General features: G+C 46.5%; 6 protein-coding genes and 1 long non-coding RNA gene across 7 annotated transcripts; 4 read left to right on the plus strand and 3 right to left on the minus strand.

Annotated features, from left to right (window-relative positions):
• Window positions 1-5,814: 5,814 nt before the first annotated feature.
• Window positions 5,815-13,154, plus strand: LOC116905812 (acyl-coenzyme A thioesterase 5). Its single transcript, XM_032908782.1, has 3 exons — window positions 5,815-6,738; window positions 11,109-11,311; window positions 12,422-13,154. Exons 1-3 carry the CDS (start codon window positions 6,282-6,284, stop codon window positions 13,025-13,027), a joined length of 1,266 nt encoding a protein of 421 aa, XP_032764673.1. The 5' UTR covers window positions 5,815-6,281; the 3' UTR covers window positions 13,028-13,154.
• Window positions 13,155-26,158: 13,004 nt separating this feature from the next.
• Window positions 26,159-31,863, minus strand: LOC116906155 (acyl-coenzyme A thioesterase 1-like; the record flags this gene model as incomplete). Its single annotated transcript, XM_032909136.1, is given in 5 exon segments — window positions 26,159-26,226; window positions 27,249-27,253; window positions 28,685-28,772; window positions 28,775-28,888; window positions 31,405-31,863. Coding segments are annotated over 5 exon segments (732 nt in total), but the record flags the coding sequence as incomplete, so codon positions are not given.
• A 2,741-nt stretch (window positions 31,864-34,604) lies between these two features.
• LOC116905813 (acyl-coenzyme A thioesterase 6-like) lies at window positions 34,605-43,638 on the plus strand. Its single transcript, XM_032908783.1, is given in 4 exon segments — window positions 34,605-35,147; window positions 38,688-38,861; window positions 38,864-38,889; window positions 42,961-43,638. Coding segments are annotated over 4 exon segments (1,266 nt in total). The 5' UTR covers window positions 34,605-34,690; the 3' UTR covers window positions 43,570-43,638.
• Window positions 43,639-50,066: 6,428 nt separating this feature from the next.
• LOC116905260 lies at window positions 50,067-56,690 on the plus strand. The gene is made up of 2 exons (XR_004388506.1): window positions 50,067-50,177; window positions 56,651-56,690. It is a non-coding gene; the product is annotated as an uncharacterized LOC116905260 (long non-coding RNA).
• A 3,669-nt stretch (window positions 56,691-60,359) lies between these two features.
• Window positions 60,360-76,446, plus strand: Dnal1 (dynein axonemal light chain 1). The gene is made up of 7 exons (XM_032909137.1): window positions 60,360-60,365; window positions 60,497-60,606; window positions 62,962-63,017; window positions 67,083-67,138; window positions 72,758-72,884; window positions 74,315-74,455; window positions 75,520-76,446. The coding sequence occupies exons 1-7, from the start codon at window positions 60,360-60,362 to the stop codon at window positions 75,558-75,560; spliced, it is 537 nt and encodes a 178-aa protein (XP_032765028.1). The 3' UTR covers window positions 75,561-76,446.
• A 7,251-nt stretch (window positions 76,447-83,697) lies between these two features.
• Window positions 83,698-85,285, minus strand: Pnma1 (PNMA family member 1). The gene has a single exon (XM_032908114.1). The coding sequence runs from the start codon at window positions 84,840-84,842 to the stop codon at window positions 83,781-83,783; it is 1,062 nt and encodes a 353-aa protein (XP_032764005.1). The 5' UTR covers window positions 84,843-85,285; the 3' UTR covers window positions 83,698-83,780.
• A 3,742-nt stretch (window positions 85,286-89,027) lies between these two features.
• On the minus strand, window positions 89,028-111,183 carry Mideas (mitotic deacetylase associated SANT domain protein). The gene is made up of 12 exons (XM_032908115.1): window positions 109,507-111,183; window positions 108,198-108,497; window positions 98,408-98,753; window positions 96,560-96,626; window positions 95,943-96,085; window positions 95,736-95,839; window positions 95,022-95,097; window positions 94,278-94,366; window positions 92,515-92,664; window positions 91,229-91,441; window positions 89,622-89,818; window positions 89,028-89,328 (listed from the first exon to the last, which is right to left on the minus strand). Exons 1-12 carry the CDS (start codon window positions 110,923-110,925, stop codon window positions 89,169-89,171), a joined length of 3,264 nt encoding a protein of 1,087 aa, XP_032764006.1. The 5' UTR covers window positions 110,926-111,183; the 3' UTR covers window positions 89,028-89,168.
• Between the last annotated feature and the right edge of the window lie 10,713 nt (window positions 111,184-121,896).

The following is a 121,896-nucleotide window of genomic DNA, read 5'->3' on the forward strand; positions in this document are numbered from 1 at the left end:
TTTTTTTTTTTTTAAATGTTTCAAAACATAGGTCAGAGAGGTAAAATTCAGTTACCAGGACCTACACAGTAGGAAGGTAAGAAGTGACTCCCAAAGTGATCGTCTGACCACTACACATTGCATTACAGCCAACAGGCACAGAAAGCATGCATTCATAACATTCACCAAATACATGTACTGTTTAAAGTCTTCTAAAACCATTTTCTGTTAATTTCAAAATGGGGCAAATGAGACTGTGGATCAGGACAAAGCCCTTGCCTGAACGCCTGACAACCTGAGTTCAACCCCAGGGACCCATGTGAAAGGTGAAAGAAATTCAACTCTGGAAAAGCTGTCTTCTGGCCTCTATACCTGTTCTACTGCCTACATACCTGCCACAGTGCACACACACGCACGCACGCACGCACGCACGCGCACACACACACACACTCAATGATCAATACAAGGGTTTTTTATATAAATACATGTTTTTAGAAAATAACTTTTCAAAATATAAATTTAAGGAAAGAGTAAGGGGCTGGAGAGATGGCTCAGTGGTTAAGAGCACTGACTGCTCTTCCAGAGGTCGTGAGTTCAATTCCCAGCAACCACATGCTGGCTCACAACCATCTATAAGGGGATCTGGCGCCCTCTTCTGGCCTGCAGATGTATATGTAGCTGAACACTCAAACACTTAAAAAAGAAAAGGGGAGGGAGGGAGGGAGGGAGGAGGAAAAGAAAAAAAGCCGGTCTAGTTAAGAAAAAAAGATTAAGGATGATTCCCTCAGTAATTATGCTAAAGCTGGTTAAATAAATCTACAGAATTCAGTCTCCATTACTGGGGGGCTAGCAAGGCTGTATTAAGATGGTTTGCATATGCTTGGCCCAGGGAGTGGCACTATTATTAGGAGGTGTGGCCTTGTTGGAGGACGTGTGTCACTGTACTGTTGGGGTGGGCTTGGAGGCCCTCCTCCTAGCTGCCTGGGGATGCTCAGTCTGTTCCTGGCTTCCTTCGGGTGAAGATGTAGAACTCTCAGCTCCTCCTGCACATGCCTGCCTGGATGCCGCCATGCTCCCGCCTTGATGACAGTGGACTGAACCTCTGAACCTGTAAGCCAGCCCCAATTAAATGTTGTCCTTTATAAAACTTACATTGGTCATGGTATCTGTTCACAACAATAAAACCCTAAGATAAGAACTAATAGAATTGATTAATTAATTAATTAATTAATTAATTAACAGAGTTTACAATAATACACCATGGCCAAAAGCAACTTGGGGAGAAAGGGTTTATTTCACTCACAGTTCCATAAAACAGTTCATCATCAATAATTATGAGGGCAGGAACCTGGAGGCAGGAGCTGAAGCAGAGGCCATGGAGGGGTGCTGCCTACTGGCTTGCTCAGCCTGCTTTCTTATAGAACCCAGGACCTCATCGATCACTAATTAAGAAAATACCCTACAGCTGGATCTCATGGAGGCATTTTTTTTTACAGTTGAGGCTCCCTTCTATCTGATGAATCTATCTTGTGTCAAGTTGACAGGACAAGTGACCCCTTGTTGACCTGACACACAGACACCACTTTTCAATTAGAACCTTTCCCTCTCTCATTTATCCCCAAGATGGAACATTAATATCGATGTCACGATATAAGACAGGAGTAGCTTTAAAAGTCCTTACAAATCCAAACACATTAAAAGTTTAGTCTCCTTAACATATCCAATCTCTTTAAACGTTCGCAGTCTTTCTGTAAGGGAGGGCAGCCCCGCAGAGTCTGTACAGGACACATCCGAACACCAAATTTTCAGCACAAAGGAGAAGAGGTTGCAAAGGCAGGCAGCAGGCAGGCAGCAAGCAGGAGCAAGCAGGCAGCAAGCAGGCAGCAAGCAGGGAGCAACAGGAACAAGCAGGCAGCAAGCAGGCAGCAAGCAGGAGTAAGCAGGTGTTCCTGCAGGAGTGAGCTTTTAAGGAGAAGATGGGAGTCCGTGCTAGGACTAGTTGGTAAACTGAGCCTGGATGGAGCAGCCAAATAATAAATTTTGATTGTTGGACCTTGGTGTTTACCCTCAGGAATGAGTCTGTGGCCAAACAAGGGAGTAGATCTTGGGGCGGGCTTTAGGAATGTAACGTAATTTTTTTTTTTTTAGCATGGCAGAGGGAAAGAAGAAAAGGGCAAACCCGTCAGTGCCATATTTGCCTTGCTGGGGCGGGGCCTGTGTCTGCCATGCCTGGTCTGGCTAGAGCCCTTCATTTTCAGATGTGACTCCTGTAAAATCAAAATTAAGGTAAACAATTCCTTCAAAAGGTAAGAAGCAGCGCACAGTCACAGTCTGAACAAAGCAAGACTGTCGGGGTTGGTCTGGTGCTATGCACACAAACGCTAAGTTCTGAACCCCAAGGTCTGCTCGCAGTCCAGACCAGTGAATTTATAAATTCTCACACATACCGGCTTTTGTCATGTAAACCTTGTTCCCCAAATTAAAGTTGATTGGTTAATAAAAGACCAGAGCCTGTGGTTGGGCAATAGAGAGAGGAAGGTGAGACCTGAGTGTTGCAATAAAAATTAAAAAAGGGCACGACAGGTCCCTGCGCGTCACTGCTCCATGCTGGCCCCCTGGTACTCTGGGACCCCAGGTAGTCACTCCCTGGTGCTAGTTCTGGCACCGTAGAGCCATACAGAACTAACATTAATTTATCTCAGCCATGGCTGGTTCCAGTGTGGCACCACGCCACGTTAGCCTACCTATCTTCTAGCCCCAACGGTCTCTCCGCTCTCATTGCTAGTCACGATGGCAATCCCTGACCAGCCAGGAACTCTGGTCCCAGATACCGGGTAACATTAAGACTCAACAAACTGTAACCCAACAATCAGATTTATGTAGTAAGTTTTCAATCTATGATATATCCACAGAATAAATTCACTGCTAATCAATAAAGATAGAAACCGTCCACTTAAACAAGATAAAATTGACCTAGACCACAGGGATCAGAATCATCTTCCTCCGACGTCTTCATCTTGATTCCTATCCTATCCTAGACCTTTCCCCGCCCACCCTTCCTTCTCATCCAATGATAGGCTACGCCTTATCCTGGAACCTGCCTTGCTGCGTAATGACATCATCCTACACTTGAGGACCAAGTAAGGGGTCTCAGAGAGGCCGGGGGAGAAGGGAAAAGATAGTGGAGAGAGGAGGAGGCTGCCATGAACTTGTGGCCAGGAGAAGTGCACCCCGAGGACAGGCTGACGGAGCAGAAGCAGCCTGGGTGAGACTCAAAAGCAAGTAACAAGGGGAGAATAGCATAGAGCCTGCCCAATCTGGCTTACAACTTGTAAATAAAATACCAGGTCTCTGTGTCTTTTATAAAGGATAGCTAGAATAAATAATTTTACATAAAACCAAACTCCAACGGTGTAAATAACTCAATGTCCAATTGCCTGGGATTCCCTCGTGATCTTCTGGGCTCCTGCAACGGGCTGGGGTCCCTTCTCCAGCTCTGCCCTCTGCAGTACACACAGTTTGTCTTCTAGGCTCTGGCTGACTTCACTGCTGCTGCTGCTCTTGGTGGCTATCCCATGACACTGGCATTTCCAAAACTGCTGGGGTCCCTTGCTGCAACTGGGCTGCACTTTTTTTTTTTTTTTTTCTGGGCTGGGGACCGAACCCAGGACCTTGCGCTTCCTAGGCAAGCGCTCTACCACTGAGCCAAATCCCCAACCCCTTGGGCTGCACTTTCATTGGTATCCTTTCCTGGGGTCTCATCAGAGGCATCAGCTCAGCCACTCTCCAAGATCCCTTCATGCCCTTAAAACCAGTACACCCGGGTGACTCTTACACTACCAAATTCAGCTGCAGCACGAGGTACAACCTAGGCCATATTTGGAACACAGCTTTTGTGTGATGACTCTCAGGAAACACTTTCCAGAAGATTTCCCCCAAAACAATGCTGCTCCCCCCCCCTCCGGAGCTGAGGACCGAACCCAGGGCCTTGTGCTTGCTAGGCAAGCGCTCTACCACTGAGCTAAATCCCCAACCCCTGCTGCTCTCTTCTTAATCACCACTAATGTCTCAGCTGACCAGTATCGAGTATCCCAGCAAAGCAAAGATTTCTCTAAAACCTAAATAACAACCTTATAAAACCGTCTTATGGGATGGAGAGATGGCTCAGGGGATAAAGACACTTGCTGCTCTTGAAGAACACCGTAGTCAGTTCCTAGCACCCACACCAGAAGTCTGGAAATCACTTATAACTCAAGTTCCAGGGAATTCAACGTCCTTTCCCTCTGGGAGCCCTTGTGTGCGTGCAGCAAATCTTAAAAGCATGCCTTACAATTTTGTTTACAGCATGAAATTCTTTATGCTGTGGGGATCTTCCAGGAATAAACACTCAGACACCAGTGAGAGCAGGAGAGAGATGTCACCGGTGGGCCGAAGCCAGGACAGTTCCCGAAAGACCTCCATCTCTAGTACAGTCTGTATTCTCATATTTACTCTAAAACCGCAAGCCGGGTGAGAGCATTTCTCTAGGCTCCGCCCAACAGTTACCTAGCAACAGCCAGGAGGCCTGGGTCTCGATAAGAATGTTTAGTCTCCCACCGCCGCCTCCTCCTCACTCTCTTTCCTTCTCCCTCCCCCTCTCCCACTATGAGTGTTCCTGGCCTGTCTCTCCACTCCCTCTCCCTCTCCCCTCCCCTCCCCTCCTCCCTCTCCCTCTCCCTCTCCCTCTCCCTCTCCCTCTCCCCTCTCTCTCCCTCTCCCCTCTCTCCTCCCCTCCTCCTCCTCCTCCTCCTCCTCCTCCTCCTCCTCCTCCTCCTCTCTCTCTCTCTCTCTCTCTCTCTCTCTCTCTCTCTCTCTCTCTCTGCCCTTCTCTGTTTTTCTCCCTCCTCTACCTCTACCTCCTCCTCAGACCCCCAAATAAACTTCCTTTTATAATAGGCCTGTCACATGGCTTGATTGTTCAGGAACCTCTTGGTGGGGCCCACCAGGGCCCTTCACACCGCTGTTTTATAATACACAACAGTGGGGCAGTCAAGCAAGCAAGATTTTACACAAGGGTATATGCCAGTCAGCAGGTTGTTAGGGGCAATGGCCTGTTGTTTCAGCTCTTCCTCCGGGTCATAGCGTTCCAGGTAGTGAGTGAGGTCCTGTTAGGCAAATAGGGCAGCGCAAACAGTGCTTTCAGTAAATCACTAAATAAATCAACAAGTCAGTATCTAATATATAACCGTACGGACTTTCATTCGAGAGCCCTGGAAGAGGTTCAACTTGGACCTCACAAGTTCTGGTCACCCCTGCTGACCCAGGTAGATTCCTCAGAGGCCTGGCTGTCTCTGCTAGGTTATGCCACTGCTGCTGAATCCTGTTTGCTATCCTGACACTACTGGACTGGACTGCTGATGTATCCATGAAGGATTTATGAGCGCATCAAGCTGCTGCTGCTGAATCCTGCAAACCGACCAAACTGCTGATTTGCTGACAACACAGATGGGAATTGCTCCAAAGGACAGTTTCTAAACAGGTCCACTTATCCCATATCCTAGTAACCTTTCTTTTTCACTACCTCTGGTGGGTGGTGAGCTAGTTGAGTTGGAATCTCTCTCTCTCTCTCTCTCTCTCTCTCTCTCTCTCTCTCTCTCTCTTTTTCAGAGCTGGGGATTGAACCCAGGGCCTTGCGCTTGCTAGGCAAGCGCGCTCTACCACTGAGCTAAATCCCCAACCCCGGAAAATCTCTTTCCCTGTGTACCTAAGCTAGGGTATTCTGGCTCCCTGTTATCACTGGTTAGTTCATAAAATTGTCCCTACAATCCTTTTCTAGATAAGGCCACTGCCCTTGGAGACTCATGCACTTACCTTCCAAAGCCTTTAAATAGCTTGAGTCACAATTTCACCCTGGGTATTCTGACTCCTCACTGTAGCCCAGGTCAAGCTTCCTTCTCAGATTGCATGAGGTACTACAGTAAGGAACAACCCAAGAAAGAAAGGTTCAAGGCCAAGTTTCTCAGGATTGCCAGATGAGAGTAACCTAAGGGGTTCTTTTGTAAAGCTATACAGGTCGGGGGTAATGATCTATGCAACTCAATCTTTGTATCTCTATTTCAACATCACCTTGAGAAAACATGATCATTACTATTGCTTAGCTCTTCTGCATACAGGCCACTGGTATCCCATAAACTGCGGGGAGTTTCACACCGCAATTGCCACGGCAAGTAAGTAGGACAAGGGTTCCTTCCTTGTCACAGACTCCAGAAGTCGAGAGACACTATTCACTCCACAGTATTCTGATTTTTTTTTACTGTGTCAGTATGGTGCCAGTAGTGAGCCTGGAGCCCGACAGCCACAGTTGCTGGGATGAGCCCCTGAGCATCACCGTGCGCAGCCTGGCCCCCGAGCAGCCCGTCACACTACACTCGGCCCTGCGCGACGAGAAGGGCAAGCTCTTCCGAGCCCACGCGCGCTACCGCGCTGATGCCCACGGAGAGCTGGACCTGGCGCGCGCGCCCGCGCTGGGCGGCAGCTTCACGGGGCTCGAGCCCATGGGGCTGATCTGGGCCATGGAGCCCGAGCGGCCTTTCTGGCGTCTGGTCAAGCGCGACGTGCAGACGCCCTTCGTGGTGGAGCTGGAGGTGCTGGACGGACACGAGCTCGACGGCGGGCGGCTGCTGGCCCGGGCGGTGCACGAGCGTCACTTCATGGCTCCCGGGGTGCGGCGCGTGCCCGTGCGCGAGGGCCGGGTGCGCGCCACGCTCTTCCTGCCTCCAGGTGAGCGGTCCTCCCTCGTGCGCTTGCAGTGCGGGATGCTTAAGGGGTGCAGCACCAAAGCTTTGCAGACATGGGTGAATCCTGAACTGAAAGTCAGCGGAGGAACAGCTTCTGAGGTTGCTTAGGAAAGCAGAGCATCAAAGCTCACCCAAGCCCGGTGAAATCTTCATCGTGGTAAGACCCACGGGTGGTTGTGCACAGGTTCACATTTGGCATCTGTTGTTCAGGCAAAGTGGGACAGTGTGAGCACCGGGGAAATTTCTAACTAACTTGAAGGACTTTAGCGCCAGTCAGAGTCCAGAATCTGGAAGTGTGGGTGTAGAGGGCCAGGGAGTTTTGTTTCTTAGGTGATTCCGAGGTAACTCTTTCCCAGGGTCAAATCCACAGCTTTGAGAGGGGCTGTAGTTCAGTGACCCACAAAGAGCCATTGTAGGGAATTTGGCCAGTGACTTTCATGACCCTTTGATTGTTGAAATGCTGAGAAAAGCAGTTTGAAGATCATCCTAGGATAGAAGGACGCTCTGTTTCCTACACATCAGTTAATGCTTAGAGCTGCAAGATTTGATGCCCCCAATGATGCTGCAGAAGGTGGAAGGGATGTAGATGGTTCTCTGGCAAATAGCTCTAAAATAGGATAGCTACATATGTATGCTTTAACAGGGAAAACTCCACCAACATCAAAGGGCCCTCATAAGAGATTTCCACGATTTCCAGATTGACTGATTAGGACTTTCTGATTGTGGACACCTGGAATGTTGCAGACCTAAATAAAACCAAGTATCCTTAGCCTCTAAAGTAGCCACTTATTGCCCACCTAGCAACCTTGTAACCATTATGTAAATCTTTGAGGAATGTATAGACCTCTAACTTTCATCAACTTAGAGGCTGCATACGTTAACCAATAACACACCTACTGAAAGTTTCCAAATGTGCTTTTTTTTTTTTTTTTTTTTTTTGTTCTTTTTTTCTGAGCTGGGGACCGAACCCAGGGCCTTGCGCTTCCTAGGCAAGCGCTCTACCACTGAGCTAAATCCCCAACCCCTCCAAATGTGCTTTTAAAGGACCTTAATTTAGGGTGTATTTGCATGCATGTGCCTAAGGCAGCCAGAAGAGAATATCAGATTCCCAGGGGCTAATGTTACAGGCAGTTGTGAGCCCAACAGGGTGCTGGGAACTGAGCTTGGGTCCCTGGAAGAGCAACAAGAGTTGTTAAATACTTAGCTATCTTTCCTAGCCCAGTTTGTGATTAGGGGAAAGGAGTATTGTTTTTGTTAGGCTTTGGTTACTTTTTTTTTTTACTGCTGTGATAAGACACCATGATCAAGGCAACCTACAGAAGAAAAAGTTTAATGGGGGTGGGGGTAGGGGGGATGCTTACAGTTCAGGGACCAAAAGCATGACAGGAGACAGGCAAGCATGGCTCCACCAATCAAAATGTATGAGTCTCTGGGGGCCTCTTTTTTGTTTGCTTTTGTTTTTTAGAGACAGGATTTCCCTGCGTAGCCCTAGTTAAACTGAACCAGGCTGGCCTTGAATTGGCCAGAGCTCTGCCTGCCTCTGCTTCCCAAGTGCTGGGATTAAAGTCCTGTGCATTGAACTATACCACCCTCTCCATTTTGATTCAAACCACCACATGTTATCATAAAAACTTCATGGAGTTGTTAACATGTAGAAACATGGTATTTGGGGCAACTAATCCATATATGTCTCTGGAGCATGCTCTCTCATATTTGGCTCCCAGAATAAACTATCTCTAATTTACATTAACAAATGGGGTTTTCACATGTCTATACTTGAGATGACCTACAGCTGTTAAAAATATGTGAATGTATGTACAGTGTGGAAATACATAGATATATGGTGTGTGTTGGCATATGGAAGAAACACATTACAGGAGTTATGTATAATATGATCTAACTTTTCTAAGCAAGCAGGTATATTTACATAGTTGGTGTAGGTATTCACCATTAGGCAAAAATAAAGTTTAGCATATAAGCTAATTTTAAAAACCAGTCTGGACCTACTGAAATGGCTCAGCTGTTAAGAGCACTGGCTGTTCTTCGAGAGGACCAGGGTTCAATTCCCAGTACCCACACGGCAGTTCACAATTGTCAGTTCCAAGTGATTTGATTCCCACAGAGAGACATGCAGGCAAAATGAACGTAAACTAAACATAAATGAACCATTTTTTAGAAATTCCAGCTGCAGAGATGGCTCAGCAGCTAGAAGCATTTGCTGCCATTACGGAAGAGTCACAACTCCCACGTGCTGTCTCATCACTCAGCAGCTCCAGTTACAGGGAATTCAGCATCCTCGTCTGAACTTGGCACGCATGTAATATCAGAACCAGGAAGAATTCGTTGCACACTAAGAAAACACAAAATAGATAAGCCTTGGTGAGACAAAGATAAGATAAAAGGAAAGAGAGACAGTTGTGAAATAGAGGATTGCAACAAGGTTAAGGCTAGACTGTGCTACAATAGCAAGATTCAGATCAGCTTGAGCTAATAACAACACCACGCACATAATAAGGGATGTGTGTATGTGTGTGTGTGTGTGTGTGTGTGTGTGTGCACGCACACGTGCGCGTGCATACCCACCCAGCCTGCATGAAGTTGAACAGCCTCTGAGGGAGGAGTGGAGATGAGTATAGGATTATGGGAAAGATAGAAAAAAGATGCCAGGGTTGGGGATTTAGCTCAGTAGTAGAGCGCTTGCCTAGCAAGCGCAAGGCCCTGGGTTTGGTCCTTAGCTCCGGAAAAAAAGAACAAAAAAGAAAAAAAGAAAAAAGATGCCAGAGACAGATATGGGAGGGCAGCAGTTCAATACCATGCTAGCTGGGAGTGTATTTCTCATAGCCTTTCTACACTTCACCGTGCTGTGGGAAGCAAAGCCACGAGCCAACAGAAACAATTGCTGCAATATACACAGAAGACCTCTGTTCCCATCCCAAAGCCTCCCTGTTCCTTCCACCAAGGTCAGTAGGGTCTTCAGCCCCTCGCCTTGAGCCTCAAGTCCACCTCCTCTTATTGTTCTGTGCCTCAGCAGCCCGGGAAGTCTGCCAGCAGACCCTGACCTGCTGACCTGCCTTGATTTACCTGTCAGGCAGACTTTTCTCTTTTTCTCTGCTTCAGAGAAGTGGTAAATGGCTCCCAACGTGTGTGTGTGTGTGTGTGTGTGTGTGTGTGTGTGCGCGTGTGTGTGCGCGCGCGCATGTGTGTATAATGAAAGATGAATAAGAATTCAGAATTTAACAAAGAAAAGTGCAATAACCTTAATATTCATCGACACATGCACAGTATACACTGCTTCTCCTACTGCCCCAATTTAGAAAAATAGTGACCTTGGTCTTGCTAATTACATTCTACTCCAGTTGTAAAAATCCAGGAACTAGCCAGGTGGTGATATCACCTGCCTTGGGAGACAGAGGCAAGTGGCTCTTCGTGTTTGAGGCCAGCCTGATCTACACAGGGAGTTCCAGGATATCCAGTGCTACACAAAGAAACACTGTCTTGAAAAAACAAGGGGTTGGGGATTTAGCTCAGTGGTAGAGCGTTTGCCTAGCAAGCGCCAAGGCCCTGGGTTCGGTCCCCAGCTCCGGGGGGAAAAATATGCGAAAAAACAACAAAACAAAACTCCAGGAACCTGGGGCTGGAGAGACCGCCGGAGCCCACATGGCAGCTCTCAAGTGTCTACGACTACAGATTCAGTGCATCTGACACCATCTTCTAAGCCCTCCATGGGCACCAGGCAGGCACAGACATAAGTGTAGCATACTCGTGAAATATAAATTAATAATTCTTTTTAAAATCTAAGAACTTACAAGCAAGTCAGGTAATTGTGAACCTGACTTGACTATTTGACAGTGGTCTTGGAAATCACAAGCCTTGGCCTAGAATGTAGAGACCCCACCCAACACTTTAGAATTCCTTTCCTTGGGGCAAGCGCAAGGCCCTGGGTTCGGTCCTCAGCTGGGGGGGTGGGGTGTGGGGGTGTGGGGGGGTAGGATTCCTTTCCTCGATTTTTTTCAAGACTATCCATTATAGTCTTTGGCATCACAATACTTTGGAAGCTCAATTAATTAGACCTTTTCATTACAATCATAGTTTTTTTTAAAAAAAGATTCTGGATAGTTTAAGAAAAGAGACATACTGGAAGGCCATTGGTTTAGGGATACGATGGAATAGGCATTGGGAAATTGGAATCAGAAAACTGGGAGGATCCAAGGGAAGCTGCACAAAGGACAAAGGGTCTGGTTGCAGCATCCAGCCACCAACTGGCATCCATGATGCTGGATGCACTGGGCTCAGTGCAAATGCTGCTGAGCGGGGTAAATGATAAACAGTCTCTCCCTCTTGTGTGTTTCTAAGGAACTGGACCCTTTCCTGGAATCATAGACCTTTTTGGAATTGGAGGTGGACTTCTGGAATATAGGGCGAGTCTGCTGGCTGGAAAGGGCTTTGCCGTCATGGCTCTGGCTTATTTTAAGTATGATGACCTCCCTAAGGTTACAAAGATCCTTCGTCTGGAGTACTTTGAAGAAGCTGTGAACTACCTGCTTGGTCACCCTCAGGTTGGCTGTTGTTTCAGTGCTGCTACCACTTACCCGCTAGAGAAAACTGACACAGAGGAAATGGCTAATGGGTCAGATCTGCATCGGTTTCTTGGTGTTATTCATAAATACCTCTCTGTGATGTATGTACGTATACACCATTAAGGAGGTAGCTACTTAATGTCCTCAAATAACTCTTTGATAAGTAACTACTAATTTCAATTTTTGAGATTTTGTTTGTTTGTTTGTTTGTTTCAAGCATCTCCCTACTGGATAGTTTTTATATCAACTTGACATAAAACTAAAGTCACTGGAGAGGAGGGGACCATAATGTTTCTGTACGATCGATCTGTAGGAAAACCTGTGGGGCATTTTCGTAGTTAGCAGATGATGTGAGAGGCCAACCCATGGTGAGTTGGGCCAGCCTGGGCTGAGGGTCCTGGCCACCATAAGAAAACAGGCCAGGCAAGTCATGAAGGGCAAGCCAGCAGGCAGCATTCCTCATTGGCCTGGAGGCTCCTGCCTCCAGGCTCCTGCCTCCAGGCTCCTGCCTCCAGGTTCCTGCCTCCAGGTTCCTGCAGTGTTTGAGTTCCTGCCCCAACCACCTTCAATGATAGACTACAATCTGGAAGTGTACGGTAAATAAACCCTTTCCTCTCCAAGTGGCTTTTGGTCATGCTATGGCCTCACAGCAACGGTAACCCTAAAACAGTCTCTTTCTCTTCTTCCATGTTGACACATGGGGCTCAGAGCTTTATCCATAACAGGATGCTGCCTGGGTTCACATTAATAACATCAACTTGTGTGAATGCACTGTCCCCCACAGTATAAAAGCACCACAGAAGAAGAGCTAAGCTTTGCTTGACTTGTCCACGAGCTTTCTTTGACACAGGCACGCCTAGGCATTTACCTGGTATTACTCACCTGAGCCTCATGGAAACTGCAGGACTTAGAGTTGAGTCCCATCTTACTACTAGAGACACTGATTTGAAGAGAGCTAATCACCTTTGAAAGCCAGGATGGTAGGATAAGATTCAGGCTCAAGGCACCTTACATCCATGGGTTGGCCTCACTAACTGTCCCACCCTCTAGGTTTGCTCAATCCCTTTCTTTTCTCTGTCTCTTCCTTAGGTCAAGGGTCCAGGAATTGGCCTGCTGGGGATTTCCAAAGGGGCTGAACTCTGCCTCTCCATGGCCTCTTTCCTGAACGGCATCACGGCCGCTGTCATAATCAATGGCTCCATGGTCAATGTTGCTGGAACATTATACTACAAGGAGGAGAGTCTGCCTGCTTCGAGCATGAATCTAGAACGAATCAGGGTGACCAAAGATGGGTTTAAAGATATTATAGATATCCTGAATGTCCCTCCAGAAGGTCCAGACCAGAAAAGCATCATCCCTGTGGAAAGGTCTGACACGACCTTCCTGTTCCTCGTTGGTCAGGATGACTGCAACTGGAAGAGCGAGTTCTATGCCAGAGAGGCCTCCAAACGCTTGCAGGCCCATGGGAAGAAAACACCCCAGATCATCTGCTACCCAGAAGCAGGGCACTATATTGAGCCCCCTTACTTCCCTTGGTCCAAGGCTGCCCCCAACTCCCTTTTTGACATGCCTATCATCCTTGGAGGGGAGCCTAGGGCTCACGCCATGGCCCAGGTGGACGCTTGGCAGCAACTCCAGATTTTTTTCCACAAACATTTGAGTGGGGACAAGAGGACAATCCCAGGAAAACTGTGATTTTCTTTGGGTAGTGACATTTCTGGTACTGACCCATCCTAAGAATAGCTGTACCTGTTAGGATGTGCTTACAGGTTTGTTTGGTTTTTTTTTCCTTTTAATAAAGTCTTAAAGAGTCCCTCCCTCCCCTGCAAAGTTTTTATGGGCTGTTTGAGGAAAGATTGGGTCTTACCTTCTTACGGTGCTGAGGACTGAGCCCAGGGCTTGTGCATAGTAGGGTAGCACTCTGCTGCGATATATTTATTTATTTATTTATTTATTTATTGTTCAGTTTTTTTTCATGTAACGTATTTTGATCATGTTTTCTCCTCCTGCAACTCCTCCCAGAATCCCCCTGCCCAACTCCGCTCTCTCTCAAAACAAAACATAAAAGCAAAGGGCCAGCTTCTAGGCATGGCACCTGCCCTGGTGTGTCACTGATGCACTCAGAGACGCTCCATTATAGAAAACAGACTTTCGATGTCAGTGAGTACTAATTCTAAATAATTATTTGGTTAGGAGTGAGTCCCTGCGTCCACTTCTCCCTCTCAATGCCAGAATCCCATTTGGCCTGAACCTGTGCAGGTCTTGTGTAAGCTGCTTCCGTCTCTGTGAATCCCCATGTATGGTCTGTTCATGTCTGGAAAACAGTTTTCTTGTTTTGTTTTGTTTTGTTTTTTCCTTTTTTCGGAGCTGGGGACCGAACCCAGGGCCTTGTGCTTGCTAGGCAAGCGCTCTACCACTGAGCTAAATCCCTAACCCTGGAAAACAGTTTTCTTAGAGTGACCCAATACCTCTGACTCTTAAGATTTTTCTTTCTCCCTTCCCTCCTTCCTTCCTTCCCTTCCTTCTTTCCTTCCTTCCCTTCCTTCCTTCTTTCCTTCCTTCCCTTCCTTCCTTCCCTTCCTTCCTTCCTTCCTTCCCTTCCTTTCTTCCCTTCCTTCCTTCCTTCCCTTCCCTTCCCCTTCCCTTCCCTTCCCTTCCCCTTCCTTCCTTCCTTCCTTCCTTCCTTCCTTCCTTCCTTCTAATCTTTTTTAAGACAAGGTTTCTTTGAAGAGCCCTGGCTGGCTGTCCTCTGCCTGTGGAGTTCTGGGATTAAAAGACTGTGCCAGCACCTACCATCTGGCTCTTTTAGCCACCTCTTCTGCAAAGATCCCTGAGCCCGGAGGGGAGGGTTTTAATAAAGACATCACATTTGAGGCTAGGTGCTCCTGAGTCTCTCTCTCTGCAGTGTCCGGCAGTGGGCAGTAGTGTCCTCATCTACTGAGGAAGGCTGGGTGAAGCCCTGATCATGGGTACTGCTGTATGTCAGTAGGAAACTTGTTGCTATATTCCGTTAGCAGAGTATTAGGTTTTTTCCCAGGGAGGACAGTGATTTTTTTAAGAAGCTTAAAGAGGTTGAAGAATGTTTACCATTCTAAAGGTGGTGGGGAAACTCCTGACGTCTCAGGCAATAGTCAACTTTAATCAGGGCATCAGACAATTCATACTCTGAGGGTTAAGGGGAGTCACATGAGTAAAGTGTGCAACCACCAGGGCGAGCTGCACCTGGCAGGCAAGCCACACACGTGGCAAAAACATGTTTTTCCATAGAGACATATAAACAAAACAACAGCCAGTTATAATGGATAGTCTGAAGTAAACTCATTCCTCTCTGCTACACCCAGGAGGGGCACAAAGGCACATTTCAAGAACGACTTGATGTTTTCAGTTTGTAAGCCATGAGGAAGTTTCTCCTATTCTTGAATGTGCCCTGTCTGCTAACTTGGCCAAAATGGATGGCTTTCCAGCAGTTGGGCTATACTTTAAAGCTGCTGATTGTGGGGGCTGCAGAGTTGAGAACACCTGCTACTCTTCCACAGGACCTGGGTTCAATTCCCAGCACCCACATAGCAGCTCACAACTCCCGTTCCAGGGGATCCGATACTCTCATACAGGCCTGAATGCGGGCAAAACACCAATGCACATAAAACAAGAATGAATGAATTAAAAACAAACCCTGCTGATTGCTGTAAACCATTTCACAGCCTCAGCACTTCTTACAAGATAATGGGTTACAAGATTAGACAAGCTAACTGCTAAGTCCTCCCATCGTATCAAATGCTTTTTTGGTTGGATAGCTGAGGTACCTGCCCTAGGAAACTCTATCCCCAAGAAACCTTGGATAAAGCCCACCTCCCACTCAGTTCTTGGCTGCTTCTCACCCAAGCAGAGGCAGCCACCGTCCTGTATCCTTCCCAATAAGTCTGTGTGAGGTTGGTTGTGCTGTGACTCTGTGGTATTCCTTGGCTCTTGACTGCCAGGTTACCTTTCCCCTCAGAGCCGCAAGCCTCACAAATGTGGCTCCCAGGATTATAACTTTGGGATTTTTTTTCCCCCTTATAATCCTTGGACTAACAATAGCTGAGGCCTTGCCTGGAGAACTCTCTCTGCTCCCATCTTGGTTAGTTTTTAAATAAAAAGCTTCTATTTTACTAAAATCAAAAGCCAGACTGGTGAATCTCTGAACAACCCCAGACCTACCAGAGTGTCTGTGCGTCTGTCTTTCCTTCATTTCCTTGCAGCCCCTGACAGTTCCCAGACCCAAGCCTTGCACAACACAGCAAGGGGCACCTGGAAAAGGGACCTAGAAATAGCTGTGTGGACATGACAGCCAGCAGCCTTAACCCGATGGCACTGTTACTCTCCTAGTCGCTAGTGACACTTCAGAGTGCTCAGACCTGTGTGATAATTTACACATAACTCCTCCGTGATGGCTAAAGAAACTTAATCTGGGACCAGGCATCCCTTAAGGGTAAAGTTGACCTTTACCCTGGAATGCTATGAGATCCTAGTGGCCCGCACATGGGAGAAGAATATAATAACCCGGTTCCTGCTTGGAGGTATTTGAACCACTTGCCTTCTGCTTTTGTGAGTGCTCTCATATTCTTTTTATTATTATACAATGGGAAAGAGAGACAACTCAGGTGTTAGGATTTAAATCTCGGCACAAAACCGACAGAGCACACCAACCCAACACGGTTCCACGTAGAGAGGTTTAATGAGAGAAGAAGAGTAGAAGGAAGAAACAAAGGAGGCTGGCCATGGGCACATGAAGGGAAGTGGGGGCTACGGGGAGAGAAGGGACAGGGACAGAGAGGAAGGGAGCAGAGAAGTGAAGAACAAAGAGAAAGCAAGAGAGAAGGAGGAGAGGGCAAACAGCCCCTTTTATAGTGTCAGGTGCAGCTGGCTGTTGCCAGGCAACTGTGGGGCGGAGCATACCTAGCTGATGCCAGGTAGCCATGGGGGTGGAGCTTAGACAGAATACCAACATTCCCCCATTTTGGTTTAATTTAAAAAAGAAAAATTAGAAGTGATGGTGGAGCAGGAATAGGGTTGTCGTGATCTCTGACTATTTCCTGCTTGCTTTGGGATGATATGTCCCTAGGGAACCAAGAGAAATGTGTATGGGATGTTTGTCCAGTCTTAGAGTTGAGTGTTTCCTTGTTGTCCAGGGTCTGTCAACCATCCAAGGATAGGTCAGAAGGAACAGCTCCCATAGAAGTGTCTGTGTCTATGAGAGGAGATTGGAACATCTGGAGGTCACTTGTCTGGAGCTGTCCTGGGTGTAGTAAATGCCTGGACTTGACAAGATGCTGGAACACACACATATATATTTATTATATATTATAGAATAAGATTAAGTGTATTTGGGAGAAAAGAAATTTTTTTCTTAGATGTACATTTGAAACCCAGAGGAATCCCATCCTTTGGAATAGGTAGTAAGTGGGAGCTTTAGGCAAATGTACTTATCTGGGTGGAGTCTATTTGGTCTATGAGAAGTAGGACTGAGTGGGTTTCCTGTAGCTTATAAGTTTACAAAAGAGATAACAACATGAATTAACAACATGAACATTCTTTAAGATAAGCTTTTTTTTTTCTTTTTTCTTTTTTTCGGAGCTGGGGACCGAACCCAGGGCCTTGAGCTTGCTAGGCAAGCGCTCTACCACTGAGCTAAATCCCCAACCCCAAGATAAGCTTTTTGTGGAGCAGAAGAAACAAGAATTTGTGATTACAGTTGGATCGTATAGTGGGAAGTTTCATTAGTTAGGGAAATTATAAGAACTCGAATAGGACAGTAGTATAGCAAGAAGAGGAAATATGAAGCATTTAGTCAATGAAGACCGAGTTTAGATAAGGAAGTAACGGATTACATCTGTGAAAGTTTACCTCTTAACTAGTTGCTAGAAACTGAGTTCAGAGGTCTGTTTCTTAGTTGCTAAGCTACAGTAGTTACCTTAGCTGTCAATGTAGTCAGAATCTGGGGAAGAATAAACCATAATCTACCATTCATGTATTGTTAAAAAAAAATGAGAGTCCATTAGCCAACTGTTCCCCGTGGGCTCTGTGGTCTTCATGGCAACTTGGGTGGAGTCAGTCTGGCTTTCAAGCCCAGAAGATACAACGCTTTTTTTCTGTGGAATGGATACATGTGACATGAGAAATGACTTACCTTGATTTAGATAAATCATCTGACTCTGAGGGTATCCACAGTTTGTCCACTGTGTTTCTCCGTGGTTGTCTTAGCACAATCCAGGCAGACTCTTGAAGCTGGGTTCATATCTTCCGAGACCTTGTGGGACAAACTGTTAAAGGCTTTGGGAAGTTCTGTCTCTCTTAAACTTAAACATATGTATATAGTAAATATAGAACATTATAATTCCGTGGCAATAGTAAAAAAACATCTACCAAGGTACCAAGGCAGGATAGGAACATGACAGGTTTTATAGAGAGAAGGAATAAGAAAACCATGTCATGTGTGAGACAGTGACTGGGCAGATTTAAGCCTGTAAGGAGGGCATCACAGAGATGGGGAGACCTGCTGGGCTGACCAGCCAGTACCCAGGACACAGGTTACCTCAGCGGGATGCCATGGGAAGTGAACAGAGAGGGGTTAGACCAAAGGTATATGAATGTTCGGGTATAAAGAACTTTTCTTTTTTTGCTTTTCTTTTCTTTTTTCTTTTCTTTTCTTTTCTTTTCTTTTACCAGACTGCTGGCAGTATGTATGAAAATTCCATAAAATTGAGGAATCTAGTGTGCCGTTATGCGGCCATTTTGAACCATGAATATTGGGTCCAGACATTATTGCATAGATGTATCAATTCCAAATGTCCTTCTAACGGTGCATTTGGAGGTATGCTCAAAGACCACAAATAGCTCATTGGGGGAAGTTACCAAGTCATCCGTTCTGGCCTCCCAGAAGGATTGATCTAGATAACAGAAGCACTCTGCCAGGACAGGTGTCTGAGTCATCAGTGAGACTCCTGGAGGCCATAAACGACCAGTCCCGGACCAGCCAGAAAGCGTTCCTACCCAGGCCTGGGATTTCATGTCAGCTGTGGGAGGCCAGAGCGAGAGGGGAGCAAGGAACCGCTTTTGAGGGAAACTCCACCCAATGATCGAAGTCCTATTGCGTATGTTAGCTAAGGAAATTCCCGTAATCCCAGAAAAAAACTGGCCAAGCTTTATCTGGGAAATTGGAGTCTTCCTTGCCAACTGGAAAAGGCCTACCAATCTGCCGGTGTTTGTGCGGAAATTGCACCTGAAGTCTGGTAGCAGGGAAAGTAGAACTGTGTGGTTGATGAGGGCCTGTCTAGGCCGGAAAAGCTGGCACAATGTGGTGAACCACGGAGGTCAGCAGCTCGCTGAGAAGTCTCCTTATGAGCCAGATGAAGCAGTAATTCACATGGTAGAAGTCCTGAGCCTCACAGCAGCCAGAAGGTGGCAGTGGAGGCCTAGAAGACCCAGCGATGGATACAGCAGTGGATCTAACAGCGGGACCGGTGAACAGAGCAGGACTAGCGGTGGTGATCCCCAGCAGTCTGAGCCACCAATGTTAGGATTTAAATCTCAGTCTGCATCCCGACAGGGCACACCAAGCCAACACGGTTCATATGCAGAGGTTTAATGAGAGAAGAAGAGTAGAAGAAGGGAGGAACAAAGGAGGCCAGCCCTGGGCACGGGGAGGGAAGGGAGGGGAATGGGGAAAGAAGGGACAGGGACAGAGGGGAAGAGAACAGAAAAGTGAAGAACAAAGAGAAAGCAAGAGAGAATGAGGAGGGGGCAAGCAGCCCCTTTTATAGTGTCAGGCACAGCTGACTGTTGGCAGGCAACTGGGGCAGAGCATACCTGGCTATTGCCAGGTAGCTGTGGGATTGGAGCTTAGAGAGAATACCAACATCCGGGAGTCCGATAATTTTCTTGCCTAGCTGTGGATTCCTGTACTGTCCACCCCTATAAACCCTTCCTTTAGCCCCCTTCTGTGTGGCATGCTGTCTAGCTCTATGGCATCCATCTGTCCTGCCAACAGTAAGAATTAATTCATTTAGTCTAAAATTGAATTGAGCCTAAGTCTTTGGCTTTTCCCAGTGGATCTGAATGCCATAGCATAGACAGCTAAGCCATGGGAGAATCTTGAATTGGAATTTGCATTTAGTCAACAAGGGAAATTTATCAAGTGGAGGTGGAATATGAAGAATATAGACACAGAAAGGGGACTGTAGAGATGGTTCAGTGGTTAAGAGCACTGACTGCTCTTCCAGAGGTCCTGAGTTCAATTCCCAGCAACCACATGGTGGCTCACATCCATCTGTAATGAGATCCGATGCCCTCTTCTGGTGGGTCTGAAGACAGCTACAGAACTCATATACATACAGTAAGTAAATCTTTAAAAAAGCTGCAAGATTCTCTTTTGTCAGGGGTAAAGCTTGAGACAAGTAGTTCTAAAAGATGTGTTAATACTTTGAAAGACATTTTTGGGACAAGCAAATGTTAGGTTTCAAACCTCAGACAAATGGCTTATTTAACAAAATAAAGTGGACCTGGCCTCCAGGTTCTTCTAGAATCCCTCACGCCCTATCTGTTACAAGGCACTCCTGGCTGGCGTGCCCCACATCCACCACCCTGAACTCTCAGGCCCAGGGGGCTGGGCTGTTCTTCCCCATATAATCCAATTATTTTGGTTACCTGCACTCTCTGCACCTTTGGCCTCCTGTTTGCTGCACCTGGTTCCTCTGTCTCCCCATCTTCCTTCCCCTCACCCCCTACTCACATGGACCAGTGCAGTCTGATCATGACCACTCTGGACTCTCTCAGATGTCCCTGCCTCCGGCTGTGCTCTCCCCCATATCCATAGTAAACTCTCTCCTCCACCATACCTAGAAGCACCACGTTTCTCTCCTTTTTGTTTCTTTTTTACATTCAGTAACATCTAGAGATAGACTGTTATCTGTTGGTACTTTGAAGGTAAAGAAATAAAGTTTCATAGCTGTGAAAAACAAAACTGTGAAAACAAGGTTTGGAGAAATACATCTGGGGGTCAGGATGCCTATGACAAACTCGTGACCTTTCTGAGAGATACATCTGACCTCAGGATGCCCAGTGATATGATAAAGTTTTGGTGATCAAGATATTGAGGTAATTCTGACTAAGCTAATTAAGACAAAACAATAACAACTGTTACCCTTATCCCTCCTTGGGGTAGAGTCCAAGAACGACCACAAGATGTCATAATGACCCTGCCTGACCACCCAGTTCCCCCCACCCCACCCCCAAGGGATGTGCCAACTTAGCCCTTTCCCAGTGATTCTCCAAGGCCATGTGTAGGGCTGGATGAGGAAAGTGACTGACTGAGCAAGAACAGCCCCTTGAGCAGGCCAGCCAATACCTGACCAGATCCTTTGTCCTGTGCACCACCCATGAGAATAGGCCAGCTAACCCTGAAGTCTGCCCTCTGTAAGGAATAAAAGTTGTGTGCTTTTTGGGTTTGTTTTTGCCTCTCCCTGTGTGGATGAACAACCCCACGTAAATGGATTAAAAACCTTATACCCTCACGCCATTGCAGCGGTCACTTTGTCAATCTGTGCTCTGTGGGTGGCGCTCCTGAGGTAGGGCTGCTTCGGGGTCTTATAACAAAGGGGATTTTGAGGACCCTTGGGAGTTAGGTCTACACTGCAGTAGGAAGTGTGCGTGCCCTTGGACACTGTGGAGCTCTCAAGTGACCAGCATGCAATCATGGAACTCTGTGCCCTCCTGGGGTCTGCCTAGAGGGCCAACCTCTGTAGGGAAGCAAAGACTCAGCCTTTTGTCCCTTTTGGTGATCTGCATTGAAGACCCCAGGCCTGTGAACAAGGCCTGTGTGAGAAGGCCCTGGGACAGGGGGAAATGGTTGTATGCACTCCCTATCTTAGGACCATAGTCACTGCCCACGAGTGGGTCAGGCCAAGAACACTTCAAGACATCCTGCTGTAGCCTGGCTCTTAAATGTAGCCCCAAGAGAGACAGAGAAAAGATCTTGATAGTTCTAGACACTGTGATCTGGTTTTTAAGCAACTTGACTTAAGTAACTCAGCAACTTTTACTCAAAAGCCAACAACAACAAAAACCCTTGTCCTTAACTTTGATTCATCAGGTCCTGAGTTGGAATTCAGATTTTGTAGCCTGGCTCTTGTGAGCTACAAAACACCTGACAGCTGACCCGCCCTAGGGCAGGAAAGAAGTTTACAAAGCAATTGGCAAGCACTTAAGTTTACAACCAAACAAAGAAACATATTCAAGATGTGGCTCACAGCTTGAGGAAGTGCTAACAGGTGCCTTGCATGTGTTTAACAAACAGCTTTTCCATTATGGGTGTTCACAGTGCTTCAAGACAGAAAAATGCTCCTCTTTTTACTTCCTGAGGATTCAAAAACTTCTGTGCTCAATCAACATAAGGGAGTAAAACCTAAGATATGTTAATACAAAATTGTCATAATAAAAAAAAAGGGTTGGAGTCATCCCTGTGCTAATGTGTGCTTGTAAATCCCTAAGGGTGGGTAACGCTGTTAGACCAGGGTAGACCTCAGCTGGATCAGATTGTCTTTTACTTACATTTGTGGTTCTCAACCTGTGGGTCTCAACCCCTATGAGGGCTTACCTAAGACCATCGGATGTCAAACATCAACATTATGATTCATAACAGTAGCAAATTTACAGTTATAAAGTAGCAAAAAAATAATTCTATGGCTGGGGGAGGGGCACCATGAGTTTCAGAACCCAGAATACGGTTAAAAGAATAGCTAAACTAAACACAGGGTAAAATGTTTATGGCTACGACTGGGCACGGAGCTGCATTCCTTTAGTCCCAGCATTCATTGTACGTGTTAGGAGACAGAGGCAGGCAAATCTCTGTGAGTTTGAGGTAAATGTGGTCTACATAGAAAGTTCCAGGACAGTCCATCATAGCTACACAGTGAGATGGGATTTTGTTAGACACTTCATATTCCCTCCTACAAATTACATGTGCACTTCCTTCTGTAGGGACGGATCTGCACACCCACAGGACAGCTCATCAAGTACACACGGCTGATGGTTTGTTGGCTCTGAGTTACCCTCAAGGCTAATCACCCACACACTGACTGGGGAAATTCAGGACTCCTGCCCCTGGAGCATGCAAACCATTCCCTGGCTACACAGAGAAAAGGTAATGAAGGAAAAGTGCAGTCTGAGACAAGGCAACCACACGGCCAGAGGGCAAGAATGACTGCGATTGACTGACTACCTTTGCTCTCCATCCCTATATACTGTGATGGCTGAAGATGAAGAGGAAGGCTGTTGAGGATGCCCATCCACTGAGCTCTCATAATGTCAACTCTCTGACTAATTCATACTTTAAAGAATCAATTCCTGTCTCTGCCTCTCACAGTCCCTGAGTGACAAGTTGCAAGGGCTCTGGTGTCTCAGTCTTTTTCTTCCTCTCTCTAAGACTGCACTCTTGGCTGGACCTTTAGTAAACGCATGGGTCTCCAGTGTGTCAAGGTTGGGTTTAATTTCAGGTTACTGAGCATGCAGGATAGAGGGAAAGAATTTTACCCTCCACTTCCAAAGACTGAAACTTTATTTCCATCTTTCCGTTGACCTGATTATAGTTTACTATGTTTATTATAGTAGCTTCAAGTCTTTGAAGGACCCTAGTTCTCATTGAAGTGTAAGAGCTATTAAGAGGCTTGGCCTGATAGAAAGTAGGTAGGTCAAGGAGTTCCTGTGAAAGACCCTAAGGGCTTTCGAGAGCTTTACACCTACTGCCTCAGGTCAAGACTAGGCCAAGTTCCATTCTCCACCCACAGTTTTCAGGAGGAGCAGGGACATCCCCCCCCCCCCAGCTGGGGACCGAACCCAGGGCCTTGCGCTTGCTAGGCAAGCGCTCTTCCACTGAGCTAAATCCCCAAACCCGAGCAGGGACATTCTTGAAAAAATGCAGAATGTACTGACTAATAGTCACCTGACCCTCTGGTCCCAGATAGAGTTCGAATGCATGCCATATGCTTGCTAGCCAATAGATTCAAAGGTCAATATGATTAGTCAATCAGTTTAAACAGTAACCTGGCTTTTTGTGGTTTGCCTTGGAGTTACTGTATTTTGATGCTAATTCCACTGCCCCAAGGACAGCTGCCTAGTCAAGGACTCAGAACTCAGGTGACTTCACCAGAACCACTTCTCTATTGAATTTGTAAAGTACTGGTGAAGGGCAGGTACAGGATAGGAGGAGGCCTGTCATTGGAGGAGAAGGAAGGATGGGCGGGAGAGAAGTTTGAAGGAAGAGGAGGAGACTAAGGGAGAGAGGAGAGACAGGAGGGAGAGAGGGGCAGAGAAGACATGGAAGGACAAGATGGCAGGTGACGTTAAGATTCTGCTCTGTGGGGGTTGGGGATTTAGCTCAGTGGTAGAGCGCTTGCCTAGGAAGCGCAAGGCCCTGGGTTCGGTCCCCAGCTCCGAAAAAAAAAAGAACCAAAAAAAAAAAAGATTCTGCTCTGTGTATTTACAGGTTGTTATTAATGTTCTCAAGGGATGGATGGTACCGGGCTTTGTATGTTTAAGTGGGCAATTATATTTTACCAATTGGATCTAAGATTATTGTGTTGTGTGTTCTTTTATGTGAGGGTTTGAGTGTAGGAAAGTGAGCAGCTGGGGTGTGTTTCCGCCAAGACATGTAGCAGACATCTTGGGGCACTGTGGTGCGGACCTAGCGAGTAAAAGACAATTATACCCTTTTTACATTTATATTTTTACAACAACCCTGGCTGATTTAACCTGTATTCCTAAAAAGTATAAAAACTGCTTGTTGGGTCGCCTTCTAGTCACTCACCACAGGGGACTGATTGAAGATCGACACTGACGTGCCGGAAAATAAACCTCTTGCATTTGCATCGAACTCTGTCTTCGTGTCTCACTTGGGGGATCTCCCGGGAGTTAAGGGTCACTTTGAGCCTTACACCTCAGTCTTTTTGGTCCTCTCTGTAAGGCTGCACTGTTGGCTGGGATCTTTTGTAAATGCATGGGTCTCCAGTGTGTCAATGTTGGGTTTAGTTTCCGGTTACTGAGCATGCAGGATAGAGGGAAAGAATTTTACCCTCCACTTCCAAAGGCTGAAAACTTTATTTCTATCTTTCCCTTGAGTTTATTATAGTTTATTATGTTTATTATGCTTGCTTCAAGTCTTAAACTTCCCCTCACTTTCTCTATTTTTTTGGAACTTCTGATTCAAAAGGAGAATAGAGCAAAGGGGACACATACACAATAAGCAATGCCTTAGGGAACTGTAAGAGGCTCCAGGAGAAAAGGCAGAGGGCCTTTTACCTCAGGTGTATTTGGTTCCCTGGATAGTTCTTGGACGTGATTTCATGACTCCTGTGACAAACATTTACATTGAACTTATAAGACATGTTTGTTCTTGCTGCTTGTTGGAACATCCAGTCTGGTAAAAGGATGTGTTGAGCGATGTCCTCAGTGTGCCCTGAAGGGGAACGTGGCCTCTGCCTTGCTGTCATGCTTTCTAAGAGATAATCTATAGTGGGTGCCAGGCAACTGGGTTTAGTCTGTTCCAAGAAAGTTCTGGAAAGGGCTGCCCTGTTAATATTTAATATGTACTTACTGGCATTTATTTACATGTTTTCCTGAACTCAAACAACTTTCCTAGGGTCATTGCCTTCTTTGTTTCTTTCATGTATAAAAGTGCACTAAAACTGAAGCAGGACTGTAGTCTGCCCCAAGCTCTCAGGTCTCGGTAGCAAACACCTAATGTTCTTGATATGTTGTCGTAAAATTATAAAAACTAAAATGCTGTCTTTTATCCCCGACTAGGTCTGGCACCACAGTGTCCCAAGATATCTGATAGATATCTTAATCTCAGTCAGCAAAGCGTCTCACCCACTCTGCTCCACCCCATATCACACCGCCGAAGGCCTCTCTCTGAGCCTGGCAGCGATCTCTCTACCCATCTAGTTCCCAAGGCAGGTTTCCATCAGAAACACACGTCCCAACTCCGTGACAACTGAGTGTCCCAGGTGCCACACACTCTCTTAAACTTAATTCTCCACAAGAAAGAACACACAATAACATCTGATCTAATTGATAAGATATGATTGCCCACCTAAACACATAAAGCCCTGTCCACATCCATCCCTTAACATTCATAACAACCTGCAAAGGATACGGCGTGGAATCTTAACATCAGCCTCCATGTTCTCTCCACGGCTTCTCTCTCGGCTCCCCCAGTCTCCAGTCTCCTCCTCTTCCCTCAAACTTTCCTCCTGCCCAACCGTCCTTCTCATCCAATGACAGGCCTTGTTCTATCTTTACCTGCCTTCACCTGTATGACAATCCTACACTTGAGTTTCAAAGGAAAATATATATGAGGAGTTGGTTGCCTTTTAAAACAAATTTGAAGAATCAGAATACAACAATTATAAATTAAGGTGCAAACACAGTTAATGTTTTAAGAAACATTCAGGTTTATTGAATTATTTATAACAGGTGGTCTCACTTTTATATAGCTTTACCAATATCATTTTTAAAAATCACATAATCCTAATGTAAATGTTCTACCAACCTTTGAGATATTGAAGTTACGTGTCCATAGAATTAACAAGAAGCCCAATACAATTGCTTTGCTAGAAGAATCCTTATTCATTTGAAAAGATATTATAGGGGGTTGGGGACTTAGCTCAGTGGTAGAGCGCTTGCCTAGCAAGCACAAGGCCCTGGGTTCAGTCCCCAGCTCCGGGGAGAAAAAAAAAAAGCAGAAAAGATATTATAAAACTAGATGCACATTTGCTTTAATTTTTTTTTTCCGTTCAGGAAAGAGGCCATGGAGAGGCAGAGTTCAGCCCCTTTGGAAATCCCCAGCAGGCCAATTCCTGGACCTAAAGAAGAGACAGAGAAATGAAAGGGAATAAGTATGTTTGTGAGATCACATATAAAAGAATACAATCGATAAAGACATTGGAAATTAGAACCATGAAACTGAGCGGAAATTGTACTTAGTACCAAACATCCAGTCCCCCATCTTGCCAGCACCTGACTTCCCTGAAGGTGGGCATGCAGAGCTGTGAATCTCACTTTACCATTCTGGCATTCAAAATCGGTTCTTGGGCTGGAGAGATGGCTCAATGGTTAGAGCACCGACTGCTCTTCCAGAGGTCCTGAGTTCAATTCCCAGCAACCACATGGTGGCTCACAACCATCTGTAATGGGATCTGATGCCCTGCCCTCTTCTGGTGTATCTGAAGACAGCTACCATATCATATATATATATATATATATATATATATATATATATATATATATTAAAGGCGATTAGCTCTCTTCAAATCAATGTCAGTGGTAAGATGAGGCTCAAGTCTAAGTCCCACCCACAGTCTCCATGAAGCACAGATGAGCAATATCTGGAACTGAGGAGTCCATTTTTCTCATCCCATTGTATGTCCACTCAGAAACTAGGCCATGGACCATTTGCTATCCACCCTGGGTGTAAGGCACCCTGCTTCAGCAGTTGATCTGCCTGTCTGATTTGCTCTGGGGCTGGAGGCTGCAGCCTCCGGTTTAGTAGGTGTGAGAACAGTGGGTAAAGCCTCCGCAGGGAATTGTGCCTCTCTAAGTTGAAGCCTTTCACCATTTGTTACTAACTTACAGGGTCATGGAAAGTGTAAGACTGTAACTAAGCCGTCCTTGAAGTTTCATTTAGATAAACACATTCAATATCTTTTCTCCTGTTTTTACACCGGGGTCCTGGGGTGTATATCTTCTTTCTGACCTTTGGTTAATGGTTTCTGTAACCCTCTGGAATGTGCCCTAAGTTCTAGAAGTCTATTGTTATCTCAGGAGCAATTAAGCAGTCCTATTATAAAAGGGTCTCAAGTATCTCTGTGGAGGTTGTCATGGTAACCCTTGCATGCCGGACATTTCCACAGACCACACGCTCTTTGTCTTTGTGTACTATCTGAGTCTGGGCTCTTCCTTCAGGGATTTTCAGATCCTTACAGCACATTCTTTTTTTCTTTTTTCTTTTTTTTTTCGGAGCTGGGGACCGAACTCAGGGCCTTGTGCTTGCTAGGCAAGCACTCTACCACTGAGCTAAATCCATTACAGCACATTCTTAAGCGATACTATGTCTAAGGAAGCACGTGGACAAGTCAGGAAAATGATTCCCTTCCTGCCTGTGACACATTTACATTAAGTGGTGGGCACTGCATTCACATGGTTTCATGATTGTCCAGTAAGCATCACGGTAAACTGAGGTAAGTTTCCCTTTATGAATAAGAGTTCAAGACGGTACGTATAGATCTTGGGGAAGGAGATGCTTCAAATAACTTGAGAAATAGTATTATTCAAACTAAGAATTGATTTTTTTAAAGAGAGTGTTTAGGGGAAATGGACTTGTAAGAAATGTTTCTATTCAAAACTAATGGCGGGCTTTGGAGCGTGGGTTTCTGCAGTTACATGGTTTTGTGACTGTAGGTCTAGGCAAGGGGTTATACTGAATCAGGAACTCAGCTTTCACTGACGTGTTTACAAAAGCATAAGCTCCCAGACAAGGGTTCTACCACTTCTCACGGGTGAGCTTTCAACCCGTGCAACCCGAGGCCCTTCCCATCGACCCTCACTTTGGCTAGTCTCCTTGTCTCACCGACTGTCTATTTCTTTTATCTTTTTTCCAGAACCATCCCCGCCTTGCCTCACACCTCACTCTAAACTCGTGTGGACCTGATTTTCCTTCCTGACTTGTAGCCAGGTCTGACTGTTTGGGCACATGATTGACATTTATTAGTGGTAGGTTCTACTGCAGGGGCATTACAAGTATGAGCCATTTAGCCCTCAGAAGACAATAGGAGGTTGGAGACTCACAAAACACAGAGCACTGATGCTCGAAGGGATTCAAGCCCTCCTGGGCTAAGCCTGATTTGGCTGGGGGGGGGGTGTGTGGTTTTTTGGATTTTTTTTGTTAGATCATGTGTGTGTGTGTGTGTGTGTGTGTGTGTGTGTGTGTGTGTGTGTGTGTTGTTGCCACATCTATGTCTCCAGCTATACTGTTATTCCCTGGAGCTGGAGTTAGGGGTATTATGAGCCACTTAGCCGGGTACTGGCTACCCATCTTTAGCCTTCTGGAAGATCAGCAAGTGATCTTAATGGCTGAGACACCCCCTACGGCCCGATATCCTCATGTATATGCGGGCTGTGCCCGTGTACCAGAAATGCACTTTTCTTCCTGACGTGGGAGGCAAAGATCCGGTTGTTTCACAGCAACTGAGTTGAAAATCTTACCTCGCCGGGGTGGGTGTTTTAGGAGCACAGTTTCTAAACCAAAAGCAAAAGGGACAGTCAACCTGAGGGTGACGGAGCAGGTAGGACACAGCTTCCTCAAAGTACTCCAGGCGGATAGTGTCCATGTCCTTGGGGAGGTCCTCGTAGTGTAATAAGCCAGAGCCATGATGGCAAAGCCCTTCCCAGCCAGCAGACTCGCCCGGTACTCCAGAAGGCCACCTCCAACTCCAAAAAGATCTATGATTCCAGGAAAAGGTCCATTCCCTTAAAGACAAAACAAGCAAGAGTCCTCAGGTGAATTTTAGAATTCGTTCTTTCATTTCAGTGGGAGCAGGGAGGGGAGTGGTGAGCACCTAAGCCTCTTTTCCTTTGATAGAAGACCTTACTGGATATTATACCAGAGGGGCGATGACCTGGAGCAACATGGGAAGGAGAGACAGCTGACCATAGTCTCAGCTCAACAGCATTTGCACCGAGACCTCAGCAGCTCTGCGTGCCTGCCATCCTGGAACTCAGGCACTGGCCGAATGGGAGAATGGATGTTTGGTCCTTTGTGCAATTCCCTCGGATCCACTTAGTTTCCTGGTCCTAATTCCCAATGTCCTTATCAACTGTATTCTTGTATCTGTGATTTCCAATGTGCTTTTTTTCCTACTTAAACCACCCAAAGTCTGTTTTTGATGCTTGTAATAAAAATGATAGTTTGATCTCGCAACTATTATGGTATCAAAGCCCACCATTAGTTTACCTATAAAAAATATCTTTAAAGGAATTCTAATTCTAAGGTAATGTCTGTATATTCCGTGGCAGGGCTTATAACTTTTTAAAGTTATTTTTAAAGGTTTTTTATTTTATGTGAATGAATGTTTTGCCTGAGAGAGAGAGAGAGAGAGAGAGAGAGAGAGAGAGAGAGAGTATGCATGTGTGAGCACGAGCACCTGTGTGCACTTGAGTGCACACTACCCATGTGCCTGGTGGCCAAAGTTGATTGAAGAGGGTATCAGATCACCTATAACTGGAGTTACAGATGTGGGTGCTGGGAATTGAACTCACAGCCTCTATAAGAGCAGCCAATGCTCTTAACCACTAAGCCATCTCTCTAGCCCAAGGCTTGTCATTTTCAAGGTTGTCATCAAATTGTCCACCTTACTCCACGTTTATCTGTACTTGCTTAAAGGTTCCTGGCCTCTTACTGGACATACTAATTCCTATATTGAGGCAGTAGGAGAGCCATTTGTACCACGGATAGTGTGTGTTGTTGCTCCTTATAGTCCCTTCCCTCTCTTCCTATGAGGGTTTGTGTCTTTGTTGCCTGGTATTAATTTCCTTTGTTAAATTCTGTGTCCTTATGATGTGTGTTTGATGTGTAAAGTCAGTACTACCATGTTCTCTTATTCCTTTACTTTAATACAGGGTCTTACTCTGTAGCTCAGAGTGCTCTGAAAGTCACTGTTGTAGCTCAAGCAAGCCTCAAACTTGTAGTAATCCTAACACTTTACCTCCACCCCTTCCTCTGACCTCTGCCTTAGAATCTGTCTCACTGAGGTCTTATTTTTCCTTTACTCTTTTCTGACCCTGTAGGAAACTCTCCCCCAGTTCCCCATCCCAAAATACAAAGTTATAAATTTTTTCCCACAATAGTTTTAATGATACGGCACACATACACACACAAGCATGACTTGCAGGAGCTCCCTGAATAGCAAGAGTTAGCTTACTGTAACACAGACTATAGTGTGAAAGGAGTCTCTGACGGGGGAACCTAGTCGACAGCAAGTCGTGATCGGGAGAGAGTGGAAAAAGTATGTTGGAAAATTAAACTGGAGATAAACCCCAGAGTGAACCATGCTACAGACCTCAGGAAGCTCTGAACTTTAAAAAAAACAGTGCCCTAATTAGGATACCAGGTTGCGACAGACTCAGAAGAGAAAGGAAATATAGACAATCATGAGAAAGTTAAGGAAAGACAGCATAGAAATCTCTTATGAGGGCCCTTTGATGTTGGTGGAGTTTTCCCTGTTAAAGCATACATACGTAGCTATCCTATTTTAGAGCTGTTTGCCAGAGAACCATCTACATCCCTTCCACCTTCTGCAGCATCGCTGGGGCATCAAATCTTGCAGCTCTAAGCATTAACTGATGTGTAGGAAACAGAGAATCCTTCTATCCTAGGATGATCTTCAAACTGCTTTTCTCAGCATTTCAACAATCAAAGGGTCAGGAACGTCACTGGCCAAATTCCCTACAATGGCTCTTTGTGGGTCACTGAACTACAGCCCCTCTCAAAGCTGTGGATTTGACCCTGGGAAAAAGTTACCTCGGAATCACCTAAGAAACAAAACTCCCTGGCCCTCTACACCCACACTTTTGGACTCTGAGTGGCGCTAAAGTCATGCAAATTAGAAAGTTCCCCGTTACACTGTCCCACTTTGCCTGAACAGATGCCCAATGTGAACTTGTGCACAACCACCCGTGGGTCTTATTACAGTGAAGATTTGAACTCGTGCACAAGCAACGGTGGGCCTAAAGATCAACAGGGCAGATTTCTAGTTCACTGGGCGTGGGTGAACTCTGCTGCTCTGCTTTTCTAAGCAACTTCGAATGCAGCTTTTCTGGTTCAGGATTCACCCAGCCGTGAACCCAAGTACTCAAGGCTTTTCCAGGGACCACTGATCTCTAAGAGACCCAATAGAAAGAGTAGACGACTGGACAAAGAGAAGGGGCCCCAAGCTTTGCAACCAGGGCTGTAAGCACGAGGCTGGAAGAAGGTGAGGCAAACTCACCTGGAGGCAGGAAGAGTGTGGCGCGCACCCGGCCCTCGCGCACAGGCACGCGCTGCACCCCGGGAGCCATGAAGTGACGCTCGTGCACCGCCCGCGCCAGCAGCCGCCGACCGTCGGGCTCGTGTCCGTCCAGCACCTCCAGCTCCACCAAGAAGGGCGTCTGCACGTCCCGCTTGATCAAACGCCAGAAAGGCCGTTCGGGCTCCATGGCCCATATCAGCCCCATGGGCTCAAGACCCGTGAAGGGGCCGCCCAGAGCGGGCGCGCGCGCCAGGTCCAGCTCTCCGTGGGCATCGGCGCGGTAGAGCGCGTGGGCTCGGAAGAGCGCGCCCTTCTCGTAGCGCAGGGACGAGCACAACGTGACGGGCTGCTCCGGGGCCAGGCCACGCACCGTGATGCTCAGCGGCTCGTCCCAGCAGCTGCGGCCGGTGGGCTCCAGGATCAGCCTCGCCTCCATGAGGAGCGGGGGTGGGGTGGGGGTGGAGTGGCCTGGGAGAGCGCGACGCGAGTTCGGAGCAGAGCCTGACCTGCTGTGGAGGCGACCTAGTGCGTCTCTGGGAGTTTCTGACTCGTGGGCTCCGCGTGACAAGACAAGGACAGTGGGATGATCCGGGAAGTCAGAGTAACAGTGAGGCAGAGCCAAGGTGGAAGATTCGGCCCCTGTCCACATCTACTCTTACTGTGAGAGTTGGGCGATCGATTGGTGGACGATCGATTGGTGGCAACGCTATGGCTTTCCACGTAAATAAAAGTAAGAACATTTTAAAAATAGTTAAGACCAGTTAACTTGAAAAACCTATGTATTTCGTACAGTTAGAGTCTTAGAATCCCTAGTGGGATGCTATGCCTTTAATTCCAGCATTTGGAAGGCAGAGGCAGGTGGATCTCGAGGTCAGCCTGGTCTACGGAGTGAGTTCCAGGACATCCAGGGCTACACAGGGCTACATTTGTCTCAAGGGGAAAAAAAACCAAGCCAGAGACAAGAGAAAGGGGGTGGGGATAGGTAGGTAGTGACTTCTAGGAATTCTTCAGGCTACTGGGAGTGTGGCCATGAACAGAGCTGTAGAATCCTAATGTCTTTCTTTCTAATGCCTGATGTGTATATAGGTGGACCTCACCTTGCTGTCTAGGTACTCCTACTAGAGGCTTCTATCAGTGGAGGCCCCAGATCTCAGACTGGATTACAGAAACTTTAAACATTTTCTCTTCATAAATTAATACCCGGGAATATCTCACTGCAATAATGCAGACCTGATTAAAACAATTATCTTTGGGAAAGGATGCCTGGAGCAGAAGAATATCTCCTAGGGTCTGGTGTTGGTCTTTTCTAGATCTTGTTCTGCCTGCATGTTTGTGGATATAAATTCACATGACACATTCGACCTTTTCTTTTCACATGTGCCTTTCCTAGGTTTCAATTTGTTTCTCAAAGGTTGTGTGCCAGAAAAAACAAACAAACAAACAAACAAACTCTAGATCAGGCTGGACTTGAACTCACAGAAACCCAGCTGCCTCTGCCCCCCAAGTATTGAAATTAAAAGCATGTACCACCATCGCTTGGCACTGTGTGGTAGGAACTCCATATCCGCTGTACCTGTAAGAATAGGTAAAAACTTTGAAAGAACGCTGTATTGGTGAATGGACGGGGTGGGTTATTTCTAGTTTTCTCTTCGAAGGATGAGTATGACCCTTTTTCTTGCATGCTCTGTCTGTCTGTGTGTGTTTGTTTAAAACAGAATCTCTCTCTATGTAACCCAGGCTTGCTTTGAATTACAATTATTGGAGTTCAGGAATTGCCACTCAAACCAAATGAACCGTGACCTTGGTTAAGCAAGAGTAGTTTATTGAATGCACACCTTAATACTGGATATCCAGGACCACAAAAGGGACTCAGGAACCCAGCCGCAGTACAGTCTACTCTCAGAGTAGACTTTTTTAAATAGGAAAACCACGTTAAAAAGTTTAAAGGGGGGTTGGGGATTTAGCTCAGTGGTAGAGCACTTGCCTAGGAAGCGCAAGGCCCTGGGTTCGGTCCCCAGCTCCGGGGGAAAAAAAAAAGTTTAAAGGGCGAGTAGGGGAGCAGTTGGCTTACTAGGCAAAGTATTCTCAAGGGAGGGGCAGCGTGGATGGGTGGTGAACAGGAGAATCTCACAACACTGAGATAACAGAGCATGAGTATTGTAGTCATAACTTTTTGGCTTATTAGTAGCGTTCTTCAGTGTCGGTTATGAAAACCACGGTGAACTCATACATAGGTGCTGGAAGGACTACCAGCTGGTCATCCCTGACTCAAGATATTTTACACATAACCGTTCATATCGACCTTTAATTTGGTGGGTTCTATGTAAAACTTTGTGAAATTTCTTAAGATTAGCAAATCTCAGGGCTGGAGAGATGGCTCAGCGGTTAAGAGCACTGACCGCTCTTCCAGAGGTCCTGAGTTCAATTCCCAGCAACCACATGGTGGCTCCCAACCATCTGTAATGGGATCTATGCCCTCTTCTGGTGTGTCTGAAGCACCTACACTGTACTTATACATAATAAATCTTTTTAAAAAATTAGCAAATCTCAGTCAGAAAACACAGAACAAAACAAGGGTGTGTGGTCAGCATGGCCTGAGCCAAGTCACTTCTCTGTGTCAGTGACTAGCAGTCATGTCACAGCAACAATATGAAATAGCTGGCAGGCATGGAACAGAATAGCTATGCTGGAGGGTGGCTGTCAGCCTAACACAACGATTCTCCCGCGTCTGAGTCAGTACACCCAAATTTGAGTGCTGTTGACTTTCCACTACTGGATGACATGTGACTGAATATAGGCCCCTCCAAGGTTGACTTCCCAGATTTCAAAACCATAAGACACAAATAAATCTGTTCTTTATAAAGTATCTAACCTTTCATATCTCCCTGAAGTAGAAAAAAAAAGGCCTTAAATAAAAGTAATAGAGTATTTAAAGGTTGTTTGTTTTTATAGAAAGTTGCTACTCAATCCACGCAAGGGCTAGACTCTGCCTTGATTTTATTCAACCAATCCTCAACACCATGTGGACAGAATCCTCTGTCGTGACAGAGTGCCACTGCTGCTACTCTGACCTACATCCTTCCTGTATATAGTCAGCCTGTTTTCTGTCCCTGTCTTGACACATGAGGCACATGAGCCAGGGATAGGGAACTCTTCAGAGACCGCACTAGGTCTCCTCCACAGCAAGCCAGGCTCTCCTCCACAGCAGGCCAGGCTCCGCTCCGAACTCAACTCGCGTGGCACTCCACGAGGTTTCCAGCTCCCTATGGCGGCGACGCTTATTCTGGAGCCCGCCGGCCGCAGCTGCTGGGATGAGCCGCTGAGCATCGTCCTGAGCGGCCTGGCCCCCGAGCAGTCTGTCACACTACGCTCGGCCCTGCGCGACGAGAAGGGCACGCTCTTCCGAGCCCACGCGCTCTACCGCGCTGATGCCCAAGGAGAGCTGAACCTGGCGCTCGCTCCCGCGCTGGGCGGCAGCTTCACGGGGCTGGAGCCCATGGGACTGATCTGGGCCATGGAGCCCGAACGGCCTTTCTGGCGTTTGATCAAGCGCGACGTGCAGACGCCCTTCGTGGTGGAGCTGGAGGTGCTGGACGGACACGAGCCCGACGGCGGACAGCGGCTTGCACAGGCGGTGCACGAGCGTCACTTCATGGTTCCCGGGGTGCGGCGCGTGCCGGTGCGCGAGGGCAGGGTGCGCGCCACGCTCTTCCTGCCCCCAGGTGAGCAGCCCACCCCACTCCTGTGCTCACAGCTTAGTCTATCTTCTGGTCCTGAATAGACCCCCTTGGGTTCTATCACATAATTGCCTAACTTTAGTAACCTTGTCCCCATTCTCCAAATTCTCTGAGTCGTCTGTTTTTTTGTTTTTTTGTTTTTGTTTGTTTTTTTTTTTTTTTTTTTTTTTTTTTGAGCTGGGGACCAAACCCAGGGCCTTGCGCTTGTTAGGCAAGCGCTCTACCACTGAGCTAAATCCCCAACCCCTCAGTCTTCTTTAAGAGTAAATTTTCTACCAAGTCTCACTCCCTTAAGGCACCATGAATCCCTCAACTATATGCTGAAGAGGGAGTTCAACTTACTTTATTGAAACTCACTAAATGCTAGCCAGGTGAAGGAGTTTTAAGTACTGATATAATCAATAACGTATGGCTGTAGTAAGAGTGACTTTTGTCTGGGTTGGGGATTTAGCTCAGTGGTAGAGCACTTGCCTAGTAAGCGCAAGGCCCTGGGTTCGGTCCCCAGCTCCGAAAAAAGAGAGAAAAAAAAAGAAGAGTGACTTTTGTCTCTTTTCACATCAAACTTTCAAAGAGCCTTTAACCCACAAATGAGGACAGTGTTCCCGAGTCGTTAAAGTGCACAAGAATATCCATGGCAGAACCTCTCCCCACCATAAACGTGCTGGTGGTAGTTTTCAACCTAGGGTGATTTTTGCCCCTCCATGAGGACATTTGGCAATATCTGCAGAGATTTCATTTGTCAAAAAATGAAGGCGAGAGCCCAGGGGTGGTGACGCACACCTTTACTTCCAGCAGGGGAGACAGGTAGTCTGATCTCTGAGTTCAAGGCCAGCCTGGTCTACAGAGCCAGTAACAGGACAGCCAGGGCTACATAGAGAAACCTTGTGGCGGGGGTGGGGGTGGGGGTGGAAGGTATGTGTGGGATCGGGGGAGGGGGTGCTGTTGCCAGTTAGCTGGTAGAGGCCAGCAATGCTGCCAACTTTCTAACTTTCCCATCAAATACCAGACAGCCCCAGAATAAAATTATCCTGTTCCAAATGGATACAGCGTGATCGGGAGATAGCTCAGTCTGCAAAGTGCTTGCTTGGCGACCACGAAGATCTGAGTTCAAGTCCTCAGTACCCATGTGAAAAAGCTGAATGCCAGAGTTAATGCCTGTAACATGCTGTGACTCCTGGAAGCACAAACAAATTCCTGGGCTTTGTTAACTGGCCAGTCCAGCCTGCCAGTGAGCTCCATTCTTCAAAAATAGGATGCAGTCTATGTAAAAACAGTGGAAAGACAGTTCCCTGCACACCCCTTCTAGCGACAGAAAACTACAAGTTAGTCATTGCAGTACACAGAATTTTGAAACTTATTTTGGTGGTTGTTGCACAGAGTAAGAGAATCTCCATCGCTTTTACAGCTCTTTACTTGTGGCTGCTTGGTACAGTGGGACCGCCTGTGACTGGAGCTGAGACCTACTCCATTTCTGTTTATTTGTGGAGACTTCCACAGAACTTTAATAGGAGCTCTGTAAGTCACCATGACTGATTAAGTCATCCAGAAATAATATTTATCCTAGTCACTGTTCTATTGCTGTAAAGAGACACAATGAAAGAAAACATTAAATTGGGGGCTCCCTTACACTTTCAGAGGTGCATACATTATCATCACGACAGCATGTAGCATTCGGGAAGACGCTCAGGCAGTAGCTGAGAGCTAAAACCTGATCCACAGGCAGAGAGAGCAACACCAGGCCTATTGTGGGCTTTTGAAACCTCAAAACCCACTCCCAGAAAAGAGTTTTGTTGTTTTTTCTCCAACAAAGCCACACTTCCTAATTGGTCTCAAACACTGCCACTCCCTGATGACTAAGCATTGAAGTATATAGGCTCATTCTTATTCAAACCACCACAAAGTTACCAAGGTTTTCATTAAGGCCCAGCAAACAGCACGGGACACAAGTAAACGATTTAAATAGTATGGGGTTATGTGTTTGAAATCCCAGGCTCTTGGGAGGCTGAGGCAGGAGGATCAAGAGCTCAAGATCCTGCATTACAGAGTTTGAAACTAGTGTGGACTACAGGAGACTGTCTTAAAGAATAAGAGGAAAATGAAGAAAGGGATGAGTGGGGAAATCCCCCCAAATTTCATTGTCTGCTATGTAGCCTCTGTTGCTTTGCATGAACATGCCCTTCATGGACTTATATATTTGAATATCTTGTGCCCATTTGATAGACCTGTTTGGAAAGGATTGGGAGGTATGGTGTGTCATTGGATTGGCTTTTGGGGTCTCAAAGGGGAGCACCGTTCTCAGCTCTCTCTGCCTCGTGCTTGTGGGTCGGCTATGAGCTCCCACCTACTGCTCCAAAGTTCCCCTCCCAACCCTAGGATGGTCAGGGAGGTCAGGGACTCCAACCCTCTGAAACTATGAGCTCCAAATTAAATGCTTCCTTTTATCGTTTTATCCTGCTCTGGTCATGGTGTTTTATCAAAGGAATAGAAAAGTAACTAAGACGTGGCCTCTCAATTTGGGGCAAAACTTGTAGCCCAATAGAATTATTCTTATACCCATAATACAATGTGGCAGGTCCTCTGAGAGGGAGGTACTGGTGAAGGTGCTGGTGAGAATGAGTCTAAGACTATCTGAGTTGAAAGTTGCAAATTACAAAGCTGAGCCCATCAAAATCAGGAGAGAGGGAGAATACCAGAGTCAGCAAGAGAAACAGCACATACAAACATCCAGGGACCAAAACAACTCAGCTCATGTAGGGTGCCCTTCTTTAAAGGTAGAACAGATGACGAGAAGATAGGACTATCCTCTAGTAATCCCTGGTGGCCCTAAGAGTGCTTTATATCCTTAAAGCATTTAGATATTTTCTAAGGAAACTGAAAAAAGTTGTTGGAAGATGTGTTACTTTTTTAAACTTTATTTTTTATTACGGTGACAAATTAGGGAGGGAGATATTTTGTTACACTTCTCTTTTTCTTTGTAACTTATTAAAACCAACCAGACATGGTGGTGCATACCTATAATCCTGGGAGACAGAGGCAGGTGTACCTCTGAGTTTGAGGACAGCCTGTTCTACATAGTGAGTTCCAAACCAGCTAGAGCTACATAGTGAGACTCTGTCTCAATCCCCACTACCCACCCCCACCAAAAAAAAAAAATAGCCAGATGTGGTGCCACACACATCTGTAAGTCCACTGTTGAGAGGCAGAGGCAGGAGGATCAAGGGCTCCTTATACAATGTAATAAAGCCAGGTCTCCCAAGAAAGAAAGTGAGAGAAAGAAGAAAGGAAGGAAGGAGGGAAGGAAAGAAGGAAGGGAAGAAGGAAGGGAAGAAGGAAGGAAGGAAGGGAAGAAGGAAGGAAAGAAGGAAGGGAAGAAGGAAGGAGGGAAGGAAAAGGAAGGAAGGAAGAAAGGGAGGAAGGAAGGAAGAAAGAAAAGCTTTTTCTTGCTGATTGCCAAAAATCTGAATCCTCAAATAGCTTTTGAGTAGCTAAAGCCTCTTGTGATGTAATGATGTGTGTCTTCTGCAGGCGAGGGCCAGTTCTCTGGGATTATTGACTTGTATGGAAGTAACGGTGGCTTACGTGAGTACAGAGCCAGCCTCCTGGCTGGGCATGGTTTTGCTGTGCTTGCTCTGGCTTATTTCCAATTTGAAGACCTCCCTGAATCTTTGAGCCAAGTGCATCTGGAGTACTTTGAAGAAGCTTGACCTTCATGCTGCACCATCCACAGGTGGGTCCCAGTGCTGGTCTGAATACAAAGGAAGGTGAAGTGGACTCAGGCCAGAGCCAAAAGCCCTGCCAGGACACCGGCAATTAGAAATATGAAGGGAGACCCGAGCAGTCCCTTAACAGTTGCTAAGATTATTCCTTTTTCTGCCCGTGTCTCCTATCTCTTAAGATTTAACTGTTCCCCTTTGTAACCACCGTAACTCCCAAAGTGATAAGAAACTGCTAACCTTGAGTTCTCCCACAACTGTCCTCCAAGTACATCTCAGAGGCTTGCCTTTTTCTCATTACTAACATCAATACAAGTTTTTAGTGGGAGAGCTCCACTAAAAAGAGACACCTTTGAGACCATCGGTGGGTGACACTGGCACAGGAATGGCGTTTTTGATGTTACGGATCCTCATCTGTATGGTAAGGGTGATAAATTTTATTGTGCTGGCTAGTTTTTTTTTTTTTTTCTTTTTCTTTTTTTTTTTGGAGCCGAGGACCGAACCCAGGGCCTTGCGCTTGCTAGGCAAGCGCTCTACCACTGAGCTAAATCCCCAACCCTGTGCCAGCTAGTTTTATGTCCACTTGACATAAGGTAGAGTCATCAGAGAGGAGGCAGCCTCCATTGTGAAAATGCTTCCATAAGACTGGGCTGTAGGCAAGCATGCAGGACATTTTCTCAATTAGTGATTGATGTGGGAGGGCCCAGTCCATTGTGGGTGGGGCCACTCCTAGGCTGCTGGTCCTAGGTTCTATAAGAAAGCAGGCTGAGCAAACCAACCATGTAAGCAGCACCCCTCCATTGCCTCTGTGTCAGCTTCTGCCTCCAGGTTCCTCCCCCCACCCCGCCACCCCCACCATTGAGTTTCTGTCCTGACTTCCTTTGATGATGGACTATATGAAATGTGAAAGGGTACGCCAAATAAACCCTTTCCTCCCCAAGTGGTTTTTGGTGATGGTGTTTCATCACAGTAACAATAACCCTAATGTTGCGTTAAATAATGAAAAAAGGGATCGCCTCTATGGTTAGCCTCATCTCGCGGTTAGCTGCCACAAATCCCTGTAACCCAATAAAAATTAAAACTCTAGAGGCCATATTTATTATCAGTAAATTCTTTTTTTATATATTTATTTATTTTATGTATGTGAGTACACTGTAGCTTCAGACACACCAGAAGAGGGCATCAGGTTTCATTACAGATGGTTGTGAGCCACCATGTGGTTGCTGGGAATTGAACTCAGGACCTCTGGAAGAGCAGCCAGTGCTCTTAACCACTGAGCCATCTCTCCAGTCCCCATCAGTAAATTCTTAACCCACAAAATGCCCAAAGAACTCAGGGCCAGTTGATATTGATATAATCTGCCCACCTAGATAAGACAAATTGTCCTGTAATAATCCATCCCTTATATGATATTCATAGCTATCTGTGGCTATTTAAAGCCACACAGATCTGGGTCATCCTTCTCTTCCTCCATCTTCCTTCTCCCCTCTCTGTACCCTCTGCCCCATCTCTAAAATTCTCAGCCTGCCTTCCTATTTCACTGCGTAATCACAGGCCCTTGCCTTATCCTGTGCCTGCCCTCGCTGGCACAGACAGCAACCCTAAGACAATTTTTATGCTTTCTTTATTTTCTTTATTTAATTTTTACTTACTCACTTTACGTCCTGCTCACTGCCTTCCATCCGATCACACACCCCCCCGCCCCCATACACACAGTCCTTCTCCTCTGAGCCTGGATATCCTCCCAACCTGGCAATTTTTATGTTTTATATAAAGTATCTGATAGCAGAACATTTATTTATTTATTTTTTGATGTGGACCTCAGAAGAACATTTATTTTAAATGAGACTGACTTGTCAGGTTTTTCTATTGCAGTGAAGAGACACCATGCCCACAGCAACTCAGATTTATTTATTATGTCTACAGAGTTCAGAAGAGGGCCTGAAGATGGTTGTGAGCCACCATGTGGTTGCTGGGAATTGAACTCAGGACCTCTGGAATAGCAGACAGTGTTCTTAACCGCTGAGCCATCTCTCCAGCCCCACAGCAACCCTTTATAAAGGAAAACAGTTGACTGGGGATAGCTAACCGTACAGAGGTTCAGTCCATGGTCATCATGGCGGGAAGCATGGCGGCACGCCAGGCAGATATGGCACTGGAGAAGGGGCTGAGAGTTCGACCTCTGAATTAACAGGCAGCAGGGAGAGAGAATAAGCCACTGGGCCTGGCTTGAGCTTCTGAACCCTCAAAGCACAACTCACTGTGGCCTCCAACAAGGCCACACTATGGATCTGTGGAGGCCACTTTCACGCAAGCCACCACAGGCACGAGCTTTTGCTGCCATCTCAGTTTAGAGTCTGGAACACTCTAATGTTAAGGGATAAGATGTTCTGTAGGGAACTGTCTGATCCTCTAACATTGTTGAAGTTCAGGAATGACTCTCAGCAGAGGTATTAAAACCTTGATGTGCTAGGCATGGTAACATTCGAGAGGCAAAGGCATCAGGATCTCTGTGTGAGTTCAAAGCAGCCTGGTCTCCATGGCAAGTTCCAGGCCAGCTATGATCTGGAACTGTGATGGTCTTGTTAAGGAGAGACAAGGCCCTAGAAAAACAAGAGGTCAATATGTAAAAGTATCATTTATTGGCCAAATGTAATTGTTGTCTGAGAGGCTTACTGCCTGTCTGCTAACCTAGGCCCAGTCCTTGAAGCTTCAAGCCTCCATTCACTCTAATCTAGGCCTAGAATGTTTTCAGCCTGAGTCTTGCTGCTGAATAAACTCACCATTTCTTATTCTTTCTGAACCCTGGCTGGCTGGTTCAACTCAGCTCTTCAGGCTCAAACCCCTCTCCCAGCTGACTGATTCAATATGGCCTTTCTTTCAGCATTTGAATTGCTCAACTCAGGCTCAAACTAACTCTAGCAATCTTTTCTAATCTTCTTGTTCTCTGGTTCATAGTCTTCACCTGTGTCTAGCTTGTTCCCCGGTAAACCTGTCTGCCTCTCTCTCTCTCTCTCTCTCTCTCTCCTTCTCCACTCTTCCTCTGTCTCTCCCTTAAGTAGCTTCCCTTTCCTTTCTCTTCTCGTGAGAGTAGGGCATATCCTAATTTCAAATCTTCCTCTGATTCATCACTTTCCCCTGCCACTCAATTAGACATCACTTTCAAACATGGGTGTTTCCTTCTACAAAGTAACTTTGCCTTCATTGTTTGGGATTGAAGGTGAATACTGAGGGTCTGTCTTTATTCCAGACAGGCAGATTAAAGGTGTGTGCTAAGAGCTGAGCCACACCCTAAACTAGAAACAGGTTCAAATATCTTGTAACACCAATATGCATTGCAAATTTGACCCCTTATGTCCCGGCAAGCGTGGTTCCTGGCCTGGGTCCTTTGTTTTATATTACATGCTATGATCTTCCTCTGGCTGAACTCTTTCGCACAGGGTGAGGAGTCTGAAGAGTCAAGGAAGTTTGTGTACTTAGAACCCATATGCTCTGAACCACACCCTCGGGGTATGGAACTTCCACATTCATTCTCCGCCTGGCGTATCTGATCATGTGTCCGAGCCCTATGCCTCTTCTCTATGTTGACCAGAACATATGTGCCTAGCTAGGCCTTCAACATTTAAGCTGCATGCCCACACACAGTGAAAGCCTGTTAGGGAGCACAAAAGAATCAGTATTGGAAAGAGGAGGAGGAGGTGCCAGGGATCAGGGACCTGGGGCCCATGACTGGCTCTTCTTGCTACATCCAGTTCAGAACTACAGGTGAGTTCTAAGGTTTTAAATTGAGCTTGATCATATCTTTTTTTTATACTGCTATATTCACCAAGTCAGGAGAAATATTTAGCAGTTCACTAATGTATCTTACAAGGGTCTTTGTGTATACTCTTGACCTGGTCTTTATAAAACAGGTAGTCTATCGCTCAGAAATCAATGTCTTTATTAGCAGAGCGGGCTTCTTTTTTAACTTACAGATTGTTGTAGAAGACAAAGAAGTTATATTTGAGGATGGTTCTTGGAGAATACAAAATCATTGCCTGCTTTCCACTTATAAACCCTACACTGTTCTCTCTCTCTCCTCCTAGGTGAAAGGTCCAAATATTGGGCTTCTTGGGATCTCCAAAGGCGGTGACCTGTGCCTCTCGATGGCTGCTTTCCTGAAGGACAAAATCACAGCCACTGTCCTTATAAATGCCTGTGTGGCCAACACCTTAGCCCCTCTGTATTACAAGGATATGTTTATTCCTAATCTTGGGTATGACCTAACAAAACATAAGATCTTGGAGTCAGGCCTTTTGGATTTGGGGGATATTTGGAACAACCCACTGGAGGAACCCAACCACCAAAGTCTTATTTCATTGGAGAAGGCCCAGGGACCCTTCTTGTTTATTGTGGGCATGGATGATCATAGCTGGAAAAGTGACGTCTATGCTCGTATAGCCAGTAGACGTCTACAAGCCCACGGAAAAGACAGACCCCAGATAATCTACTATCCAAAAAGTGGTCACTGTATTGACCCACCCTATTTTCCTCCTCCCATAGCCTTTGTACCTATGGCGGTGAGTGAACCGATACTCTCGGGAGGTGAGCCAAGGGCTCAGTCAAGGGCACAGCTGGATGCCTGGCAACGCATTCAAACTTTCTTCCGAAAGTATCTCAATGGTGAAAAACCTGCCAGGCATAGCAAAATGTAACATTGTGATTCTAGTGAAAGTTCTAATGACGCCATGCAGATTCTTTTGAATTTCCAGAGTACTAAAAGTTGGTATTCCGTCTAAGCTCCACTCCCACAGTTACCTGGCAACAGCCAGGTATGCTCCGCCCCACAGTTACCTGGCAACAGCCAGCTGTGCCTGACACTTGGGCTGTTTGGCCCCTCTCTTTGCTCTTCTCTTTGCTCCGGCTCCTGTCCCTTCTCTCTCCATTCCCCTCCCTCCTTCCCTCCATGTGCTCACGGCTGGCCTTTATTCTTCTCATCTTCTACTCTTCTTCTCTCATTAAATCTCTCCACGTGGAACCATGTGTGCTTTGGTGTGTTCTGTCCGGACGCGAGTCGAGATTTAAACCCCAAAACTAAGGAAGGTTTTTTTTTTTGGGGGGGGGAGGGTCGGAGGGGGGGGAGGCAGGGACCCAGACAGGTCTCACAGTCACTGTGTAGACAAGAACTTCGGATCGTTCTGTTTCCACCAGTTACTTCAGTGCTGTTACTTCAGCCTTACACTACCATGCCTAGTGCTATGCTATGCCTTGCCAAGGACAAACCCCAGGGTTTTTTGAATGACTGGCATAATGGGATTAAGATTGATTCCATGGCAGGCTGCAAACCGACCGTTTGGAAGACTAGGCCTAAATTTCTGTTTCTCAGAAATAAGAACCCAGATCCAGGAACCAATGGTCAGCCAAGCACAGCTTCGGGCAGCCGATCCAAGAATACCTTGTTAAATGGCCTAAAGTTAAAATAGCTAAAATAAATGAACGACACCCCCCCCCCCAGGGATGTCTCCCGAGCCCAATCAATTGTAAAATTAGACCCCTGTAGATAGAGGTAAAAGGGCATACACCCCTCCCTAGAATTGCCCTAACTAACAATAAAAGCTGGGCCTTCGTGCACAAATGGGGAGATTCCTACATACAAATTATTCCGCTAAATAAATGCTCTTTGCTTTCACACACTATTTAAACCTGAGATATCATTCTCCGGCGATTCTTAGATCCTAACAGGCATGCATTCAGCCAACACAGTTAGAACCCCAGCTCCTAAGAAACTTCTCATAGGAAGTCCAATCTCCTTGGAAGGGTCCTCCGGGACTCCATCCGAGCCTTTGCAACAACTCCCCTTTCAATGCCGAGTCCACTCTCTCCTCCGAATTTCAGCTATCGGGTCTGTTTAGCTTTGTAAGACCAACCTTAACCTTAAGTAAAAGAATGCAAGAAGAACTCCCAGTTACTGGACTGTCTTTCCTTCGGCTTCTGAGGACTGACTGATCTCTATTGCTCTGAAGTCTCCCATCCTCTCGGGCCCTAACTGAGTTTATCTGAGTCTTCAGAACCCACCTGGCAAAGTCATACAGATTCTGCCTCGTTTTTATCCATTTTTAACATGCCTGAAATTTACTCAAGACTTCACCCTGACCCCAAAGTACTTACCACCTTGTCTGGATTACCAGTCACTGTGTGATGTTTTCCTGTCTGGGGGAAAATGTTTCGATGTCAAGATTTTCATGAGTCTGAACTGTGAGCCAGAGCCTATGATTTTGGGCACAGTTCTGCCTGCCGCGTGGGTCACACTTTGTCCCTTCACCGTCTGCTCTTCTTACAATGGAGAAGACTAGTTGCTTCTCCTAGTCATAGTGAAGCATTGTCTAGAGTCCTGAGATTCCAGAGTAGAGGATCTTCCCTGAGCACAAGAAATTCTTCCAAGACTTGAGGACAAATCCCATGGTTTCCTGGAGGTACAAAAAGCCTCTCACCAAGCTTTCAATTCTCTGTCCTCTGAGCCGTAGGCTGAGGAAGAGCGCTTGCGTCTGCCATGCTATCCCACTGTCAGACAGAACATAAACATGACCATGCAAGCCTTGTTGCTGTTTGTACAGCTGGACAAACTTGTGACCCCGTGACCTCAGCTTTTATGATAAAGCCTCGAATCCAAGTGCAATCAAATCCTTTGAGCTCTGGTCTTCTAGCCATTCCTTGAACGTGGGCTGAGTCAATAAATCAGTGCGTTACAATTTGGGTTTATTGTGGCTGCTGTTTTCTCTGTTGGTTTGTTTCTCCTTCAACGGATCTATTTGTTTTGAGAATAAAATATATTTTGGATAAATTGAATTTATTGTTGTTGCCATTTAGTCTAGGCTCCGCCCCACAGTTACTTAGCAACAGCCAGGTATGCCTGACTAGCCATAAATAGGGCTCCTTGCCCCCTCTTCTGTCTCTTGCTCCTGTTCCTGCTCCTTACTCTCTCTCTCTCTCCCCATTCCCCTCCTCCCTCTCTCTCCATGCTCTTGGCCGGCCTACTCCTCTCTCCCTCTCTTTCTCCCCCCACTCCCTTTCTCTCAACTCCCCTCCCCATACTGCCCACTCGCCCCCACTATACTGCGCCTCCACCAAACATGTCTCTGGTCTCTTTCTTTCTTTTTTTTTTTATAAAACACAACAGTTGTGGTTAAAAAAAGGAGAGATCTATTATATCTCTTTTGTTTCTTATGGGAATGTTTTTAGCCTTAGAAAATCTGAAACTCAAAGTGTTCAGGTTTAAATTTCGGCCCGAGACTGAAACACACCAAGCCAACATGGTTCCAAGTGGAGAGGTTTAATGAGAGAAGAAGAGGAGAGGAAAGGAAAGGAGGCCATGAGCACGTGGAGGGAGGGGGGATGGAGAGAGAAGAGACAGGGACAGAGAGAGCAAGAGAGAGCAAGAGGGGAATAAGGGAGAGGAGGCAAGCAGTCCTTTATATAGTCAGGCACTGCTGGCTGTTGCCAGGCAACTGTGGGGCGGAGCATAGCTGGCTGTTAGCTGGTAGCTGTGGGGGTGGAGCTTAAACAGAATACCAACACAAAGTATTTGTTATTGTTTTGTTTTGTTTTGTTTTGTTTTGAGACAGGTTCTCTCTATATACTCTTTGCTGTCCTGGTGTTCACTGTAGGCGAGGGGAGCAGTTTAAAAAAAAAAAAAAAACAGACATGGCAGCTTCGATAATATTGTATTAGTTAGAAGGAGCTGCCATGGATTAGCTTCCAAAATTAAGTGGCTTCAACAGGTTAAGGGGAAGGTTCTCACTGTAGGTAAAAGAATGAGGCTAGCTAGAGGCATCTGGAGAAGCAGAGAGAAAACACAGGGAGAGCATCAAACTGACAATTGCCAAGGCGATGGGAGCAGGCAAAATAGCAAAACTGATAGGCCAGTCCTGCTAACTCAGGTATAAGAGGCTACGTTGCCGCAGGACGAGGGCAGATTCGCTAGCACAGTCTAAGATCTAGCAAGGGGCTCGGATCTGCTGGAGGATTGTTAATAGTGACCTAGACGCCCTTTACGGAGGTTGGGGGCCGTAGGAGCAGATAAGAGAGTAATGGTGTTTCCTGGCAAACAGAAGACCACTTCACACAGTTTCTGACGAATGCTGAGAATTTAGGACCCAACTCTAGCCATGTTGACCTGGCAGGGCTGGCCTGAAAGAGATCCCTCCTTCCTCTGCCTTCCCAACTGGGATTAAAGTGTTCTTGACATGAAATGTGTCAAAACATGTTGAGTTATTTTGTAGAGGCACATAAATGTCTTGAAAGGTAGAAGTTTTTAGGTTGCCCCCCTAGACAAAAGTTTAGAGCAGAAGAAAGAAACTGGTCCGCTTCTAGAACTGCAATTACACCAGCCAGTTCGGCAACTCTCTCCCAGGAACTAGCTGACCATAAAGTTAGATTAAAATCTTAAAGAACAATCTTGAGAAACAGGAAGCTTCTCCCAGGAACTGGCTGGCCATAAAGTTAAACAATCTTGAGAAACAGAAAGCTTCTCCTTGTGATTTTTCACTGGTATTCTCGACATTTTCCAATGACGCCCTCCCTACTTCCTTGGGTTGTGGTTTCTTCCTTTAGATACCTCTTCTCCCAGCCACTCGGGGTCAAACTCCTCTGCCCCTGCGTGGGATACGAGTCTCGACCCCAGTGCACTGGTTCCTATCAATAAACCTCATGTTTATTACAGCAAGGACGGTCTCACGTGAGTTCTTGGGGGGTTGCATTATCCTGAGACTTGAGTGAGGGTCTCCCCGCTCTGGGGGTCTTTCAGTCTAATAATATGACTTTGATATAATGGTATGCATAAAAGTAAGGACATGACCATTCCACAGTATGGTTGAGGTTTTGTTTTTGTTTTTGTTTTACTGTAGCTATGAAGGAGAGTATGTCCAGAAGTATCTGGAAGATTCCAGAGCAGGGAGAGAAAGTAGCAGATTAAACATTGCCAGTATCGTGAACAAGGCCATGAGAGGAGGGGGTGGAAGGAGAGTGAGAGAGGAAGAGGAGACAGAGAGAGACACACACGGAGAGAGGGAGTGGGGCTCATTGCTGAAAATAGCAGGATTATATAGGAGAAGCTGGGGGAAGAGAAATCTATGCAGGAGCTGAGCTGGATTAGTTTAGGGTAGGGTCGGGGGTGAGGAGAGCTGAGAGCAGCCACTGGTACCCAGCAAGCCTGGAGGACCGCATGTGCTTTGCTGTGCTAATAGGAACCCCACTTAGACATTTGTCCAGAGTTTCTCTTGGACCTGACAGTAAACGAGACTTATTCATAGTCGGTTTATTGCTGCAGTGACAAAGGGGAAATACATGTGAGTTTGTGAAGTGGATGTGCTGATATTTCACTGTGAATATTACTTCTATAGGGCATAGCCCATAGTCTTTGGTGAGGTGAATATTGAGCTGGCTATTGGCTAAGTTTGGGGATGGGATTCACATATACACGAAATTGGTAAGGAACTTTTTTTTTTGGTTCTTTTTTTTTTCGGAGCTGGGGTAAGGAACTTTTGACAGGCAAGGAGAAACTCTAGTGTAGGATGGGTAATGTGGTAGTCTACTGAAAACCATGGTTTAGGGGGTTGGGGATTTAGCTCAGTGGTAGAGCGCTTGCCTAGCAAGCTCAAGGCCCTGGGTTTGGTCCCCAGCTCCGAAAAAAAAAAGAAAAGAAAAAAGGAAAACCATGGTTTAGGTATGTTACAAACATGTTTTTATTTTCTTTAATAAACGTTTCTTTATCAATTCCTTAGTTAAAAATGTGATTTCACTATTCTATTTTATAATGAAATTTTGTTATTTTTAAATAAAAATATTGTATCACAGAGCAATCAGGAAATCCACAACAATAACATCGTATTAGTCACCTTGAGCTGCTGTGATAAGCTTCCATAAATTAAGTGACTTCGACAATAGGGCTTTATTTTCTGACAGTCTGGAACCTTCAGTTAAAGACCAAGGCACAGGCTAGGAGGTCCTCCAATGGCCTTTTGTATTTTGTTGATGGTGCTTCTGGTGTCTTTTACTCTTACAAGGACATGAGTCGTGGATTATGGCCCTATTTAACCTCAAAGGTCCTGTTTCTAGGTACTGTGACAATCACATTCAGCATACGAATTTTGAGGAGGCACAATTCTGTGGTTAACAATCATTATACCTTCATAATACCCCTTTAAATATGTTTACACACTTTTGTGTGTATTACATAGACTTTAAAGAGGATCCCATCAACTATTTTTGCTTGGCAACTTGAATTTACTTAAAATACCAATACCTTTTGGTTGAGTGATAGCCTCAGGTTGAGAGGCTGTACTGGAAAATAGCTGGACCATAAAGAATGCCTTAGCCCCAGCCTGACCATTCAGATTCACTTGCAGAAACAATAAACCCTGGTTTCTAAAACAAGGCACACCCTGCTCCCAGTATAACTGCAAAAAATAGCTGTAACTTCCTGGTGGCTACCTACATTCTATATGTGTACTTTAAGTGAGCTCAGTCTTCATCCCAGGCAGAGGTTGGGGCCCCTTTCTGATCTCATAAGCCAGTGTTACCCTGTTGAGATCAAGAGTGTGTGTGTGTGTGTGTGTGTGTGTGTGTGTGTGTGTGTGTATCTCCCCCCCACACACACATACATTCCAGAGGCAGAGACAGGAGGTGTTTCCAGGGCTACATAGAAAAACCTCGTCTTAGAAACAAACAAACAAACAAAAAAATGCGTCTGTTTAACCTTTCTACCTGATTTCTTAGGGAAGGAAAAAAATTATTGGTTGCAAAAAAAAAATCAACATTTTGTAATACTTTAAATGTATATCTCAGGTTTCAGGTAACTGGGTTCTCCTTGGAGTAGAGTAAGGAAAAGAGTAGGAGAAGTTCACAGTTTAATTCTGAGTATACTGAGCAAGATGGCCAAGCCAACTGCCTAAAACAGTTAATCTTTCGAGTCATTTTCCCAGGGAAGGACTTTTTATTTTAAAAGTTCTTTTATATCAGAAATGCAAATGTTACTAGGAGGTTTGAAAGTTCCACGTTTAAGGCAATTCTGGCATTAGGAAAGTGCATGGATTACTTGCGCAGATAATTCAGGTCTTGTCTACACCCGCACCTGCTCAGCGGAGAGAGGTTGGAGGACCCGGGGGGCCGCCAGCCGTCCCACAATGCTCCGCTCGCACCACCCTGAAGGCGGAGAGAAAGGACCGCTGCCAGTGCAGCCAAGACGGAGAGCTCCAGCGGTGCGCCTGCGCACTAACCCCAGCGGGCCCTAGCAACCAGAGCAGTGACGGTAGCAACCGCCAGAATGGTGAGTACCCTCCAGGCCTCGCAGCCAAACCCGAGAGGAGATTGAGAGTGGGAAAAGGGGTGACTGTGGAGTGTGGAGGGTGGCGGGGTGCTGGCACCTCGGGTAGGAGGAGGAAGGAAATGCTGGCCTCACAGAGCCGCAGGCCCAAGGCCCGAGCAGTCCAGGCGGGGGGTGGTCTGCGGAGAGGGAGGCCAGAGGCTGACAGGAAGTTAGGTTAAGCTGAAGGGACTCTGACAGAAGAAAAGGAAAGACAGCTGGAAATTCTCAGGAAAGCGGATTGGAGTGGGAAAGGAGATAGGATGGACTCTGTGACCGTGATTTTTAATTCTCCTCACCCCCTGGTGGGATGGAGGGATCGGGGCTAGTTACAGAGATCTCCAGCTGCAGCAGCGTTAGCTGTGCTAGTTGCCCTTATAGTGAGGGTGAGTCCTGTTATTAGATGTGTTCGAACTGTCTCTGATGGATTTATCGGGCCAGTGTTCCTCCAGTTCCAACATGATTAAATATGAGCTTCGTTGGAATGCAGATTTTTTTTGTTGTTGTTTATAATAAGTCAGGGGGTTCAGGAATGTGTCTTTCAAAGGTGCACCTTAAGCATCTCTGAAATTGGGGAGCATCTCAGCACACTTTGAGAAACGCTGCTGCTTTCGGTTTGTAGTCTACGCAAAGTTCTTATGGAGCAACAATTTTAACTAATGATGCTTGTCACCAAGGAAAACATACCTCTTTTGCTTATGTACTTGATGTTTCAAACTATTAGTTTGGAAACGATTTCAGATCCAACCCAGCCAGAACTATTTAAGCAAAGTATAAGGTTGGCTTGCTAACTGGATTAGTAGTTTGTGTGTGTGTGTGTGTGTGTGTGTGTGTGTGTGTGTGTGTGTGTGTGTTTCCAGTGTTAGGTCAACGCACAGGAATTAAGCCTAGGGTGTTAGAATAATGAAGTCATGTTCCCTCATACTGACTGCATAGTGGTAAGTCTGATTTTTTCAGAAATACAGGTTTACGAATTACTTGAATATTTTAAAACTATGGGCCACCATACCTGCCTATTTATTTTTAGACTTGTTTTTCACTACGTGTGTGGGTACTGGTGGAGTCCCTGTCCCCTGGAGCTGGAGTTACAGGTGGTTGTGAGTCACCCAGGGTGGGTGCTGGGAATTGAACTCTGGTCCTCTGCAACATAGCCATAAGTAGTCTCAACTGTTGAGATCTCTCCAGCCCCTGGATTTTTTTTTTTTTTTTTCGAGCTGGGGATCAACCCAGGGCCTCGCCTTCCTAGTGTAGCGCTCTACCACTGAGCTAAATCCCCAACCCCGATTTTTTTTTTTTAAGTAGTTTCCAAAGTCTTGTTTATTATAGTTTCCAAGAAAAAGAATGGATTCTACATTCAAACGCCAGTTTCTGAGTCTGGAGACTGGCTCAGAGAAGAAAATGAAGGCACTTGGCTGCCAAGCCTGCTGACCTGAGTTTGATCTCCGGGACCCACATTTAATATTACCAAAATACACTTAGGTAACTGATGGCATCTTTGAAGACCGGGTCTCTCTGTGTAGCTTAAGCTTGCATTGAATTTGTTTCTGTTTTTCTTTTTTTCTTTTTCTTTTTTCCGGAGCTGGGGACCGAACCCAGGGCCTTGCGTTTGCTAGGCAAGCACTCTACCACTGAGCTAAATCCCCAACCCCTTGAATTTGTTATGAATCCTTGGCCAGCCTCAAATTTTTGATCCATGGCTATCTTAGTTAGGGTCTTATTACTGTGAACAGATACCATGACCAATATAAATTTTATAAAGGACAACATTTAATTGGGGTCGGCTTACAGGTTCAGAGGTTCAGTCCATTGTCATCAAGGTGGGAGCATGGCAGCATCCAGGCAGGCATGGTGCAGGAGGAGCTGAGTTTTATATCTTCACCTGAAGGAAGCCAGGGACAGACTGACCATCCTAAGGCAGCTAGGAGGAGGGTCTCCAAGCCCACCCCCACAGTGACACACGTCCTCCAACAAGACCACACCTTCTAATAGTGCCACTCCCTGGGCCACGCATACGCAAACCATCACAACGGCCTACTCAGTCCTAAGATCATAGGCTTATACTGCCATGCTTGGCAATCCTTTCTTCATGGTGTATGAAGTAAGGGCATTAGTTAATTAATGGGGTTTTTATATTTGAAGAAATGTAGTGGCAGGATACCTTTCTTTGTCCCTGCAAATTCCACCAGCCAGAAATTATCTGGAGCTAAGGAGAATTAAATTCTTTACATGACCTCTGACCTTACCCAGCCAGCTCTGCCCACTCATGATGTCCACCTGGTCCTTTAGGAATTTTTGGCTCCTATCTGTAAGAGGAACCAGTATCCTACAGCAACTTATATTGCGGTAAATAGGTAGATTGCTTCTAACTCTTCCCACAATGTTGTGAAAGCTCTTTTATGTGCTCCTTTTTTATGGGCCCAGGCACAGGTTTCCCTGGGAAATAAAAGTAAGGAGTGTTTAGTCAAAGGGTGTGTGGCCTTATCTTGCTTTTCCAGGATATGTAGAGCAGTTTTTACTCCCTCCACCATTACCCAGGAGTTCCTACTTCTCTATATTCTTAGCAACTTTTGCTAACATGAAGATGCATATATGCATATAATATATAATGTAATTCTATTGTTTTACTCTTAATTTTTCTGACTTTCAGTGAATACAAACACTTGAGTGTCTCATCGGTTGCCTGGGGTTGACTATCTATGAATTGTTAATTCATAGTTTTGCTAATTTAAATTTGTTTTGTTTGTGAATTTTAGAAGCTTCTTGTGTATACCACATGCCATCATGGTCTTTTAACGGTTTTGAGCGGAAACTGTCTCCTCCTGATTTTGTTGTTAGCCTTGTCAGTACGCGGTCCATTACTGAGCCATTTGCACTAACAGCAATTTATTCCTTTGGAGCTGCACTTGGTGATGGTTTAATCTCCTCCTTTTGATCAGTTCAGTTTGTACTTCCTTTATTACAACCTTGACAAAGAGCCCTTGTGTTAAACTAGCATTGTACGGAATATCCTTGATGTGTTTGGAATCCTAAAGAAAATTATTTTAATGTTGCTGTCCCAGTTAGTTCATACTGACCAGCTTATTTAAAAGACATGTTCTCTACACATATATGCAAATAACCTGATACCATTTATTTATTTATTTTTTAAAGATTTATTTATTATATACACTGTAGCTGTCTTCAGACACACCAGAAGAGGGCATCAGACCCCATTACAGATGGTTGTGAGCCACCATGTGGTTGCTGGGATTTGAACTCAGGACCTCTGGAAGAGCAGTCTCTTCCAGAGTTAAGTGCTCTTAACCACTGAGCCATCTCTCCAGCCCCTGATACCATTTATTAACCTCAATGTTTTAGTCTTTTAATAACTTTTGCCTTCTAATACATTACTTGATTTACTTAGTACTTATTTTGCTTATATTTACTTACCTTTTATATGTTATAGTTATTTACTTTCTTATGAATATGGTATATATATGGTTACATATATATCAGGTTTATACATATGCATGTACATATTGTACACACACACACACACACACACACACACACACACACACACACACACAGATCTATTTTCTTCAATAGATGTTAAGTTCTAGGAAGGCAGGAATCTGTTTCACTCATTATGTGTCAGAATCAAATAGAAAACCAGACATGATGGTGCACACCTGTCATCTTGGGACTCAGAAAAAAATATGACATAGAAGAATGCAAGTCACACAGTAGACATACAGTGAACAGCTGTGGAACTGAGTTCCCTGAGGTATGGTATTTGCTTCAGTTCAGCTATCACCTGATAGCTTTTATTATGCAGTGTAGAAATATGTATGTTTTCCTGCACTCACTAAGTAAACATGATTCCCCTCCAATCCATTAATTAATGACTGACAGGAATTCGTCTGTTTTGCTCCTTATATTGTTGAGATAAACTAGTTTGTTTCCTTTCTTTCCTTCCTTCCTTCCTTCCTTTCTTTCAAGACACAGTTTCTCTGTGTAGCCCTGGCTGTCCTGAAACTCCCTCTGACCAGGCTGGCCTTGAACTCACAGAGAACCGCCTGCCTCCTGAGTGCTGAGAGTAAAGGCGTGCACCACTACCTGGCCAAGATAAACTATTTTGATCAGGGTCATTAATGGTCTTCATATATCATTGGCTTTGAAGATTCTGATGTTGTCTCTAGAATCAAATCTATATTGAAAGCTCATAGGGCTCCGGGTGTAGCCATGCCACAGTTTACAGTATCCTCACAAATGTGCCGCTGCCCCACATTTTCTAGTTTTTGAAACAACTTGTATAACAAAGAATATTTGTTCTCGAAAAGTTTTAGGACTCACTTGTAAACTGTAGACTTGGAGCTTTGGGGGAAGAGAGCAGGCCAAATCTCTGATTCTATTTGAATATTATAGTCTATTCAAAGTCTTTAACAGTTGGGGCTCTTTTTTTCTTGGAATACATACATTGTTTGTCTTAAAGCTATTGCTGTATTTTGCTTCTAGATATTATATTTCTAGAATCTAGTAAGTATGTAGTTATTAATATTTCTCATATTCTTTATTTTTAATTTATGCGTCTTTCATTTTTGTCCAGCCAGACTTGCAAGAGATATAAGAACCTCCTTTCAGTGTTTTCAATCTTTTTGACTTCTTCCTTTTTCTTCTGTCTTTTTTGAGTTTGCAATGATAACTTTCTAAAGTATGTTAAGTCTTATACCATGTTTTCCGGCGATCCGACCATAGAAGTTTCCTATCGAATGTTGACTTCCTCTTCCCATCCCTACATTGGATCCTGGGGATTGGCTGTAGGGCTTTGGGCATGGAAGGGAAGCATTCTCACCGCTGAGGTATACCTCAGCATTCTCTTCTTTCTTTTTTGAACTTATAAGACCCTTTTAAAAAAGATTTATTTAGGGGTTGGGGATTTAGCTCAGTGGTAGAGCGCTTGTCTAGCAAGCGCAAAGCCCTGGTTTCTGTCCCCAGCTCCGAAAAAAAGAAAAAAAAAGATTTATTTATTTATTATACATAAACACACTGTCGCTGTCTTCAGACACACCTGAAGAGGGCATTGGATACCATTACAGATGGTTGAGAGCCACCATGTGGTTGCTGGGATTTGAACTCAGGACCTCTGGAACAGTCAGTGCTATTAACCACTGAGCCATCTCTCCAGCCTCATAAGACCCTTTTTGATACAAGAGTTATTGGTACAGAATTGTACTTTCTAGATATAGTAATATCTAACTTTTTCATTTTGCTATTGTTTATGGCTCCTCTTGATTCATTAAGGACATGTTTTATATGCTTTCAAAGTTTTTAATATATTGAATCAAAGATGCTATTATTAGATGAAACATTTTATGTTCTACTATGAAAGAAAAATAAATTGGAATTAAATTATACCAGATACTTTCCTGTCACTTAGAATATTTATTTTGTACTTGGTTTTTAAGATTTGTTTTTATTATATTTGATCGTGTGTGTGTGTGTGTGTGTGTGTGTGTGTGTGTGTGTGAGACCAGAGGTACAGATGCCCTGGAGCTGGAGTTACAGATGGTTGTGAGCTGCTTTTCATGGATGCTAGGAGCTGAACTCAGGTCCTTTGGAAGAGCCATAAGGGCTCTAATAACTGAGAGGCCTCTTTAGTCTCCTGTACTTATTAATAGAGCGCTTTATGAAGAGTTCTTTTACATATATTTAAATATTCTTTTACATATTTTTTAAAGATTTATTTATTTATTATATATGTGTACACTGTAGCTGTCCTCAGACACACCAGAAGAGGGCATCAGATCTCATTACAGATGGTTGTGAGCCACCATGTGGTTGCTGGGATTTGAACTCAGGACCTCTGGAAGAGCAGTCGGTGCTCTTGACCGCTGAGCCATCTCTCCAGCCCCCTACATACATTTTTAAATAAAAGATATAATACTTCCCTTCCATGTGCAAAGCCCTAGAGTCAGGTTTTTTTTTTTTTTTTGGTCAGGTTATCCTTTGCAGACATGAAAAAGAAATATATATCATAAAATTGTTACTATTTTTCTAAAATTTCATCATAGCTATCTTGCCTCAGTGACTGTAAATTGTTTATAATTAGAATGTGCGTTTACTTTTTGATGTTAAGATATAGAAAAGATATAGAATCAGTGGAAAAGATCTATTTTAATATCAAATACTAAAAGCTGTTTTATTTTGTAAACCAAGTTGGAATAAAATGTTTAGATATAACACAATACAATAATTTCCACTTTTTTCTTGAGAGGTGTTTAAAGAAATCACTGGGTTCTTAGGAGATTAATTGTGCATATATCTTAGAATTTCAAAGAAAGAATTGAATGCTTTAGTGGTAGAAGTCAAGGCCAGTAATTATTGCATTAAAACTGAATGAACAGATCACACCACTAAAGACTGCCTTTGCTTCTTCTCCCCCTACCCTTTTTAAGGCAAAAGCAACAACAATCAAAGAAGCCCTGTCCAAATGGGTGAGTAGATGGCTTTTCCTTCTTTTAGAAACTATACAAGGGGGTTGGATTTAGCTCAGTGGTAGAGCACTTGCCTAGCAAGCACAAGGCCCTGGGTTTGGTCCTCAGCTCCGGAAAAAAAAAAAAAAAAAAAAAAAAAAGAAACTATACAAGGAGAATTTGAACCGTTGTTTACATTTGACCATTCAGCACAAGAGATTCTTTTGATTTGGGGACTGCAGTAGTGGATGCCTGAGCATACACAAGTAATGAAATTGTATAAGAGTTAACATATGTTCTTGCCTTCTTGCTCCCCCCCCACTTCCCTCCCCCTTTCTCTCTACATGTTCATGGCCGGCCTTTACTCCTCTATTCTGTCTCTCTTCCTTTCTCTGTCTCTACTACTCTCTCAACTCCCCTCCCCATGCCCTGAATAAACTATTCTATACTATTAAAAAATATAATATAAATTACACACATTCATAAACACAAATGATACCAGGCAGATTGTAGAAAATCTGAGTAAATGCTTTGATTATCAGTAACAATACCCTGACTGTGATAGATTATAGTTCTGTGAACATTACCACTGGGGAAAATTGGACAAACGATCTCTTTGGGGGAGTGTGTGTGTGTGTGTGTGTGTGTATGTGTGTATGTGTGTGTGTGTGTGTGTGTGTGTAGGTGTAGGTGTACTGGTGCTGGGGTAGATGGAACCCAGGGGTTACTCATGCTAAGCAAGGGTACTACCATGGTGTGCACACCTAACTCCTGACTTACTGTCTTAACCACTGAGCCATGCATCTCTATAGCTAGACTTTGAATAAAAATCTATCAGCATCCTAGGTATCTGGGAAATAGACAAAAGTGAATAGAATAATGAGATGTTTCAATTCTAATTTTATTGCCTATAAATTTCTGTGTTTATTCTAACTGCATTTTAAGGATTCATTTCTTGGGACTGGGCAGGTGGCTCAGGAGTTCAGGTATTTGCTGTATAAGTACAGGACCTGAGTTCACATCTCCAGTGCCCACTTGAAGCACCAGGTGCAGTAGCACCTGTAAATTCCAGTGCTGAGGAGGCAGAGACAGGAGGATTCCTGGGGGTTCCAGCTAGGCTGGCCACATCTGTGAGCTCCAGGTTCAGTGGGAGACACTGTCTCAAAACTGAAGGAAGATGTTAGGGATGAAACTCAACTGGGAGAGTAGAATGTTCTCCTAGTATACACAAAGGCCTGGATTTGCTCCCCAGCATCACATAAAATGGTGCAGGGTGGTACATGCCTATACTCTTTTTTTTTTTTTTTTATTAACTTGAGTATTTCTTTTTTACATTTCGAGTGTTTTTCCCTTTCCCGGTTTCCGGGCAAACATCCCCTCCCCCCGCATGCCTATACTCTTAACACCCAGGAGATGGAAGTAGTATGAACATTAAGTTCAAGGTCATACTTGACTAAGTAATGTGTTCATAGCCTCGGATACAAAAGACCCTGCCTCCAGAAGCCAAAAATAAATATATAAGTAAATAAGACAGTGATTGAGGAAGACACCCAATATCAATCTCTGGTTTTCATAGGTACACTTGTGCAAGAACACTCATACATGCTCACACAGATGCTCACACACACACACACACACACACACACACACACACATGCACATTTCTGCTGGGCTAAATAGTTCATGATACTTGTTAAAGGAAAAGTATGGGCTGAACTCAGAGTTAATCTTCCTTAAATTGTATTTTAGGACTTTATCTTACCTATTCATAGTAGCTGATGTTTGGTTTGGTTTTGTCTTCATTTAGTTTTGGTTTATAGATTCTATTACTAGTTACATTATAGCCTTTAAGTTTAAGATCTTTGTAGGCATTAAGTATATCTTTTCATTGATTGACCCAACACTCTCTTTTTTTAACATTTAAAAGTGTTAATTGACATTTAATGATTGTACAGATATATCAAGTATGATGTGACATTTTCTTACATATTTAAAACATAAATAATTATATTAAGGTAATTAGCATATCTTTGACCTCAAAATCTTTATTTCTCCTTGTGGTAATAAAAGTTTTCTTTTATAGCTATTTTTAAATACGCACTCTATGGTCACACCACCCTGATTGCATGCAATCTCATTTGAAATGTACAAAACTTATCATAATTACTCTACTGTGCCAGAAAACACTCCAGCTTGCTCCTCCTTTCTGACTAATTTTGTCTTTCCTCCTTGTTCTTCCCAGCTTCTGGTAGCCATTAGTTAATGGTTTATAAGATAAACTTTATAAGAAAAGATTAACATTTTAACCTCCATTCTTGAGTGAAACATGAAATATTTGTCCTCTGGGCTTTTTGCATTTCATCCAAAATAAATGAGTCCTTTAGGCCCATCATGGGTGCATGAATAATCCAACACTTACTGAAGATCTACTGTCAGTTTCCTCTACCCTAACCTATAAATGAGATGAAAATAGGCGTCCAGAGGCTGGGGAGAGTGCTTAATTGGTTAAGAGCTTGCTGCAAAAGCACCAGGACCTGAGTTCAGATCCCCAGTAACATGTAAGATGCTGGGCCCAGTCTAGGGCTTGAGGGAAAGAGGACACGAAGATGTAGGAGATCCACCTGCCTCTGCCTCCTGAACGCTGGTATTAAGGGCATGCATCACCACTACCACCACCCGGTTATTAGTTAATAGACTTTTTTTTTTTGGAGGAGGAGGCTGACAAAAGGTTCTATGTTACTACCTGTGTCGATCTCATATGGCCTTGGGATGCACATACTGTGTAATCTAATCAAGAGTTGTCCTTGAACAGAATCTCTCCCATAGGCAATTCTCAAAACACGTTAAGTTCTTAGCCCATAGTTGTTCAGTGCCCTGGATCTTCTATAAATGACTTCAACCAGCAGAATCATTCAGGAACAGCACTGATCCTTTCTCTCTGGTGTCCTTGGGAGGAGCACCTGGCCTAGAGGTCGATGGGACCCGGCAGCCACTGTGCTTCCCGTTTGGTTCTTTTGTGTTAAGAACCAGAGAAATCGTGGTGGTTTTCATCTTTCATTCAACATAATGTTTTCTTCCTCTGACTCTGGATCTGGCATCCACTGCTGATCTTGTACACTCAAAAAATGGACACTGCAGAGCTCTGTAACAGCCTTCCTTCAAACACTCCATAGGGATTTTCCTTCCTGGAGCACACAGCCCAACTGCAGCAGACATGTACCCAGGTCCTCCTTCATGCCCGCGAAATAATACTGGGGCTTGGCAGGGCCCACTGCCCTCACCACACAAGATCACAACCCTTCGTCACCCTGGACCTCCTGGAAGGTTGTGGGCTACACCCACTCTTTAATAGACTTTTAAAAAAATATATTATTTATTTAATGTATATGAGTACACTGTAGCTGTCTTCAGACACACCAGAAGAGGGCATCAGATCTCATTACAGATGCTTGTGAGCCACCATGTGGTTGCTGGGAATTGAACTCAGGACCTCTGGAAGAGCAGTCAGTGCTCTTAACCTCTGAGCCATCTCTCCAGCCCTACCCAAAGACTAATAGACTCTAAAAGGACTTAAAATATTACAACTAGAAGTTCTTTTCTGCTTGTATCCATTTGTAGGTCTGAACAGGTGTCTGGCCCAGGTACATAGGAGTTAGGCTATAAGACCACTAAACACAAAAGCCAACAGTAAATGGGGGTAATGATCTAAGTTGGTAAGGCATAGTAAATATTTTGAAACAAACATTGAAAGGCCTTAGGAAATTCTGACTTCTTTTGTTCCACATTACAACCGAGGATCATTTTGTGCCCAATTAATTTTTCCCACAGGAAGAAAAGACGGGTCAGAAGCCATCTGACGCCAGAGAAATAAAGCTGTATGCCCAGATCCCCCCCATAGAGAAGATGGACGCGTCTCTGTCCACACTTTCTAACTGCGAGTGAGTTCCCCTCTCTCATCCTCTTGTTGTTCCGTTTTCCTTCCTTTTCATACACAGACTAGAAAGACGTTGCTTTCCTTGGCCTTTGTTGTTGTTAACTGTAACGTCTCCCGTGACAGAGCCAGGTGTGGAGACGCGTGGTTCATGAGATTACTGATGGAGTGGTGCTCAACAAGGCAGCATTCGGTGTAGCTTAGAGAAGGTATTTGTAGATAGAAGTTTCTTAGTCTTTCGGGAGAAGCTAAATAACATAATGCATTATTAGTTTGCTATGTAGCCTATGTCCTAAGCAGGGGATAGTCGTTCAAAGTTAACCTGAGCAACTTATCAAGACTGTGTCTCACAATAAAATAAAAAGGTCTGAGAAGGAGACTGGAGAGACTGGAGTGGTCCAAGCACTTGCCAAACACTGGGAACTGCAGTTCAGCTCGCCAGAACCCACATCAGTGCTTGGTGATTCCAAGCTCAAAGGGAAGAGACAAGGAATCCCCAGAGCAAGCTTGTGCTATGACTGTGCTCTGAGTCTGACAGAGAGAGCCTGACTTAGGGAGCAAGGTGGAAGAGGATGGGCAGTGACTCAGGAGCAGGACTCATGGACATCAGGCCTCCACCTGTGTACATAATGGGAAAAGACGGGCTGGAGGGCAGACTCAGTAGACGAGTACTTGTCTAGCACTTGCGTGTGCAAGGCCTTGAGTTCCACCCAAGTACAGCAATAACATAGCAAAACAAAATTTAACGTCTGTTTATTTCTCCTGTAAAGGCACCCAAAGGAAAATCATGCTTGTTTACTAGATGCCGAAGAGGTCACCCCAAAACAAACAGAACAAAACAAACTTTAAAATACAGTTCAAAATGCCTGGAAAATACAGTAAACATGAAAAAAGGAATTAACATGGACCTAAATTATCATACCTTGTAGCACTAGTACAGTTACTTTGAGAGTAATTGTAATTAGACTGGGCATGGTGGCATATGCCTGAAATCTCAGCCCCTGGGAGGCGGAGGCTGAGGCCGGAGGATCCTTAGCACAGGGTCAGATGAGATCCTGTCTTACAAAAAGAAACAAATTCTAATGGGGATCAAATTATACTTATTTTGTAATTTTACTTTCTAGGTTTTTAAATATCAGGTTGATATTAATTCCTTTCATTTACTTTCTAAGCCTTCCTTCCATACAGTTTAGCAGGATTCTGTAGCTAACTTGAAACAAGACTTGTTTGCGTGCTTCCTTGTATCTTGTCAGGGCTATAGAATACTCTAGAGTTTCAAGGTTCTTTCCTGTCTGTTCTTTACCCTATGTTTATCTAATTAGGGTCCCTTCACTTGCCCTTTCTGTAGGAAATACGCCCAGTCTCATCGTCTCAGAGGCATAATGTCCCCTAATGCAACCTCCTAATGCAACAAGCTGGACCGTTCCTGGGCACACATCTTTAAATCTCTTAGACTGATGTCTTTGAATTAAAAGGGAAAGCAAACATATTTAGTTACTGAGTTCCACTCGTTCCTTGTGATGAAAGCATACCATAGCACTGGGAAAAAATTTTGCTTCAACTATGACTTCAAAGTAATTAAAATGTTTTTATCATAAAACCATCTAAAAGGCAGTGAATTTGGGGCTTGTTTGTGTGATGCACCAAAGCATGTCCCCAGAAAGCATGCAGGAAAAGCTGGTCTGTTCGTGTTTTACAGACATCTTTTGGACTGGCTGCCTCGAGAGGAATTAGAGAATTCCTTCACAGCCTTAGCCCTAGATTCAAAGGCATTCCTCTTCCCACTGCAGTGCTGAGTGGGTGAGTGGGTGAGAGGCTCTCAAAAAGATGCAGCTTTAACCCTTTACTTACCAGCTATTTTTATAGTAATTGCTTTTGCTCTTTCAAGCAGATTAAAAATGAATAATTCCTCCTCAAGTCAATCATGAGGGTAAGATATGTTCCAGGGTTTCCATTTTGGCCCTGCTGTTTTGTAACTGTGCAATATTGGGGGAAATCATTTAACAGCTTTGCACCTGAACTTCATGCATAAAATGCAGTAAAAATATCTCAGAAGGCTATGAAATATTGGACCAAAAACACATGTACTAAACATTTAATAGATAACACCAAATTGCCCTTTAAAAGTTTGTTTTTAATTCTCTATAATGAATGTGTATTAACTCATAATCAATGGGGGAGAAGATTTCAAAATGAAGGATTAAATTCTATGACTGAAGGGGGAAATTGATTCTGTATAAAAAGAAACATGAAATTAAAATCTTCCATGGGCATTACTATAGATAAATAACTTCTGACATTTCAGTTAGGGTCTTCTTATTAATTCACGTTTTTCTTTGTTTTTGTTTTTGTTTTTTTAAAGGAAGCTTTCCCTGTCTACAAACTGCATTGAAAAAATTGCCAACCTGAATGGCCTAAGTAAGTGACCCACAGTCCAGATGGCTCTTGGACTTGTAGTTATGGAGCAGACATTCTGGAGACACTGTGTCATCCCAGGGGCTGGCACCTGTTGTGACCACAGAAACTGTCAGATGATGGGGACTATATGCAATCCATGTCTTAAGTTTCCAACAAGAAAGGAGGGGCAGTGGCGTGAGACCTGAGTGTTTTAAAGTTCGTCGAAAGCTTTTATAGAGTTAGAGCTGAGATGACTGAGACCGCCAGCTTTCTCTCTGTGTACTTGTTCAGATTTGTCCTGTGTGTGTTAACTTGTTTCATCTGAAGTCCTTATCCTTGTGAACGGTGCCACTGCCCTCCCAGCTGTCTCTGCTTCTTATTTCCTCAGTTAGTTCCCCAGGGCTGCTGAACTAGTGATTTAAGGGACAGATTTATTCTCTCAGTTTTAGACGCTGCAAATATGAAATTAGTTTCACTGAGCAAAAACGGAGCCTCCCTGAGGCTTTGGGATGAGTCCTTTTCTTGCTTGTTCTGTTTTCTGGTGGCTGCCACATGCTTTGGTTTCTGAGGGCATCATACCAATTTCTGCTTTTGTAATCCAAGTACCTTCTTTTCTGTCTGTGTTAAGTTCCTGCCACCCTCCCATGAGGACGCGTGTACACTTTCAGCACACCCTTGTCGTAAGAAGGATCCCTATCTCAAGGTCTCTTCTCTTCTCTTCTCTTCTCTTTTCTTTTCTTTTCTTTTCTTTTCTTTTCTCTTCTTTTCTTTCTTTCTTCCTCTTTTCTTTTACTCCTCCATTATTTTTTTTTTTTTTTTCAAAACAGGGTCTTTATGTTGGCCTGGTTGTCCTGCAATGCACTATGTAGACCAGGCTGTCCTCGAACTCAGAGTTCTGCTGGCCTATGCCTCCCAAATGCTGGCTCTATGGCAAGATCTTTAGATGTCTACAAAGGACTTTTCTGCCCTATAGAGCAAGTTACAGGCTCCAGGGATTGGCCCGTGGGTGTCTCTGGGAGAGCCAGTGTTTAGTTTATGGCATCCTTCTCACCCCCAAGCCCTGCTCCAAGTCCACCGCTGAGTCATGTTTATTCTCCTCTGTGAAGGCCACGCAGATTGCTGCTCTCTGTTTCTAGGAGCTGAATCTTTAACGTAGTTCCTTATTAGCTTCCCCGTAAGTCTCGAAGGAAACAATATATGTGAATTTATTATGCATTTCTATAAATGTACAAATCAAACATACACACACAAACTGGGGTAGTTTGGAGAATAGCATATGTCCTTGTAGCCTAGGTTCTAGTGTGCATTTAAAACGTGGTTGTTTTTTTCCTTTGGTCAGTTATAATATACTAAATTTGCGTGGTTTTGGTGTAAGAGTATATGAATGGATATTGTGTGTGTTTAAGTCAGAGGACGGCATTAGGTGTTGTTCTTCAGTAGCCATCTACCTTGCTGTGTGAAAAAGGCTTTCTTACAGCTGGGCTACGGTGCTGCACACCTTTAATCCTAGCATTCAGGAGGCTGAGGCAGGTACATCTCTGAGTTCAATGGCAACCTGGTCTCCAGAGTGAGTTCCAGGACAATCAGGGCTACACAGAGAAACCCTATCTTGGGAAACCAAAGTTGAGGGATGGAGAACGCTTTCTTTTCTGGCCAAGTAGATCATGCCAGCCAGCTAGTCCCAGGAATCTGCCCCTCTTCACCTCACTAGATCTGGGATTGCAAGTGCACAACAACCATCTTTTCATGTTTTTTTTCATGCTAGCTCTAAACTACCACCCAGCCTACAACACACTCCACTGGTGTCACAGGATCATGACTTACAGGGTTTGAGAAGCACGCCCTGGTGACTGTGGCATAAGTGATCCTTTCTCTCTTTTCTTTAGTCAACTGTCACACTGATGCCAGAGTTCTCATTCTGAAGGCACCATTCTCCACAGCAGAGACCTTTGTGTCAGTCCTTGTGCCCAATAGACACTTAATATCTAACGCTCCTGTCTGAGTCATCTAAAACCTACTGCCTAGTCGTTCTCAAACAGGGGCGTACCATTTCTTTGTTGGCTTGTTTGTTGGTTTTCTTTGTTTGATTTGTTTGTTGTTGTTTGTGACTCGGTCTCACTGTGTATCCCTGACTGTCCTGGAACTCACTATGTAGACCCAGTAGGCCTCAAACTCACAGAGACCCACCTGCCTGCCTCCTCTTTCTGGGTGCTGGGATTAAAAGTATGTGCCACCACGCCTGGCCTTACATTTTTATAACTTTTGTACACTTGCTTATACAGTGCTCCTCATTGAGTACAGTCTTGTCTCACAAGAAAAATCTGTAAGAAATTAAGGTCAGGATCAAGAATGCCACATCAAGTGCCACATCCTCCTAGGATCTTCCAGATCACTATTTTGAGAGTATTTATAATAATTCACCTTGGTTTTAACTTTTGCCTACTGATAAGTACAGTTACTGTAAAGATCAAGTGAGCGAATGTATGTGAAGTGTAGAGTTGTATACGGTGCGATAAGCTGGGTGTGGTAGCATGCATGTGTAATGAGCTACTTGGGAGTCTGAGGACAGCAGTTGGAGTTTGAAGCCAGCATGAGCATCCCTGCAGGACCTTGTCTCAAGAATAAACCTGTGTTTAAAGGGGAAGGGCTGAAGCTAGGCTTAGTGGCTCATGCCTATAACCTCAGTCTGTGACAGGCTCAGGCAGAATGATCCCTGCAAGTTCAAGACCAGCCAAGGCTACACAATGAATTCTAGGTCAGCCTGTCTCAAAATTGGGGGGTGGCTACCAACCAGCTTAAGGTTACAGTGCTTGCCTGACATATAGAAGGCCCTGGGTTCAATCTCCAGAACTAAAAACAAAACAAAAGCCCCTCAGTAAAGACTAGCAGTGCTCATAGTTTGGAACATATGCTATGCTTTATGGCTTCTCAAAAGGATACACCACAGCCAGGAAACCTTCCAGTCTTCATGTTAGGCAGACAGACTCCTTACCCTGTGATGAATGCTCAGGAGAAGGGGTAGGGAAAGGATTTGCTTCAGTTTGTGGTTCTAGAGTTTTCAGTCAACTTCATCTAGATTGTTGCTTTGGGCCTGAGACAAGATGGACACCATGGCAGCATGTTCTGTCAGGGAGATTGGTTGTGCTTCCCAAAAGAGAGAGGAAGCGACCACAAACAAGGCATATCTTCTCGGGCTATACCCATATTGGCTCACTTCTTCCCCCTTGTCCCCACTTCCTGATTCCTACCATCTCCCACTAATGCCACAAGGACTAATCATGACTCAGCCAGCTCCCCAAAGTTCTTCCAATGCACAATTGTCTGTGTCTCAAATGGCGTTCTTATTGATTTAGGCTATTTCAGCTATTTCCTCTACCTTGGTGTCTTTGTAATTAAAGTCTGCTGAAGTTCAGGGGACCACTTGTGGGGAGTCTCTTCTGCTGAGAAACGGGTTTGTGCACAGTGTATTCAGATGCTGATTCCTATACCTGGAGACGAGGCGCGCGCAGTCCAGGTTTTGTTACTGTCTTTTCCTGACTTCATCCGTCTCCTTCATATTCTGATTGGTCAATAAAGAGCCAATCAGTCTCTTTGCTGGAGGAGAGAAGGTGTGACTGGTGTCCTGAGAGAGGTGGGAGTGGGGGATTCACCACGAGCGATTGATCTGAGCTGGTCGCTAGGGGTGTCACCATGAGAGAGAGGACAGGCGATACAGGAGCAGGCGGGGAGAGATTGGGGTGGTCAATGCTGGGCACGTGGCTGGGAAGCAGGCCAGGCCAGCATGCCAGGCAGGACAGCTCGGAATCTGCGCAGCGTAGTGCCTGAGGGTTTTAAAAGGGGCAATAGAATAGTCCCCCAAATTTACACTCCTCCATGTGGATTGCGAGAAATGAACTCAGCTCTTCAAGCTTGGCAGCAGATGTCTACTAAACCTCGCTAGCTTTCCTGCCCATTTTGTAATGAGCGTCTTTAACGCACTGTGTAGAGATATTTATTTTGTAAAATTCCTTATAGCATGTTGTTCTCCTGGAGTCAGGATAGTTGTTTCTATATTTTTCATGACCAAATGCTTTCTTTCCACAACAGAAAACTTGAGGATTCTGTCCTTAGGAAGAAACAACATCAAGAACCTAAATGGACTGGTAGGTCGTGCGTCACTTTTTCAAAAGTGCACCTTTTATTAAAAATAATATTTTTTTAAAGATTTATTCATTTATTATATATAAGTACACTGTAGCTGTCTTCAGGCACACCAGAAGAGGGCATCGAATCTCCTTACAGATGGTTGTGAGCCACCATGTGGTTGCTGGGAATTGAACTCAGGACCTCTGGAAGAGTAGTCAGGTGCTCTTAACCGCTGAGCCATCTCTCTAGCCCTAAAAATAATATTTTAATAATAATATAATACCCTTTATTAAAAATAATATTTTTACACTGTAGAAGCTTTACAAGTAGAAAACCAACTCTGACATTTTAAAATCGCTCACAGCTTGCCCGACCACTTAATGTCTTCAGTGCTTCCATAGTCAGTTAGGTGGAATTGGACCGAATGTCTGTTTTATATCTTTTTATCTTAATTCATTTATTTTTAGTATTTATTTATGTATTGTGTGTGCATGTGTGTTTATGTTTGTGCTGTGGCATGAATGTGCGTGTCAGAAGACTGTTTGAAGGGATCAGTTCCCTTCCACTTGTGGGTCCTGGGATCAGGTCTTCAGACTTAGCAGAATGCATATTTATTCATGAGCCACCTCACCAGGTCAGTATCTCCTTTTAAAATTTAAATTAATATGTAATTTCCCTTGTAATCCATACAGTATATCCACATTTTCTGAATGCCTGTGTGTGTGTGTGTGTGCGCCTGTGTGTGTGTGCTCCTGTGTGTGTGTGTGTGTTGTGTGTGTGTGTCTCTGTGTGTGTGTGTGTGTGTGTGTGTGTGTGTGTGTGTGTGTGTGTGTGTGTACACCATGGCATGCCTATGGAGGTCAGAAGAGAATGTTTGGGACTCAGTTGTCTTCTTCCACCACGTGGTTCCTGGGGATTGAACTCAGGTCCTCAGGCTTAGCAGCGGATGTTTTTACTGGATGAGCCATCTGTACGTAGATGCATGCTCCTCTCCACATGTATCTGAGGCACAGTCTCTCCCAGCACAGGAAAGTTGAGTCTGGATCCAGTTAGACTAGAAGCCAGCACCCAAGGACCCTACTGTCTGTTGCTTCAGAGCTGGGTCTTTGTGGGGATGCCTGGCTTATTTTATGGGTGCCAGGACCCAAACTGCTGCTCAGGGTTACAGAGCAAGTTCTTTAACCACCGAGATTCCTCCAGCCCTGTGAATACCTGCCTTAATACCTGGCTAGCACTAGATACCTGGTAGAATTTAAAACAGTCTTTGTGAGCCAGGTGTGGTGCTGAATGCTTTTAATCCCAGCACTCACAGGGCAGAGACAGGTGGATCTCTGAGTTCAAAGCCAACCTGATCTATAGTTCCAGGACAGCCAGGGCTACACAGAGAAACCTGTCTTGAAAAAACAGAACAAAAAAACATAAAAGCAAAACAATCTTCATTCTTACTGAGCTTATTATAGGAGACATGCTAACAGAAGTTGTACATTGGGTGGAATGAGAGGAAGAGATGGTTTTGTGGGTGATGTGCTTGCTGCATAAGCAGGGGACCTGAGTCTCCTCCAGCATGTTGAGGAGTTGGGCATGAGCACATCAGAAGCAGAGGTGGGGGGATTCTCAGAGCTCAGTAGCCAGCCCTGCCAATTGGTGAGCTCTAGTTTAGTGAAAAACCCTGCTTCAAAAAATAGATGTGGAAACTGATAGAAATAGATACTCAACTTTGACCTCTGGCTTCACACACACACACACACACACACACACACACACACACACACAGTCATACACACATGTGCACATACACCAAATAGAGTTTACTAATCCATCTGGAGTTTAGTTTTACATGTATCTAAATATTAGACATTATTTGTTTCTGTTTCTCCAAATGAATAGCCATTTTTTTTTTTTTTTTTTTTTTTGAGCTGGGGACCAACCCAGGGCTTTGCGCTAGGCAAGCGGGGACCACTGAGCTAAATCCCAACCCATGAATAGCCATTTTTTAGAAAAGTCTCTTTGGGGCTGGATAGATGGCTCAGTGGTTAAGGTCACTGGCCTCTCTGGTAGAACCCTGGTTTGATTCCTGTAACTCTAGTTCAGGGATCTGATGCCCTCTGTTGTCTACTGTGGATACTGCATGCCCATGGTGCACTGGCACCTACCTTTCCCCCTTCCCTCTGTTTGGGAATGCTGTCCCCTAAACTCGGTGTGTGAGTGAGTTCCTGCTTGGTTAGTTTCCTCTTGTTCTTTCGTGAGTCCCTGCTGCCTGTCTGATGCCTTCGTTTTCTTTAGCTTTATATTGTTTGTGATATCCACTAGGACAAGTCCTCTCTCTCTCTCTTGTAAAATGTTTATGACTTTTCTGGAATTTTTACTCTGGAGAAATTTGAAAATCACTTTGTTGAATTCATAAATATAAATTCCTTTTGGAAATCTTAATAGAAATGCATTAAATGTATAGACTTATTTGATTGATGTCTTTATAGCAATAAATTTTTCTTATAGGAAGATTAGCTTATTTTGCTGTTCTTCAATACAATTATATATAAGTTTTAATTTCTATAAGATGGTAGTTCTCAACCTGTGGGTTGTGACCCCTTGGAGGTTGAAGAACTCTTTCCCAAGGTTCACCTAAGACTATCAAAAACACAGATATTTATGTTATGATTCATGACAGTAGCAAAACTACAGCTATGAAAATAATTGGTATGGTTGGGGTCACCACAACAGGAGGAACAGTATTAAAGGGTCACAGCATTAGGAATATTGAGACCCACTACTATAAAGCTGTCTACACTTCTTTTTCTTTTTCTTTTTTTCTTTTTTTTTTTCTTTTTTCTTTTTTTCCGGAGCTGGGGACCGAACCCAGGGCCTTGCACTTGCTAGGCAAGCGCTCTACCACTGAGCTAAATCACCAACCCCCCGTCTACACTTCTTGAGCCAAAATGTATTTCTTGGAATTTGTAGTTCTCATTGCTGCAATAAGTGTGGTAGGTTTTCTTCAGCAACTAATAATATATAAGATAAAAACCTATTTTTTTTTTAACCTAGGGCTGTAGCTCAGTGATAGAGTAAGGCCCTGTTTAAGCCCACAGCTGCCCGAGGAAAAAAGACCTAGTCATTATGTACTTGAGTAATCAGTTACAAAAAATCCTAAAGAATTTAGAAATAACACATTCTACAGTCATAAGCAATGCTATATTATCTGAATTCTTCATACAATAATGATCTGTCACTATGTGATCCAAAGTGCTCTCAACAGCAGCCAATAAAACCTTCGCACTTCCAAACCTCATAACACACTAGTCGCAAGGAAGCCCCTACTCGTTAGATTTCAGTACTTGCAATGTAGCATTGAGGACGGAACCCATAGCACATGCAGGCTAAGGCCAGCCTCCGCCCTTAGCTACAGCTCAGCTGAGTTCATGGAGACATGAGAAAGACAGAGATCCAAGGCAACGAAATTGGATATAATGAAACTTAAATTATCTGAAGACCAGTTCTTTTGCTCTAAAAGTTATGTGTGATATTGTTGTTGTAAAAATATAAAAAATAAAAGGGTATCTTTTATCCCTACTAGGTCTACACTGCGGTGCCCCAAGATATCTGCTGGGTATCTTAATTCTCAGTCAGCAAAGCCTCTCACCCGCTCTGCTCCATCCCATATCACACTGCTGAAGGCCTTTCTCTGGGCCTGGCAGCAATCTCTCTACCCATCTAGTTCCCAAGGCAGATTTTCATGCCAGAAACACACATCTCAACTCCTGGTGGCCCAGACCAGCGGCCCCACAGTCCATTACACTTAAATCTACACATGAAAGAACACACAAAAATAACCTTTGACCCAATTGATAAGATACAATTGCCCACCTAAACATACAAAGCCCAATACACATCCATCCCTTAAAAACATTTGTAACAATCTGTAAAGGTACAGCATGGAATCTTAACGTCATCTGCCATATTGTCCTGCAACGGCTTCTCTCCCTCTCCCTCCTGTCTGTTCCAGTCTCCTCCTCTTCCTTCAAACTTCTCTCCCACCCATCCTTCCTTCTCCTCCAATGACAGCCTCCTTCTATTCTGTACCTGCCCCTCACCCATATTTTACAAGTTCAATGGGGAGGTTCTGGTGAAGTCACCTGATCCCTGAGTACTGACTAGGCAGCTGTCCTTGGGGCAGTGGAATCAGCATCAAAATACAGATAACTCCAGGGCAAACCACAACATAATGTAATTAAATCATTTGGAAGAAGATGTCAGAATATTAGTTTAGAAAACTTAGTTAAGTCACAATTTTCTGGCATAGGAGTGCCAAGGCAGTGTGATTAAAATTCTTCACTTTCTACTTGGAAAGTTAAAACTAAGGTGAAGTATGGGGTTGAGATGGCTGTGTTAACCCAGGCTACCCTATTCTCAATTTTCCTCCTAGTTTTGCCATGATGAAAAATTCATTAAGGATTTTATTTTTCCATAGTCTTTTAAAGGACAATTGCCCAGAGTTGGATCTGTGCCCACCACTCATTACCGTGAAGGGATATGCAAATTGTAAGGGGTGGGGAACACACAAATAGAAACAATGGGTCCTGCCCAGCATTTTGTTTTAAAGGAAAAGATCATTGCATTTGTCTAATGTCTACTGAAAATCTTTGTGCAAATAGTGATTGTCTAAAATTTAAGAGACAGTATGATATAATAACTTTTATGCTATAATAGGAAGATCAAGTATTTAAAATTAAATTTTATATATCGAAAAGATAAGATGAGGTCTAAAGAGATAGCTCAGTTGGCCAACTGTTTGTTGTACAGCACAAGGGGATTGTGTTTGACCCTTAGAACTCCCTGGAAAAGCACGTTAGCATGTGATTGTAATCCCAAAGCTGGGGAGGTAGAGATGGGGTCCCTGAGGTTGGCCGGCTGGCCAGCCCACCTGAATTGATGATCATCAAGCCAGTGAGAGACCTTGGGCTCTTAGAGTACAAAATTCTCTCAATGTTAATAATTAATTTTTTTCTCTAGTAAATGTTGAGAAAAACTTGAATTTTAGAGCAAGTTCTGAGAATTAATATAAGTGATCTTTTTTTTTTTTTTTTAGTATAGAATAGCGTTTATTCAGGGCATGGGGAGGGAAGTAAAGAGGGTGGTGGGGCGGGTAGAGGAGTAGAGGCCAGACATGTGCACGTGGAGAGAAGGTGGAAGGGAATGGGGAGAGAAACAGAAGGGAATAGAGTAAGAGTAAGAGAGCAAGAGAGAACAAAAAGAGAATGTAAGTGATTTTAGAGTCCTATATAATACAAAGAAACTAAATTGGTTTATCTACTTTAAAGTTTCCTCAGGACCAAATAATATAACCTATAAAAAAGTAGTTTGGAACTACCATTCAATACAAATGACAGAGTGTTGCCATTGTTTCTCTTCTTGTGACTTCAGTGGCTACTTTGACTGTTTATGAAGCTATTGGAGGACAGAGTTCAGATCCACTCAATAGGGGAGGGAATGTTCTGTTTGTTCCTTCATGAACTAGGACTTCCACAGTGTCAGCTCTTTGGGTGGACTGGCAAGTCTCAGATCTCTCCGATGTCTTTGTAAGGGAGGAGTCAGGCACGAGAGTTAAAAATAAGAGTGTAATTCAATGTTTTCCTTCCTAGGAAGCAGTCGGGGAAACACTAGAAGAACTGTGGATCTCCTACAATTTTATTGAGAAGTTGAAAGGGATCCATGTAATGAGGAAACTGAAGATTCTCTACATATCTAATAACCTGGTAAAAGACTGGGGTAAGCTGAGAGCGCTTCTGCCTCCTGTTTATAGGAAACAGCCAACAGTAGCTAGGTGTGCACAGTGATGCACGTATATCCCAACACTCAGGAGGCTGAGGCGGGACAGAGTTTAAGGTAACGATCTTACCTCTCAACACACTAACAAAAAGAGAAAATACCCAATCAGGGGAGAGCACACAAAATAGGACTTCTTATTTTTAAATGTAGAGAAAACAGGTTTAGGAGTAACTATAGAAATTTTAAATTTTAAATACAAGAAGTATATATTTAACTATAACTATAATTATAATTATACTATAATTATAATTTAAATATAAGTATATATTTAACTAGGCCTGGGAAAATGGTTCATGGGCAACGTGCCTGCCCCAAAAACATGAGAACCTGAGTTCAAATCCCCAGTACCCATAAAAGCCAGGATTAGACAATGGTTATCTACAGTCCAAGGTGGGGAGGGGAGGACAAAGGGTCTGGGGCTCAACGGACAGCCAGTCAAGTGGAACCAGTGAGCCCAGGTTCAGTGAGAGGTCCTGTCTCTAAGAAGAGGTGCATAAGATGTGAGGAAGACATCTGATGTCAACCTCTGATGTTCACATACACATACACATTCACATACATATATACATACACATTCACATACATACATACATACACATTGACTTACAGTAAATATGATTGTGTAGGTCTTGGTCCTATTAATCATGAAAAACTGTGTTGTCCAACGGCTGAAGAAAGTCATTTAAATGCAATGACCGTGGGAGGCTGATTTGATACCTCCATTGCTCTTTTGCACGTTATTCTTTCAGCATTTCTAACACCTGCTGTACACACCATGAACTATGCCAAAAGCGTAAAAGGCGTGTTGGGAGGATGGAACACTGTTCCAACCGCCAAGTCGTTCACAGCTCAGAGGGGACATGTTTAGTAAGCTAATATTTCTAAAAGTGTTACAGTTCTGTGGTGAAAATCTGAGTGAGTTGCTTTGAGAACTCAGACATGATGGGGTGCACAGAGACAAAGGGGGGGTAGCATAGCTTCCCTGATGCAGCACCTCAGACACTGATTGCTCTTCTTTGCAACGCTGAGCCTCCTCCGTTCATCCCATGTTAGGGCAGCATTAAAGGGAGAAGAAAGGTTTTTACCCTCCCTCCCCATAATTTCCTCAAATCATGACTTTATATGATAAAGCTTCTCTTAATCTTCAAAATTTTTTTTCTTTTTTTTTTTCGGAGCTGGGGACCGAACCCAGGGCCTTGCGCTTGCTAGGCAAGTGCTCTACCACTGAGCCAAATCCCCAACCCCAATCTTCAAAATTTTAACCACTGCCCTGCACAGTCACAAATGGAGTTAGTGACTGAGTTCTGTCCCGAAAACCCTGAGCGTACAACACCGAAGTTTGTCAACCTGGGAACTGTTTGTGCTTACAGCTGAGTTCGTGAAGCTGGCTGAGCTGCCGTGCCTGGAGGACCTGGTGTTCGTGGGCAATCCCCTGGAGGAGAAGCATTCTGCTGAGGGCAACTGGATTGAAGAAGCTACCAAGAGGGTGCCCAAGCTGAAGAAGCTGGATGGTGAGTGCCTCTGGCTGGAGATAGTGTCTGTCTGTCTGTCTGTCTGTCTGCTGGGTTTTTGTGGTGGTTTGTCTTTTGAGACAGGGTCTTACAGTCTTAGCAGACTTAGAATTCCCTATATAGTCCAGGCTAGCCCCAAACTCACAAGTTCTGAAATTAAAGCCACCAATAATAAGTCATTTTTAAGACCTCTCTTAAATGATGCCATCATTGTAGAGTAGGTCATGAGGTAAAATTTATACATCAATGGTCCCCAAGGACTATGGCAGATGTATCTATTGTCCCCATTCCCAAGACTCCTGTTGCGAGCGCACGAGCAGACACACACACACACACACACACACACACACACACACACACACACACACACCCCACACACACACACACACCCCGAACACAATACTCTAAGGTTTCTTGTGCTCTCTGCACTTCCTCATTCCTTCTCCCCACCACTCAGTCTCTGGCCTTCTGTCTGTCTCAAGATCAGTCTACTTCAGAGCTATGACTAAGCCATGCTAAATGCTTCCCTTTCTCCCCTGTAGAGACATACCCAGGTATAAATGACATGACACAGGAGTAATCACGAGACAGACGCATTCCCAAAATAATAGTAATGTGCAAGCTCTAATGTGCAGATGGTTTTTGTGACCCTTTAAATGATTTAACTGAATTTGCATAAATGGCTATTTCACATTTACAAAAAAGGAGGGCCAAGAGTGGTTAGAGTTGCATAGAGGAAGTGAAATCCTCCCCTTAAGAGTGAAACAAGCCAGGGCGGGGGATTTAGCTCAGGGGTAGGGCGCTTACCTAGGAAGGGCAAGGCCCTGGGTTCGGTCCCCAGCCCCGAAAAAAAAAACCAAAAAAAAAAAAAAAAAAAGAGTGAAACAAGCCAAAAAAAACCCAAAAAACCAAAGAGAGTGAAGGTGTGGTAGTGCACACCTTTAATCCCACTGCTTAGGGGGCCGAGGCAGGTAGACCTCTGACTTCAAGGCCAGCCTGGGCTACATAGAAAGAAAGAGACCTTAAAGAAAGAGACCAGAAATAATTTTTTTTTTAAATTTTAGGTACTCCAGTAATTAAGGAGGATGAAGAAGAGGAAAGCTAAGAGTGTACTTTCTACTTTGTGTTAATTTATTTAAATGTTATGAGAAAAATAGATAAGTTTTGTATAATTGTCTATTTTAAAGATTTTGTGGGCAGAGTTCTTAAGATAAAACACATCTCTCACTTCCATCCTTTTAAAAAAAACCTATTCAGTGTTTCTCCCTCAAACTAGTAGCACCAACTTAGTCCAGTCCACCGTTGGAAACTACAAATGTCCTGGTTTTGTCCAGCTGCATACATTACCTGTCTCCTAGTACTTACAGACCAGCAAAGGGACCTGCTGTCTGTACTCAGTTGCTTAGCATCTTTTAGCCCAGACATTTTAAAGACAGACTTCACGTTCGTAGAGGGTTCAGACCCTTATAGCTCAGAAGCACAGGTGCAGCACCCCATTGCTTCAGTAGCAGCGTGGTGATGGGACGCACTCCCATAGAACACAGTGGCACCCAGAAGCAGGATCCAGCGTCTAATTGGAAACACTGGTCAGAAAAAGAAGAATGGCTGTCTTGGAGCTTTCTTGGCTCATGGTCTATTTTCTTCTTTTTCCAAAACTGTGTGCTCTGTCAACTGGAATTTAGGTTGTGCTACTTGGATGGCCGCTTAAGTCATTATGCACAACCAGACACCCATGGTCTAACGTGGCTGATGTGGCTGTTGGGATCACTCCTGGTAGTAATGTGACCACATCAACTCTTGTGGACCCTGCTTTGTGCAGATTTTTAAAATAATTTCTCATGTGTTTAAAGCAGTAGTCAATAGTCCTAAGTCCTACCATGGAGATTTCTAAACCCTTTACCCTGATGATTTACCCTGCTGCAAAGACTGAATTTGGTACCTACAAGCAAATGAAACAGTATTTCAAAATATATAATTTTGAGAAGATCTAAGTTAAATGGCTTTTAAAGTGTATCATGTAAGTGGTGTGGAGGGAAGAGAGAGATGTTTTGGGGTAGACCCCAAGCAAATGGCAATACGTTGCAGATGATCTCGTGTGGAACACTGTAGTGTCTTAACCACACTCTGCAGAGCAGTAGTTAAGTGTGAAGATATAATTATCATGTAAGAAAAATATTCTGAAGAATGTAAAATGTCATTAGTACCAGATGAAGTGTCTAGAGGGCCATGATAGAATCACTGATTGCAGAGAAGTCAGAAACCCTGCCAAACTGTGCCTAAAGTCTCAGCCAGAGGCTACTGATTCTCGTCCCTGTCTCCATGTGCTTCTCTGGCAAGTAATCACGACGAAGGGGGCAGAATCTTTCTTTTTAATGATTATATAAGTAGTCTCGGTTTGAGAACTTATAGCTATCAATCATTTCAGTAAAAATGACTCAATTTCTCCAAGAGTCACACTGGTCAGAAGGGACCACTGCTTTGACAATCAACTCTAAATCCATACGAGAATGCCTGGTTGTGGGGTGGAGAGACAGCTCAGAGCTAAGACTGCCTGCTGCTCGGGACCTGAGTTTGTTTCCCGGTTCCCATGTGGAGGCTCACAACCTCCTGGAACCCCGGGGGATCTCAGGTCCTTCTCTGGCCTCCCTGGTACCAGGCACACACATGTTGCACAGACAGACATGGAGGCAAAACACTAAATACATAATAATAATAAATTTTTAAGAAATACCTAGTCTAATACCTTATAGCATTCCTTTTTAGCTTTTCTGATGGAAAGAAACTTTACACTGACTGGCTTAAGCATTCAGAACCATTGGCATTTCTCTGGTGAGCAGCAGTGGTGAGACTTCCTTGGTGGTGCAGAAGCGTATAAGCAGAGAGGGATGCTGTCGTGGCTGCCTACAGTTTACACAGGCAAGCCTGCTCCACTGATGGCTGTGCTTCCTGAACTGTACCAGAGTGAGGGTGGGGAGTGGGTAGCTTCATGCTGGCTCTGTGAAAGACTGACAGTGATGTATGTGTGTTTCCAGATTCTGTAGTTGGGAAACACCCCTCCCCCATTTCTTGATGTCTTTTAAATCACTGGTGGTTCTCAGAGATGTGCAAGGTGCTTTTCTGTGTCCATGTCACAAAGATCATTTTCAGCTCCTCGCTACAAATAGTGGAATGACTTTGATGCGTTTCTGTTTCTGGAATTAAAGCCAAAATGCATTCAATTTGAAGGCAAAAGGCCAGCCTAGTCTACAGAGCAAGTTCCAGAACAGCCAAGGCCACACAGAGAAACTGTGTCTTGAAAAATACACCCCCCCCAAAAAAAAAAAAAAAAACGAAAAAGAAGGAAGGAAGGAAGGAAGGAAGAAAGGAAGAGAAGGAAAGCAGGAAGGAAGAGGAGGAGGGAAGGAAGGAAATGGAAGACCGAGTACATGAGAGAGTTAAGGCTGTCCGCTCCGTCCTCACGTCTAATTTTACTGCTAACAATGTAGTTGAGGATGCTGGGGCTTATGCCATTCAGTTTGGAGATGGAACCAACTTGGAATAGATGCTTTCTGTATCAGTTGAACTTCTAGTGTTAAAAACAATGGTAAGGTGCTGGACAGCCTAGTATTTTAATTTTTCACTGTCAATATGATGTTGGTATATTAGAGTTCTGCTTCCTATGTTTCCTAACTCTGAGCTGGTGGCCATATTATCTATCTAGGCCTTGGAAGACATTCACACTCCCTGCTTACTGCACCGGATGTCCTCGGTGTCCGCACTGTTTACATTTAGGACTGTGTGACTCACTCTTGTGGGGCTGTGCACTGTGTGCTGTTCAGCTGCACCCCGTCTCTCACTCCCTAGATGCCAGTAGCTCCTCTCCAGTCGTGGTAACAAAAGATGCCTCCAAGCATTGCCCACTGAGCCCGGGAGCAGGTGGGACAGCCAAACTCTCTAGGTCAGAGCCAGTGGTTCCTATCCCGGCATCCCTCTGTGCAGGCCGTTCATCTCCAGCCTGTACTGAGGCACCGCTCGCATTATTGTGAGAGAAGGTGACATTTTACCGTCATCGCAGAGCTGATCAGGTGTGGCCCTTTTGTGCAGTGCTGAGTTTCATGTTCCCCACACAGCCTTAGAAGCACAGGCCTGGAAGCTGCAACCTCTGTGTAGGATTTCAGCGTGAGTTTCTTGTTCCCTGCTCTTCTTAGGACAATGGTTGATCACTTAATGTACCTCTGTCACTGTCAACAAAATCCAACTTTATGATAGATTTTGTTTTATTTCTAAAGCTTAGTATTTGGATTATACTTCAGAAAAGGTATCTTCCTCGACAGACGTTTTCTGCTGACCGTGTCAGTCATTAAGTCTAGACCGTGCTGTATTGAGTAGCTCACGCCTAGAAGTTAGCTGCTGCAGGTGTCCAATACAAGTGACCAGAGGGTGCTGTCCCTGACCGCTCAGTAACTTGCGATGCTTCCTGGGGTTGCCCTAAATGTGGCTCTGGAGTGGGAGTTTCTTGTTGAGTAGGTGTTTGTCAGGGTCTGAAAGCAGAAGAGGGAGCAATGGAAACAAATCTACATTGGCTCAGAGCTGGTGACATGGAAAATGGGGGAGTCTTTTACCTAGGTCGTTCTAGAGGTTAAAAAAAAAGCCAGCCTAGAACGTTTGCATTTAATCATCCCAGTAGTAGTTCACAGTTCACTGAGACCATAAACAACAACACATGGGTAAAGGGAGAAAACCTGTCCTTCCCACAGTCAGCCTCAGACACGCTTGTCCTTTATGTGGGGCCATAATGAGTCTGTGGATAATGCAGCAGAGAGGCGGGCTGTTTGGGACAGCTGCCTAGACCACAGTCTTTCATCTCCACCTAGTGTGAAAGGTAGGAAAGCCTAAGACACGTGGGAATTAAAGCAGTTTACACTAGCAGTCACTCAACTGTTCACTTCCATGTTTGTGGATCAGTGCCTGCCTTTTACTCATCACTAACTGTAAGAAAGGAAGCAGAGGGAAAACTATAGGCCTGTAGCCTAATAGAAATCGGTTCACTGAACACGTGAGGAATTCTGATCAGTTCTCATTGATTTGCCATATTGGGCAGATTAGAGAACCCAGACAACCAAATTATGATGTGACAAAGATTTAACAAGAGAAAATAGACTATTTTGAAATAGATTTGCACTTTAAAATTCTGAGTGTGGCTCGTGGGAAAGTACTTCCAAAGGGCCGAGTCTGCACACACATGTCCAGACTTCAGCCTTTGTCCACACACGCTGCAGTTGTTGTCTGTCTTCATGGTCACTTAGGATGTCTGCCTTTCCTAGCTGGGTTGTGTCCAAGGTTGTCGTCCCTCTGGGAGGGTTTAAAATAGCTTTTCAATTCAGAATAGAAACTTTGGTTTGGTTTGAATTAGTTTGGTTTTTGTTTTTCAAGACAGGGTTTCCCAGGCTGTCGTAGAACTCAACTCTGTAGACCAGGCTGGCCTCAGATGCCGAGATCCACCTGCCTCTGCCTCCCCCTCCCCAGTGCTGGAGTTAAAGACGTGCACCACCACTGCCTGGCCCACATCTCAATTTGAAAATTTCATTACATTACCATTCATTACATGGTAGGTCTCCAATCAGTGGGAGACCCTGCCTATGACACTGTTGCCAAGTGGCCAGTGGAGAGCAGAAGGAACAAACACAGTCTACCAGCCTCTCCCAGGTTGTTCTTCATGGCAGGAGCATCATTCTAAAGCTTTGGCTTCCAGAACCACGTTCATTCTGAAGAGCATTTTAACATCTGCTAATGCTTTGGTAATAATCTTTTATACATGGGAGTTTTGTAGCATGACTTTAGGACTAAACTTATTGTGCATTAAATTATTTAGTAATATTGAGTTTCTGAATGTTATTTTGTGAAACTTGTTTTAAAATAGTAATAAATCATGTTATTTTATAAAAAAAAAAGTCCTTTGGTTATTATGTTTTAATATAGAATAACTCTCATGATATTTGGTTTCTGAAGCAATTCAGATTTTGAGAAGCTGAGTCCATGCATGTGGTGATAGGGCCAGGGAGGAGAGAAAAGGAGAGAGAACAACAGGGGTGGAGAGACACTTAGCTGGGGTTGATTGATTGATCGATCAGCCCTCGCTGTTCTAGAACTCACTATATAGAGTAGACTGGTCTCAAATCAGAGATCTGCCTGCTTCTGCCTCCCTAATGCTTGGATTAAAGGTGTGCACAACACCCAGCTGAACCAATCTGCTAATTTCTTCCTCACTTAACATAGTGAGGATGTCCCTTGCTGACTTTCTAACTCACCCGCCATTATGTGTCCACTGGAAAGAGCACTCCCCTGGTCACCAAGCTGCTCCTGCCCTTGACCATTCTTAGTAAAGGTTAGCTGAGAGACCTCTGAGAAGCAGGGTAACCCCACAGTATCAGGAGCACCATACAAGCCAGTGTATAGTCTGTGCTATCAGTCAAAACACAATTTAGTTACAGAATAAAATTGCCATGAGGTTTCTACGATCCCACTGTTCTTTGAATATACCTGTCTAAAAGAAACCAGGATTTAAAAGTTTTGAACGGGCTGGAGAGATGGTTCAGTGATTAAGAGCACTGACTGCTCTTCCAGAGGACCAGAGTTTAATCCCCAACAACCACATGGTGGCTCACAACCATCTGTAATGGGATCTGATGCCCTCTTCTGGTGTCTGAAGACAGCTACAGTGTATTCACATGCATAAAATCTTTTTTTAAAAAGTTTTGAGCTTCTAGAGAGGAAACAAATCAAATTCTAGTTACTTTTAATTCACTGTTTCCTTGTTCAAAGGATGTGTGTCTATCAGCATCTCAGGAGACTGAGGCAGGAGGCTAACCAAGTCTAAGAATTACCTCGGCTACAGAGGAAACTCACCTCAGAAAAACTGGGGGAAGGGCAATGCGCACCTGTGATCCTGACATTGCCTTATGTTTTGTATTATGTATGGATATATGGGCATGTAGATATGCACAGTTCTTACATTAAAAAAGTAAAATACTTTTCCTCATAGGATGCAATCAGTCAGCTATATAAAAAACGGATACTAAACATGTTGGCACAAGTATATACTACCACACTAGGGAGGACGAGGCAGGAGATTGTAAGTTCAAAGCCAGCCTCAGCCATAGCAAGTTGCAGGACAGCTTCTTTGTACGATGCGAGACTTCTAAACAACAGACCAGTGAGCAGGCCTGCCGGTCAATGGTAAAGCGCTTGACCTGCATGCGCATGATCCTGGGTTCACTCCTCGCTGCTGAAGAAAGCCGTCTAGCAACCATCGAGTTGAGGTTGGATTGGCGGGATAGCGTGGGCTGGTGAGGTGGCACAGCATGTAAAGGCTGTTACCATCAAGCTGCTGACAACCTGGGTTTGATCCCCCAAACCTATGTAGTGGGAAGGAGAGGTTGTCCTGTGTCTCCATGTTTTACCCACAATCAAAAGCATACTGGGTTCCTCTAGGAAGCCAAGGATGCCGACAACATGAAGAATGCAGAATCCATCCTTGTTTTTAAGAACATATATCTAAGTGTATAAGTTGGGAGTCTGCTTGGTTAGCATGTGGTAGCAGATTTCAAACATGTATAAACGTGTAAGAAGTCAAATCTTATGTTGAGGGACCCACATGGTAGGAGAAGAAAATTAGTTCCTGCAAGTTGTCCTTTGGCCTCCATATTCATACCATGACATGCACATCAACATATACACACACAGTATTCTAAAGAAAAGTCTGGAAGAACACATAAAGAATATTAGCATTCACAAGCAAACAGTCACAGTTAACACATGGCACTGGAGTTCTGTCACCCCATTCTCTGCCCCTGAGTTGATAGTTCACTGGTGCCTCCACGAAGCCGAACCTCAGAGACAGACAGGCCTGCAGCCCGTATTACACCAGCTCTAGTCTTCAACCCTAAGAGAGAATTTAATGGCATTTCCAGTTTTACCCAGGAGCTCAGAGGTTGGCATCTGAAGTCACTGAAACGTATAAAATAGCTCCTGGGAAACAAATACTTTGCACACATGTGACTGGACCATTGTTTCTGTACTGAAACAGTCACACGATGACTTTAAAACAGAAAGATTGCTAGATAACCTAAGCCCCAATTCAAATTTTTGTCAAATTTCATAGAAACATATCTCTTCAGACATTATCACTTGCCTTGAGGAAGTCATGTGAAACCCACGGAAAGGTATAGCAAAGGCCAAATGTAGCAATGTCTGCCTAGAATCCCAGCCCCCAAGAGAGAGCCAGGACGACAACAGGTTTAAAAGCCCATGCTACACAGTGAGACTGTGTCTTAAAAAAAAAATAGCTAGGAGTAACCCAGGCTCTGTGGAGGCTGAAGGCAGGACTGCTGCAAGTTTGAGGCCATCCTGGGCTACAGAGTGAATTTCAGGCCAGCCTCAGCTACAGAGTGGGACTGTAACAGAACAACCAAGGAACCCGACCAACCAAAATGTGTAGGTGACACTGCAACTTGAGTTCATAGCAGGGGGGTAGTTTAGTTTTTTTTTTTAAACATGAGCAAAAGTCCTTGTCAGGAGAAAAAAATATGTGAAGCTAAATTACGCTGAAAAATTTTATGCATGTCAGGAAAAAAAAGAATTTTCAATTTTTTTTTTGTATCCATCTATTCAATAACTTCAAACTTAGAACCCTTAGCATCAACATGACCAATAATGACAAATATTTGAAGTGGGGAAGTGTAGCTTGTCCATGGCCACTCCCCCTATGACTTATGTCTGTATCTTCCACCGTGAAGAATTTGATTGTGCAGCTCTATAAAAACACATCTTTCTAACCCGTCACTTTTAATCCGGGGATACTTTTCAGGGAAACTGATTCCAGTGTTGAGCCGTGAGGAATTAGAAATCTGCATTTTCAAGATGAGTAATATCTAAAAGTCGCATTCTTTCCATGGATACAAATTAGCAACAATTTCCAGTAAAGCTGTCCACAGTGTTAGTAACAAATACAAGAGTTTGTAGTGTACAGCCTGTGAACCCGGCATGTACTTAGCATCAGAACTTGCAGTTTCACAACCATCGTGACAGGAAGTGTCGCAGCTTCATGTTTCTCACAGCTGTCAGAGATGTCACCAGGAGGGCTGGCATCACTGTAGCACTATGAACCGCCTTTACTCCTGCCAATTACACAATTCTGTGAATGCTACAGGAATATGCGGGCCTGACTTTCTCATCCCATCCCTCAGAAAACAAAACAAAGGCAGGAGGAGGCTGGCTGTTTACTTTGAGGGACAGGCTTACTAAAACTTCACAGGAATATCAAAAGCAGCCTGGCCAGTCCTGGGATTCAGAAGTGCCCCTCTAGACCTAGCTGCAAAAGGGCAGCCTCGGCCTCCTCCTCCTCCTCTTTGGCTTCCTCCTCTCGAATCTGCACCAGTAACTGGAAGAGGTTGGGTGCAGGCCCTTCTGTAGCCCCAGCCAGCCACAACTGCCTTCGGAGGGCCCCGCTGTGGTTGGCCCCAGCGATGACCTGTTCCAGGCGAGCCTGGTTCACGTTATCTTTATCAATGGCCCCCTTGTCCACTACCTTTTGCAGCAGAGGCTCCAGACGGATAACGTAAGAAGATAACTTTTCTCCTGGGTTTTGGTAAGTGTTCAGAAATCGGACCTGTGCATCTCTAGAGCTCTCCACGCTCCCAAACACCTGCTCAAGAGCCTTCAGGCATTCTGCCGTGGTTATAGCAGGGTTGTTGGTCTTGAGGATGCGAATGACATCGGCAGCCGGGCCTCGCAAACTCTCCATCAACCGCCGTCTCTTTTCTATATCAGACACCTGCCATTCCTCTATGACTTCATTCGAGTGCTCCAGCCAGGAATCAAAGGTCTCCTCGCCAGGCCCGGGGATGTCCCTCCCGGAGAACAAAGTCAGCTTCTTATACCATATGGACTCAACAAGAGGTTGAATAACATTATCCAAAATATAGTTGAGCATCTCTGCTGGCATTTCCGGGCCTGGGGCTGGAGCAGGGTTCTGAAACCCAAGCACACGAGCAACATCTTGCACCGTCCACCCTTCCCTAGCTAGAAAGAGGTGCAGCCTTTCCAAAAACTCCGCGTCGGAAGTGGGGGGCTTAAACACTACTTTCCAGAGCCCTCCTTTGCCTGGCATCTCCCTGGGGATCAGGGAGTAATCCACCGTCCCAGTGAGCTCTAACAAGGCTGCTTTCGCATTTTCTTCCCTCCAGAACATTCTCCCCAGTACTCGATAGGATACCTGGGGCATCGCAGCTTGGAGGGTCTCTTCGATTTCGGTCTCATCACAGTTCACAGGGATCCCCCAGACCAACAGAGCTCTCTGAGAGTTCACATCCATTCCCCTGCACCAGTCTTCCAATAGTGTCATAGCCATTTCGCCCAACTATTAAGAGTGCCAGTTCTACAGACTGTGCTTGGACTGGCTGTTGTTGGGCTTAGGACAACATGCTCTCCTCCCCCGGTAGGCCAGGGGGCGACAAGCTTCAAGCAACCACAATTACCAAAAGACACCAGAGTTCCTTCTGGTCCCTTCCGGGTCCCAAGTCAGTGCCACGGGACACTCCGCCTATCACTCGAATGTCGCCCTTTTGGTCCGGGCAGGAGTGGACTGGCTGCGGCTGTGCCTTGCGTCACTGCTTTGAGAAGGGGAGGAAGGTGGGCTCAAGGCGGTTGGCTGCCGGCTGGAGATGACTGGGTGCGGTCGCGGGGCGTGGCAGCTCCTCCCACCTCTCCCTGGCCCGCGGGCGGCAGAGGGTTACTCGAGGCCGTGGCTCAGCTACACCGAGAGAGGCGGCACTCGAAGCACCGGGGACCGAGGCGGCACTCGAAGCACCGGGGACTGAGGTGGCAGGAAGCGCGGAAGGAGGGAGGAACCGGGCTGGAGGCAGCTCTGCTCAGCGCTTATGGCCGCGCGCTCCAGCAACGGCCTCCGTGCAGCTGCACTGGAGGGCGGAACCGGTCCGCTCGCCTCCCCCAGTGTCACCGTGACAACTGTGTCCATGACGACGCGAGATGCGCGGGCTCCAGAGGATCTGGCGGTTGCTATGGTGCCAAGAAGGGGTTTGAGTAGTCTATTCTATGATGGTGCATTTCTTTTTACCCCTCCCCCATATTCGTACTTCCCAGATTCCTCCTTAACAATATTGCTAAGCATGTTTTGTTTTATTTAATTTTGCTGTGGATTTAAGTTGGCCTTATTGATACGCATCTACCACGACGGACTTGTCTCATATCCATTCTATGCATTCACTCTGCTGTGAAAACACTAACTTTGACTTCCGTGAACCACCAGATTACACGCTGCAGCTTCTCCGTTCCTCCCCATAAGACTAGAAAAGAGGATTCCACCTACTGGTTCCTTTGAGTGTCTGACTTGGCTTTCTTGTCCAAAATTTGTGTGTGTGTGTGTGTGTGTGTGTGTGTGTGTGTGTCTATGTGCAAAACCTAAAGTTTGTGTGCGTGTGCACACCCTCCCCCCCACCGGACTACTTCTCTTTGTAGCCAAGCAAACTTCTTGTCCTTACTGAGTATACAGGATAGCAAAACAGACCGCTTAAGGCTCAGAAAAGGAGAAGTTCCCATCAAGCAAAACAAGGCCTATCAGTCAGTCCCAGCTGGCAAAGACACCCCTATAAGAACATGGCATTCAACAATGACTTTTTTAAAACCTTATTTAATAAAAGGTCTTAAGATACAGAACATTCAAAAGTAAATAAGTTACATGGGTACATTACAATCACATCCGCAAGATTCTCTTTAGTGTATTAATTTTTTTTATAAAAAGCACACAAAAAATAAAATTTTCGGTCTGGTCTATCACAACTGTACACAAAGAGGTAATATTTATATATATGTACACTATTTAATATGTAACAGTCTTTTTTAAAAAGAGTGCCACAGGCAACAAACACATGAAAGGCAGTGTCTGACCATTTTGTTTCAAAATAAAAGGAATATACTTACTTTATGCTATTAAAATATCTGTACAATAATTACAGTCAAGGCTGTTTCTGTGCTGTCCTCTCCAACAAGGCCTTTAATTTAAGAGACAAATGAAGAAGAGCTCTAACAGCTGCAAATTTTTTTTTGAGGAAACAAACACAGCCAAATGTGGGTTAGACACAACTTTTTTTTTATAAAAATATGCATACTTCCTGTAAAAACCTAAGGGTTTAGGCTTTGCCAGTCTAGTAATAAATAACAACCCAGAAAAGTGAGCCCCAATAAAAACATTTGAACAGCTGAGGCTGGAGTATGTGTTGTACTCTTCCCCTCCATCTTTAACATCTGGCACATGAGAAGAAAGAGGTTAGGTGACTGAGGCAGTTAAATATAGGCAATCCCTTTAGACATCATCGGCACAGGGCCCTGTGCCAAGGTTGGAGGTGAAGCGGCAGAACGGTGGTGGGCATGTACCTTAGCTATGAGGGGGCTGCTGAAGGCTTGGAGGGCAGCAGTAAGGGCACTGTCTCCTTAGATGGGCAAGAGACCTCAGAAATGGTGGAGAACACAGGCACTATGTCAGTTCACGCCCTCTCTGAATGCAGGTGGAGGCTGGAGACAGGCAGGGTGACACGGTATAGGGATGCTACTGTAAAAGAGGGAGCTCTGAACAGAAAAAGAACAACAAAAGCCAAGCCCAGTGTGTTCATGGGAGAAAGCACCAGTAAGGATGCGCCTGCGCCAGCCTCCTGCCACACGTGCATCTCCCCTTTGCAATGGTTCCGTCTCTACACGTGCACGACGGAGCATGGGCCCCTGTAAATCACTGGGGGGATCACTACCTACAGGTAACATCTTGATCTTTTTATTCCTGGCTACCTTCATCTGGTCTCTGTGAACTTAGGAAAGCAGACTTGGTTTCTTTAAATTAAGATTTCTAAGGATTAGTTGGTACCACCGTACAGAGGAGTCTCGGGTGGCTGAAGATTTCTGATATCACCTGTCCACCAAGGGGCCTGAGCCAAGTATGGTTTAATGGAAAAGAATCTTGGGAAACCTAAGTGGCACTTTGGGGCTAAGCTGTGAAGGCACTCGCTATACAAGTGTTTAGAAGAGATCCCATGAATGTTAAGAAACACCCAATAGTCCGTAGCTCAAAGACAAAAAACCCCACCTCTATCTCCAGTTCCCAACGGGGCTGTAGACTATTGCCTAGGGAATGGTGAAGGAATCCTTTATAGCTCTTACTAACACCCTGAACAGTCCGACACACATTCACTTAGACTTCCTTCTGTACAACTAAAGTTAAGTGGTCATATCAGAAAAGTAACTTTAAGTCTCCTGTGGAACTGGAAAGTGAAGGGGCCTCTAGAACATTCTGACCCTTCAGTAATTCCATGCCAAATATGGTTTCTTCAAGCCAGATTCCAGGCTGATAAATAAAACTAAAATTCTGGCCTCTTGCCAACTCCCTCCAGCACTTGAGAGTACAGAAAGGGCAGGACTGAGCCCTGCCTTTGATCTCACCCACATCTGCTAGTTTCCTGTGACTGAGAACACTCCCGACTTCCCAGTTCCGCCAGTTTTTATCACTCCTGCACCTAAGAGTCACAAGGTAAGGGACCCCAGGGCCTTGGAACTGGGGGAGGATTTGGAGATGCCAAGAAGGTGCCTTATTTTGGGATAAATGCACTTGGACCTCTGGAAAGCAAGAGGCCCCTGGTCCCTGAGGATGTTAAAAATTAAATATTAAGAAATAAATAAATAGTTCCCAAATGACAAGTCAAGGAATGAAGGTTCCTGTCTAATCTAGTTAGGAGACATCCCCCTCCCAGGGAAGGATCCAGAAATCTCCAGCATGCCGTATTGGGGGTTGGGGGTGGGGCCGTGAATATCAGCATCAAATAGGGTACAGTGGGAGTAACTGGCAGCTACTGAGAACACGACAGGCAAGAAGGAAGCTGGCACCCAAGGCCAGGCCAGGCCTCCCTGGGACCTGCTTGAGGCTCCTTCAGCAGCCTCCTGGACCCAAAGATATAAAATGGTAGCCATGGGCTTGTCCAAAGGTCCCTCAGGCCTAGCTCTGCACCTTCAGGCCTCTGAACAGTTCCCCTCCGTGTAGCAGGCTGAGAGTGGGGCATGAACTCCAAACGTCTGAGAAAACTTTTACAGCCCCAGACGGGCTGTTGACAAGCAGCAAAGGGGTTGAAATAGCCCTCCGAGATCCCGACTAAGGAAGTGGTGACCTTAAGACTGGATCGTTGGAGCAGCTCTGGCCTGAGCATGATTTCACAAGGTCAGCACAGGGATTAAGGCCACCACTCTCTAGGGAGCCCCCTTTGGGCTTAGGAAAAGGTTTGCACAGCCTTCCAGGTCCTCTGGGGAAGGAGGAATAATGCTGTCACAGGGTGAGCTTGTGCTTGGCTTGCCGTGGTGGCTTCCTAAGGACCTGGGATACAAGAGGCACAGATGCGACAGCAGAGATCAGAGAAGTAGCTCAGAGCTCTTCCCCATTCCAAGGGGCCTGGCCTCTCAAGGCTCCAGGAAGGCAGAACGACTCGGGACAAACCAGATACTGAGAGAACTGGATCCTGCAGCCCTTAACACTGTCCTTGGCCTTCGTAAATAAAAGAGCCTGTTTATTTTTCATTATTTGATTTGTTTTGCAAAGCAAAGTCCAAGTGATCCTCTCCTGGCCTTCTCTAGAGGTTCCAGGTACAGAGTTCTGGGGAGCCCGGCAAGAGGATCCAGCAGGGCCTCAGCCCTTCTCGCCTTCGCCGCTCTCTTCTTTCAGCGCCTGCTGGTGCGCGGCGGCGGCTGCAGCCTCCTTCTCCTTCAGTCTTAGAGCTGCAGCCTTCTTCTCCTGCTCTGCGTGACTCTTCATGTGAGCACTGCGGCTCTTCACCTTATAAAACACCCTGCAGGGCAGGAAGGGCTGGGGTGAGAGCCACCCTTCACTCTCCTCCCTCAACCCCAGCCGGTCCCCCCCCCTCCCAAGCCGCTACCCTTAGCCCGCCCACTCGGGAGTTTGTCGCTCCGCCCCTCAAACTATGCCTGCCCCGCGACGTCATGACCCTGGAAACCCAAGGAGCCAACCAAAAAGCAGATCCCCAGAGCCCCGCCCCCAGCAGCGTTTAAACCCTCAGCTTGCGTCCAAGTCCCTGCCCCAACCTTAAAAGGTTCCTGTGGAGACAAGGAAGGGACTTCTTACCTGCCACACTTTTTACAAGGGAAAGTGTTCTCCTGGTTTTGGGTTTTATTAAATGCCTCCGGTTTTTTCTTCTTCTCTGTGAAAGGCAGAGCCCTTCGTGACTTCCCCGGCCCTTCCCTTGGCTTCTCTGAGGTCTGGACACCGGCAGACCCCGGGGCATTGGGTTCGTGGCTCCGGAGAATGAGGACATCATTGGCCTGGAGACAAGTGACAAACAGGGTGTGTTTTAGAGGCAAGTGTGGAGCCAGAATTCTGGCATTTCAGGGAACAGGGGGCCCTAAAAAGTCACACATTCCTGCCAAATGGTCAGGGATAGGACCACTTGGCTGCTTCAGGAGGCAACTGCAGCTGGCCCTATCCCAAAGTGGTGACACTGTGCTTCTGTGCCACGTGCTGGCAGTTATAGCCATTAACACTTCTGACTTTGTGCTCAGGGGGGAGGGGTGTTGTTGTTGGGTTTTTGTTTTGTTTTGTTTTTGACATTTAGTCCAATCACATCTCAGTGCCAGAGAGACATGTGTTCACATGATGTGCCAGGTGGTAAGGAAGTCAGCCCTGTCCCCAGAAAGCTCCCATTGTAATGAAAGGGACAGATGTGATGGTCACTTGCTGAGAAAGTGGGGAAAAAGAAGAGAGGGAACAAGTATCAGAGTAGAAGAGCCATGGTGTACACACACCCCAAGGTATCTGCTTTGGTCTCAGGCCAGGAACCCCAACCCCAGATGGCCATCAGAAGTGGTAAATGTGCCCTGGGCCACCCCTCAAAGTGTCCACAAAGACAGCAGAACTGGACAGCAGACACCGCACGGCTCCTGCAGCCCAGCAGTGACGCTCAGGAAGCAGGCAGCTGTGTTTGGCTGACTGGCGTTCTGCAGGTAGAGTGCACAAACGCATTCCATCTCTCCCACTTCCAGGGAGAGTTCTTCTGACAGGGAAGCTAAAATGAGATGCCTCGCTCAGTCCGTGAAGGAGACAGCACAAAGACCTGAGGTGTACCTTCAGCTAAGTCAAACGGCATTTCCGACCCTGATTTCCCTCATCTGCTGAGTGGGAGGGAGCGCTGTGCGGCTACTGTGAGGGGTTGGTGAAATAGCGGACATGAAGCACTCAGCCAAGAACAGAAAGGGCCATTATTGGGGTTCACAGTCTCAGCTCCACTCTGGACACTCTTGTCAAGCATGTGTTCTAGGGGAGCCACGAGTGAGCTTCAGCTTAAGAGTGCTTCCCCCGTGCCGCGCAACCACTGGGTTTTCTTCTACAAGGCCTTGTTCCTCTGAATCTCAGACAAACATTTACACAGTATGCCCACGCACGTATATACATATAATTACATGTGAATACATTTTTCGTAATGGGAAGATAAGCTGCACACTGAATCAGGCTGTCCACAAGCTATGTAACCTTCAACCACCAGTTTGCTTGGCTGTAAAATGAGACTCATAACAGCCCTGACCACACAGGGTTGAGACCCAAGTAAGTTACCAGCATAAAGTACCTTGGTCTGTCACCATGAGGGTCACTGTGGTCTTGCTGTCCTCCCACCCACACCCCAGGCCTCACGCCGTCTTCCTGCCCTGCCCTTGGGGGGAAAGGTGGAGGTCACTTACCGCCTCAGTGGGCTGTAGTGTCTGTGTAGCTTTGACAGCCGCGGCCCGCCGGCTGCGCTCTCGCCCCTCCTCCTGCTCTCCCTTTTCCTGGGTGTCTGGTACCTCCTCCTCCCCCTCCTTCTTGGGTTCTTTCATTTCCCTCTTGGGTTCCAGCCTCTCTTCACTTGGGGACTCTCTTCTGGGAGGAAGCACCCTTGGGAACTTCTGAGAAGTCTATGGGGACAAGAATGAGCTCAGTCACCCCAGAGGGCCGATTCTGATCCGGCCAAGGCTCCGGAGCACCTGCCCGGTCTGCGGCCCTGCCTTGGCCCAGTCCAGCCTCTTGTACCGGGCCTCTGTCATAAGTCACAGCTTTCCTATGGCCCCTTGGCGGGAGAGAGGATGATAGTCTTGACCCTGGGTGCTCTCAGGGTGAGACTGAGCCAGGGGTCTGGAGGGAGCATGCCAGGACCCACAAACCACCTGGCCTCCTGGATAGATGCCCAGAATCTTTTGAGCACCCTTTGGACAGAGTGACCTCGTGGGCCAGGCAGGAGCTCTGAGCTCCAACTTAACTGTCTATGACACATTCTGTATCTCTACTCCTCATCTGCCATACGGGGACCAAACTATTCCCTGATTTCAAAGTAGAATGCCACCAAGTACTGACTTGTAATTTAGAGACAACGTCAAGAGGACTCATGGGCGCAAAATTAAATCACAGCGTCTTTCAAAGACCAAGTCAGGGTTGGTGTTAATGTGCCTCTTCCCTAGACTTGACAATCTGCAGCCAGCCCTGTCTCAGAGTCCTGGCAGGCAACTGCAGCGTGAAGCTGGCGTTTAGTAACCGTGTTTGGTTTTCATGTGTACTTAGTTTTCCCAGTACCTTCTATTTATAAGCAACAAAACTGGTTTCTATTTATGACTGTAATATAAAGCTTCCCTTTTGAGAAAAAAAAATGAGCTGACTAAAAAAAAAAATTAATAATAAAAGTTGTGTGGGACGTGACAGGAACAGTAATCGTGGTGTGTGTTAACGCACAGACAAAGCAGAAATCATAAAGGTGGTACAAGGAGAGCGGGAGCTCGGATGTGGCCTGAGTGGTCTGCTCGGAGGAGGCAGTAAGAAGCCGTGCCTCAGACTCTCCAGTGTTCTACATCAGCACCATCACTGTGAAAAGGTTCAGGGCCTGGGCCACCAACCAGCTCCTCAGGGACCTGCTCCCCTCTGACAGCCCTGTATAAATGTCAGGAGTCTGGCCCCAGGTGTTACCAACAGTGAGGCGGCAGAGCCAGGAAGGACTCACCTTAACGTCCACCTCGACTTCCTCTTGGCCGGACTTCTCAGCACCGGTATCCAGGTCACCAAAGGTGAGCGTCCCGTTGCGGCCAATTTTCACCTGTTTCTTGTAGGTGTAGTAGAACTCCACACACTGAGCCACAGTCTTGGTCTGGATCTGAATTAAAGGCAGAAGGGAGGTCAGAGGGAGCTGGTGTGGTTCACCTTTCTCATTGCTGCTGGTTCCCTTTAGCCTTAGGCAAAAAAACTAAGCCCCAAACCCCAAATTCTCAATGCCTGCTCCACAACGAATCCCAGACCAATGCAATTAATGGAGGCTTCTGCATCATAGCAACCAGAATTTCTGGGTAGATTTGACTGTGGACTAGAGAGGACCGTGACCTATGAGAGTCCCAGCATGAGAGGCTGCACTGGGCCAGCAGGGGCTCAGGAGCCCTGGCTGCGTCCGAATCTGTACCCTAGCAGAGTAACTGAACTCATTCTTATCCCTCAAGCTTCTCGGAAGTTCACCCGGCTCCTCCCGGAGTCCCCAGGTGAAAAGGGGGCTCATCGATCGTCCTAGTTTCTGCTTTTCGATGTATGTATTAAGTGAGGTGATGTCTAGACCATCTCCACGGGCCTCTCAATGTGCCTTCAAATTGCTTGCCAATGCTTAGGGAAGTTTTATTTGAAAATAATCCTCCTGCCCCTGTGTTAGCATTGAGCGTGTGGCCTAGCACATGGCTAGGCGAATGCTCTACCATTAAATAGTACTTCTAATCCTACCCCTGCCCTTTTTACATTTTGAGACAGAGACTACTAAGTTATCTAGGCTGGCCTTGAACTCACTTTAGTAGTCCAGGCTGGCTTTGAACTTGTAATCCTCCTACATCATATTCCCAAATAGCTGCGATTACAGGCCTATACATCCAGGGTCAGCTGTAGCTTACTTTAAATGATTTGGTGAAACCAAGGGGGTGGGGGAGAGATAGCTCTGTGTGTCTCTGGGTCTGTGTTTAGATGCACACAGGGAAAGAGAAGAAAACAAGACATGGTAAAACTGCTGAACCTCGGCCAGGCATTAATTAATGGACTTACTCTTCTCCATTTCCTAGACATTTGGGAATTTCAAACTAAAGTATCCGGGCATCTTCCTCATCCAAAGCCAGCCCCAATACAGCAGTGCAAACCCCCTTCACCAATCAGGGGGACAAATCCACTCCTCTCCAGGGAACAGTGCCAAGTAAGGAAGAGAAATGTCACAGTGTCATCATGTCCGAGAGGATGTAGGGAAAGCCCAAGGAGGAAGCAGGAAGCCCTTTCCTGGCTTCTAACTGCCGCCAAAAGGCTGCGCATCTTAGGGTGAGTCCCCTCACTTTCCTAATTTCTGTTTTCCCATGTGTGCTGAGTATGTGAGGTGATGTGTGATACTAGAAGCACAGCCCATCTCCATGGTCCTCTCCAACGAGGGCATCCAGCTCGTCTGTTTCAAAGATCTATTTGACCATTGGGTTTGGTTTGGGCAATACACTCCATATAAGGACTGTTTTCTCTTGCCTCCCCTGTTTGCCCACCAGGTTCAGCCATCTCTAGGCCTAAGGTCCTGAGAGCTCGGAAGGCAGGGGAGGATCCTTTGTGCAGATGCGGTTCGTCGAGCTATCTCTGAAGCTACTTTAATAGCAGTGATCTAACCACAGCGATGGGGCCCAACCTCAGGCACACTGGGCAAGCACCCTGCCATCTGGACACTTGCTGAGTGACCACAGGATCCCCTTGCTCGCCCCTGCTCACCAGTTTCTGCACCAGGAAGAAATCTTTCTTATAGATGGCAATGCCCTTGTTGAACAGCTTCCTCTCAGCCATCTTCCACTCGTCAGAGCCTGGAGAGCAAAGAGGGTGCCAGGTTGTGAATCGGGCAGGAACGTGAGGCACCCACAGGGTAAAACGTGAGGCCATCCACATCCGCTTCCGTTCCATACTACTGGCTTCTCGAAGCCTCATCCACTCTCCTCGCTTGTCAGGTGTGAATGAACATCAGAACCTGTCCTTCCAGGCATGAGAAAGACTAAATGCTGTAATGGGGAACAATGTTTTGGGGCTTTGGTACAGACAAAAGGGAGGCTTGGCGACAGTGGCTACCGGGGTCACATGACTGCATCAATGCCACTCTCACAGTCAGTACCGCATCCAGAAAAAAAACGAACACTGTAAGGCTAAGTTCCAGGTACCTGACATCAAATTGGTTTGGATTGCACTCCCTATGTTTGACCTTTGTACCTGCGACTAGGCCCTTTTTTTTTTTTTTTTTTTTTTTTTTTTTTTTTTGCCTCAATTGCCTACCCATTTCAGGCTTCTCCTCAAGGGCCTGGGTAGCCCCGAGAGAGCGATTCAGCTCTGCCATTCGTTTCCTTGCTCTGACTGTTGGCTAACTCCCCGTCCCAATCCCATTCAGCACTGTCTTAGCACCGAGCAGGGCCCCACGGATGCTGGAGAGCTGAGAGGCTGTGGGTCACACGACCCCGCGGTCAGGCCCACCTGTGTAGTGATAGGTAGCCAGTGGGTGATTGTGGGGCCGCAGGGGCTTCTTCAGCAGCAGCTTATTCAGCGCCTCCTGGAGGGAAAGAAAGGGCAGTCAGGAAGCTGGGAAGAGCCTCGGTGAAGGTTGAGTAGCCCAGGCCACTGTCTGGGTAGAGTAGGCACTTACTCTCGCCTAACCTAACTGCTGAGAGACAGGGCATGTGGGAGAGAAAGGCAAAACTCATAGAAGTGGACCACTGAGGATTCAAATCATGAGACCATTGCAGGAACACTTTTAAGGGAACCATGGCCATCAAAGTGAGTCGTCTGGGCAGAGAATGCCCTCGGTGACAGTCCTGCCTGAGAGTGGGGGAATCTACTGGTCTAGAATCAAGGACTAGATTCAACAGTAGGACCTTGCACACCCAGCCAGGGTTTGAAGACTAGAGTTCCCTTAGGCCAAGCTCCAGTAGCCTCTTCCTTGCTCAGAGCCCTCGTAGCTGCCACAAATCACCATGCCAAGTCATTCCCGTACCGAGGAGGCCAAGGCAAGGTAGACAGACATGATTGGGGGGTGGGGAGGAGTTAGGAGGAAAAAAAAGAAACACATGCACACTATAAATTAATATATTTTATACCACCAAGCCTGATTCTAGCAGCAGGTAGGGAAAAATCTGTACCTGCTTTCTTAAAGGATCCCCCCACCCCCCCAATTTAACGAGGCTCTCTTACCAGGATGTCCCCCCGGGACTCATGCAGATAGTGCAGGGCCAGTTCCTGGTTGGTGCCGGCACCAGGGAAAATACTTGAACAGGCGGCCGTCAGCAGGTCATCCACTGAACTCAGCAGAAGCATTGGGGGAACAGGAAATCATGTTCAGGCCTGGGTCCATCTGCCCACCAGCCTGCCGTGCCCTGCTCCCCGGAGAGCTCTCCTTACCTTGCCTCTGCTTCTCCCAGCTGCTCTCAAGATGTTCCCAAGGCTGCCACACCAAGTCAGCCTTATGGGGGTCTGCGGCTGCCAGGGATCTGTCTCTCATTGTGGGGATTTCTGCTTGGAACCGGGTGCCGACGTTGATTCGTCTGCAGGGGTGGAAGGGCAGGGAGTGAGGCCTCACTCTGTGGGGACAAAGAACCTGACTTTCTCCCTAGGATGGGAAGAAAACGGTGCAGCTGGCACATGCGGAATGCAGTAAAGCCATAGCTGGGTGTAGGGAATGTGGCTTCTGGGAGACAGACAGCCTGGCTGGGGGCAAGACCAGAAAGACAAGGCTCCACATTCGACAGATAAGGAGAGACTCTTGGGCCCTCCCACCCAGCTCTCCCTCCTGACAAACCCAAGCCAACTTGGTCCTTCCCTCTCCTCTCTGCAACTTCCACACAAAAGCTGGCACAAACAAGAGAGCCCAGGACAGACTACAGAAGTCCAGAGAGACCGACTGGCCCTATGACGGCCCCCACAGAACCCTCCCTTTGCTCCAAAGCCAATCTGCAATGCATTAGGCCCACCTGGGCACCCACACACACACCATGGGCCTGGGGCAGGGCTGCACTTACGGTTCGATGCTCACAGGGGTGGCCTCCCCCATCACAGAGAGGACGGGCGGGGTGACTTCAGAACTATCTATGGGCAAAGAGCACACTGGTAAATGGCCCCTTCCTTCCTTCCTTCAGGAAAACATTTCTCTCATATACGGCTGTCCTGCATACAAGAGTCACAGTGGTGACTCACTGAGTACACTCGGAACTCAGACACCCTCTGTCCTTGCTCTGCAACTCGAAGACTGTGCAACTCCGGCCCTGGATTAAACTTGTGAGTACCTCAGTTTTCACATCTGCAAAGGGGGTTATTTCTTTCTGTCTCCTGGGGCTAGTGAGATTTTTGAATTAAATAAGAGCCCAGCACTGCATAACTATCAGCTATGATTGTTAGCACGACCATCAAAGCCCAGCCCCGGCTTCCAGGAGCTCCCTCTCCACACACTTCAGCAGAAAACTCTGGTTAACTTTTGTTTTATTCCATCAAAGAGCCTGAAAGGAAGCACACCAGGAAGATGGTAACAGTCTCTTCATAATTATCCTTCGTAGTCTCTCTGGATTTTTTTTTTGTCTTTTTGCCTCACTTTTCTCCAACTTAATCTTAATGCCTGATGGGATGAAAACACTCCCTTAATCAAAAAAAAAAAAAAACAAAAAAAAAAAACAAAACAAACAAACAAAAAAAAAAACAAAAACCCCACACACAACCTCTGTTGCTGTCCCCTGCAGCATGAGACCAAGTCTGAATCCCTCAGCTGTTTCAGGAAGTTCCCATGGCCTGTGGTCTGTACCCCCCCATCGCTACAGCCCAGGCTCTCACCCCTACCTTGTGGCCCTCGATCCCTGCTCAGCCCCACCCCACGCCTGCAGTGCCTGCCCCTCCCTCTCTGCAGGAGTTCAGCCTGACTCCACCCTCTCCCAAATTCTTTCCTTATCTCTGCAGGCTTCCGCAGGTTAGAAACTTGGTGGCAGCAGCATTCACCGTGTGCTGGTCTCACACTGCTAGGAGCCTCTGCTTTTCTGTCTCCCCAGTTTCCCTGCACTTTCTTTAGACTAGATAACGGTGCCGGTACAATTCTTGAAGCCTGCACAGGATCCAGTTCGAGGTTTTACACCCAATGTTCAGTAAACACTTATTGGGCACTCTGACGTCTTTGTTGGCTCTGGTCCTTGATTTCTAGCACAAACTGAGAGGCAGGGAGGGAAACTTCCCAGGTAAGCGTTTGTAAAACCTACTGCTTGCCAACATAGGGCAATTTCCACCCACAGACACTAGGAGGCACCAGAGAACTACACCATGGGTGATATCTGGGGTCAGAGGTTAACTGGGAGAAGCCTGCACCTTTGCCTTCCCCTATAAGGAAGGGATCAGGTGATCCCACTTTCCAAACGAGAACCCCTTTGTAAAATGGACATTTTTAAGCCTCACAACACCGGGGCCCGTTCTTAACCAGAATGTCTCAGCATGCCCAGGAGACCAGGTCAGCCACCTACTATGAACAATGCTAATTTCCGTGACTCCCACCACAGTCTGAGGGGGTAGCTATTAGATCGAATGGTAGGGAACTGCTGTTTGCGGATCAGCTGAATATGGGCAATTCCATCATCAGCCAAGCATGACTAATCGAATCCTAATCTTTGCTGAATACTGAACGAACTGAGGTCTGAGCAGTTGGACTTGTGGATGTGACTGTGAAGAGTGGACGGGGAGCGGGGATCAGACTCCACACAGGAGGACTGACCACGCATCACCCCACCCCTTCAGGGGGAAAGAGCCGAGTTCTTCCTCCAGCCTCCAGCCCCCTATAACCCACAGACAGAACTGTCTCTACGCTCCCCACTGCCACAACCACCAGGGTCACTCACTAGAGCGGAGCAGGGTCCGATGGGCACTCTTTGGCGTGATAGGAGGAGGGGCCGGGACGTTGCTGGTTGACAGGATGGCATTGAAGTAGAGGCCAGAGCCTTCCCGAACGGGGCTGAGAATGGGGGGCGGTGTGTAAGGGGGCAGCTCGAAGCTCCTCTCAGAGGGGTGGTCCGCAAGGCGCACAGGAGAACGCAGGTGGCTCTGGTAGGGGGTGATGTTGGAGTAGACAGGAGGGGCAATGAAAGTGCCCGCCTTGGTGGGGATGATGAGAGGCTCCGGCCGCGGCCGCTGCTTTGGTTTCCGCATGGAAGGTTCCCCCTCCAACTTGGCGTTCAGGTCTTCGGCCTGGAGAAGGGAACAGAACGAAGAGGCTCAGCCTCTTGTGCCCCTGGGACCCTGTGGTCTTGGGAGAGGAGAAAGCCCCAAAGCTCAGCTTACTGGTTCACAGGCTAGCAAACCATCCAGGCCAGGCAAGTGGTGTGGGTTGAGGAAGCCATCTGCTCTACTTTTTTTAAAAAAAAAAAAAAAAAAAAAAAAAGGAAGGAATCAGTCCTGTCAAAACCTAGACAGTGCTCTTAGTTACAAACTCGGGTTGGGTTCCAGGTCATGGCACAGCGCCCAATCATACAGCTAAGTATGCAGTAGGAAGGAGAGTTCGGTCAGTCAGGGCCCAGGTGCTCAACTGCAGAGCCAAGCTCGATCGCCTTGGCTGGCTGTTTAAAATGAGGCTTCCAACGCGCATCTTCGCCTCTCTTTTAAAAGGCTGAATTCGTTTTTACTTATGTGTGCATGTGTCTGTGGAAGAGCAGCAGGCACTCTCAACTGCTGAGCGCCCTTCCAACGTCCATGCTCACTTTTAAAAAAAGATTTACTTTATGTGTATAAGTACACGGTAGCTGTCTTCAGACGCACCAGAAGAGGGCATCGGATCCCATTACAGATGGTTGTGAGCCACCATGTGGCTGGTGGGATTTGAACTCAGGACCTTCGGAAGAGCAACAGTGCTCTTAACCACTGAGCCATCTCTCCAGCCCCTGCTCCTTCACTTTAATGTGGGACTAGAATAGGAAATGCCTACCAGGTCTGGTAGCTCTGCTGATTAAATCAGTCAGTCTGAGGAAATGAATAAGCACATTTGTTTTTGTGGACGATGGAGATCAAATCCTCCGCCGTGTGCATGCGAGGCAAGCACTGCACCACCCAGCAAAGTCTCCACACCACAGGCTCTCCCTCGGCCTTGATATTGAGCTCCTCGGCCTAGAGAGGGCAACAGAGCATGGGCGGCTCAGCCTCCTGGAGAGCCACAGGAGCGAATGTATGGAAATCCATGCTCTGTGGGCGCACAGTATTCCTGTCATTACCTTAGTCCAGATCCTGTATGGAACGGAAGCCTGAATTGTGCGCCGGGTGATAGTATTAGGTCTGCTGATGTCAGAAGCTAGCCCACCCAGGTTGTTAAAGGTTGGCCTTCCTAGCTCCACTTATGAGCGTCTATAATGAACAGAAAGCAGGGCCATCAAGAAAGAGCCTTTCTGGGGGCTGGGGATTTAGCTCAGTGGTAGAGCGCTTACCTAGGAAGCGCAAGGCCCTGGGTTCGGTCCCCAGCTCCGAAAAAAGAACCAAAAAAAAAAAAAAAAGAAAGAGCCTTTCTTAGTCTGTGCTAACACTCTCCAAGGGGAGGCCTACAGCATCTCTGGGCACCTGGTAAACAGAGGTCACCCAAACTGAACAGAGGGCACCGCAGGCTCTCCCTCCTTCAACACATTCCAGCCAAGGGGGCTCACCTTCCGAGACCCTGGCATGACCTTCCTGTGTGTTCTCATGTCCCTTCTACAAATTAGGATGAACCAAGACCGTTCATTCCTCCGCCTTTAGGGGAACAGTATGACTGCACAGGGGTGTCCCTGCAGCAGAGTCAACTTGACTTAAACCAAACCCAGCTAAGACAAACTGCCTCCATTAGCTTGGCCTCAGGACCCGTCTGTGGGGGCATCTTTTTAACTTCTAATTGATGGGACCAATTAGGTGGTCCTGGGTTCTACAAGAAGACAGGCGAGGGAGCCATGAGGAGCAAGCCAGTGAGCAGCCCTCCTCCACGGCCTCGGCATCAGCTCCTGCCTGAGCTCCTGCCCTGACTTCCCTCATGTCCGACTATAAACTAGAGGACGAAATAAACAAACTCCTTCCCCCACAGGTTGCTTTTGGTCTTGGTGTTTATCACAGCAACAGGAAAATACATCTGGAGCTAATGGCCTCCCCCCTGTGCTGGATAATCCCAAACGAAGCCAGTTCCAACTCTTTACGGTCAGAGATTTAAACTGTCCCGTGGTCAAGTTGTGATAATGCTATGGAGACTATTTTAAAAAGGAAGGAGGAGGGGGGAGGGAGACAAGGAAGGAAGGAAGGATGGAAGGAAGGAAAGAATTAATTAATTGCAGGGCAGGCAGGCAGGTAAATAGACCATATGCATGTATTCTGATGCAAGCCAAACATTTATGGATGAAATGTTACAATGTGTGCAATGCGACTCAGAATAACTCAGTGTCATGAGAGTACACACAAGTATGATCGGCTGTGTTCTGATACAGTTATGAGAACGGGATGATGACTAAGCACTCTCTCACTAGACCTTTTCATGAATGATTGGAAATGTTTACAATACAGAGAAACATACCAAACAAACAAATAACAAAATATAACACCCCGCCCCTGCCCCCACGCTACAGAACAAGACCCCAGAAAGCAGATAGTTTGGGGCTAACTATCCTGTAGTATCTCTCAGTAATCTTGGAGCCCTCTTGGATAGCCAGACCCCTCAAAGGCAAAGACTCAAAAGTGCAATCTAGGGTCAGTTCTGCCATAAGCTGGCCATATGACCTCAGCTGGGTGCTAAGGTTTGCGTTTTGAGGTTTGATGATGGGAACAGAACCTGAGACCTGCACAGGTTAGGCAAGTGCCCAGTCATTAAGCTACTAAACCCCCAGGGCTACGGTTGAATATTGTTTGCACCCCAAGCACACACTCATGTGGGGTTTAATCCTCAAAGCCTGATGTCAACAGTATTAAGAAGGTGGAAACTGTAGTCTGGATGATATTTAGAGACAGGGAAGTAACTGATTAAGTTTACATAAGGTCATCAAAGTGGGGCCACCATAGTTGAATCCTGTGTGGCCTCAGAAGAATACAGACAGAGACAGAGACAGACAGACAGACAGACAGACAGACAGACAAAAAGAAGTTTCCTATCTTTTTTCCCTGTGAATTTCTACGATTATCTTGGAACTCTGCTTGCAGGATGACTGTCACCAGAAAAGGCCCCTGGACTTTGTACCGATAGAACGAGCCAAGCTAACCCTCATCATTATGTCGCCTGCCTCGGGTGTTTTGTTAGAAGGAGGAAAAGCAGACTAATGCAGCCTCTTGACTTTCCTGGACCTGTTTCCTCAGATATGAAATGGAGACGCTGACTGTGTAGCTGCTCTGGCTCCTTCCTCCCCTCTGTCAAGACAAGCGACTGGGCCTCAACTTCCAGCCTCTAACACAGTTTCCCCCACAAAGAAGACCTCAGAAAGCCAATAAACTTGAATCACCTCACAAAGATCTTGAAGGCCCTGTCTCTTTCCTATTATAGAGAGAGAGCAAGCACGCAGGCCGGCTCTTCCACAGAATAAACAGGAAACCTGAACTGAACAGAAAAAAACCATTCCCGAAGATACCAGAACAAACAGCCTGACAAAGAATCAAGGACACCAGACCTGAGGTGGACGTGGGACCAAACGGGCAAGCCCAGCATCTCAGCGGCCTTACACTACAGGTGAATGCTGTTTCTTGGAGAAGCAACTGGGAGGGGCTGAGGGCTAGCGGATCCTGCTTCAAGATCGACCAGAATAAAAACCATGGCTCAGGATCACTGCGGGTGGCCAACAGGCTCATCCTCACAGGAACACTTAAACCATGTCCTCTGTTTCTGATTTAAGTAAAAGTGAGTCAGGATTTCATAGAAAAAGTAAGCATGGCTTGGCGGGGAGAGTGCTTGACATACAAATACAAGGATGTGAGTTTGGTTCCTCAGAACCCACATAAAAAAGCCAGATGTGGTGGCAAACATCTGTAATCCCCAGGTTTGGGAGGTGGAGACTGGAGCATCCTTGGGGTCTGCTGGCCAGCCAGTCTGACTGAAGAATCAAGCTTCAGAGACACGTAAGTGAGGAAGACAGCTAACACCATCCTCTAGCCATCAAAGGCACACACACACAAGCACCCACATCTCTACGCATGCGCGTATCCCTAACACAAGTGCCGGAGTTTTTCATCCGTTTTCAAGATATGTAGTGTCTCGAATAGAAAAAACAAAAAAAATCAAACAAACGAACAAAAATAACAGGGGTCTGGAAGAGGTGACTCAGAAGTTACGAGAACTGGCTGCTCTTCCAGAGGATCCAGGTTCAATTCCTAGCACCCACACGGTGACTCACAAGTAACTCGCTCCAGTCCCAAGGGAACTGATGCCCTCTTCCAGCCTCTACGGGCACCAGGCCCATATGTGGTACACAGACATACATGCAGGCAAAACACCCATTCACATAAACAAACACACAAGCAAGCAAGCAAGCAAGCAAGCAAGCCTAAGAAGAGGAAGCAGCAGCAGCAGCAGCCGCCGCCCGCCGCCGCCATGTGGTGGTGGCACATGTCTTCCATTCCAGCACTTGAGACAGGCAGGCAGATCTTTGTGAGTTCAAGGCCAGCCTGATCTCCAGAACTAGTTCCAGAACAGTCAAAACTACACAGAGAAACCGTCTCAAAAATCAAACAAACAAAAGAGCAGCCATATTAGGGGCATCTGTGTGGGGAGCTGGTCAACCTTGCTAAAGAAGTTGTGGCTGGGGACACGCGAGTGAAGTACTTGCTCTGTCAGTGTGAGGACCCGAGTTTGGATCCCCAGCACCCACATAAGATCCAAACACGCACCTCTGCCTTTAATCCCAGCACTCCTGTGGCAAAATGAAAAGAGGAGGCGGAGAAGCCCCGGGAAGCCCGAGAGCCAACCAGCCTGATGACACAGCTGCAAATGGTGAGGCACAAACACAGAGGGTGGCCTTTGACCTCCGCACGCATGACAGCACATGAGTATGCGAGACGGCACGCACGAGCGCGCGCGCGCGCGCGCACACACACACACACACACACACACACACACACACACACACATTTTTGTAAAGGCAGGCTGAGGGCTCAGTGAGAGTAAAGGCACTTGTTGCCGAGGCTACAATTTGAACTCAATCCCTGGAACCACACAGTGAGAGGAGAGAACGGACTCACACAAACAGACCTCCGACCTCCACATACACACCACAGCATGCACACACACTCACACCCATACACTCCCAAAAATAAAGTGGATGTTTTTGTTTGGTTTTGAAGACAAAAACAAAAAAAGTAGAGGGGTGGGGACAGAGAAAGTTATTGTAAAGTCAAAGGCATCGTTTCCCCCTGAGACTGGTGCCCTCTATATAAAGCCCAGGTTGGTCTAAAACTATGAGACCTGGATGGCCTGAACTCTGAGATTCACCCGCCTCTGCCTTCCAAGCTCGGGGATTAAAGGCGTACACCACCATGCCCAGCTCACATTCAGACATCCTGCGTACACAGTATGATGCTATGATTGGGTGTGGTTTATCCTCCAAGGGTTCACAGAGCAGAGGCCTGGTCCCCAGCACAGGGCAAATGGGGGGACTTTAGGAAGTGGGACTGGAGTACGGTGCTCAAGCCCGGGGTACAGCCTTTGGCAGACACTGCTGCTGCTCAAGAACTGGGTGAGCTATCGAGTAAGCAAGCTGTTAAAAAGGACAGGCCTGGTCCTTGACTCCTCGTGCCTCAAGGAATCTGTCTGTGTGTCTGTCTCTGTCACGCTCTGCAATATTGTGCAGGGACCAAGAGGGCCTGAAAGCACAAAGCCATTGAATCTTGGACTTTCCACCCTAAAACCATAAACTGGATAAACTTCTTTTTAAATAAGCACCAGCCACAGGGTATGGACTAACACACTTGAAATTTATTTTAAAAACAACCCGACTGGTGTACAAGGAAGCAGGATGTGATCTGAAAGGTAGGAAACGCCAGCTGTGCGAGCGCGCGCTTGTGATCCCAGCATGCAGGAGGCAGAGGCAGGTGGATCTCTGCCTGTGAGGCAGCAAATTCCAGGCTGCCCAAAAGAGACAAAAAAAAAAAAGACAAAAAGAAGAAACAGGTAACAAGAAAAAAGAAATGGGAGTTACGATATAAACCTTAAGAACTAGATTTATTCTACACGATAAAATTAAAGGTCAGAAGGTTGAGAGTTTCATCAAAAATCTTGAAACTCTGACAGTAAACCTGGCAGTGAAGCCGGGTCAGTGACATGGCCTGATAACCCAAGCTACGAGTCTTACAGGGCAGAAGGAACTGTAAGTGGTCCTTTGACCTTCGCAGCAACACCCTGGCACATAAGCCCCACACATGATCAATCAAATAATAAATGTGAAAAGGCGTTTGCATTTAGAATGTTTTGATTTGTTTATTTTATGTGTGAGTGCTTTGCCTGCACCCATGCATGTCTGCGCCACATACACACAGGGCCCACAGAAGTCAGAAGAGGACATCGGAGCCTCTGAAACTGGACTTACAGATGGCTGTGAGCCACACTGTGGGTCTTAGGAATTAAACTCCTCTGGGAGATGCGACAAGTGCTCTTAACCACTGAGTAACCTCTCCAGACCCAAACTTTTTAAGTTTAATAACTAGCTAGGCATGGTGGTACACACCTTTAATCCTAGCAGATGTGAGGCAGAAACAGACCATCTGTGTGAGTTCAAGGCCAACCAGGGGTCTCATCTTAAAACAAAACAAAAGACAAACAACAATGTGAAATACCCAAAGTCGGAACTGGACAAATGGGTTTAACAGTAGACAAGAGTAAAGAGAGAATTAGTGAAATGAAATAGAGCTAAAATTCAGACAGAAAACAGGACACACAAATGGAATGGTTATATGGTAAAGGGCCGACAGGCATGTAACTGGAGATCCAGAAGGAAAGTCGAGAGAAAAAAAGCTCAAAGATTTCAGAAGCACTGTACAGGCTAAGCAAGATAAACAGCAAAACTATCAAAAATCTAAGGCAAAAACAACCAAACCACCTCAAATCTTGAGAGTAACAAGGTCAAAATATACATTAAAACATCAGTGCTGGGGCCGGAGATGGCTCAGTGGTTAAGAGCACTGACCGTTCTTCCAGAGGTCCTGAGTTCAAATCTCAGCAACCACATGGTGGCTCACAACCATCTGTAATGGGATCCAATGCCCTCTTCTAGATTTGTCTGAACACAGCTCCAGTGTCCTCGTATACATTAAATAAATAAATATTAAACAACAACAAAACCAGTGCCTGATGATGGTGGCTCACACCTTTAATCCAGCACTTGGGAGGCAGAGGCAGGCGGATCTCTGTGCATTTGAGGTCAGCCTGGACTATGGAGTTCTGGGACAGCTAGGGCTACAATACAAACTTTGTCTAGAAACACAGAATAAACAAGACAATGGGGTGGGATCTTTAAAGTATGGAGCAGACCTAAGACTACGCCACTCAGCAAAGTTATCCTTTATAAAGGACATCAAAGAAAACACCCCAGAAATAAAAATCACATCATTAGCAGACTCGCAGCAAAGGAAAACCCTAAGCAAGTTCTTCAAGTAACGTACAAACTGTCCAAGACAGACACCCGAGAGCTGGACATACGAGAAACATGAAATGGCATATGTAAATGGGTAACGGGGCAAATCAAAGAACAACAGCTACATATATGTCCTCTTGATGACCAGTACCCCAAAATTAAAACACCTGCCAATAATACTTCAAGCTAGGGGTTGGCAGGAAACGGAGTTAAACCCTCTAGGAGCTTTGTTCTGTCCAGGAAGCGGTCAAAGTCCTTACATTATATTTCAGCAAATCAACGCTATATACTGTTTAAGTCTGTAGGGGTCTCCTGAGCCAGGGAATTAAACTCTGCCACAAGCAGCTACTGTATACCACATGAGCCTCCCTCCTATACATCTAAAGGGTGCTAGACGTGTGATATCCCTCAGGGAACTGAGGAAACTATGCAGAAATCCAGGTAAAGTAACCAGGGAGAAACTGACAGAGAAGTAAGTATATAACTGATACATTGTGCATGTGCGCGCGCGCACACACACACGCGCACACACACACACACACACACACACACACACACACACACACGCACACACTGGGCAGTGTGTAACAAAGACAGGGTATCAGTAGAACACTAACAGCGGGAGACAGAGCTCGACCCAGGTATAGTGGATCGGTAATTACTTGAAGCAGAGATTCTAACCATGGAGGCCAAAAAGGTAGGACTCCCAGGCAGACAGCAGAGGGACTGCTCCCGAGGGCTGGGGCGGGAGTGAGGAACCAAAGTTCAGTAAAAACTGGAGATACAAATTCAGTTACCTATTGTACAGCACAATGGCTTTCATTACTCTGCATTAATTTCTTTCTCTTACAAGATTGCTAAGAGGCCAGATCTTAAATGTTCTCATAACAAAAAATAAGGATGTGAGATAATGATGATGCTAATGATCTTGGTTTAGAAGTTCTACTACATACATACAAACATACATACATACATACATACATACATACGTGCACACATACATACACACATACATGTATACACACATACATGTATATATACATGCATACATACATATACATATATACATGTATATATAAAAAACATTGTAGACCATGCATACAATTTTTATTAGTTTAAAAAGAACCTATAAATTGTACTGATGTTCTTATTAGACGACAAGGTTATTAAAGGAAAAATCAGCAAACCGAAATTACATACTGCTTGAAATTACCCCTGAAGGACACAGAGATGTGGTGAAGCGACAGAAAGACGCGCTGCCCACAGAACACCAAGATACTAAAGATGAAAAGAAACTTCTCTCAGCAAGTCTCATCCTGGGTCAGACATGCACACCCTTAAAACATCACAACACCCAAAAGCAGTGACAGAGTACAGGAAACACTAGTACTGCAGTCGTAGTGTTCAAGGTGATGGCTCAGAACTGAACACACAGCAAACACTTCTACATCGCAGAAGCTAGCAGGACCTTCCCTAGGAGCCATTAGTGCCTCCTGACTGGCAACGAAACAGATCCACATCCTAGGCTCTCCCTAATGACCACCACTTCAAACTTCCTCACACCCTCGGTATACTTTAGTGCAAGTCTGATTTGGGAAATAAAAATCGGATCTCCCTGATAACTGTAAAGATTAGCATGCTCAGCGGTTACAAGTGTTGGCTGGCCTTCCAGAAGACTGGGAGTCCATTCCCAGCACCCCCACTGTGGCTCATAGTCCCCATAACTACGGCTCCTGACGATCCGCTCAGGATCCCAAGGGCACCGCGTGCGTGTGGTAAAGAATCACGAAATATAAAACTCCTTTTTAAATTTTACTGGGCCAGGCATGGTGACACACATCTTTAATCCCAGCGCTCAGAAGGTAGAGGCAGGTGGATCTCTGTGAGTTCAAGGCCAGCGTGGTCTACATAGTTAAGTTCCAGGACAGCCAAGACTACATAGAGACCTTGTCTCAGGAAAACAAAAGAAAAAAGAAGGAAAATGGTATCTCCCTGGGTTACGTGAGGAACTCTACGGCTTCCCTTGGAGTCTGGGATTAGCAGCATCCCAGCACTGGAAGAGGTGGGGGACAGTCTTTCATACCTGAGCTGCAGTATCTGTCCCGGGCACTCGGGTGGACCTCCTGCGGGTTACGATGACCGACGGCTTGTGCTCGGTGGGGAACTGCTCAAGACCCTTCCCATCCTCATCAGAACCTCCAACTTGGGCCACCTCGGTGGGACCCACGGTCCTCACAGGAACAGACACGGGGATGATGAGGGGCACCATTCCACTCTCCTCCCGAGCTCTCTTGGCGGCTGAGGCGGGCTCAGAAAACTCCACACCACACTTGGCAGTTGAGGCCAGCACGCTTTTCCGCTTCTCCTCAGAGCCATTGGCATCCTGGGTAGGAGGGAGATTGGGGGGGATGGCAGTGAGGTTCAGAAGATGAGCCCCTGTTTCCTGACCCAGGAATCCCATGACCATTCAACCCAGCAACTCGGCCACCTACTGGTTGCTCCTTGACGGCCAGCCTGGCCTTTTCTGGACCGTCCATCCCTCTTCCTGTACACTTCAGATATCCTCCTCAGCCTCCCTCTGCCTGGTTGTGCCACCCTGGCCTGAAGCATCGGCTTCCAGGAGGTCATGGGTCCACAGGTGGCCTGCAGATGTCTCATCTAGCCTACGGGGTGTTGCACATAACCAAGCATCTCGCCGTGGCAAGATGAAGGAAGGGAGGGCTTTGCGGCTATTCCCTCAGCTATCTGACCGCAGTGAAGACTCAAAATTCCGTAGCCTCCTGTGTGTCAACCTGGACCTAAGGCAACAGAGGCTGCAGCTTCTCAAGAAGCAGAGAGTGAATGCTGATCAAACGGGGGTGGGGGTGGGGGTTGGACAATGTCTCTCCTAAGTGACTCAGCCTCTTTACAGGAGCCTGGGACAGGTGACATCCATACCCTTGCGATTGGGTTTGAGGAGAAGTCACTTTCGAGCAAGTACAAAATAAAACAAAAAAAAAATCCAAGGTTAACACAAGCGCTCAAAGTCTGACTGGTTTTTCCTTCCTTTCTGACTTTAAAAGATGAACTTTATTGCAATGTGACTTCCTACTCCAGACTACAGTTCTGTATTTTGATGTGCATTGCATCGTGTGCAATCACCAGTGCACTCTCTTGCATCTCAGCACCCCCTGCTACTTACTCCCAGTCCTCAAGTTCCACAGGGAGAAGTCATCAAGGACTTTCCTACCCTCCAACCGTCGGCGCCTGGAAACCTCGGCGTCCCTGCAGATATGGGTGCCTCGTGCAGGGGAATTCTGAATAAAGAGCTTTCCTTTCCTTTAATAATTGAAAGAAACCTACCCTATAAACACCCCCCCCCCCGACTCCCAACAGATGCCGCCCTTTCTCACCTGCAGAGAGGCCAGCTCCACCGCTTTCTGGGCCAGGGTCAGCAAATTAGCTTCCTGGGACGCCCTGCGTCTCCGCCTTGTGCTCTGGATCACCCCGCTTCGAATCATCTGCCCACAGTCCCCGAGGCCCCCTGCCCTCGAGACCTCCTCAGTACCCACGGCGGGAGCCTCCCGCTCTCGGCCATTGGGTGCCAGTCTGTCCCCATCCACCAGCAGCTGCGACTCCCGGAGTTCTAACGGGAATCCCAGGGCTTCGGAATGGGGCTGCCCCAGGGCGCCTGGCGGCGGCTGCTGCAGAGACCAGTGATGGAGGAACAGATTGCTCGTGGGCTCCTGTCCAGGTTGGGTGCCAGCTCCATCGAGGGAGTTGGAAGGCAGAATCCCCTCCTTGGAGAGACGGCGGGAGCGGCGCGGGAAGGCCATCTGGGGCTGAGGTAGCACGGGCTGTGAAGCAGGGTCCTGCAGGAGGGCCTTGCGCAGTTCTGGGTTGTGGGGGAACGGGTAGGGGGCCATGCCGCGGTGAGGCAGGTGAGTCTGTCCCAGGGGCCCGCCCGGTGCCAGGGTAAAGTCCTGGTGCTGCTGTGAAGGCGGCTGATGCATGGGGTAGTAGTTCTCAAATAGCTGCATGTGGGGCAGGGCTGCCGGCGGCTGCTGTTGCTGCTGCTGCTGCTTCTGGGGCGGGAAGGAGGTGGTGGGGTTAGAGGGCTGAGGGCCCTGCCGGAAGACCTGGCGGTTCACCTGGTGGCCAAAAGCCAGCTGGAAGGGTTGCAAGGGCAGTGTCTGGTTTGGGGGTTTCTTGGCTGAATGATAAGAGTTCAAGGGCGCTTGGGGTCTCCCCACCTCCAGCTGCATCTTCTGTGGCACCATGGGCTGCACTGCGTTTCCATAGTGGTCCAGCTGTGGACCCCCAGGTTTGTTCCCCTTCAGTGCCTCGGCGTGGTTATAGTAGGGAGAGACCCCCACACCTGGATGAGGGCCCCCTTTGGGTCCACTGTAGAGGGGCAGGTGATTCCACGTGGAGTGGGGTGGGGGCTGGCCAGGTTGTTGCTGCCAGCCACTGTCGCTGATGCCTGCACCTCCCCCACACTCGAGGCCCCGCCCTGGAGCCATCACAGAGTTGGGCCACTTTACTGAGCTGACCTGGGCCTGCTGGGACAGCATGGCTGCTGTGGTCCGCTCAGATCCATATACCACGCTGTTCAGCAGAGCCAGGTTGTTGGGAGGAGATAGCTCCACAGGCTGGGTGGTGGAGGCGACCCCCGCGGGACCTTCGTGGGGCCCGTACTGTTCCTCTTTAGCTCTGAGGGACTGTGGTGGAGCCTGCAGTGGTGGTGGCTGTTCCTTGGCAGCTGGCTCCTGGTCCCCATAAGGACAACGCTTGCGCTTATTCTGAGCCTTGGACTGGGCCTGGAGGTTCATGGTGTGGCCAGCTAAGCCTGACAATGAGACGTCCTTCAGCAGATGCCCATCCCTTGGGAGAAGGTCCTGCTGGAAGCCTGGCCCCAGTCCAGTAGCCAGAGAAGGCAGAAGAGGGGCAGAGGAAAACTCAGGAGCCCTCAGGCAAGAGCCGAGAACCGTCCACTGGTCCTTCCTCTTCTAGGGGAGAGTCTTGACTCAGCTACACTTCCCCAGTCATGATGCTGCGCCAGGTCCTGGAGCCTGCAGAGGAAAAAGCAGGGACAGTGTCAGCCACATGACCCCGAGATATGAGCACCAGTGTCCCCCTGCCTCAAGTCACGGAGGAGCCCCATACATGGGGGCCAGGGATCATGGGGTGGCTGCCAACAAGGCAGCAGGATGAGGTCCCCTCCCTCTCCCAGTCCCACCACCTCCTGGCTAGACTCGAGTCTGCTGCATTTGATTGTGTAACGTGTACCCTGTAAGGAGACACAAGCCGAGGGGTCAAGTGGGGCTGACATGTTGCCTAAGCCCCAAGTTAAACTGGGAAAGGAGAAAACAAAGGCTACACTAAGAACCTTGTCCTATTAAACCAGGCTCCGGCACTGTGCAGCCTGGGCCCGTCCTCCCAACGAGGCTGTCTATACAACAGAATTTCCCTAAGGCCACTGCCCCCTCCATTTGAAGGCAGAGCAAGTTAGGGGACAGGGACTATTCCCAGCATGGCCACCCGTCCTCGGTCACACCAGGCTCTTGCAAAGTCCACAGGGCCTAGAGAGTTAGGCTTGCAGCCTTTTATGCTGAAGCCCATGGGTGAGGCCCCACCCCTGGGAAGAGTTGCTGGGTGGAGCTCTGGCTGCCAGAGTCTTTCTCAAACTAGCACAGAACCTGTTTTGCAACCCCGGCTGGATGAGGGCCCAATTTAGTCTAGTAGCTGGTCAGCAGCTGTTGTGGGCTGCCACCTCCTTCCCAGTGGCTGTTAGAGTGGCTGGCTAGAGCTGAGTAACTCAAACATGAAGGGTGCAGAGTTCTAGACCTTAGGCCCTCAAGACTGCCGGTGATGTAAAGTGTTCCTTGCTTTACCGTGTTTTGAGGATGACATTGCTGAGACAGGGGCTTTATTGGTGCTAAGCCCATGTGCAAGTCAGTCAGATTCCCCATCCCCCCTCTAAGGTGATGTTTAAAATGAGTTCTATTGGCATTGCCACAGAATAGAACCCAGGCCTGTATTTTACAACAGGCGCAGCTGCTTAGCTTTGCCACTAAGTTTCTGTTCTTTCTTCAGGTAACATTTTGTTTATTTGTTTAGTTGGAGTTGGGTTTGTTTTCCTCTGGGAAGTTGGTCAGAGTAGGAGGGATACAGCCCACCTCTTCGCCAAGACTCTGGCCCTGGGCCGCTAAGGTAGGAAGGCTAGAGGTGGGCAAGGATGAATCTGCAGATCCTGGTAGGCTCAGCTCAGACACGATACAACAGAGACTATGGTGGCAGGTGGAGCAATTCCCAGAAAACGAGCAAAGAACAGACCAGGCGTCATAAGTCCGGCCCACAAGAAGCCCCGCCCACACCTAGCCCCAGTTCCCCTCCCTGGCACTCGGTGCTATCGCTGCTCTGCACGTTTCCGCGGCTCCAGCCCGGCTCCCTCCTGGCCTGGCCTGCCTGCCAGCCCGGCTGCCTGACTCACTGGAGGCCCCCTCCCGCTCTTTCACTTTCACCCAGCACCCAGAAGGGGAGCAACTTCCTCCTCCATTTCCTTCCTCAGCTCCAGGGCCTGGTAGACAGCAAGAGCGTTAGTCCAGTAGACAGGGAGAGCTTTAGCCCCGTACACTCCTTTTGTTTTCATTTGTGGAAATCTCAGGGACAGAGGGACAGAGGGCACTGCGTCACCCTAGCACCAGCAGTAAGGGAAGAATTTGGACAAGAGCTCAGAGATCAGGGCTAGAGCACCTCTTTGAACAAATCTTTCTCTTGCTTTTTAAACTCCCTTTCTTGGGCAATCAGACCAATTCACAACAGAACTGAAAGCCATCCAGAGATGGAAAATCCCCCTGGGGCCTCCATGACGAAGCTGAACTGTGGGACTGCGGTTCCACCTCTCAGGAGGAGACCCAAGCCCGGCAAAACTAGAAATACACGGGTGTCTGCAGAAAGGCAGAGAAAGGAAGAACCTGTGAGGGGGGTGGAGACAGGACGGAGGAAAGCCCAGCAGGCCACGTGCCTCTAGGGAGCTGCAAGCTCAGGGATGCTCACACGGGCACTTGTGCCTGTCACCTGGGAGCCACAGCATGGGCTTTGGGGGCCTGGAACAAGGGAAGGCCACGTGGCAGGCAGGCATGGGTGCGCGTGCAGACATGTTCCTGTCAGAGGGGGCCTAGGCAAGGGGGACTGGCTATTCAGTGCCTGGTTTCGGGGTTTGGAGGACAGGAGGCGGAGTCTGGGAAGGGAGCTTCAGAATAAGGTAGCTCTTGCCCATGGGTGTGTGGGGGAGCAGGGGAGATTAAGTCTGAAGGTGGACCGGCTGTTCTGCACACCAGGGAGAGCCTTCAACGCACCATACCACAGATAGGGGAGACAGGGAAGTGCTCAGAACAAGAGGCTGGTTGAGGGAAAGGTGGAATCACCCCATAGGCTTCCTGCTGCAGAGGTCTCCACAACTCTGCCCTTCCTGCACTGCCAAGGCGGACACAAGCTTACAGGCCTGAGAGAAGAGGAAGTGGGAAGGGTAGCCAAGCTCTAAGTAGCCCCACAGTAACAATGTAGCCAGCTTGCCCGTGTCAAGAGGGCCCAACAGACTTGGTGTTTTATAAATTGTATCAAGCACTAACGCTTTAGCTCCCATTTTGTAGGTAAGCTAGGTAAGGCTTACAGGAACAAGGTAATTTGCCTACGGTCACACATGACTATGTCACAAGAACTTGAAGCCAGTCATGTCACACACAAGATGAAATCCTCAACACACACCAATCTGATCTTAGCCCCATGTGCTTACCGTTCCTTAGGTCAGGGATTGCTGGACACGGCTCTTCACTAGCCCGGGCCAGCCTCCTCCTACTGTTGCTTGAGCTTTGGCAGGTAACCCTCTCCCACTCTCCTGAAACATAACTGAGACTCTCAATCTCCAGAGGAGCAGGGAAGGACCTCACCATAAAGAGGCAGCATGTATAAGGTCCAGCTCCCGGAGTCACCACACCTCTACTTGGCTACGTTGGCCCACCTCAAGCCATGCTTCTCTAACCCTAGCACTTCTGGCCCTGCCTCAATCTTAGCTGCTGTGGTGGGGCTTTGAGCTCTCAGAATATACTGGTACCTCCCACCCTTGCACCCAGACTGAGCCACTTCCTCTCATTTTGCCTGTACCTCCCTCCCTCCCTCTCCTCAGCGCCTCAGGTGTAAGCCAGTCTGACCTTCCTCACAGTGAGGAAGAAGGAAGCCACCTGCTCCCAAGACTGCCAGCCAGTGGGCCAAATGCCCAAGGTTCAAGAAGTAGCTGTAAGGAGGAACCCCAGCAGGCAGGTCACCCCTGGGACCAGTGGCAGGGCCTCTGGCAACAGATGCAAGAACACAGCAGAAGGAAACCCACAGCCACCATGGGGCCCCAGACACTGCAACCACTTTGTCAGTCTGCTTCTCTGGTCCCTTCCTCTAGGAGCCTCTCCAGTGCAAACTCTCTGACCAAGGAACCACAGGGAGCCCTAGGCTGAAAACAAAGCCAGTGTGTCAATACCAGTGGCCTGGGACCAGTGAAGGTCACAGAAAGATCTATGGTGGAATGCATTTTCTCTACAGAAAGAAAAAGCAGGATGCGCCAAGAAAAAGAAAGTGGTGCTCAACCCACATGTGGTTTTCAGAGACACAGGAGAAGGTTCTAGAAAGTCCTTGGGAGTACACTGTGTTAATGGTCGCTATACTCTAAAGGTATGGCAGCTCTTCAAGTGACATAGCAGACCACTTATATGCCCAACTATGGGTAGCCCATCCAGGAGAATCCATTGAACCCTTCAACGTAAGGGTGGGGAGCCAGTCGTGGCCACTGAGAGATTGGGCCACTCACCAGACACCTAGGCCATTCGAATTGTTCATCTGAGACACAGGACTGCTGTGAGTCATAGGCACCAGAGAGGAGGTGCCCTGCCTGGTCCAAGATCACAGGCTCAACGCTGAAGTGCGGGTAATGACCAGTCAGAATGCCCTCCTGGCCATCAGAGGGCTAAACAGTCCTATTCCAAACTATTATTTTATGTAGCTCAGGCTAGCCTTGAACTCTAGACCCTCTGACCTTACCCACCCGAGTACTGACATTATAGATACCCCACCCCCACTCCAGGTCCAGCTCAAGGAAGCAGGGAAATCAGAGCTTGGTGTCTCCCACCAGAGAGTAAGAAAAACACAGTGTACCCTACAAGACCTTAACTGCCAAGCAAGACTCGAAGAGGTTGCCTTGGGGCAAAGTCTGAGCCACCTTCCCTGCCCCAAAGTCCCCAGGCTCTGGTTCCTGCTGCGTCTGCTAGCACTTCCTGCATGAAGACTATGGTCAGGCCTCCTCAACCTTCTTTCCCACTGCTTCTAGGCCTCTGACTAAGCCTTGTCCCTGCCTTTCCAACCTTTGCTTTTGGCCACACCCCTCCCATCCTTTAACCAGTGCTTCCTTTGGGGAGCTCTCTGACCCCAAGGCTGGAAAACGGATTACGCATCGAGCTTATCACATTGCCTGACCCCTGCACACACTAGCTCCCGAGTGCCCGGTTTCCTCACCTCTGCTGCAGACACTTGTGCCTAAACACCTGATTTGGAACTGCCTGCTCCCAAGGTCTGCACTTCAGAACTTACCCAAGCACAAGTGCACACAGCCAGGTACTCAGCCTGGGGTCCTGCCTAATCCCTAGACCAGCATATCTCTCAGATAGACAGCAGAGCTTCCCGTGTCGCTGAGGTGATATAAAGGGCCCATGTTAGCTCTCCCCAACAACAAACACAGAGCCCATGTTCTCTCCAACAAAGCTAAATACAAGGCCTTCTCCAGTGGCAAGCCCATGAGTCATTTGCTCCTGGGTCATCATTTACTACCCCATACTACAGGCAAGCCACCTGGAAAAGTACCAGCTCCCCTGCCCTCAGGGCTTCTTACCCCTGCCTGGGCCACACTCAGGAACACAGGGTTTTAAGTCTGTTTACCTCATGACCTGACATAGTTAAGACTGGGTCTCAAGACACTAAGATGTGTCTAAAACACTAAAAGACCATGCCAAAGGGCTCAGCATGACCTAGCTGGCCCCCTAGCCTAGGGTCACTTTCTGAATGGCTCTTTCTCAGTTAACTGAGGTCTCTGGTTTCAACCAGGCTGGGTAAAGTATTCGGGGAAATGCCATCTTGGGGGGCAGTTAAGAGTTGTGAGGTCTTGGATAAACCTTCCTTCTAGACACCAAGTAGCTGTCCACATGTCATGTCCTCCCCACACTGCAACAAGGAGTTCCCACTCAGGTCAGAGATTTGTCAGGATCACTGGACATTCAGAAGCCCTGTTCTCAAGGAGTTTGCAAGCCTATGAGAAAGAGGCTTTGATGTGTAAGGTATCGACGTTGCCTGCCACATGGTGCAGGGAGGGCAGACCAGGCAGGTCTATGACCCTTCCTCACCGACAGTCTCTGCCTCACCCTTTCCCCAGACCTCAGCTCAGAGATTCAGAGCCTAGGTTGACAGGCTGGAGAGAGAGATTCCCCAGGGTCTCAGTTAGCAAGCTAGCCAGCATTGGCCAAGGTTCAAACTCAATACAATGTGAGCTTTGACAGCAAAAAGGCCAACAGTGAGGTGCTTTTAAAGGATTATGTGTGTGCATAGCCTGATAGGATACTCAGGGCCCCAGCCTAAGCAACCACCTTAATTGTGTCCCTCCCTCTCCCACTGCCCCACAAACACCAGCGAGATGTTCACGGGGGACCAGGATAACCAGTTTCCTTTTATGGGGGGGAGGCTCACGCAGACAGAAGTGTACTGAGGTGCAGCAGAGAACCAAGCATCCAGATTCAACTGACGGACTGCTTGCCTACTAGACAAGGGTCACCACCAATTGTAGAGGAAAACCCTCCCCAAAAGACTCAAGGATCAGAAAGAGGAGAGTGACTCTGACAGTTACACATGCTATAAGAAAAGATAAGGCTGGGCAGGTGACTCAGTAAAGTGCTTGTCACTCAAGTATAGAGTTTTCACATTCGAACTCAGCACCCATATCAAAAGCTGGACACGACAGGGAACGTGTAAGCCCAGACAGGAGGGCTCCTGGGGCTTCCTGGCCAGACAGTCCAGTCAACTACCAAGCTCCAAGTTCAGTAAGAGATCTGACTCAAAACTCAGGTAGAGATATGAATGAGAAAGACACCCAACACTGACCTCTGACCTCCACACTCACATGTGCACATGCACCCTGAACCCCAGAGCAAGAGAACACTGAGAGATGAAAATGGCCCTGTAGCCGTGTCCTCAGGCTGAAACTTTGGTGGATGGGGGTGGGGCAGGTTTCTAGTCTGTCCCCTCACAACACTCTCTATGCCCTGTGATACTCACACCACCAGAGTCTGCTCCAGTTCTTTCCTTTTGGAAAGGTCTGACTCCATAGTAGGTCTAGGGCAGGGCTCTCTGGAGGCTGCCTGCGTGTCCCAGTGCCAAGCTGGGCCCTGAGCCAAGATACAGAGGAGGCCAGTCACAGGGGCCTTGCCTAACGCCGCCCGCCCTGCCTCTTCCCCCACTGCACACACCCTGCCTGCTGCAGCTGTGCAGGTCTGCCGGGGCCCCTTCATCCATTCAACAGGCATTTGATGGCACTGGCTACATGCCAGGCTCGAGGGAGACACGGGAGACAAAGCGTAGCCTTTATCCTGTGGAGCTTCTAGTGAAGTGGGCAGAGACAGACACAGAAACACATATCAACTCCACTATAGGGAAGGAGAGGGCAAGGATAAACAGGGCTTCTGCCCCTCCCTCTCGCCCATAAGTTCAGCCTCTGTAACTGTTAGCCAGCACATACGGTCCCCCTTACTGACTCTTCTTGCCAATCCACTTGCTGCTACTCCACAATGTTTCATGGGGCTCGAAGCGGATGGAGAGAGTACTGGACAGCTTGTCGGGGAATTGGGTATCTGGTCCGATGATCTCCACTCACTGGTCCCTGCATTTGAGGAATTTAAGAGCATGGAAAGACACAGGAACCAAAGGAACCCCAATGGAAGCCACACCCACCGCACAGACAGTACCAGCAGCTCCACCTGCATGTCCAGACGTTTATTTCCAACTGAGGCACGAGGAGAGGATGGCTCTGAAAAGTAGCCTATCCCAGAGTGCACTAGTGAGGAACCAGACTACCAACTCCAAATCCTATGGCCGCTGCCCCTCCCCCATCATCACATCTACAGCCTGACTGTCTCCTGCAGGGGTTCTCAGACCCATAGCACTTCAAGAGGAGCCCGGAAGCGATGGTGAGTCAGGGGCTGGGATGTGAAGTTCCCCAGGAACCATCTGCAAGAATGGTGTTCTGGGCTGAAGGCACAAGGCTCCCAAAGAGCCCTCTCCTGGGTGGACTTCGCTTCAAGAAACCCGTGTGACCATGACTCTCACAGAGCCCAAGGTCCAACCAGGTGTCTGGGTCATGGAGCTCTGAGATGTGGGCAGCATCTCATTATCTCATTCACTCCTCACTTTTCTCTGTTTAGTTTTACAGGCAAGGAATGGAATGCTCAAAAAAAAAAAAACAAAAACAAAAAAACAAAAAAACCAAAAAAAAAAAAAAAGCAAAACAAAAAAACCACTTGTTTAACACGAATAAAGGCAGGAAGGGGGAAGTGTAGGACAAGACGTAAAAATTACATGGGAAAAATGAGGCGCATTCTTCCTATCAATAACCGCTTAAAATGTGAAGTATGAAATACTCCAATTAAAACGCAATGGTTGGCAGAATTAATTAATTAATTAATTTTGGAGGCAGGGATTTTCTGTGTACTCTTGGCTGTCCTGGAACTTGCTCTATAGACCAAGTTGGTCTCAACTCAGACACCTACCTACCTCTGCCTAAGGAACTCTGGGAATACAAGGTGTGCACTGCCACCCCGCTCCCCACTCCCAGCTCCCCACTAGGATTTCTTAAAAGGTGATCCATTTTTATGTGGTTTACAAAGGACATAAATAGGTTAAAAATAAAGAATGAAATGAGACACTAGCCATCAGGGAGGCAGAGACAGGAAGGTCTCTATGACTTCAAGGCCAGCCCGGTCTACCTAGTGAGGAGGTTCAGGCTATCTAAGGCTGCATAGTGAAACTCCCGTCTCAATCCCAACCTCCGCCCCAAGAAAAAAGAAAGAAAAAAAGAAGTGCTGGAAAGATGGTTCAGTCAGTAAAGTGTTTGCCATAAGCATGAGGCCGGGAGTTCAGATCTCCGGCACCCACAGAAGAAGCCAAACCCAGCAGCACACACCTATATCCCCCAGGGCTAGGAAGTGGAGACAGGAGGATGGATCCCTGGGACTTGCTGGTCATCCAGTCTAGCCAAACCAGAGAGCTCCAGGTTCACTGAGGGATCTGTCTCAAAAACTAAGGTAGGGACTGAGGAAGACGCCTGATGTTGACCTCTGGCCTTAACACACATGTAGCACACACAACCCCCCCCCCACCTGCCTACACATGAACACAAACATACATGTGCACCAAATAAATGTAAAAGATAAAGAATGAGGCAAGTGCCATGCAAACCGTACCAGACAGAACTGGACAGGGCTGCACAGTGTTTGGGTAAAACTGATCTTTAGACAAAAACTGTCACTACAGACAAAGCGAAAACATCTCCTCTTGATAAACAATGAAGAAATGTCCATGTACGTACCCAACATCAACAACAAAATTATGAAGCAAACACTATCAGAATTCAAGGGAGAAGCACTCAGTTTAACAGTTATCATCAGAGACTTTAACGTTCTACCTTTTCTTATTTTTTATTTTGAGACGAGGTTTTACTCTGTAACCCAAACTGGTCTGGATGCAATCCTCCTGACTCTGTCTTCCAAGATGTGACTCCCCAAACCCGGCCTCGATATTCCGTTTTCAATAATGGACAATACAATTAAACAGAAAATCACCAAGAAAAAAAAGAAGCTCAGATGGGACAAACCAACTCCATCTAAACGTCATCTATGCCCACAGACAATGCCGTATACTCTCTTCAGAGAGTTCATTCACTAGGACAGATCAGAAATAAAGCAAGTGTTAGTAGAGTTTTTTAAATTTTTAAAGACTTATTTATTTTATGTATGAGTACAGTAGCTGTCCTCAGACACACCAGAAGAGGGCATCAGATCTCCTTACAGATGGCTGTGAGCCACCATGTGGTTGCTGGGATTTGAACTCAGGACTCTGGAAGAGCAGTCAGTGCTCTTAACCCCTGAGCCATCTCTCCAGCCCCCGCCCAAGTCTTTTTTTTTTGGTTCTTTTTTTTCGAGCTGGGGACTGAACCCAGGGCCTTGCGCTTCCTAGGCAAGCGCTCTACCACTGAGCTAAATCCCCAACCCGCCCAAGTCTTAATAAATGTAAAGGACTGAAATTATACAAAGTAGGTTCTTTGATCAAAATGAGGTAAAGTCCAAAAACGAATACTAAATCTGAGAAATTTACAGAAGACAAAGGTTCTAAGACCTGTTCGCATTCTCCTGGTCTGGAAAGAGCCACTCTCTCAACCGCTGCTCTCCACGCATGGCGGATCCAGAACATCTGCATGCACGTAGGTCTTTTCTTGCCCATTCCTCACAGCAGATACACTGATTCTGACCCCAAACCTGCTTCCTGAATTAAAATAGCTTTGCACAAAGCCACATGTGGTGGCACACCCCTTTAACCCCAGTACTCAGGATTTCTCTGAGTTTGAGGCCAGTTTGGCCTGCCAGAGTTTGGGGGGGGGGGCTGGGATTTTTTTTTTTTTTTTTACATTTTTTTAACAATAGCTTTGGAATGAAGCAGCCTTTGCATTGCATCTTGCAACTTTGTATTTCCCTGAGAAAAATGGTCAGAGCCCAGTACTTGCCGTCTGTAGCCAGTCTACAGAGTATCCTAAATGCACTCTCTGAAAGACAGGAGCTAACATTTACAGAACCCCTGAAGCAGGCTCCCGACAAACCCTGATTCACAATTCATTCTTATGAAGCGCAGAAGGATGGACCCTGCCTTTCTACTGAGGGAACTCAAGACTCTTCTGTGAATGTGGCAGAAGCAAGATCCCAGCGCTGCATGCCCCCAAGGTCCCTCCTCTTTCCACCATCCCACACCTGTGGCTCCCAGAAGGAACAAACAATACTTCTGAGAAGCTACAAAGCCAGTATGGTCTCTGCCCCCCTCCCACTCCAACCCCTCTTCTTGGGGAACATTTTCAGCCAGGGTGTGGTATATCACACTCCTCTCAAGAGATGACCCAAATCTTCTAGCAATAGATCCCTACTAGGGATACTGATGAGAGGCTCCTGAAGGGAGAGGAGCCCAGGGAGTGCACAGGCAGTGGGGAGAGGAGCCTACACAGATAAGCTGGAAGCCACAGGTCAATGGGACCTCAGTCAAGTAAAGGCCTCTCACCATGTCAAGATGGCTTCTGCCTCACTCCAGAGCCAGCTGGCAAAGAAGCGCTCAGCTGGGGAAGCCGAACAGGATGTCCATGCTCCCCCAACCTAACTCCTCACTCAGCACAGTAATCCAGAGAAAGACATTTGTCTTCAGACACAGAGCCAGGAGCATACCAGGGCTCCAGAATCAAGGACTTCAAAAACAAAGCTTCATGACTTCATTTAAGAAGGCCCCAGCTCGGCTGGGATGTGGTGGTGCACGCATTTAATCCCAGCACTGGGGAGGCAGGCAGATCTCTGAAAAAAAAAACAACTCCCCCCCCCATAAAAGAAAAAGAAAAAAGGCCCTAGTTCTTGGCAAGACACCAAGGAAAACCTGAAGCCAGGGTTAATCTACTACACAATTAGAGC

This window comes from Rattus rattus, chromosome 7 (genome assembly GCF_011064425.1).
Source record: "Rattus rattus isolate New Zealand chromosome 7, Rrattus_CSIRO_v1, whole genome shotgun sequence".
Classification (NCBI taxonomy): Eukaryota; Metazoa; Chordata; class Mammalia; order Rodentia; family Muridae; genus Rattus; species Rattus rattus.

Excerpts from the sequence above, each read along its gene's own strand:
- LOC116905812 (XM_032908782.1), top strand. The coding sequence starts at position 6,282 with ATGGTGCCAGTAGTGAGCCTGGAGCCCGACAGCCACAGTTGCTGGGAT. Across the intron at positions 6,739-11,108 it reads CACGCTCTTCCTGCCTCCAG|GAACTGGACCCTTTCCTGGA; the intron begins GTGAGCGGTCCT and ends TGTGTTTCTAAG. Across the intron at positions 11,312-12,421 it reads ACCTGCTTGGTCACCCTCAG|GTCAAGGGTCCAGGAATTGG; the intron begins GTTGGCTGTTGT and ends TCTCTTCCTTAG.
- Dnal1 (XM_032909137.1), top strand. Across the intron at positions 60,607-62,961 it reads TCCACACTTTCTAACTGCGA|GAAGCTTTCCCTGTCTACAA; the intron begins GTGAGTTCCCCT and ends GTTTTTTTAAAG. Across the intron at positions 63,018-67,082 it reads TGCCAACCTGAATGGCCTAA|AAAACTTGAGGATTCTGTCC; the intron begins GTAAGTGACCCA and ends TTTCCACAACAG.
- Pnma1 (XM_032908114.1), bottom strand. The coding sequence starts at position 84,842 with ATGGCTATGACACTATTGGAAGACTGGTGCAGGGGAATGGATGTGAAC.
- Mideas (XM_032908115.1), bottom strand. The coding sequence starts at position 110,925 with ATGAACCTCCAGGCCCAGTCCAAGGCTCAGAATAAGCGCAAGCGTTGT. Across the intron at positions 96,627-98,407 it reads TCGGACCCTGCTCCGCTCTA|ATAGTTCTGAAGTCACCCCG; the intron begins GTGAGTGACCCT and ends CTTTGCCCATAG. Across the intron at positions 96,086-96,559 it reads ACCCCTGTGAGCATCGAACC|ACGAATCAACGTCGGCACCC; the intron begins GTAAGTGCAGCC and ends CCACCCCTGCAG.